This window comes from Onychostoma macrolepis, chromosome 09 (assembly GCF_012432095.1).
Source record: "Onychostoma macrolepis isolate SWU-2019 chromosome 09, ASM1243209v1, whole genome shotgun sequence".
NCBI lineage: Eukaryota > Metazoa > Chordata > Actinopteri > Cypriniformes > Cyprinidae > Onychostoma > Onychostoma macrolepis.
In genome coordinates, this window is record NC_081163.1 from 32,322,211 (window position 1) to 32,466,389 (window position 144,179).

A 144,179-nucleotide genomic window follows, 5' to 3' on the forward strand; every position below is an offset into this window, starting at 1 on the left:
GGGTGTAGCCTATGTCTCTGAGGTTGAATCTGTCTGTCTGTGTGTGTGTGTGTGTGTGTGTGTGTGTGTGCCGTCCACCATCACAACACAACAAACATCACAGAACCACCTGCAGTATGTTACTAGATTGGATAAGCAGTTATTACTATAATAATTTAAACGTCTCAATATTTGACACACGCAAAAAAATGAAATTTACTGTAAATAAATACTGCAAACGTTTAATTTGCTTAATACAGTAAGTAATATGATACTGGATGTTATATTTATCCAATATCAATATTTGTTATATACTACTTTGATAAGATGGCGCTTGGCATTACTTCACCTATCATTGACAATATGGTCTGAAAACATGGAATGGTTATTTTCTGTTTTACTCTAGAGCTGTGTGATAGTGACATCCACTGGTGAACTGCACTCATCACATGCATATTTTGTAAAAATATGACTTATTTTAAAATGTCAATCATGAGGTGTTGTGATGAACTGATACATTCATTCTCTTCAAAAGAAGAGAAAGCACAGGCAACGACATTGAAGGTCATTTTAAGTTATTCTGCAAAACTTTTATTGAACAAAAGTATTTCAATTCTCACCACACTGTCCTCAATACAGTACCATAATGCTGGATCTAAACGATTCATATATGCACCATATCTTTTTTTTTTTAATATATATATATGTACATACAGTGGAAAGAGGAATTAAATAACATTGCTCAATAACATTCAGACAAATAGATAAAAAAAAAAAAAAAAAATTCTGAAAACCCCTTGACCAACACGCTTATTGGTAAACAGACTTAGAGTAATTGACAAAAGTAAAGAAATAAAATCATATTTTGTTTTCTCACTCTTGAATTAGTGTTCACAATCGACTGTGTGTTACTGAGAGCAGAGAAGACGTGTTGGTGAGGTGCAATAAGACATCAATAGTAGCAGAACTGGAAGTGGATGGCACATTTGGTTGAAAGGACACACATTCAAACTTTCTCCTTGTCTACAGAAACTACTCTCTCTTAATAGCTACAATCTCTCTCTTTACCCCCCATTTCTTTTAACACCTGTCATAACTGCGGCATTTATCTCCCTTTATGAAGTACCCTGATTCTGAAGAAACCCTGAAGTGACTCAGATCCACGAGAAATACCTGGAAAGCTGTAAATGTTCGCATTGTAGGAGCAGAGAAGTCCAAACACTGCCTTCATGTATGCGGGATGCAAAAACAGTGTTTGTAAAGGATGGGACAGCACCGCTTTATTTCAGGGTGAAATCTGACTGTCATCTCAATTATCAGTTTGGATTCGGATTCAGATTCAGATTCAGACAGTGTAATGCGATAGGCAGCTGCAGTGTGAACATACATAGACAAGTTGCATGGCCTTCGGATGAGCTCTATGAATGGAGACACACCATCTGTAGGGAACCAAATCACACTCCTCATTCTTTATATGCTCAACTGCTTTGAAGTCGTGCACATGAATCTATTCTCCTCTGCTAATTCAGTACAAGAGCTACAAATTTACATACTGTAATGCTCTTTTGTGCAGAGACATGTAAACCAATATAATGTGGGTTGAGGTTGCGGATTAACCAGCAACAGGTTGTCCAAAGCTGTCCAAAGGCTGGGAGAGAGTTCTACAGATGTTGCTCAGTGAAATGCCATTCTGTTTTTCTTTACCAAAACCTCCAAAATGACTGTAAATCATTAAACAAACAGGGCACGTATATCAAGGACGGACATCTCTGTTTAAAAGAATGTTAAGTTGCTACTGCTCCCTACAGGAGTGGAGGCATTGTTGGGCTTTCAAATGTCAAATAGTCCTTGAAGTTGCTTCAGAAAGGAGCAAGAGAAAAAAAGAAGGGAAGAAGGGAACGGAGGTGCACAGGGGGAGAGGTAACATCTGCGACAAATTCAGGCAAGGGGCTTGACGAGATAGAGTTTGTCTCCTTGCTCACTGGTGAAGATGGGTGCTTTCTTGTAGTGCTCTACAAGTTCTTCCATACTGCTAAAACGCCGCTGACCGATGCAGTATACTCCATCCTGCAGCTGCACCTTGAAGTGCTTGTTCTTCCCCACAGCCTTCAGAGAAATTGAGAAATCGCTGGGCTGGGGGGAAAAAAAAACAGACATGGAGAGATAAATGAATGGGACGTTGTTGCTGCTGCTTTTCCATATCTAAACACCAGATGGCAGCATTGATTCAAATAAAATAAAGCCAAGACACACAGCGGCCAAGAGAAGACAGCCTTCTGGGGAAGTAAAACTTCATCCAAGATTTCTGTATTGAACTAAAGAAAAGAAAAATCAAGAATTGTTCTTTGTTATTTCCAGGTTTTATCCTTCCAAGATCTCTGATCGAATTCTTGTTAAGATCCTTCATGGGGGTCTGCAAGCTTTTTCATGTATCATATCTATCTTTCTTTTAACTGTAAAGCCATATTACAAATTAACAATAAAAAAATTCACATTTGGAAGTACATATGTGACAGACTACAAGACAAACAGAAACACAACCCCAGGTATATTGCGTGATGGTAGAAATGTCAACCGGTGGAGATTCTACTTTACCATATACCACAACATGATTTGAAAAATCCCACACTATTCAGAAAAAGGTCAAATATTGAAAACTGTGTCTCAGAAAAGCAAGGTTTACTGTCTCGTTAATTATAATTTAAATGCAAACCAACTTGGTACATATTCTGGTAAATATTCTTATCTTCCAATTAAAACTTCCACAAAAAGTTTCAAAGAAAATAAGATCATGAAATTAAGTACCTTTCATTCTTAAAGTATTTGACCACATTATTGAAATTAATTATGTAATATTAAGTATTTTTTTAATTAATTTCCAGGCAAATTTTGTAATACGTAGCATACATATATTGCATTACCATATATATGTAATATGTGATGCAACCTATGGACTATTTTGGTCATACCACCCCATTCTAAACAGCACTATGGGAAGTCATATTCTCATTGCAATTCAAATAAGTTTTGCAAGTGTCATGGTTTATTCAATACTGTCCAAATTGGTCTCTGTCACACAGTACACTCAGTGGGTTGTGCATGTAAACTGATCCACCATCCAGTGGGTTGCACAAATAATTGGTTCACACTGTGCAGTTCAGTTGGCTAGTGCAGTTTCTACCCACTTTGGGTTTCAATACAGTTCGTTACATAACTCAACAAGGGCTGCATAACTATGTGGGCAGGTTGCTGCAATAGGTAGTTTGGCATGCAGATGTGAGGAAAGTCAGTCCAACTTACCGATGACTCACTGTCCCGTATCAGAAAGTCCCCTTCCGCTCCTCTCTCATTAAGTGCACACTCAGCTTGGTGCCGTGTCACATTACCATAGTACCAATCCTTTCCAGCAAATTTGCCTGTACGTGAGGGAACTGTGTGACTGATGTGAGGGGAGCCGTGACTTGACCCTAAACCCTTCGCTATTGGCCCATCACTGAGCACTACCACATAGTTCTTGGGCACAAGACCGACCATGCCGCGACTGTTTTTACACCTCCACCACTCTGGGTCGTTCTCTGGCTTTTCCAAAACTTCCATCGTCTCCCCTTTCTCAAAGTTCAGTTCCTCCTCTGTGACTGAGCTGAAGGGGTACAGAGTCTGGACCACATGCAGAACGGAGCTCCCAGAGCCTCCTGGCCGGCCGTTGACCATCGCCGCCCCTTGCCCCACCTTCAAGGACCGGAAGCCCCCCAACGAGTCTCCAAAAACGCCATCATGGTCTGCGTATCCCACCTCCTCTTGGACATAGTTGGATGGGAACCAACCGACACGGCCGCCATGGCTACCCCTCCACCAGCCGTCGCTGCACTTTTCCATCACGACCACCCTCTCCCCTTTTATGAGGTTGAGTTCATCTTCACGCTCAGCTGCATAAGAAAACTTCACCTGTGCGGGAATGTTCAGGTCATAGATCCGCTCTGCCCCGCCCACTCCACCTCCTCCTGAGCTGCCATTGGATGGGTACTCTGCCTCTGTGCTAGGTGTGGGAGATGGATCACGAGTACTAGTCTTCCTTTTCGTTTTTCCAAGGCCTAAGTGGAATAGAGAGACGCATAACAGTAAGGAAGTAGAAATCTAAAAGAAAGCTGTCAAAACAGAAATAACGACTGATTGATTGAGTCTTGACAGATCATTCAAACAATGAATCACTAAATCAATTAGTCTAACTTTTCCAAGGAAGAGCTTTTACCAGTGCTTAAGAGTTGCATAAATAAAATAGGTGAGCCAATGCATAGGCATAACAATAATGTAAAATGTAAAATGATATACATTGCTCTCTGTATTGTTTTAAAATACATTCATGAAAAACAAGTAATATATATACTGTCAAATTAAAAGACATTTCTTTTAAATGTATAGCACAGTAATGAGGCAGACACATATGATAGATGAGACAAACAAGAAAGGCTATTAATAATCTTTCATTGTGCAAAAGTATTATGAGACGAAAGGCTCCAAATACAGAGCGGCACAAAGTGCTTATGTGCATCCCGTGATGTGCTTGAAGCAACACGGAGTCACAGCGCACTGCATAGAAAGGTTCAAAGCACAAAGTGAAGAGATATTAATGCGTAGTGTATTAAATCTGTGCGATAGTTTATTGAGCCTTTTCTTTTAACAGTTTGAAATTTCAGTTACTGTGCTCGTTAAGAACATAGAGCTCTCTAGTCCAGTGATTTTGAAAAGAGTACAAAGATAAAGTCCTGCAAGTTAAAAGTCCTTTTATGCAAAACCATTTATCTTTATTTATAGATCAAGTATAATATTAGGAACATTTAATAATCTTGTTTGAACACTGAATGGAGGATGACAGCCACGGCAGAGAGAAGAGTTTACATGAACTTGACTTAAATATTCATCTGTACCTCACATTAAACTATGTAACGGCTTCAGAACACTTGAAATATAGTGCACGAAAACTTTATGGTGTTTTATAATGTGTTTGTGGCTTTTGTGGGGCTTAACAATAACAATAGTATAGCCTACGCACAATATCCGATTTGCCAGCAGGAGGTGCTTTTAGAGCAGGACAGACAGAGGTTTCCCCGGTAACGGCTGTAAACAAAGCAGCGCTCCGCTCATAAACGCTGCTTTACCAGGCATTAAATGCAAGATGAAATGAAAATGACATTGAATTTTTTCTGAAGACAGTCAGTTTCCTTCAGAGATACAGTGATATAAAAACACCCCCGCTGCGTTTTGTTTTTGAAGCGTGCAGTGCTCATATTTATTCAAGCGAACTGAAAACCTTTTGGAAAATCTATTTGTGGTGGTCAGGTTTGATATTGTGGTGGGCCGCCACAAATAAATCAATGTATGGGAAACACTGCACTGACAAGAAATAGATGACATGCCTTTCTATTGCAATGTATTTGCTGATTGCACATGCAACAACAAACATACAGTGTGACCACAATAACACCTCAAGGTTTTTTTTTGTTTTTTGTTATTTTTTATAAACAAATTGGTCAAAAAGACAGAAACAACATTTGTTTCTTCAATGCCAAAAGGGACAAATCTGGTGATGTAAGTGGCACAGAAGTGACACACTTCTGCTTTAAATTCCTCATGATTCCCATTCCTACTCTTTAATGAAACAGACTGCAAAGTACCCTTAAATTCACTGATATCTTAAAGCATTACATTTTCTCATACTACAGAAGACTGCCACCACTTCTGGGCAAATAGAAGCTGATCTACTCAAGACTAGTGATGTGACAGAGCAGACTGTGTTAGAGGGCAAAAAAGTACACACTTGAGTCCTAGGGGTGCATAGGGAACCGTGGAAGAAAAGAGAGATTAAGGACCGAAGACTTTCAAATTCAGCTTTAAAGAGAGGTGGGATTACTCTGATCTGGTTATCTAACAAAGAAACAAGTAACCTAAGAAACAGACAATGGTTTAAGCACAGAAACTTCCAAATCATAAATACAGAAACAGTAGTAGTAAAAAAAATATTCTTTATGAGTGTCAAAAACAAAAACCTGGTTTTCTTACATAGGGAACAGGCCAAAAACTTCAGTACACATATGTCATTGTCCATAACTCCAATTTTGTCATGCATGTAAAGACCTTTGCCAGCATTCTGGTGGCTTATTCAATGTGTGCATGTCTTCTGCACATTTTGGCGACAAAACCTGAGAAAAACCTTATGGTTTCAAAATCTTCTTGTTGGGTTTTTATAATGAGCTGATTTTTGACAGCAACCAGCATTTCGTTGTACATGTAAACACAATCATCATCTAAATGCCAGTGAAACAGACAGGTACCACCGTCGTATCCTAAGTAGGACCCCAGTTTGCATTTCAGTGTCTTGACAGGCAGCCAAAAATAAGCCCTCTCACTTGTTCCCAGGTAACAACAAGGATCTGCCACTGCCAATGTTCCTGCCGCTTCTACTGATCTCATGTGGCCACATACAGCACACAATCAGATGCTTTGTGTGTGCATATGTACGCTTGGTGTGCTGTCACTGCGAACAGAGTACACAGAAAGCGTAGTGAGGTGTGGAAATTGAGCTGAGGCCTGGTAACTCCTTGCAGACTCCAAACCCTGTGAGCAATTCAAACACAATGGTCCTCCCAGGCAACAGGGGCAGTATGCTGGAGCTGCTTCATATTAATATGAATGGAAAAGGTGCAAGGGGAGGATGAGAAGGAAAAAAAAAGAAAACAATCTGACATGAGCTGACAGGAGAAAGAGAAGTCAATTTGGAAAGTAATGACGCACAGAATAACAGAGCCTTGCGAATGCAAGAGAACATTTGATGTCTGTCACAATTTTCTAGGAGCCTATCAAATGATCTGCAAAGCTTTCTCACATGCATCCATGCGTGCTTGCACACACAAGCATCTCTTGCACGCTCTAATAGATATGTGTGAAGACAAAAAAGAAGGCCATTTTCCATCAGCCTTCAACTCCTGGGTGCTTGACCACTGAAGTACACTTAACAGGTACTTCCCCTAGGGATTGTCAGTCTCACACCACACTGCACATTAACCTGGAAATACCTCTACCTAAGGCTTTCTGAGGTGCGAATGAATCTGAAACCATTCCTGACGTCAGACTAAGATATCGACCCTTTGCAGTCTGGAAGGTAGGGATGGGCTTGTGTACCTGAAGAAGTACTCAAAGTGGCTTCAATGATCAATCATGATATAAAGCAAACGAAGGAGATCATATATACTGTATGTTAGCATTAGTGCTCTACACATCAACTTCTTGTCTGGAGTTGTAACAGCACTCAAAACTCTGTGATGTGGGAGTGACCTGGATTGCAAACAAGAAGTGTTAACAGTCAATTTTCCAGTTCAAAGGGAGCAGAAACTTTTTCCCTGGAACTCTGAGACTGTGTTGGCTGAGAGTGGTATGTACTTCTGAGGCTCGGGCTGACAGGGAATGAACACTGCAACAAAAACAGAACAAAGACCTTCTGGGAAATCTAGAAATAGAAGCACGTCCCACCACCAGTGACAAATACGTGAGAGGAACGCCTGAGAAGGCTTAAAAAAAGGAGAATGAAGATAGAAAAATCTATGAAAACCACGTACAAGAAGTCTTTGAGATGACACAATGTGAAGCCTCTTTTCAGAAGTCCCAGAGAGGGATGAAGCTGTTGACTTGAGCAGAGGAGATTTGAAGAGCTGCCCTGGCCCATCTCAAGTGACCAAACCATGGTACCCCAAACTACTACAAGCAATACAGTAACGGAGACTCCCTCATGGCCGTTCCGGAACATTCATTCCAATGCAGCCAGACACTCATACACTCATACACAGTTCCACAAAGGCACTCACACAACTGCACACCCACAAGCTGGCAATATAACCGTTCATTAACTCACATTTCCGGAAAGCAATCACCCCTTTCTCCTTAACCTTTACACTTACAGTTTACCTACGTCTTTTTATGTCAAATATAAAACTGACTTGTTAACAGGCAAAATCATCCAACCATCAATGCTCCCCCACCATTATACCGTCCATTAAGCTCCATACCACAATAGTACCCAAATATCCCTTCATACAATTAACTCCCCATCTATATGATTAGCTTGGAACTTAACCCAGAGTAAAGCTGCAGGCTCCATTTGTCTTTCATTGAGCCCTGCCTCTATTAGGGAGACTGTTTCTATCCTACACCTGATGGTCCACATTGAGGTGCTTATTATATTTTAGAAGGTGACAGAACCCCAACAGCATCAGTCAAATGAACAAGCTAAAATAAATATAGGAAAATAAAAAAGGCAAGATTTGTGTCAAAAGTAGTACATTATAAAATCAATACTAGGATTTTTTTTTTTTGGGCTTTTGAACAATCACATCATCACCAAAAATATTGGCACTCTTGCAATTCTGTCAGAAAATGCAACCCTTCTCTCAGAACATTGTTGCAGTTGCAAATTTTTGGTAATCACATATTTATTTGATTTTTTTGTTTGCATTGGAACAACACAAAAAAAAAACAAAGAAAGGTCAAATCTGACAATTCCACACAGAACCCAAAAAATGCACTGGACAAAATTATTGGCACCCTTAACTTAATATTTGGTAGCACCCCCTTTGGAAAAAATAACTGAAATCAATCACTTCCTGTAACCATGAATGGGTTTCTTACACCTCTCTACTGGAATTTTGGACCACTCTTCTTTTGCAAACTGCTCCAGGTCATTCAGATTTGAAGGATGCCTTCTCCCAACTGCTGTTTTGAGATCTCTCCACAGGTGTTCTATGGGATTCAGATCTGGACTCATTGCTGGCCATTTCAGAACTCTCCAGAGCTTTGTTTGTAACCATTTCTGAGTGCTTTTTGAAGTGTGTTTCGGGTCATTGTCCTGCTGGAAGATCCATGATGGAGACATTTCTGGTGGAGACGCAGCTTTCTGACACTGGCCACTACGTTGCGCCCCAAAATTCTTTGGTAATCACCAGATTTCATAATACCGTTCACAGAGTCAAGGCATCCAGTGCCAGAGGCAGAAGAGAAGCAACCTCTTGATGATATTGCGCACAGTGGACACAGGAACATCAAGATCTCTGGAGATGGAATTGTAGCCTTGAGATTGTCCATGTTTTTCCACAATTTTTTTCTCTCAAATCCACAGACAAAGCTTTACACTTCTTTCTTTTCTCCATGCTCAGTGTGACACACAACACAAAGGTTGAGTCAACTTTTCTCCATTTTAACTGGTTGCGGTGTGATTACTATATTGCCCACACCTGTTACTTGTCACATGTGCGTCTAAATACAAATTAAAGGAGCATCACAAGCTTGAAAAGCAATTATTTCGTACAATTTTGACAAGGTGCCAATAATTTTGTCCAGTCCAGTTTTGAGTTCTGTGTGAAATTTGATCAAGTTTGACTTTTCTTCTGTTTTTTTTGTGTTGTTGCAGTGCAAACAAAAACAATAAGCACGTGAATACCAAAACATTTGCAATTGGAACAATTTTCCGAGAGAAGTGTTGCATTTTCTGACAGAATTGCAAGGGTGCCGATATTTTTGGCCATGATTGTATGTGTGCACATACTGTGAAGAGCGATCAAGCTGTGTCATAATGCGCATGTAAATGATCAAATGTATTTCTTTGTCAAAATGGCCTTTTTTAATGTGGTTTTAATGTAAACACAGTTGGTTGCTCAAATGGTGAACTTTACTATTTGAAATCCATGAGACCATAGGGTGTCCCATTTGTAATAAAGCCAGTCATGAAGTGCCTGTTTGAGGCCACTTTGCACCCTTGATACATCCTTTTGTGGACTAAGCAAGTCAATAATGAGAGACACTTTAACAAACACAAGTTATGTTTCAAAATATCTGCCACTGGTTTGACTAACAGTAAACCTGCAAGAAATTCATGCTATTGTTGAACCCAAAGGGTCAAAAAATTATGTTGTACTTACACCATCATAGGTACTTTGTTCAAAAGCATCTTTCTCCATTGACAGCCATTCAAAAGAGGAGTAATTGCTTTTGAAGGATAGACCTTCTCAGTGAGGCTGATTTTGTTGGGCTGGTCAAGCAGCTACTCGCACCACAGAACCACATTCTTTGCACTTCTTTTGTTTTCTTGTTGAAACGGCTTATAAGGAAATGCCGATTCACAGAACAACTCACGTGAGATGCAAGTGGAATGATAGTAAGTGTGTGTGAGTACTGGAGCTCAGAGGTGCCAAGAAGAAGTGTGCAAGTGTGTACGCTGACAGTTCTTTAGCGAGATCCTCTGATCTTCAAAGAGTGATAGCTTTTGAGCTCAACAGGATGGAAGGAGGGTTTGAGTGCAGGTGTCCGTGACAACCACCAATCAGAGGTCCCCTGTGGCCTCTCAGTGGGAATCAATTCCCAATGCAGAATTAGCTTAGAAGGTCACTGACGCATATTCATGACCTTCCTCTTGGTATACAAGAAAATGCCCCTCCGTTATCTTTGTTCCACATATTATTAGGGAATAACTAGAACTCCAAGTCATTTCACAAATTAAAAATCAACAAACAAAAGTCAACCACACTGCGCTGATCCATTCCTACTGTTCATTATCCCAAAATCTGAAGGCTTTGCTGTGGATGGACAGATTAAATTTGAATGAGGAGTCTCATTTCAACACTTGTCTGACCTGCTTTAACAATTCTCCACTTAACCTGTTTGGAATTCATACACATTCACTTACACACAATGGAACACAATGGAAAGGACGCAGGTAAAAATGTAATACCGTTTTCATGAATGCTGAATGAAAGCCTACTCTAATTTCATTGGCTGTCTCAGGGACCTGCTTGGGGAAAATGCTTTGCATTTAACAACTTCAGTAGCTATTAAACCTCTCCATGTCTCTACCCCCCACAGCAGAGGAGACATTATCGATTCACTGCTTCCTGTTGTTCAGAGCTCATTAACAAAATAACAAAATGTTATTTAGAGCTCATTAACTCATGGTAATCACATATGGGACAAACAAACACATAGACAGGGATAAGCATGCTCTTATCTAGGGATACTAATGATTTGAACAGATTAAAAAATACATAAAAATACACTGGTCACTGTGATGTGGTTAGTATCTTAGATAAAACAGAATCCAATGAAATTCTGGTCTGACAATGCAAGAGCTTTTTTAAGTTTTCCATATTCTCTTTCCAAACTTTCCAGGTTACATTCTCAACCAGTACCCATGGATTCTTTTTCTCCATCTGCAGCACATGGAAATGGAAACGCTCTGGCCTAGAACTCAGGCATTTCATGAGAAGCGCAGAAATTGAGGATGCACTGGAGCTAGAAGTCCATTAATCCTCACAACTGTAGTGTCTTACCCATATGTAGGTCCCGAGACTGCCCATGGGAGGACTGACTGATACCTTGCACTTGTGGAAAATATTTATTTGCCAGCAATGGCAAATGTGATTCTGCACTCTTTTAAGGACAAATAACTGTTTAGCAAGAGACCACAGAAAATATAAAAATCATCTCTGTATATTTCCAAAAAAGTACAACATACCAAGGTTTATTTTGAGGTCTAAACAGTATAGTGAGGATATTGGTGGATATGCTAATGGACAGCAGGGGGCGCTTGACTTCCAGTGTCAGCCCCTAGGGCCACACCAATCTTATAAACATGAGATACATATTTAAATACTGTCCATTTTCATTAAAAAAAAAAAAATCCCATGAATCCTGTTCTAACAAAACAATGCCCTCAAAAACGCAAGTGTTCAGATTCTTCACCTGCTTTTGGTGTTGTGATAGATACTGTAACATTAAGATGTTTTATTTTGAATGAATGAAGAAGGGCCCCTCAAGGTGACTTTACCTCAAATTATCTCAACAATAAATTCACTCATTTTTTTATAAAGCATAACACATGCAATCAAAGGAACTTCAGCTGCTTCCTAAATCCCAGTGTTTGTTTTGTGTTGTTGGCTTGTATACAACTCGCTGCAAAAAAAACGACAGTCCCAAGAGTCTTCCTTAGTGCCTTGAGATGACAGATTGAGCGTTAAAGGCATGAAGTTCCGGAGGCGTATGGGGGAAGTAGGGCATGGCAACTGCGAGGGCGTTTCATACACATCATCTACTGAAGGAGTATGAGGTCTAGACCTGCACAGACTCTTCAGTATGACATTTAGATTTAATGATCCAACTATTCTTAACCTTAAATCTGACTGGTCTACTTTCCAAAGGCTGAGGCCGTGAAAAAGACTGTTGTCAAATTGAAAACTGAATGAAAAAGTAGAGCAAGCATTCCCAGTCATTGTCAGATTTTGATGATTTGGCATGTTATGGGCACTTAGCAGTTCTGGAGATTTCGTTTTTCTCCCCAGTAGATATTCTATTTGCCTACATATAAACTAGCTTCCGGATGGTGTTGCCAAGATGCCTACTAAATAAACCGACTTGCCTTAAAAGGACTTTTCTAGTTTGGCAGGACTGTGAATTGATGGAATGCTCCACTGAGCTGTGAGACTTCTTACCGAGAGTGTCTTTCAGGTTCTTCACTAGTGAGGTTTTCTTCAGACTGTTTTTGCGCTCAACATAATTAGAGGGGACGTAGCCGGTGCGGTTGGATGCGTTTCGGACTCTCCACCAGGTCTTGGAGTCATCCAGCAACCACAGACGCTCGTTCTTCCGGATGTCCAGTTCCTGGTCTTGCTGAGCTGTGTAGTCCCACTTGGCTATAACAATCACCTCCTCTGTCATCTTTCATCGAGTCCCACTGCCAGAAGAGAGAAAGAAAAAATGATATGAAATAGAAGAGCAGAATCTCCATTGAAAAACTGTCGAGAACCTAAATAGTTTAATAAATGACAAACTGACCAACTATAACATTCATTAAGTTCCAAGGAAAGTGTAGAGATCAGATTGAAAATTGCCTTAAATTTGTCCTTAAAAAAGGTCTGGAACTTCTCCTTTAATAAGACATTAAGTCAAGCCTCTATGACAAATGCATGACTCAGACGAGAGACAGACATGATTACATATGCTCTATTTAACACATCTTGATCGGCAGGTGAGCTCACACTCCCTCCACCCAACCCATTTACCAGAGGAAGGAAGAGAATATAGCAGGAGAATGTGTGACAGACTGGAGGAGTCAAGAAACAAAAATAAGGTTGGAGGATACAGTAATATTTCATTCAAGAGCTTAAAGGTGATAAATAGTAATCCATTCACAGGTTCATTTCGCTGAAAAATGGAAACACATGGCTCTGTAGTGCTATCAAAACATTGCTGTTTGCCCGAAAAGGTGCGCTCCCTGTACAATAATGTAATTCAATAATGTTAAATGTATCATTGTTGAAATTAACTGTAACTGAAACCACAGTAACTTTGAACCAGCCATTTAAACCAGGTTCTCTTCTCAAATGTAATGACATTTGTGTATATATATATATATACACACACACATACACAAATGTATTATATACACACACACACATACACAAATGTATTATATATATACACACACACACAAATGTATTATATATATATATATATATATATATATATATATATATATATATATATATATATATATATATATATATATTCCAAATTTCGTTTTTGTCAATTGATAACGTCTTTTTTCCCTGGGTATTTGAAGTGTGTTTTTTTTTTTTAGTGAGAACACACTGCTCACACTATTTATACTATAAATTGCCATTGAATAGAACAGAACGCAGGAATGTGAATTGGCACACCTATAGACTGTACTGAATGTTATCTTGCTTATTTTGCTCAAGAGCATGATCTATTTATGCCTACATGTCATACTAACAAGAAACTAACCACAGGTTAACCACAGATTAAGAGCTGTAGTTCTGACCACACAACACTGAGATGCAGTTTGCGGATGTTCGTTGGAACTATGATTTCAGGAAATGACAAATAGTTGAACTATGTTGCTACTGATGGAGCCTGCAATCATACTTGACTAACAATGAAGCAAATTGCATGAAGATGTCGATAAACTGAGATGTTGCTTAAGACGATATTTGATAATATTTAGATCAGTGGACAATAATCTGCTTGGATATTTGGCTCCCCTTGACTAATTGTTTGTGTCACTTTTGAGTAAATTTTGATTTGGTTCCAACAATTGTGCATTATATCACATAATGACATTATATCGACCTGTTCTGTAGATATCAGTCCTGGCCATTAAAAACTCATATTGGCTGACCACTAAAACTGATATAAACATCCTCATTCCATTAAACAGTGAGACCGGATGTATCTAAATATAGCTGACAACAGCACTAACAAGCCTAAGAAACAAAGCAAACAATGAATCTGAGGATTTAGTAAGAGAGTATGAGCAATAAAAATCAAGTGAGGCAGAAAAGCATTTTCGCAATGGATAAGCCACTTAATCCATGCCATTGGTCTCATTAAATAAACAGCCAAACCTTCGGACAGAAAAGCCATTAAAAATGACTGAGACTGTCAAAGGCTGAGCGGAAGTTTTCAAAATACACGGAGCACTCTTGTTCCTCCGAGCAAAATGACAGAAATGATAGTAGGCAATTGCTAAACCCATAAATGAGTAAGTAGGCGGGTTTATTGGCATGGCCGATTTTAAACGCCTAGCCCGAGATGTGAGAGCGAGCTGCTGAAGGATTAAATATGCACTGAATAGTAATGGACTGATTAAGTATTGATGGTGTTTCAGGCAAGCGCACTTAAAGCTCTGTGCTCCTGCTGAGAGAGGCTTTAGGCATGGCTACTAAGTCAAATGCACAGCCATTAGAAGAGAAGGGCAGACCTAGTGAGTCTGAGAGGGTATGCGCATGTGGGTGCGTATGCGTGAGCAACAGCTTTCATGTCATATCCACAGCCATATCACCCTGTAGCCCAAGACCGGTTGCCCATGGAAGCTAAGCAGGGCTGAGCCTGGTCAGTACCTGGATGGGAGACCTCCTGGGAAAACTAGGTAGCTGTTGGTAGAGGTGTTAATGAGACCAGCAGGGGGTGCTCACCCTGTGGTCTGTGTGGGGCCTAACGCCCCAGTATAGTGACGGGGACACTATACTGTCAAAAGAGCACCGTCTTTCGGATGAGACATTAAACCGAGGTCCTGACTCTCTGTGGTCATTAAAAATCCCATGACTCTCATCGTAAAGAGTAGGGGTGTAACCCCGGTGTCCTGGCCAAAGTCCCTCCACTGGCCCTTATCAATCATGGCCTCCTAATAATCCCCATCCACTTGATTGGCTCTATCTCTCTCTCCTCTCCACCTGTAGCTGGTGTGTGGTGAGCGCACTGGTGCCGTTGTCCTGTGGCTGCCGTTGCATCATCCAGGTGGATGCTGCACACTGGTGGTGGTTGAGGAGAGACACCCCCCCCCCACATGATTGTAAAGCGCTTTGGGTGTATAGCAATACACAATAAAAGCGCTATATAAAATGCTTCATTCATTTCACGCTTTGCCTACAACGCACATGTGATGCAGATCCCATATGCATTGGTTTCTGAATATTGTAGTTTTTACTACACTTTTAGTAGTATTTTTTACCACTCCTTATGCTCATGTCTGTAGCTATGTTTCTAACACTCTGTTTTAATGCGCATTTTGAAGTATCGCGTGAGAAACAAGTGATGGAAACGCCAAATTTTTGGGGGAAAAATCCCTTAATTTGCAAAAACGTTTTGAGGTGGTTTTTGTCTTGTGCGAAAAAGGGTTAATGCAAATAATGGTAGATGGAAACGAATTTGCCGAATAAATTCCTCCATGCACATCAAAAAATTCTACTTGCACCTGAGAGTGAGAAGACAAAACTCGATAAATGGTCATTGCTTTCGGAGGTGGATGCCTGCTGTTTGGGAACACATTCGTGTAAGAGAGGCAATTATACAGAAATACCTTGATGACAGACTTTGCTCTGACACTTAAGAATGACCATAATATTTCAGATGCTGTGCAACGAGATAGGTCTGCTGGTTAGTCAAGTTATGCCGTCCCATCGTGCAAATCACATTACTTTTTTGATGCGCATGGGGAATTTATTTGGAAAATGTATTTCCATCTCTCATTATTCGCATTAACCCTTCTTCGAACACGACAAAAAACACCTTTTAAGCAAGCGTAAAAGATTTTTTTGTGAATTAAGGGATTTCTGGAATTTTGTCTGCTCACACTGAGGTGCAAGCAATTTATTATAGGCCTATATGAAAATTATTATGCTCAGTGGCTTCTCCCACTTTTCTTAGTGATATTTACTGGCAGTTTATCAGGAAGTGACAATTTTATTCTCTTCAACGCCTCTTTTTACTTTGAATGGAGTGACGTCAAGCGTTGCCAAACTGAATTGTTGCTTGTGACAGACGTTGAAAACTTTTCAACTTTTCAAGCGCCAACGTAGGCGTCAGCCAATCAGATCGCCTTATGAAAATACTCTAGTGCAGACGCTAGCCAATCCTGTTCATGCAACACCAGAAAAGTAATGTGATTGGCTGTCATCACTATGATGGTCGCATGAGCACCAAGCTTCAGACACGCCCTCCGTCAAGCGTTGATGCCGATGCCCCGTTTGAATGGAGCGTTAAATTCTTAACTTTGCATGGAAACCCAGCTAATGTTATTTTCTTGGTACACTTACTGGGTCTTCATGAAAACAATATTACTCTAGACTCGGCCTCAGGCAGTACACCAGCGGACCGCCCACTCTATGTCCACTGACCGTCTGATGCATATTACACATAAAACTGGCAAGCACTATCAAAACTCAAATAAAAACAAAACAAACTGTGGTTCAGATGGTCACTTTCTATCTAAATAAGAGCTTCTTGGCCAGAATGAGCTGCAGTTTGGACCAGACCTTGTGTCTAAATCAAACGTCTGGTTACAAAAGACTAATCTGACCTGTGAATTATGGGCTTTAAACTCAAATGCCGATAAACACACCATAAATTAATCTACAGAGGACAGAGCAGACACATTTCAGCTTCTTTTGCCTGTTGTATGTCTTTAATGAGGCGACGATTCTAATATTAACATCCATCACAACGGAGCACACAACTCAAGAGATGCCTCCCACACACAATTACACCACATAAAGGATTTCATTACCTCTGGTGAGATGAGTATCCACGCTGGGCTGTATTTCATAAATGCAAATATGGCAGCTCAAAGGCAGAGCTCGTTTTCTTTAAAAGTGGCCGTTAAAGGACAGTTCAATTAGGAAAGAGGCTGGCCAAGACAGCGCAGCAGCTGGATAGAAATGTCCCTGTGCTTTAAATCAGTCATTCCACTCTGCTGGCTGCGAGCTTCGGGTTCATTCATTACCTGAAGCGCGTGACCCCACTCGCTGTGTTTCAGTACAGGGTGGGAAAGAGAGCCATGGAGAACAAGCAGCTGCTAAATGAGATTCTCTAAGGGAGAGCAGGCCAAAGCTCGTCACTGAACACTTTGTTGAAGAAAGGGAAAGATGGAAGACGATAGGGATGATCAATACTCAAATGTGTTATCGGTTATTTGGCATAGATACTAAATCGATACCACATGCTATAAATAAACAGTGTTGAGTAGTTGATAAAAATAAACTAAGCTTATCAATGGATTCAATAATTAGCCATTAATATCATAATTAGTGGCCGACCAGTATTGTTTTGTGATGGCCGAGAACAAGGTGGACAATAACTGATATAAAGCTGATATCATGATATCATACCATTTAATTTAGTAAATAACATGCATAACAATTGCTGCAATGATATATATATGTAACTCATGTTACATAACATTTACTAAAGTATGGAAATTGATTAAAAAAATATCTATAAAATAAACAAATTTATATTTAGATAAACCTCTTGATTCTGTAATCATATTATGCCATTTTCAAAAAGAAAATTGAAAATAAATACATGAAAATAAAAAGGAAGTAAACAACCTACAGTGCACTCTGTAATCTAGTAAGTCTGTGTGCAGTGGCAATCATATATTCTTTAAAAAAAATATAAATGCTGATAATGCCAAATATCAGCTGATATATTGCCTTGGCCTCAGCAAACTTACAAGAGGGGTCATCAAAGTTACAATAAGGTTTCGTGATCTGAGGCAATGTAAGCAACAGCAATTGTTGGCAATGTGACACACTGGAATTTGAAGGGTTTTGTTTCATAATTTACTCATTCTTATGTCATTTTAAACAGAACCAGTATTTTTTGTATTATTTATATAATACAAACTTATATAATTAAGCATCTAAAATAAATGCTAAAAACAAAAAAAAATTTTTGTAATTTTTTATTGAAAAACACAATCTTAAATCCAATATAAATCACATAAATGTATTGTTTAAGTAATTTATCAACACTTCCAGTTTTTGTTAATTAAAAACAAGCAGTATTGTCATAAATACAGCAGAAATACCAGAAAAAAACAAAAAAAACTAACTAGATGTCTAGAAAAAACTAAATGTGCAAGACTAAATGACATTGTGAGCAATTTTCTACTTCAGTAAGAACAGATATCAGAACAACTGCCACATTCATCTTCAAAACGGCACTGAAATGGAAAAATCAAGCACAGAGAATGATAACTTGAGATGATGTTTGCAATACCATCTGCTGAGATGAGATCAACAACTTTAACAGAAGCTTGTTTGTAGAAAAAAAAATTGATGACAGAATGGATATCAGCATCTGATATAATCGTACGTCTACTAATTAAGCACTACATTGCCATCATCACTCATTGGTTCAGCGGATCAGGACAGAATCGCAGTCATTGTGTCAGAGGATGCTGTTAAAGGTCGCCGTCCATCTCCTTCCTCTTCAGAGAATCAAGGAGGTCTCTGTCCCGGCAGCGCGGTGATAGATGACACTCATTTCGCTAATCGGAGCCCCGCCCCTGTAATATCCACACAGCTTAGCCCACCTCCTTAATAATCAAGGCTGTTAAGAAGACCGATGGCTCTGCCACGGGAAAGCAGATCAATCCTCAAGGCTCAGCGTTCGCTCAGACGCCGGAAAGCTGCTTGGTAATGATCAATCTTACCCGGCTCACTGTCAGCTTACGCTCACTTACACGTGCGACGGGAGAAGCCTTTTAACCGAGAAGAGACAATTAGCCGGGTTATAAACATTTCTCACCACAGGCAGAAAAACAGTCGTACTCCACTTCGTATAAATGGTTCAGACTTGCAAACAGAGTCAGTCTTACATCCGGCGGCCATGATGCCTGGTGTAGCAATGTCTGTGAAGACAACAACAGAAGGAAGCCACTCTCTGACCTTGAATTGATCTATCCTCGGCCAAGATGTGTTCCCATAGTCCAGATGCACTTAGCACTCTGAGCCCTGCTCTCGAGGGACTAAAAGCATTTAATACGACTAATACATCCGCTAGGCAAATGTCCAGTTTACATTCGCTTAACCCAACTAAACATGTCTCGCACGCAAAGCAGTTGCCAAATATCTGCTTAAATGTGCAGATTACATAACAATTCACGTGTTATTTCAATGTAACTCCATTCAAATAAACTCTCAATGTGTTTCCAAATTAAATAAAATTAATCCCAGATTTACATTCTTTTATAGTGATGGTGAAGGGCTGGTTTAAAAGAAACGAGAATTGTATTTGATTTTAATTATGCTTTATATAATACCGGTCAAAAGTTTGGTAGATTTAGATTTTTTTATTGTTTTCAAATCAAATGCTCACCAGGGCTGCATTTATTTGATCCAAAAAATATATATTACCATTTAGAAGAACTGTTCTCTATTTGAATATATTTTTTATTAAAATGTGATTTATTTATTCTTGTGACGCAAAGCTTATCAATGTTGATAAATAACAGTAGTGCTGCTTCATATTTCTGTGGAAGCTGTACTACCATTATACTACCATTCCAAAAAAGCAAAAAAATAAAAAAAACTTATTCAGCAAGGTCACATTAAATGACACATTAACATTTATAATGTTATAATGTTGAACTTCCTATTAATTCAAATTCAAGAAAAATATTAAGCAGTAAAAACCATTATTAATAATTGAGCACCAAATCAGTATATCAGAATGATTTCTGCAGGATCATGTGACACTGAAGACTGAATTAATAGAAAATTAATTTACTAGTAATAATGTGAATTAGCATGTGCTATAATCTCTATGTACAATCCATCATTTAAATTTTTTTGGGGGGAGGGGGTGCTAAAAACTTTTTGTACTGTTGCTAAACAAATAAATAAAAGTCATAGTCAAGTCATTCTCTTTAAAAGTCATTTCTCTTCAATATATTTAATGTAATTTGCTACAGTATCCTGAGAAGAAAAGGAAGGAAGGCAGGAACAAGAACAAAGAGAAGACGGCGAGCACAAAATAAATCATCAAGAAAGACTGGGTTAAAGATGTACCCTTGCTTTCCCAAAATGCATAGTGGGAATTTTGAGTGGGACTTTAAGAAAGGCTTCTCTCCAGCTGCATCAGCACTCTATAGAGCCTCTCTGGAGCTCTTTACCCAGCACAAAAAAACCGGGACGAGGGGAAAAGAGGGAGCACAAAGAAAGAGAGAAAGGTCCCACCAGATTCTTCAGTACAGAGGTTAAGAACGAATCTACCAGTCATCTCTTTTATGCTTTCCTGGCCTCTTTTGGATTTTTGTCATGTCTGTAGCAACAGTGGACTGCCACATTCATCTCCATTCAGCAAACATCTCCTGGCACTAATACAGACGCATTCAGAACCATTCAAACGTGCTTGAGAATTAAGCTAATGTGGTGGAGTGTGGAGCAGGGGGACGGAGTAAATTTGGCCCAATGTGAAAGCGTTAGAGAAATCAGGTCAGGACCTTTAATAGGCAGAGACATGTACTTTCCCATTGCTGGTGTTAATGATTAGTCTGAACCAGAAGTCCACCCATCACACGCCTCCCACGAATGAACTCTCACACACACACACACACACACCGACCAGGCTGCTCTGATCTCAGAAACACAAGACATTACATCATACAACACTGAGAAATGGACAAGCAGCTGAAAATAGAAAGTGACGAGAAGGAATCAAGTTTGACAGTGACATGGCGAGACTGGTTTCAAGCCGGTTATTTGTGAAAATGAGAGACTAGGAAGATGATGAAACAACCGGTGGACTGTCAACACCAGTTACGCTAAAGGATGACTTTACTCAATTTACATAGGGACAAAGCAACTGCATGAATCTGTATTCAAAATGTCAAAGAATAAAGGTGAAAATGTATAATATTTGTGAGATTTACAGTAACTGCCACCAAGAACACAGCCACATGGGGCGCTATAGGAATTGTGCTTTTCATAAATAATATATTATAAAACACAGATATAATCATTGATGCTGATATATATATACACACACACATACATACATATGTGCTGTCAATCCATTAAAAAATTAAAAATCGCGTTAATCACAGTCATTTTTGACAATCACAGTCAAAATCACTAAAACATTGAAATGAAAATAAAATTTAAAAAAAATGAAAAAAAAGCATAAAAAAATATATAATTAAAATAATTGTACAATCAATTATAGCTATTAAAATGACTCTGGTCCCTGCACACCACATATAAAATAAACAATCTTTTAGCAAAATAATTATGGTTAATAAAATACCAATTTATGCTCTTTGTGTTGCTCACCAAAACCAGTCTGTGACAAACAACAATTATGAGAGTCATTCATCATGACATGAGCATGTAACAGCAATAACAGTTTGAGTATGACACCAACACAACCAGAGGTGGAAAGTACAAGGGTCAGAAAGTAAAAGTCCTGCCATATGTTTATTCCACTCATGAACTCAGCCAGCTGATTTCACTAATTAGTTCTACCTCCTGGCTGAAAAACTGTGCCAATTAGCAAATCCAGGTGACTGGAACAAAATCCTGAGGAGGACTTTTACTTTCTGAACCTGGACTTTCCACCTCTGAACACAACCTTAATTATAACCGATTTGTGAGATGACAATAAAACACAAAAGACGGCAAATAAATCATTGCAATGATTTGTCACTGTAAGATTTTTGGAGCTATTTATCCTGTTTTTGAGTGAAGCTGATCCCTCATGCTGTTGCTGAGTTCCCATTGGAGCATGATGATTATTGTGAGTAACAAAAGTACTGTTTTCTGCCAATATATTCCAGTTCTAATGTTTTTTCTGTAATTTTAGGGTGTGCTGCATTTTGCTGTAAAATGGCAATAAAGATATGCAAGGGGCTCAGAACTAAGGAGAAAAGAAAACTATTTTACAAGTTGATTTCATGTGAATTTATTTGCTTCAATTTATACAAAATATAATATATCTTTTAGAACAAAGTAAACATGAAGGTCTAGCCCTAACCCTATCTGAGTGGGGCTTCAGCAGACTGTACAAAAATGTATACACATGATCCAGTTTGCCAAAATGTAAAATAGTTACAAATTGCCAATATAAGGTCTCAGATTTCTTGGTGCCACACCAATATCTATGACTCACCAGTTCTGTTACAAATGTGTCACATTTATTGTATCAACTGATATCCAAAGCAAACAACAGTGTCCTAAAGTCCAAACTGCAGTACAGTGGGCTGGGCTTGCGATGACGCATCCTGTAATGTCTCTGATGAGGTTAGCGGTTGCTCCTCTTCAGTAAGCAATAAAAGAAAATTAATGACCGTTTCACTGCTTGGTGACGCCATCCAAGAAGCCTTCACGCGACTGACATTAAAGCCTATGGCTAATGGTGAACAGATTTCCACTGAGGTCCTGCTTTCCTTACAAACATTTGATCACAATGGGAAAAAAGAACAAACAAAAAAAGTCAGTGACTGATTGAACCACATTACAGAGCAAACCTTTAAAAAGCCACAGCGCATGACTTTCAGCAAATCCCGAGGTGATGAGATTGCATGCAACATTTTTCTTATAAACAACAACCTTGTTTGTGTCAACCAAATCATGACTGTTTCTGTCATCACTTTGCATAATGAGAACGATCTGAATTAAGACTTTGAGTGCAGTGAAAAAACACGGAAAGCTATTTCGTCTTTGATGTCAGTCCTCAACGTTATTCCAGCAGTGCTTTTCCACAAATCAATTCAGCATTGTTCAGCAAACAATATTTCCATTGTTCAACGTGCATCTCAGACCTCTGAGTAATAATCTAAAGAACCCCCTGATCCTGAAATGACCCCTGAACCCTGACATATAAAGAAAAAAACCCACACAAATATGCACCAGTCAAAAGAAAATCTTTATTTTCATCTGAATACTGCTGAAGTCATTCATCTCATTTACTCAACATCTATTAATAAATGCCAAGTTCTGTCCTGAAACTCTAGATGGTGCAGACTGATGGATCCTTAACGTAAACTGATGATATTCACAGCATTAAACGACTTGGCACAAGCTGATTGCTTCATGTTGCATATGCAGCCAATGAGCTTACTGCTTTACATTTAAATGGCTGGTTTGCATTCAGTAAAGCTGTTTGCAACACGCTTTCAGAGTTCCTCTAAAACCCTCCACCTTCCCCAGCTCCACCTGTATAGATCTGATACGGGTTATTATAAATGCTATTTGTGCAGCAGCAGTATGTCTGAAATACTCACAGCACCGTATCACATATGTATTATGTATCGCGCATTATCATATCCATTACCATGCTAAAATCTTCAGAGAGTTGTCATGATAGAAACATCATGCATTGGGTGTGCAAAATGACATATTTTCAATACCTTCCAGCTGGTAGGTTTTCCGAATGACCACTTGACTACTACGTCCTAAAGAAACTAAACAATTAGGCTAGTTTTGGGTTCCCCTGACCCAAATGCGAAGACGACCCAGAGTTTTCACAATGTAAGAGTCTAGATGAATTTTATTTAAAATCAAACAAACAATTTAAACTTGACAAGGCATTTAAAATATGTAAAAAGCTAATAAACAATGCTAATTAAGGCCCCATCTCCAAAAAAAAAAAAAAAAAATCTAAAACTAATCAACCTCACAAATCGACTAATTGACCTTCTTGACCCATTCCTTATGGCCAAAAAATGTTGGACTAATATAATGATACTAACTGCTTACTTGTATGACTATGTGGCAAATGTAGGATTATGATACAAAAAGATATAAAGGCTCAATGAAGTTGCTGAATTGGTGAAATTTCATGGGCACAGTTAATAAATAATATGTTTCAACCAGATCTCACACAGAAGTCACGTCCAATACTAGCAGCTTTCTGTTGGTCAGTGTGGCGAGTTCGTATGACTAACGTGAACCCTCTGCAAAATCCGCTCACAAATTCCCAGACTGTGTGAATTCCTATTGGAATTACTGGATTTTGAATAGAGAAATTGGAAAGATTAAGATGACATTTAAACATCCATCACTTGTTTCCCGGGAAACACGTGAACACTCTGCCTTTTATTACGTCACACAGGAATGTGGGTAACCTCCATCTATGTCATAGGTCTGACAGCTCTCACGCTCATCTCCCCAGAACAGATTACCACGCAACACGGATCTCCTTTCCCGCGCTGAGCATTCTCACTCAGCCCTTCCTTAAGAGTAAAGGCCATTGTTTTCTGGTTTCCATGGCTACAGTGGCTAAACTCTCTCTGAAGCGAGGGACAGACAGGCAGACGGGTGTTTGTAGCTGAACAGAGAGAGGAGTCTGAGCCTACATAAACTGAAACAAAAGGGTTTCCCATGCCCAAGCACACCAGAGATGCACTGAACAGGTGGTCCAGAATGGCAAATCGCATAGATTGGAGTCCTTTTCCAAAACGTTTGCTCAATCTGTAAAAATGAGGAATACTGTTACTTGTTTATTTTCTTATATGAGCCTTGAAAAATGAAGCAATATGATAGTATTGGCAGGCAATATCTCACAGTATAAGTGAATTAAATGGACTCTACGGTTCAAAATGTTGGCGTCAGTGAAATTTATACTCCCCGAGGCTGCATTTATTTGATCAAAAATATGGTAAAATGTAATTTATTACTGTGATGCAAAGCATCATCACTCCAGTTCTTCAGTGTCACATGATCCTTCATAAATCATTCTAATATGCTGATTTGCTGATCACAAAACATTTATAATTATTACCAATGTTTTGCTTTATATTTTTATGGAAACAGTGATACATTTTAATAGAAAGTACATTTAAAAGAACAACATTTATTTGAAATTGAAATCTTATAAATGTCTTTGTCACTTTCAATCAATTTAACGCATCCTTGCTAAATAAGTATTAGTTTCTAAAATAAATTTTAAAAAAGCTGTATATAGGCTACCATGCTTTAAAACAAGATAACAAGATTACACTAACTTTCCCTTATTCTGCTTCTTGTCTCAATACACCCTCTTGGTTTTGCTCTTCTGAGATTCCTGCACTTTCTTCAAACGACTCATAATTCTTTCTCATGCTGCTTGTTTGCTCCTGAGAGTGAGGTTATTTCTTTTCTTTTCCTGTTTGTGAGCTCAGCAATATTCCCAATACTCTAATAATTCAGAAAGCAGTGATATACTGAGAACAAAAGCTTTGAAGTATAACCCAATTCTGATGTCTGTGTTCTCCCTAAAGAAACAGAGTTGTGTATCTGTATGTATGGTTTATTCACAGAAAATGTCACAGAGAGGTCAAAGCCCACATTTGTGGGAACACTTGCTCTATGGCACGTTATCGCCGTCAGCTCCACTACTGGGGTCACATATCACACAACAGACCGGATATTGTCTAAGATCTACAAGCCCATCCTGTTCTACAACTCAGTGCTGACATGCATTTCAACTGAGTCTTTATCTATTATAAAATGTGAGTGAACTACAAAACAAATTAACATCATATAGTTTGGATATTTGCTTCTGTTAGTTTGAACTGATCTAGAAAACCAACTGTGCTCAAGCTACACTAAACATGCTTTCAGTACAGCATTTGGTGTGTATTACAAATTCAGCTCAGAGATTCTTCCCTCCCTGTGGTGTTTATTTCCTCAGTAGTTTAAAGTCGCTAATCAAATCTCATCCCGATGCATCGCCCAAGGGTGTTTTCCATGTGAATCTGAATGGAATCCATCAGTCTGAGAACAACTGATGCCTTAGACAAAGACAAAGTTGAACACAGACATTTCACAAGGGTGAAAAACAAGTGCTGCCAAAAAAAAAATGATAATAAAAATCATAGTTTAACGTACAAAGCTAAGAGTTTACACTGCATCAAAGCACACTAAGAATCCATTGATTTCAAAGGGGATGGTGCATTACAAGGACATAGAGGAAAAACAAACGTTTGTGAACACTCAGGCATGCGACTCAATGTTGAGGAAATTCTAACTTGCTGCAACATGCAGAGACAAAAGAATTCATTGACCAAGAAGTGGCAGGTCTAACTTTAAGAATGAACTATGGCTTATTGACAATCCATCCATGATAAAGACATCTTTAAAAAATCTAGTTTAAAACTTCTCAGAAAATTTACTCTTTGTCTTTACATTGGTTTTAGACTAAATTTAATGACACTTAAAATGTCATGTGGTATAACAAAGTAAAAACACATCTTAATCATTTTCCAAAAAAAACGTTTTTACTATTTTCAACAAATACCACAAATGCATTTGTGCAAGTATTACATCAAAAGTCACATGACATTTTACTATCTAATCTAGCCTTGCCTTGTCATAAAAAGATCAAATTATCTGATATTTTAGAAAGCTTAATGGCCTTGAGAGGTTCTGCATTTTCTATTAGGGATGCAAGATATTGGATTTTTGCCGATATCCGATATGCCTATATTTTTCAACTCATTTTGGCTGATACCAATATATATCCTTTTTGTTTTTTAATTTTGGTTAATTTTTAACAAGAACTTATTTGTTATTGTTATAAACAATAATGATACAAGTATCATGTTTGTGATTTTTTTTTTCATGTAAGCTATAGCTTCTGACCTTTAAATCAAAACATACTCATTATTTTACGACATCAATTACTGCTTTATTTAATCAGAAACACAGTCTAAATGTTATTTGTGTTGTAGGCTATTTTACTTTTAATCTAATCAGAAGTAGGCCAACAGCACACCCTACAGATTACAACTCCGTACCGAATGGGCGTTAGGACCCGGGAGAGGCTGTCACTGCTGCCGCAGCACGTTCTACTACTATTTACTCGATCTATCCTACACAGAACACGTCATTCTGTATTTGCTTTCACAGATTAAATGCAGCGATCCAAAACAGTCAATCTAATCGTCATTCAGACAAAACTTTGCTTCAAGAATGAGCCACACTGCTGACGTGATCTAATCGCTAGCACACCCTGAGCACATGTGAGTTAATGTATTCCTCTTATCGGCAAGACATATCGGCATCATTTTTTTAATATCGGGCTGATGCTGATATTTACATTTAAAGACATTATTGGCCAATTCCGATATCAGTCTGATAATATCATGCATCTCTACTTTCTATGACATCATTTCCTGTTTTACACTATTAAAAACAAAGATTTCAAAGATTTCCCCAAAAAACCTTTCAGTGAACAGTTCTTAAAATATTTTTTTTTTTCTTAGTTTGAAGAACATTTAATAATCAATTAATCTTTTTTCCACAATGAAAAACCTTTTGCGCAATGGTAAGATTCCATGGACTTTATGGAGGAGAATAAAAAAAAATTTAAAAAATTTTGAAACATGCTCTTATCAGAAAATGTGAATTCTAGTCGTTACTTATAAGACTGCATTTTTAGTATATTTTTGAATAAACTCAGTGTAACCCAGACATCACCTTTTATTTGTCAGTAAAAGCCCACAAAATGTGTTGCAAATGTGTCATTGCGCATCACCCAGTGATTTAAATTATATATATATTATATATAATATATATAATATTTTTTTTTTGACTCCAGGGCAAAACTACAGATCAAATTTTCACTTTTTTTCTTTTTTTTATCCGCCAATGTGCTTGTGTCACTACTTTTGTTAAAACTATAGATCAAATTTTCACTTCTTTTTTTATCCGCCAATGGACAGTCAGATCGACAGAGGGATGCCGCCAAAATCAAAAGTGCATTATGGGTGTTGAAGTTTTTAGCAAAACACCACCTCACAGGCCTTTTTCTCTGTTTTCTTTTGTCATGTAGCACACATTTATTTATTTATTGTTTTGTTGTTGTTGTTGTATTTCTAGTGCACAGACACAGATCTTGTAAGCAATGAACTCCCGCTTTAAGCATACACTGACAAACTGTATACAGGTTCAGTAGTGCTTTAAAAAAATCCTCCCTTTCTTTCCACAACAAATCAAATCTTATACATTCTTTATCAGTCAAATGCGCCACGGGAGTTTTGTCTAGTGTGTAACTGCCACACACAATACTTGGATTGATGGATTCTCTAAGAGAACAATCAAAATCCTTCAGCAGTTACAGTTGGGAAGGTCTTGTGTTTATCATAGGCCTGCAGCAAATCATACCATACCAAACTGAGGTGCTGCAAATATTCAAGGAACAATCTCCAAGTAAACCTGCTGTGATCAAAAGGATATGTGGGGCACCAAGCACGCCAGCAATGCCCTACAGCAGGGCATGCATAATAAACAGACATGTTGAACAGCGCATGAACTAATCATACCATTTACTCACACACATTGTCATCACAAAACAGGTACGGACAAAAATACAAAAGGCCCTTCAGCAAAGTGAGCCATTTACGGAAAGGGCAGGTTGTCACAGGTTTCTGGTGTCTCATTACGGGCTCATCTCCCTTGTGCAGGGGTTTGACCTTGCCTACAGGGCAGGCCTCTGACAAGCTCTCTTCGTGACTTCCACAGCTCCAGAGGCAAACAGAGGCTAACCAGCGTTCGCTAACTCGCATGGCTCTCAGCTACAGTTACACTGCACAAATGCAGTGCTATACAGAAGGGCTTCAGCACCTGTCAAAACAAACATGCCCGGCACACATGTCCGCTGAGTCAAACCAAAAGAGAACTACAGTCAAGCAGCACAATGAATTCTTTTACGAGACATTCAAGCCTGCCCACCAAATTAGGCCACTTTACTGCTCACAAATGCTCAGCTGTGTGCACTGGTGTATATCAAGTCACTTTGAGCGGAATGAGAACTATTAGAAATGTGCACAAGTGCTAGGGAATTGATTCATAGATTAATAGTATGTCTTTTTCAAATGATTCTGCAATCTGTTCAACAATTTTAAAGTTGAAGAGTTTATTTGCAAAAACCGATAAACGCCACTTCCAAAAAAAAATGCATTATTCTCCACATATAGCGCGATCTGAACCTTAAACACGTTTTGTCAAAAAAGCCGGTATTGTCCACTTTTAAGTAAGTTAACGTTTTACTGCAGAAGCCGACAAGCGCCCTTCTTGTTTTTGAACAGAAGCCGATAAGTCCATTTTAGCGAATCAGCATGCTGTATTCAGGTCAGGTGACAAGGTTACTTTCACTTTGAAAAGAAGTGCTAGCTGAGAGGAGTTTGGTCAAAGCTGACTAAAAGCGATCAAGGATGGATAATTTCGACGAACTTGATGAACCTGTGATATCTTCTTAAAAGCTGAAACTTTTCAAGGAACCTTGCAAAAGCAGCACGTTACAATGGTAAGGAAAAGGCTCCGTGTAATCGCAACCATACAGTCTATGATCACAACAACAACGTTTGTCTGAGGAGATTAAAAAGATTAAACGAGTGTTTTTTTAAACTCTAAAACATGAAATGTGGAGTTATCTGCTTTTGCTATAAAACAAACTTTTAATATGTTAAAACATACCTTCAATAAACTTTAATTTTGTAAATTACCTGTATTTGTTTAAGTTATTATTACTTAAATCAGTTATCGGTTTTTGCTAATTAACTCTTCAATATGTAAAATGAGAGTCAATGGTTGCTGGCAAGCTCCAAACTGACAAAAAGAAATAAATAAAAGTATCACCATAAAAGTATTATAAAAATGTCCATATGACAAGTCATATTCAAAGTATTCTGAAGCTGTGCAACAGCTTGTGTGAGGAACAGACTCAAGTTTCAGATCTACAGTGGAGTACAGGATTTTTGTTTTAGTTTGGAAAAACAAGAGCCAGAATAAATCATGACATAATTTCAATTTTAAAATTTATTAATTAAAAAATATTATACAACATATTTGCCATTCTAAAGCAGAATATTACATAATCTACAATCATCAATCATTGCAAATCATTCTGAAATCATAGCGATTAATCACTAGTGAAATCTGGTAATATTTTGCCATTTTAGATTATCAGCATTGGCCAATAAATAAGTGTCACATTAACAGAAGTGGTCATTTCACTTTTTTTTTTTTGTATCATTCATATACAACTATTGATATATTTTAAATTAGATTTTATATATATTTTTATTTTTAGTTAAAGTTTTAGTGATTTTGTTTTGTCATTGTAATTATTAAATTATTCAATACCATTCAATATTATTATTAAATATTATCTATCTATCTATCTTTTTTGCAACATCTAATGTGATGGAAATGAGCATCTGAAATGGATCGAAGCAATGTTTTTCTCTAAAGCTTTAGAAACCACCAATCCCAGAATTCCCTATGACCTTTGGCCCCAGACTGCAATGATCTTGGGATTACAAGTACAAGTTTCAAACTAAGACTTAGACAGACACAAATGAGATGCTAATGAATCTAACTGTATGGCAGGCAGCCCTAACTAGACTGGCCCGAAAATATACTTCAGGCTCTCAGTGTGTGTGTGTGTGTGTGTGTGTGTGTGTGTGTGTGTGTGTGTGTGTGTGTCATCCAGCTGCTTCCACTGGGACAACTAATGACTCACTCTGTGCCCCGGCAGCGATGTATCCACCGCATGCTTACATCCAGCTCTCACGGATACGCAGATAATATATGCTCCCACACACACGCTAAAACAAACATATATCTCTCACAGCTCTAAATCAGAACAGACATGAGTCTACCCACACACACTAAAAAGCCTGTGGTCTATTATACGTACCAGAGTACACAGAAAATAGGTTACCTGCGGTCCAAAGCCAGAGCAGGAACAAACATCTAAAGCGACACATGCCTACAGATCCAGTCTCATTTCTCTGTGTGCGTACGATGCGAGCGGGGAGATGGCAGCTAAACAGACAGTCCTGATCAAACATGGGGCTTCAAATCGAGCACAAGATTATGAGCACACGCTCTGGGGATGGAGACGAACAAGAGCCCGCAGCTGCGAGAGCCGGAGAAGAACTCATTCACGAAGATTGAAGCATATCTCTCTCCGGCTGAGGTAATGAAAAAGGGCTTGTGAACATGAGTCTTCTGGCTGGGAGAAAGGGGATTGTAAGGAATAAGAGAGGAGAGGATGTTTTCCAGAGCCAGACGCGATCATGGCTGTGCAGTAATAGGCCTACAGCCATAAATCTCAATCTATATCTAACAGCAGCGCTACACGCACACATACACGCACACAGATGCATCTACATTACGCTACACTGCAAGTCTTGGGGAAGCAAGACATGGGCATACTGCAAATCTGCAACCCAATTATAAAAAGGAGAAAATTGGCCACTTGTATTAAAATAAATGGGAGAAAGCACAACACTTAACATGGCGGCTGTAGGAAATGGAAGTACTGTACCATTATTAGAGCCAATCACCTGTTTTACTCACTCATGAATAGATTAGCTGAACATAGCTGATCGATCAAAAGATTTTTTTGAAAAGAAATGAATACTTTTGTTCAGCAAGGAAACATTAAATTAATCAAAAGTGACATTGAAGACATTTATAATGTTACAAAAGATTTATATTTCAAATAAATGCTGTTCTTTCTGTTCATCAAAGAATCCTACAAAAAATAAAATAATATATATATATATATATATATATATATATATATATATATATATATATATATATATATATATTTATTAGGCGGCACAACAATTTTCAACATTGATAAACGTATCTTGAGCAGCAAATCAGCACATTAGATTGATTTCTGAAGAATGACACTGAAGAATGACAAATTTAGATTTAACATAACAGGAATAAATTACATTTTAAAATATATTTAAATAGAAAATAGTTATAAATTGCAATAACATTTCACAATATTGCCGTTTTACCGTTTCTGATCAAATAAATTATTTCTTGGTGGGTATAAGTGACTTTAAATAAAAACAAAATAATAATAAAAAAAAATAAATAAATAAATAAAAATAAAATCGAACCCCAAAATTTGGAACAGCAGTGCATGTTTTAATTTTGTATTTAATTAATTGGATTTTTGAAAAATATGCATAAACACATTAGGAAATATATTTTCTAAATTAGGAAACATTTAGAAGGGATGGTTCACCCAATAAAATAAAAATTCTGTTATTAATTACTCACCCTCATGTTGTTCCAAACCCATAAGACCTTAATTAATTTTTGGAACACAAATTAATATATTTTTGATGAAATCCAAGAGCCAAGACCCTCCATAGCAGACCCTCCACCAACGCAACTGACACGTTCAAGTAGGCCTGGGCAATAAATCGATAACGATAATTAATCGCACTATATAAATTTCCTCGATAAACGATAACAATAGTTCGATAAATGTTTGATATAATGTTTATGAGACAAAGGCGGAACGAAAGAGCGCTAGTCATTTGAAGTGCGTCACTCGGACCGTTTATCCGCTCAGCTCAAAGTTCAAGCAGTGGCGCGATATCGATATCGACTGATATAAAAAAAATTATTGTGATAATTTTTGGGCCATATCACCCAGCCCTACGTTCAAGGCCCAGAAAGGTAGCAAGGACGTTGTTAAAATAGTCCATGTGACATCAGTGGTTCAACCTTAATTTCTTGAAGCTACAAGAATACTTTTTGTGCGCAAAGAAAAAAAAATGTACTTGATTTAATTATTTATTTAAATAATTCATTAAACTAGATCGCAGGGACTATTTTAACAATGTCCTTGCTACCTTTCTGGGCCTTGAATGCGTTAGTTGCGTTGCTGTCTATGCAGGGACTGAAAGCTCTCGGATTTCATCAAAAATATCTGAATGGATGTCTTACGGGTTTGGAACAACACGAGGGAGAGTAATTATTGACAAAATTTTCATTTTGGGGTTTACTAACCCTTTAATTGAAATTTCAGCAAAAATAACTATTGTTATATACAATGCTGTGACATATGCTGTAAAATTTTCATACCGCTCACCCCTCTGAAGGCCTATTAAGCGCAGAGTAAATAAAGCTTAACCAGAATCAGTGTGAAATTCAAAGGCGTTGAGGAATCCCTTCAGATCTACCATTTCCACGATAAAGCACTCAGGCGTGAGCTTTCTGATTACTTGTATGTGGTGTACCGCAGCTGTTCTGCTTGGCCTCTGCCCAATTAAACCCCAGTATGATATGATCAGAGGTACAATAAACCCCCCTTGAACCGCTGGGTTTGGCTCTCCCTTCATCTTCGCTTCATATGCAGGTCTCTTATGGCACACAGTATGGACAGCAGTATATATCTGCTCAATTTCATTCCATTACAGTCCCTCTGAGACTTCCATATGGAGGGTCTCTCTCTCCGTCTTCCTCTCTTCCTCATTACTCCATGTACCGAACACCCCAGTTGGAGCGTGTCAGGCATAATCCCAGGCTGTAAGCAGACATGTGGGTAATTTCTTTAATAGGTTAGCCTGGGTTTTACACCTCCCTCCCGCTCATAGGGTAATCCAGAGAGAGCCACCACAATAACCCTCAAACATCATCAGTATGCATCGAGACTGAACCAGAGGATGGCAAGGACGATGGAATATTCATATTTTCCTAATAACCGGATGTGAAGAATTAATCAAATCACTCTATAATTTATTAATGCGATCACTTTAAGGCGGGTTATTGACTAGAAAAAAATGCATGCAATGTAAATGTATGCGATGTACAGTGTGTTCAACCACAGGGGGTTTCAGTACTCTGGTGCTCATAAAATTATATTTCTGCTCATAAAACCTTATATTTTCTGCAAATAAAATTGGCTCTTTGTTACCAAGTCAATGCTTATATGTATGGGACAAAGACAAGACGTCCCACTTCGGTGATCATATAAACATAGAAAGCCTATGCAAGTTCAAGTGCATAGTAAATGTACGTAAAAAATGTCTGCTTCAATGTTTCAAATACATTTTGTAAAAATTAAAATTTAGTAAAAACATTTCACTACAACATAGTTAGAAAACAAACAAAGTACCTGTATATAAACACACACAAACACACATTTTATTCATTCATTTAACATATAACATGTATTTTATTATGCTATATAGAAGTAATAATTTATTTTAACTTGTTTTACTTTAAAACAGTCACACTAACAAGCAACTTTCTTACTTTGTTACCATTCACTAGATTGCTATTGGTATTGGAACTGGGAAATTTTACTGGTATCAATTACTAAAGTTTCATATTGCTAGAGACGAGACACACATTACTGTTAAAGGGATAGTTGACCCAAAAATGAAAATTCTGTCATTATTTACTAACCCTCATGCCGTTTCAAACCCGTAAGACCTTCGTTCATTTTCAGTACACAAATTATTTATTTCATTATTTTTGAAGAAATCCAAAAGCTTTCTGACCCTGCATAGACAGCAACACAACTACCACATTCAAGTAAGCTAGTAAAGGCACTATTAAAATAGTCCATGAGACATCAGTGGTTCAACCGTAAGTTTAGGAAGCTACAAGAATACTTTGTGTCCAAAGAAAACAAAAAGGCTTTATTCAACAATTTCTTCTCTTCTGTGTCAGTCGTGGTACTCCCGTGAACACGTATCGAAGACTGACATGGAAGAGAAGAAATTGTTGAATAAAGTCGTTATTTTTGTATTCTTTGTGCACAAAAGTATTCTTGTAGCTTCCTAAACTTACGGAAGAACCCCTGATGTCACAAGGACTATTTTAACGATGTCCTTGTTACCTTTCGGGGCCTTGAACATGGTAGTTGTGTTGCTGTCTATGCAGAGTCAGAACAGGACAGTTCTTGTAGATATGGTAGAATGTCAATAGTGTAAGGATCTCATATACAAACACAACTCTCTACAGATGTGCAGATGGAGCAGACCTTAATGAGCCGTACGATGAGAACTGCTGTTTACTCTCACTGAGTGTGTCCTTCACCTTCCCTTTGTACTATAGAGCTCCCTCTCTGTTCACTGCTGAATTATTCTCTTTGATGCATCTAAACACACACACACACACACACACACACACACACACACACACATATACATATACATAGAGTTTGCAGACCTGCCACGGGCCTTTCTTCCCTTTTCACAGTTAGACCTCAGGGTCCTCATCTCTGAATCATGTAATTAGTAATGGTAAAAGGTAGGAGTGTGAATATTTAAGCCGCTTGCAAGCCAATAAGATTCTAAAATGTTTCTTGATCTACACTTTTTTTTTTTTAATTTGTGCATTTTTATTAAATTACTTCTATTAAGTACTTTTAAAAATAAATAAAAATTTATAATAAATCAAAAACTCTAGCACATACAAATGACATTGTGTTTATGCCAATAAAAACTAAGCATTGAATCGATTCTGAATTGATGAAGAGAGAATTGTGATGCATTGCAGGAAGGACTGGAACAGAATATTCGATTATTAGAATATTCGTTCGGTGAGTTGGCATTCATTTTCAATTTTGAGATTCGAATATTCTTTTTTTTTTTCTCCGAACACCTGGCATCCCCCGCTCTTGAATATGAATCACCCATGAGTGAACGTCATGATTCAGTTCATCTGGAAGAGAAGACAAAAATGCAGAAGAACAAATATGCGATTTGAAACTGGCCTACCACAACAGCACATAAAGTTTGGGGAAAAAAAAAAAAATTGACCTGAGTTTTATTTGAATGTTTGACTTTGTAAAGAAATAGTTTGTTTTTTGAAATGTGAGCTGTCTAGCCAGCCTAACGTTACCTTGTTCTATTTAGCCTATTACAGTTTGTTTTATTGTATATAAGGGAATTCATTTAATTTTATTTAAACTGTTGGTTAATTAAAATGTGTGATGCTGTTATTGAAAATATGCTACCGTGTTCTTTATTTATTACAGTTCGTTGAACTTTGTTCATTTATTTTTCGTTCTTCTTATATTTAAATAGCCTACCCTTAACGGTGTCAGTAATTACTGTGCTGCTAATTTCTGATTTGGGAGAGATTTGTTTGTTAAAAAAATGTTAGGCTACCTCATTAAAAGTATTGCTCTTAACAGACCTGTGTGTTCTCATCACTAGTGCAGTGTCCGTTCTCGGAGCATATAAGCCCTGCCCACGTGAGGCGCACTGCTTCCGGCTCGCACTGTTCTGTAGTTTATTAAAAGTTTATTAATTCTGAATGAGTCCATATTGCACCAAAATGCAACACTGCACTCCCTTGGGTCCACAGCAACACACCCGTCACACGTGAAGTCGATTGGATGAACGGTTCTCTACAAAAAAATGCAAACAGACAGACAGACACACACAGATTCCCTGCCTTTATTAGAGAGAAGAATATGTTCAGCCCCCTCCCTCCGAAGCATCGCATATTCAGTGTTGATTACTACCGAAGCTTCAAAGCTCAAAAAATGGTATTCGGACCAGCTCTAATTGCAGGATCCTTTTTTTATTCCCAACCCATTAAAGAGACAGTTCACCCAAAAATTTAAATCATTTTGGTGACTACTGACTTTTTTTAAGGACAAAAAACAAAGACATTTCTCAAAATTCCTTCTTTTGTGTTCTGCAGATGAAATACAAGTTTGTAATGACATGACGGTGAGTAAAATGTCTCATTTTTGTGTGAACCTGTCCCTTTACAATATTTTCTCCCAGTTTCATGTGCAGAGTCAACTAAAAATAAGTCATTCATAAGATTTGAAAAAAAGTAAATGTTTTTATAATTTCATTTTATTTTTTATATGTTTTTGACCAATGGCAGATGAGATGAGATGAGATGAATGTTCAGGAAAAGCCATATGTTTTTTTTTTTTTTTTTAAATATATACTACAAAAATATCTTATTAAATAATAATAATGATATATTATATAATAATTTGAATTATTATATAGGACTGGCAGGTTTCATGGCAAGCTCATTTTCTGATTTTTTTTTTCTTATGTTTTTCAAAAAGTTAGAATCTGACAGTTTCAGTCACCTTCACATTCATTGCATGTTTTATCAGTATAATGAAAGTGAAAGATGACTAATGCTGTCATTGTGCTGAACATCTTCTTTAGTGCAACATGGAAGATACAGTGGGTACGGAAAGTATTCAGACCCCCTTACATTTTTCACTGTTATATTGCAGCCATTTGCTAAAATCATTTAAGTTTTTTTAAATTTGAAAAATGTAAAAAAAAAAAAAAAAAATTCCTCAATGTACACACAGCACCCCATATTGACAGAAAAACACAGAATTGTTGACATTTTTGCAGATTTATTAAAAAAGAAAAACTGATATATCACATGGTCCTAAGTATTCAGACCCTTTGCTCAGTATTTAGTAGAAGCACCCTTTTGATCTAATACAGCCATGAGTCTTTTTGGGAAAGATGCAACAAGTTTTTCACACATGGATTTGGGAATCCTCTGCCATTCCTCCTTGCAGATCCTCTCCAGTTCTGTCAGGTTGGATGGTAAACGTTGGTGGTCAGCCATTTTTAGGTCTCTCCAGAGATGCTCAATTGGGTTTAAGTCAGGGCTCTGGCTGGGCCATTCAAGAACAGTCACGGAGTTATTGTGAAGCCACTCTTTCGTTATTTTAGCTGTGTGCTTGGGGTCATTGTCTTGTTGGAAGGTAAACCTTCGGCCCAGTCTGAGGTCCTGAGCACTCTGGAGAAGGTTTTTGTCCAGGATATCCCTGTACTTGGCCACATTCATCTTTCCCTCGATTGCAACAAGTCGTCCTGTCCCTGCAGCTGAAAAACACCCCCACAGCATGATGCTGCCACCACCATGCTTCACTGTTGGGACTGTATTGGACAGGTGATGAGCAGTGCCTGCTTTTCTCCACACATACCGCTTAGAATTAAGGCCAAAAAGTTCTATCTTGGTCTCATCAGACCAGATAATCTTATTTTTCACCATCTTGGAGTCCTCCATGCAGGCTTTCATGTGTCTTGCACTGAGGAGAGGCTTCCGTCGGGCCACTCTGCCATAAAGCCCCGACTGGTGGAGGTTTGCAGTGATGGTTGACTTTCTACAACTTTCTCCCATCTCCCGACTGCATCTCTGGAGCTCAGCCACAGTGATCTTTGGGTTCTTCTTTACCTCTCTCACCAAGGCTCTTCTCCCCCGATAGCTCAGTTTGGCCGGACGGCCAGCTCTAGGAAGGGTTCTGGTCGTCCCAAACGTCTTCCATTTAAGGATTATGGAGGCCACTGTGCTCTTGCAGAAATTTTTTTGTAACCTTGGTCAGATCTGTGCCTTTTCACAATTCTGTCTCTGAGCTCTTCAGGCAGTTCCTTTGACCTCATGATTCTCATTTGCTCTGACATGCACTGTGAGCTGTAAGGTCGTATATAGACAGGTGTGTGGCTTTCCTAATCAAGTCCAATCAGTATAATCAAACACAGCTGGACTCAAATGAAGGTGTAGAACCATCTCAAGGATGATCAGAAGAAATGGACAGCACCTGAGTGAAGTGAAGAATATACGAGTGTCACAGCAAAGGGTCTGAATACTTAGGACCATGTGATATTTCAGTTTTTCTTTAATAAATCTGCAAAAATGTCAACAATTCTGTGTTTTTCTGTCAATATGGGGTGCTGTGTGTACATTGAGGGGAAAAAATTGTAGTTGCAAATAGTGATTCTTTAGTCTCCTCAAAAGCAGCATAGATTCATCACACAGAAGGCACATATTCCTCCATTTACAGCTATCAGCTACATGACAGCTCCGCTCTGAACGGAATAGAGTTTTTCCCCTTCATTTTTCCGTGATTGAGCAAATCACAGGGGAAGTAGGCAGAGACTCAGAAAACTCACTCACCCAGTGAAACGGCAACTCGTGAAAAAACGACTGGCATTCACAAACCTTTTAAAAGCGAACCCCTCCTCACCTGCCCAGTGTATCTCCTCTCCGCTACCTCCACTACAACACGGCCAAAAATAGAACAGCTCGTTTTTACAAGAACTAGGATGACAGCACGCTGCAATGGGAATCAGGCAATTAGATCTAAAACAAGAGAAGGTGCGCTTAAAAACACATTTAAATACGACCCAAAGAGACACCAGTGAAAGAATGCAGAGGTATATTTAGAAACCGAAGTACTGTGAAGTTATCACAGAGATAAAGTCTTAAATGAAATCTGTTTTCTAAACTCCACTGTGACAATGAAGAAGGGACTTCAAAAAGCACAGCTGAGATATGTGCACTTGTCAGAGCTGAGATTCCGTTAAGTGAATACCGCAGCACTTACCCTGTAGCCATCAGTGAGGAGTATTCACGGAGACAGATGCAGCGCGTGTCTGTCCAAAAGTGTATATATAGACATCACTTGGTAAAGAGCCACAGTTCAGATGATAATGCGTATCTATACAAAGGACAAAGGCTGTAACTAACAATCACACTGTTCTTCTGATAAGAATGTCTTCGATATTAATTAATCAACTATTTAACACAAGGAATAATCAGCAGCTCTTAAAGCATCTTTTTCATCTACTGCAGCATCACCACACGTGCTCAGCAGATCACTGAGGAACCATCTCACCCAGCACAGAACTGGTTTCAGCCGCTCTCCTCAGGCAGACACCTGGGAGCAATAACAGCTAAAACTTCCTGATTAAAGAACAGTTTCCTCCCAACAGCTGTCCAGCTGCTCAATAAACATCCGTAGAGTAAGCATATTACTCCCCTGGTGCACTTTAAGGCCTATGTTTACATGTATTTTGCACACTGCATCATTTAAGAGTATAAATTGTACTTATTTATGTATTGCACACAAATCAGTTATTGAGTTATTCTTTTTGTTGGCACCTGTACCTAACCATTTTTTTATTTTTTATTTTTTTACAGTGTATGATATTTATTGTATTTTATATCCAAATATTCAGCTTTTGCCTTGAGTTTAAGTTGTATTAGGCATGTGCTAGCTATAAATAAAAGACTAATTGAAACCATATATATATATATATATATATAGAAAATACCATTAACATAATTACAACCAAAAATAAAAATATACTGACAGCCACCTTTACAGGTTGTAAGGAAAAAGCTGAATCAAATTTAAAAAATAAAAAATTGCTTTTCCACAGGCAGAGATGTAAAACCCTAATTTACATATCTTGACAAAAAAATTATTGTTTTTTTTCCACTTTATTGTCCCCCTTGGAAACTAGTTTTGCAGCAGTAAGACAACACATACAAACAATACACAGTCCACAGATAACACCTTCACATATGAGCACAACACCCCAATCGGATTAAGAATTCATCAAACTAATAGCCACTGAAAAAAAAAAAAAAAAACCTTAAAACGTTTTGTTCTTCCACTAGGTACTCTAAACCGATGCCCTGAGGGGCAGCAATTGAAATTCCTTCTGCAATGAAAGGTCCAAATTTATTCAAATTTCATTTTAATGTCTGTGATTAATCTCAATAGGTTGACTTTGACTCATTCTGATCATTTTTTCCTGCCACTTTGACAAGATTATTTAACCTATTCCTATTTAACCAGGCTACAATTCAGAAAGAAAACACAGATTCAATAAACGACTTATAAAATAAAATCAACATTTTGGTACATACATTGAATTTTCCTTGCATCTTCCTTAATAAAAAAATAAATAAATTATTTGATGAATTTTCTTACAAACAACTGATCCATTTAGTTCAAAGCTTAGTTTATCATCGATTATAAGCCCAAGATATTTATGATTGTCAGTCAACTCAATATCCACTCCGTCTATATTCGTCAACCCTGGACTCAATGTCGATCTACCAAAATCAATTAACATATCCTTGGTTTTTTCCACATTTAATTGAAGGTGGAAATTGCTACACCACGTCACAAAGTCTTCTACTACAGGACCGTGCCCTCGATCCTGGTCCCGCAGAAGACTCACTATCACGGAGTCATCTGCATATTATATATATATATATATAACAAGGGTGACAAACAACAACCTTGAGGAGAGCCTGTGGAGCAAAACAACATTAAATGTGAAGCGTCACAGGATTCTTCTGGGATTTTTATATACATTTTTTTTCTACTGATAATTATATGACGACATCTTTTTCACTTCCAAAAACTCAAATTACATGAAATGGATCTTTTAGTTTCAGTTTTTTTTTTTTCAAACGGAACTTAGTGTTAACCATTTAAAGTTTTTGCCCAAATAATAATTTTTACGGTATAAAATTATATAATACAATAAAAAATATATATATTTAAATAGTAAGCTATAGCATGACTTCAGAAGAGTCATGCTACTTTTTGTCATTTTTGAAACCCCATCCAATAACTCTTTGACTAAAATTATTATTTATACATCTTTTATTATTGTTGACACAGGCAACTCTTCATTCTGGCCCTACAGAGCACTACAGTTTCAAATCACAAGAGCTTGATGTTTCCAAAGTAAATTAGTCTAACTTTCCCTCTGCCACCTGAATATGAGCAGTCAGGAAAGTGAGGGGGCCGAGGGCAAAAGTTAATGGTGTCGCCTAGCTGATGCTTGAAGGTCAACACATTGGCAACTCATTTAGCACAGCGGCAGAGAAAAGGCTAAGTCACAGAAGCTGGCGGGGGACTACCGCATCCCACAATGCAACAGTGCATTTGTGTGTCGCTCTGGCCTTCCACACTGACCGACGTGGGACAAGATTAAAGGGGTGGTGGTTCATTACGTAAGCCCTATGTGTTATCGTGACAGAGCAGGCGGTTCTGGAGAGCGAGGTTAGGGTCCAGAGGAAAGACAGGAAGCTTCTCGCTAAGAGCAGATCGTGTTCTGGGCTCCTGAAGGGCAGAGCCTGGCAGCGTGTCCATGCACAGCATATGTCACGGCGAGTCAAAACACAACTTACGGCTGAGACAGCAGAAAACACATCCTGCACCTCCCTCTACCTCCACCTATCCATCTACCTTTCCATTCATCACTCAATAACTCAACCAGAAAAGAGCTGCAAACTAAAATATATGACTAGGAAGCCACCAACTTCTACACAGTACAACATTTAGGAATCGAAAAATTTGTTTGGAAGTGCTTTTATTTAATCCTTTCGATATTAGCAGACAATAACCAATTCCAGGCCATAGATTTTATAAACTACACAAAATATTTTTGTAGTTATTTGGTTTTTGAAACAAATGTAATAAACATAATAAATGACACTGATTACGAAATAATACATACACCTGCCTGCATTGTGCTTCACCGTTTATGCTCATCCATGATTTTGGTGGCTCTAGCTTCCGGGCATGCTAAAAAAATGAGATTTTTTTCCCAAAATGTTGTGTTTAATACAGATGTGTACTCATACAGTACACAACAAAACTGACACCTGTAAATTTTCAGGACTCACAGCCTCGTTCTCATTGAATAAAACATTAAAATGGCAAAAGCTATGGCTATTTATTGGTTAGTTAACCAAATGATTAATCAACTAACCAACTGATAGATTAATCAACTGAAAAATAATCATTAGTTTCAGCACTAAATATTAGTTATATGTCTTATCATTATTTTCTGAAGCAGATAATATATTATAGTATATATTAATTTATAATATATTAATGGTCCAGACAGGTGAGAACTCAGAAACAGCTCTGAATGTTTTATAAGAGACATTTGTTTGCAAATTACATGACTCACTCAGTGTTCACTGTACATTAAAGTGCAGGAAACACAGGTAGGCACTCTAAAGATCATCTATAGCTCAACTAAACCTACAGCACAACCTCTGAAAAAGTCAGAAATGTGGGGATGCACCAATATTAAAATTCTGGTCTAAACCAATAAGCTGATAATTATTTCCATGTTCTGGCTGATAACTGATTGCTTTAATCTAAATAAATTCAAAACAAATCAATAAAAAACAACATTGCTTTAAATCCTTTAGGTGAATTTAGGCCTCACATGAGAGCGTTAGACAACAGCAGATAACCTAAATGTAAAACGAGAGGAAATTAGCAAAATTCTATATCGTCTGACAAATTATCAGTCTATATCTTACGATACTGATATATCAATAATCATTGGCAAGGCAACTAGATTTTAAACTGTTGTGTAGAGCCTCGCTAAAATATTCATCCAACTTCATCTATCGCTCATCCCTTGCTCTCTCTGTCTATCAATATATACTACTGTGAGTCTGTCCTTGGCTTAAGCTGGCTCTCCTTCTGGGTCTCAATTTCCATCTTTATCTCCCCGCAGATGATGTCATTATAAAGCCATGTGCCAGCTAAACAAGGGCTGGCAAGGGACAGGATTGTGGGATTTTGGAGCATGGAGCACTAACAAGTATTCACACATCCCCTCTGTTCACTGCATGTCCTCTTCTGTTGACATCCACTCAGCACAGCCATGGCTTAGGCAATGAAACAGAACTTCAATTACACACTCATCTGGTTTGGCCCGAGAGGTTCTGGGGCAGCGAGGACACTCGCTCTATGCCCCCCCTTCAACATTTCCCGCTCAGCTTGGGGGCGCATTGCAGCTGTCACAGGCCTCTATTCCCATTGCCTAATAAGCCAGTAATGCAAAAATCTCTATATAAAAAAACCCTCTGCCAACCAAATGTCTGTGATGGGTGAGGGAGTCTTTTTATTAAAAGCAGCACCCCATAATTACCATTCCACTTCACTGAATACCGGCCCAAGCAATTAATGTGTCATCCAATTAGCCCACCAGGAGATCTGTAAAGAGCCCACCATTGTTAGCATGCAGATGACTCAAACCCAGGTGACGCTCAACATTTGCAAGCTTAGGTTAGCCTAAAACTTAATGTATGCGTCACAGTTTATTAACTTAACACAAAACACTCATTTCAGGGTGCTTTCAATAAAAGTTAAAGAACCACCTCTTCAGTTTTAAAACACTATCATCAGCATCCAAATGTGTTTTGCCTTGGAACAAGGTCAATGAGTTAGGGAAATTTAACAGCCATGAAATGATATTTTGCATTTTTATTAAAATTACACACTACCGTTCAAAAGTTTTGGGTCAGTAAGATTTTTTTTTTCTAAAGAAATTAAGACCCTTATTCAGGAAGCCCCATTAAATTGATCAAAAGTAACCATAAAACATTTATAACGTTTCCTAAAATTGTGTATGTACCACAGTTTTCAAAAAAAAAAAAAGTTTCTTAAGCAAAGAATCAGCATTTCAGAATAGCCTAATTTCTGAATCTGAAGAATCATGTGACACTGAAGACTGGAGTAATGACTGCTTTGCATCACAGGAATAAATTACTTTTTAAAATATATTTAAATAGAAAACAAATATTTCACATTTTAATTATATTTCTAGATACTACTGTTTTTACTGTTTTTCTTTTCTTTTCTTTTTCCAAAAAACATTTAAAAAATTCTTATCAACCCCAAACTTTTGAATAGAAGTATATTTTAGTTCTTTTTTGACAATGGAATTATTTTGCCTTTTTTTTTCAATCTGTGTTGAAAAGTGTATTTCACTGTGTCATTGCACAGAATAAATTTTTTTTAAAAAACAATAAGATATATAGAGTTCTGATGATAAACATTATTAAAGAATATGTGGTTCACAACAGATTTTTGTGGTATGGTCGATTTGTTTGTTTTTCTTTTAATTGCTTGTGTCGCTTACATTAGTGAGGATCAGACTTTCATCCTCACAGTTTCATGTAAAGTGTGAATTATGTCACACTTCCTAATAAAATTACCTTCTACTTTTTGTACCTGCCAAAGCATTAATGTGAATGTAATATTTAATTTTGGAGTCTGACAACAACATAATATAAAAGGGCAAGAAAAAAGATGAAAGACCTGGGGAAATAATTACAGCACACACTCACACTGCCAAATCCTGCACAGGAATGTCACACTCAAGCAAATGGACAAACACACTCTTGTACAGGAAATGGTGAGGTCAGAGTGCACATCATTTCCTCTGTAAACAGATGGATGCATTTCAGCAATGGCTTACAGAATGTGACGAAGAGAGCAATTGGTAAAAGTAGGTTTGTGAATTGCAAAGGGGATTCTTTCTGGCAAACAAATCTAATGATGCAGATTGAAAATCAGCCCAGTGTCTTTAGTCTACCATGTCTCAGAAGAAAATATTTCACCTTGGGGAACCAAACTGGCTCTCAATCTGCTTTATGAAGTCTTTACTCAAAATAAACAAAAGGTCAAAAGTCTCCAAATTATAAGATGAAATACTGGAATGTTCTTATACAAACCTTTCTTAATTGGCAGTTTATGTAAGACCTTGAACTTATGCAATTTGGTATTAATGGGAGCATTGTGTGGGATAATATTACTGCAGACTTGAAAAAAAACTGCATCATGGAATTATTAATTATGATTTTGCATGCTGATTTGTACTGGAGACCACATTTTTTTCTTCAGATCTTTCTCTTCAAATGGCAAGTTTTGTTTTCAACGGTCCCTTGGTACATATTACATACTGTGGACCTACTCTGATGGCAAGAGCTTCTGGGAGGCCAAAACCAATGTCCACAGCTATGGAAAGACTGGCATAACCTAAACGATGCATATTGTTCAACTTTATGGTGCAAAATGAGTGTGAGCCCTGAAGATGATGTAACCTGCAGTCAGAATATGCAATGGTGTGAATGTATGTTGTAACAATAGTTTCTAAAAATAATGCATTATCAGGGTTAAAAAATAAATAATAATAGTTCAGAAACAATGTAACGTAATTTACATCATATAAGCACAAAAAATCTAATACAAAAGCTAAGGCATGTTAATGCTTAATAATGACAGCATGCCTATGTTTGCCATCCAAGCTTCACTGATTAGCCTGTGCTTGTCCACACCCTTAACACACAAAGGAAGTCATTTGACTGAGTTTGCTTTGTTTAGCTTTTATGAAGTTTGTGACTGTGTATGTGTGAGCGTGTGCACAAATAAATAATACGCTAACATACCACACTGCTCAGGCTCCAGTCAAACAAAACAACAGGAGAGTTGGCAACAGTCCAAGACTCTCGTCTCTGCAGTGCAGGTTCAGGTCAGGTCATTTCTGTCCCATTCACACTCATTTTTTCCATTCTCATGTATACGTACAGCACCAATGTTCACAGAGATTAACCCCTCGGCTTCCAATCTGTTACATCCATCAAAGCTGTGGCCCATACTCACATTCACAGCTGAACAGTTCCAGGTTTGATGCTGTGCTGTTTAATCTCCAAGGCTAGAACTGCAGTGCGAAGTACACGTCGAACAACACAATAGGAAAACTTCTCATCATAAATCTATAAACAGCACTGATGCATGTCTTATTCCCCTTGTTGAATATCAAGGAAAATTCCCACCAACAACGACACAAGCTGGATTCTCCATTTGAGGCAGAATCTTCACGGTTCAATGAAATACAGTACAAGTGTGTCCATGATAAAAAAAAGGAAACACTTTTTAAAAATCTCACTTAAAACACATGTCCTAAGTTTCTAGATATGTAATCTTTGTTGGTTTCAAATGGTTTTTAAAAACTTTAATTAATTATTGTGAAAATGTCATGTGGTGTAACATTATGTAAAACGTCGTAATCACATATTACCCTTATATCTCGATTAAATGTTAGTGTATAGATTTAAAAATAAACTACAATATTAAAGTTTGGGGTTGGTAAGATTTTTAAATATTTTTGAAAAATGTCTTCTATGCTCACCAAGACTGCGTTTATTTGAATAAAAATACAGTAAGACAGTAATACTGTCAAATATTACTTCAATATAAAGTAATTGTTTTTAAAAAGTCATTTTAATACATTTTTAAATGTAATTTATTCCTGTGATGGCAAAGCTGAATTTTCAGTAGCCATTACTCCAGTCATCCAATTCAAGAAACAAGTTGAAACAAGTTGTGTTGCTTAATATTTTTGGGGTACATTTCTTTGATGAATAGAGAGTTAAAAAATATAGCATTTATTTGAAACAGAAATAGTTTGTAACATAATAAATGTCTTTACTGTCATTTTCATTTAATGGATCTTGCTGTATTAATTTCTTAACTTAACATTTCTTGGCCCTGAACTTTTGAACTGTAGTGTATACTTTTCAAGGTTAGGCACAATTTTCAATTTATACATTTGGAAATATTATTGCATCATTAGAGAGTCGCACCACATGACTTTGAACAACCTAAACTGATCTTGCTTTGTCATAAAAACACAGTCATGAGGGTCTACAGGTTTCCTGTCCATATAATTTATTTGAATCCATTACAAAAGTGGCCCTTTGATGGCTTTCAGAAAGGGTTTTATACCATGCTAGCTGCCTAAAATCTGAGGTCTCTCTTGAGTGTCTTTTCTCTTTAGGCCGGGGACACACCAACGTCGGGCCGACGGCGAGCGACGGTCAGGCTAGTTTGTTTGGTGTGTTCCACTCGTCGGCGGCAGTTTGCAGACCGTTAGCATCTCGCTCAAAAATGACCAGAGAGTTTAGATATTTTTCCTATTTAAAACTTGACTCTTCTGTAGTTACATCGTGACTGACGGAAAATGAAAAGTTGCGATTTTCTAGGCCGATATGGCTAGGAACTATACTCTAATTCCGGCGTAATAATCAAGGAAAAATATTTGAGGAAACTCTTTGGTCATTTTTGAGCGAGATGCTAACGGTCTAATCAGATTCAATGATCTATGCTAAGCTACGCTAAAAGTGCTACCACCAGACCCAGAGATCGGCTGAATGGATTCGAAAACGGTAAAACTCGATTGTTTAACTCTTGGTGAGTTGGAAAATTTGCCTATTTTCAAAAAAAGGGGAGTGTTCCTTTAGTTCCTCTCATGCATACACAGAATGGACGTGTTAATTTGCTGTCTGCTGTAGTCTGTGTGGTGTGTTCGAGCGCAGCTTTTCGGTCCAACGCGAGGCGACAACACCGTCGGCTTTCATCGCTGCTAGTTCTTTGAAGTTGCCTTGGTGTGTCCCGGCCTTGAGTCGACTGGTTGATGGACAACTAGTCGACTAGCCTGACCTATGCCTAGAGGCAATGGCCAAAGCACATTCGTGGCATCGGTCCAACAAACACAAGCCACAGCTTCATCAGCAAATACCTTCATGTGCTTTCATGAGAGAGTGCCGTGAAAGGGAAAGCATGTGTGTGTTCTCTTTCTCTGTAGGACTCCATATACTTCATGAATAAAGAAGAAGTGTTTTGCACACTCAGCCGACATGCAATTCACACTGCAGCACAAGCAGGGCAAGGCCAGTGAACACACTAGAGAGAGAGTGCAGGGTACATACACAAAGCGGTGGGCAGATGGGATCTACCACTGGGAAATGGACAAAGGGGAGTCTTAACAGTTTAACTCAGATCAGACACACACAATCTCCAGACATTCTAAGACAGCACACTTATGGACCACACGCAGTCCGGTAACTGATGCATACTGCACACAAAATGGCAAGAGCTGCCTGAATTACTACAAATACTCTGGAAACTAAATTTCGTTTAGCAGGGCTTGAGGAAAAAAAAAAAATCCTAAATTTGCCAGGCTAAATCTTTAAAGGCCTGATAAACTTCTAGGGAAAATCAAAGAATGAATTGTCATTTTTTTAAAAATTAAGCCAAAACAAAGTTTATTTGGAGTTTGAAATGGCTTTCCGGAAAAGTTCACTCTGGCTGGTAAACACCTTTGAACTGTCATTGGTCCCTGGTGATTACGTAACAGGTGGGTGTGGCTCTGGGGCTCCGCCTTCTTTAAAGGTGGAAAGCTTCTCCAGTTAATTTATTCTGTTCAGTCTGTCAAGGTCATACACAAATACAAACACGAACACACTGAAGAGCTGCTTTATAGTAGAAATTAATGTTATAATTCGCATTGAAAAGGGCGCTGAGACTTTTTTCATGTTTTATACTGTAAAGCAATCTATCGCACGCATAACATTTCCACATCATTATGATCACATGCTTTCTTAACTGCTGTTTTCTCACCGCTGTCATTTTTGTTGTTTAATTCTTTTATTGAGAGCACTTCCATACGCGAAAAACAAAAGAACTTTGCCATTAGTATATCGGGGCCTTAATCTGAGTTTGTAATAGGCATGGGACGATAACTGGTTTCAAGGTATTCCGCAGTTTGGAAAATTCACGGTTTCAAAACCACTACAATTTTCCGTTATACTGTTCCTGTGGTATGCACAGTTTTTTACGTGTCGTCAAAGACGGAAAGTGCAGAACTCCCTCAGTTGTGAGCAGTGAAGAGCGTAAAAAGTCACATGACCCCTCCTCCTCCGGTTGGTGCGAGCAGTCAGTGAGAGTAACCTGTGTGTAGGATTATGGCCGAAGGAGGTGAATCCCTGGAACTTTTTCCCCCGTCGAAAAAGACGAAGTCTGCCATATGGGAATTTTTCGGGTAACGTAGACTAATGTTCCATACACAACGATGTTCCGTACAGATGACGTTTTGGCGCCAATCACTAAATAAATACTTCCAGGTCGTACACAAATGATATATCGGTGTCGTCTTCATTTCTCCCTCTTTCACCCTCGATCAAGACAGAGACCCATTCGCCGGTTGTTTCAGTGTTGAAATAAATACTATTTGGCTTGCTACCGAGGCAGATAACATGGCTAATTAGCTAGCTAACGTCAACTAGTTTCCTCTCTCACGTTACTTCACAGAGCGGGGAATAGCAGACTAAAGTACTACTTTTCTGCGATTTAGTACAATAATTAAATTTAGCTGGTATCACGTCTATAATTTTAAGCCCCCTGCCATTGTTTACAACTGTTCAAAATCACGTAATTTAAAAAACAAACAAACTGCTGGCTCTCAGGTGTCTTTGCCACTGTTTGAGTGTTATACAGAGAGAGACCCGTGTGTGTGTGTGTGTGTGTGTGTGTGTGTGTGTGTACTTGTTTATGCTACATTGTGGGGACCAAATGAGTGTGTGTGTGTGTGTGTGAGAGAGAGAGAGTGAGAGGCAACTCGCGCGCTCTCCTTATGTGTATGTGCACACATCTTTGTACCTCACCGCTCATAACTTGGACTGAAAGATGAATGTGTAGAAAGTGAGCATGTCTCCAAAAACCTTGTTGAGCTGCAGGTTTAATGACTGTATTGTTTTTTTTTACAGAAATGATGTTTTGATTTATGTTTTTGATTATTGAGCTGTAGGTTGAGGTTAAGTGACTTCATTTTTTCCCTTTTCATTTAGAAGGATTTGTATTTTTTTTTTTACAGAAAATAATTTATTTATGTTCTGATTATTGTTGAGCTGCAGGTTTAGGCTCACTTAAGTGACTGCACTTAATTTAATTAACAAGAATTCAATTATTTATTTTAATTATTTAGCCTGACATGTTTACTGTTCCAAAATGTTCTATATGTTTCTTAAAAATAAAATATATTGTGTTCAGTGGAAAAAACGTTGTTGTTTTTTACCCAGACTTCTAAAAATAACATATTTTAGAGCTGTAATGGCAATACCGTGAAACCATATTTTTATCTAAGGTTGTCATACCGTCAGAATCTCATACCGGCCCATGCCTAGTTTGTAATAAGTTTTTTTCCACTGTCTCTTATTGTGGTATCATTGATGAGCTATGAAATTGGTTAAAGTGTAAATGGGTGGTTTACAGAATAAGTTGCAAAGTGGACCAACCCTTATGCCAATAGTCAAAGTCTACAAAGACTACAAAGGTCATGCATGAGGGATTTTTGGATACATGCTGATAAGCAGTCAACTAAACTTCACATAATAAACAGAGGTTATGAAGCTAAAATCTGGAGCATTCTACTGCTGGGCCACAATGTTAAGCTTTAAAAAGCACAGTTTCCAAGCAAGAGTGACCCTGCAGATTATGACATGAATGTGGTTTGGTCAGAACAGAGATTTATGACAGGCTCCCAGAAGGTAAAGAGATACAAAGGGAAAAAGGGGGAAAGGAGTCAAGAAAAAAAGCAGTGGGGGAGAAGAAAGAAAGAAAGATAAAAGAAGAGATAATGGGATTGTCTATCAGGCCCAGTCACAGTTTCTAAGGAACGGTAAGAGTTCAAGCTGTTTTGTCTTCCTAAAGAAAGGAGAAATTTACTGGAGGAGAAATTTCACTGAAACTGGTGGCTGAAGTGATTACAACCTCACCCACGTTCAAAGTTCATCTCCGAGAGGGAACAGGTCCGGAGATGAAGAACAGGTAGGATCACGTAACTCTCGATGTAAACACAGCTTAATGATAACTTACGCTGGGTCCTACTCTACATCCGCTCCCTGAACTGAGAGAAAAATGGAGATAAGGAAAGATTCCAGGGTATCAAATTCATTTACTCTGGCTTCCCAGAAGGGTTTCAGGTATCCTCAGAAAGTTTGCTATGGTTTTCTCAACACGCAGGAGTGTGTTTAATTATATAGGGACCAGGGCTGAGCAAGATATAAGATAATAATTATATATTCAACATGAACTGATACTGTCAACATACTGTCCATGAATCGATTCTGCATCGATTTATCCTCCCAGCCCTAAAAATAATAATGCACTTTTTATTTGCCTATTAGGGTGGATATGCTAGTTTCATATGAAAGTGTTAAAACAGAAATAATAAGCCTGGGGAGAAAAAAAATGCCACAATTTCCACAAATCAGTTTGTTTCAACTGTCCATTTCAGAGTATTAATAATACATAATTAACAATTAATTTTATGTTTTGTTTTAGAAAAATAGTTTTATAGCAACATTATTTTTGCTATATATATATATATATATATATATATATATATATATATATATATATATATATATATATATATATATATGTTTTAGCAAAAATACTCAAAAGCTGTTCAAAAGTCTAAGGTTTTTTTTTTTTTTAAGAAATCAAGTTTATTCAGTAAATACATACATTTATCAAAAGTAACATTAAAGATGTTTATAAACCAAAATATTCCTCACTGTAGTGTACAAAGATTGATGTTTATTTCTATGTACTGTACAGTGCTGTTAATACTGAAGCATATACAAATGAGTAAATATCATGTAAAATACTTTTTTTCAGTTTTTGAATCTCTTGGGCAACAATGGCTGTTTGATCAAAATTTCTGCCATTTCAAACACCCAACAGAAATATAGAGAGCTTGTTGACTATTGTTAAAAAGGACCTCAGAAACATCACCCCGAAAAACACTGTTTATTTAGAGATGCCAAACACTTTTACACAATTGGATTCAAGCAAGCAGAAAACCAAGATAATTAAATTAACTGGAGCAACAGCCACCAGCACCTCTCCAAACAAACCCTCTGACAAAACAAAGCAGCAAACACTTACTGCACCAACAGAATCAAACTTGACAGTGACAGCACATAAAGCTCAACTTCCTGCCTCTCGCTCTCCCTCCCTCTAGCTCAATCTCCTGTCTCTTCTTTTATGTGGTTGACAGCACAAATTTGTGGTCATGACCTTTATATCTGAGGCTGACTGTGAGTGGTCAGGCCTTGGGCCATGGAGCTCTGAAGCAGTCAGATATTCACACACAGCCCCTGGTTACCTATTCACAGACAATTAGCCTCACTGTCTCCAACATGTGGCTATGATCAACACATCCATTTCAACACATTGTCTACGTCAGCTCCTAAAACACTTGATATAGAAAGATGTCTGTTAGAATAGTATACACGAGTTGATCAGTGTATTTATTTTTTTTAATAAACATTTCTATTCATCATTCGAAGTAATCATATCACTTCAGAAGACGTGGATTAAACCACTGAATTTGTATGGATTACTTTACTGACGCTTGAAACTTTTGGAACCCATTGGCTTTCACTGTATGAACAAGATATTTGCTTTAAAAGATGTCACTTTGTGTTCCACTGAGAGTGAGTGAATGATGACAGAATTTACATTTTATTCTTGGAAGTATGCAGATCTTATATCAGTTATGCAACAGACATCTTCCCATGACTTCTAGCTACACCTGAGGCTGTGTTCTGTTCTTCAGCATGGGCCTGTGTGAGCAAGGGGGAGGGCAGGAGAAGGCTCTGAATCAGCAGGGCCCAAATCTGCTGCTCACTCCGAGCTGCAATGAAGCACTTAGAGGCGGTGTTGAATTTCACACTCCTGTCCTGCACCACCCTGTCCAGTCCAGAATGGCCATTTCGCTGAGGAAATTCAAAACCAGCAATACAGTTAAGAGCAGGTGACCCTTAATTACGGCTCAAGAAGCCCTTCCCAGGGTGTTAATGACTGGAAAAAGAATTAATGATCAGTTCGGTGTAAATGGCAATAGGGTGCTAAAGAGAAAGGCTAAACATGTTGTGTCTGATTACGCTCTTCCCAAGCAGAAGGGATGCATCTGTGTACCTTTAAGAATGTGTATATGTGTGTGCAGAAGAAAGAGCACATATATTTCACAGAGAGATGACAGAACCTTTCATAAGGAAGATAAGGTCTGATATCTACTAGTATGAGAAAACACAATCACCTTGCTAGACCAGCTGATGGAGTGACATGATAGAGGTTATAGACAGAACAGAGAAGAGTTAAGTCTTAGTTGGCATGGCCACGGATTCGGTTCACTGGCCGCCTGATGCATATTGCTCAGAAAACTGGAAAGCACTTGCAAAGATCGCAGGTTCCAATCAGATTGGACTGCGCTAGAATTTCCGCAAGCCATGGTGCAGAATGATTTATCGGTCTGCCAGGAAACAAAAGAATGTCAATTAGGTCTGGGTTTTGACACAAATTTCACGATTTGATTCAATTCGATTCTCATTCACAAGCTTGCGATTTGGTTCGATTATCAATTTGATTCGATTCTATATCAATTATCTTGGATATATATCAGGTACAGTACATGACAAAAAAACTCTCAACTAATGCTGAAAAATACACATCAGTAGTCAGTTGGTACTACATTACTATAATAGGTTAACATTGACTGATCTGTAGGCTATTCAACTGCTTAAACTTGATGTTTTTATTATAATAAAGTTACAATTACATAATATTTCTAATTCAATTAGTTTTTTATTTTTTTTTTTAAATAGGCTATAAACATTTAAATGGTGGCTGTCATAAAAACTTGATGGATTTATTCAAACATAAATTAAACATTGAAGAAGAGTAAAACTTATAATGAATATGTTATGGTGCATACATTTAGGAAATGCCCTCTCCACAGTTTATTTTTCTATCTGACTACTGAGTTTATGGTCACCGAATATGTTTTTTCTGAGGTAAATGTGACGTTATATAGACTTCTTTGCATGGCTAAAACACTGATTGAGCGATTACATGAGACAAGATACGGATTGTAAAGTTATTTTAACTTACCTTCAGATGTTTAGTCATGTTTATTTTGTGCTGAAACTGATATTAAAGCGGAGGAGACGATCAGTTAATGTGCACCTTGCGCAGCCGCTTTTATTGAACTGAGGCGCTACAGCGATCTGTCACTCCACACTAAAAAGCATCAAAACGGCATTTATTGTTTGAATACAAATGGACAGAATTTGAAATCTGAGACTTTGTTTCATATTAAATGTACCAAAGCACAAAGCTTATTGCGATTTATTGGATGGGATGTGCCCTTCAGTGTTCCGTCCATTAACTGAAAGCAGGCTAGACTAATCAATTCTTGGGATTTAAGAATCAATATTATTGTGTAAAAATGAGAATCGATTAAAATTGAGATATCGATATTTTTTACCCAGCCCTAATATCAATACTGTAATGCTGATTTTTAGTATTATTATTATTATTACTACTATATGAATATAAAGAATTTTTATGTAATAAAAATTGATTCTTTATTCTATTTTTAAATGTGATTTAAATTTCATTTTGATTATTTTTTTGGGTCATAAAGTCAAATGCTCTAACATCATAATAAAGAAAAAAAATAATTGAGAAAAAAGTGGTATGGCATAATATTTCATCACAATTTCTCAAGACAAAACAATTAAATAGTTTTGTTAAATATTTATATTTAAAAACTTATCTACCAAAGAGTAATTTGGTGCAACCAACAAACAAATGTAATTATATTTTAAAAATAATAATAATAATAATAATAATTTATATAGGCCTAATAATGAAAATAAAATGGAGAGGACCACTGTAGATCCTCATGACTTTGTCTCAAGGTCTTTAAGATTTATTGGCAAGGTTAGTTCAGGTTGTAGTGTCATGAAAAAAAAAGTAGTAAAATTAATTAATAAACACAAAACAGTGATTTGCCATCTTATAACCTAAGTCAGTCAAATAGTGTCTTCCTGTCTAAGTAGGGGGTTTTACAAAAACATGCAATACAAACCAAACTTTATACTGGTAGGTCATAGTTCTGGCTAGAGGAGGTCAGACAGTAAATAGAGTGATCAGAGGATGGATGGAAGAGGCAGCCAGGACTGCAATCCAGCAAAGACAGAAAGAGAAAGATGCTCTATGCAGCTATACAAGTCTGTTATAGTCCCTGGAAAGCTTGTGAAAGAAAGAGGTTCAGCCAAAGGACAAAGTCTAGTTCAATATCCCAGTGAGTTTTCACACGATGTAGAGCTCCTCGGTAAAATTCTCCTTAACTGCTAATAGTTACTCATGAGAACATTCCCCATGGTCAACAAACCTTGTTCCCTTAATGAAAACACAATTAACAAAACAATGCCCTCATTAAATAAATTGCCCTTTCTAAACGGATCCCACCGCAACGGCACTGAACACCCAGATCGCAACTCACACAAACAAAGTCATGGAAAACAAAGCTAAAGGAGGCTTTTGTGCAAACATGAAAAAAAAGCCTGACGATGAGCCATCAACTTTGTCTTTTGTTGAGAATTTTGTCATATTTAACATCTTGTCATAATCATATTGCCATGTCTACAAGCCAGCAAAACACAATCTAAGGGTGTGTACACATTTGTCATGTTTGGTTTGATTAAAACGAACTCTAGTGTGATTGCCCTGTTAGTGCAGTTCATTTGAACACTACCATCCGAACTAGGGCCGCACGATAAATCGCATGCGATTGTCATGCGCATCTCGTCAGTAAGTAATCTCCATCACGTGCTTTCAGATGTAGCGGCATTTAATACACAGAGCCGTAGTTCGCTGACAACCTACGCAATATCGCGTTCATAGTTAAATGCGATTCATCTGCGATTATGAACGCGATATTGTGTAGCTTGTCAGCAAACTATGGCTCTGTGTATTAAATGCCGCTCCATCTGAATGCACGTGATGGAGATTTACTACTAATCACAGAACCGGCTTTAGTGACTAGATGCGCATGACAATCAAATGTGATTTATTGTGCAGCCCTAGCATGATTTGACGACGTGGAATGAGCAGGTTATCCAAAACAAAATGAGCAAACGTGGAGCAACAAGGAGGTAACGTGACTTTTATAAGCTCTTCTTGAGTTCGCAGATGGTAAAAATAAAATCTATGTACATGCAACAGTGAGCGCTCTTAGTCCAGCAGACGGCGTTAGCTGTATTTGACTTTAATGTCATACACCGGTTGGTCTGCGCAGTGCCGCTTTAAGTTGAACACACCTATTTTTTGAAGTGTTCGGTAAGTTCCGTCATGAAATACATGTCATTCAATCCAAACATTCAGGTTTTGAACGTATGACTATGTCAAAAATGCCAGTGTGAACGCTAAGCGGACCAGGACCGAATGTATCATTTTCTTTTTTGGGCCGGAACAAACAAACCAAGAGAATTGAATTACAAGTGTGAACGCACCCTTAATGTTCTAAAAATCTAACACAACCTCATGGCAATTCATTATTATTTTATGTTTTGAAGATTTAGAGGCTAATTCGTATTTCGCTAATTTGTTTTCGTACGATCTGCTTACACCCTAATGACCATTATGTTTAGGGGTGTTTCTAAAATTAGTTCATTTTCATACCATTTACATTGTACAAATTCATACGAAATCTCCATCTCATAAAACAGTTATCTTTTTCCGTAAGACTGAGTTGAAATCATGCCTATATGAGATCGTCATACACTGTCATCTTTCATAGTGTCTTTGCAGGCACTGAATATTCCATGAGGAAAAAAAAGGTTAGTTTTTTGCTGATTTAGAGGAACAGTCTCTGGAATAATGGTCCATGATCGCTTTCCCAGTCAAATCTCTTTAGTCTCCACATATGACCTATAAAAAACAGTGCTAAAGGGAAAAAAAAACATACATGGCATTTCAATCCCATCCAACTAGAGGAATAACACATTTCAGGAGCGCTGCGTGCTGCACAGGATAAATCCTCTTTCTCACCAGAGGCACGTCAACCAATTCAGTTCCATCACTGCTAAATCAGCTGCACGCATAATGGCCGCTCCAGATTACAAATGATTATGGTAAAAATAACAAAACTCCGGCCTGACCTTTAACCGTCATCTGTGTGCTCTATTAGACGGGGACGTCTGTCTCAGGGGCCAGCAATCTGGGCCTTCTCGCTCTTATTTTGGGAAAGATTAAAATTTTTTGTAGGACGGCACGTCACAAAAGAAGCAATTTCCAGCTCCAAAGCCACAAACTCCACTGTGACGTGATGCTGCAGATGTGAGCCTTTCTCTCCCCACACAATCTAAATTTATGGGATGATGATACGTGGGATTTTTGTTCATATCATCCAGATCCATTTTGCAGGTTTACATCAAGTGTTTAAAATAGAGTAATTTCACAAAAATGTGAGCACCATGAACATCAACTATACAAACTGACAACACTTTTAGTGGACATCCACCCAGCGAGGGAAAAGGGGTAGCTTTAACCACCAGTATGTGATAAATCAATACATTTACAAAATACTAAACCACAAACTATCTGCGGTTACGCCGAATACTTGCATGACCCTGCCAAATCCATAAACACTATAATTACAGCCTTTTATAAAAAAGTTAAAGTACATTTAGGTCAAAGTTCTGAGGGAGCCAGTTGCAGAGATGTTGGCGTAAACCAGCTGAGAGATGCAGAAAACACTTGCCTTGCAAGATTTCTAAGCCGGACACAATTACCAACAAACGTGAACTATAATTTCAAACAAATCATGTCTGGAACTGCAAAACCAAACATGTCTCTAATTGACTGACTCATCTGTAAATCACCAAGTACAGCATTTCTGAAAGAGGGCTGACAGCACTAATAGATTTAAATCTTTACAGACTGTAACTTAACAGCATACAAAAAAAACTGCATGAATGATGGCAGATTCCATCATTCGGAGACTGTGGACATACCAGTGAGCTTTCACTGAAAGTTTTGGCCATGTGCTAGAGATGGCAAAGCTCAAATGGAGAGAAACGATTTGACTGAACAGTCTTTTGTTTGGGGACTGGTGGCTGGTACTGAGAGAGTACCGTGTGCACAGCACATTCCAGAGCCCTGGTCCAGAAAACAGAACATTTGTAAATGAGATCAGTAACAAGAGCACTCGGGACATTTTTGGACTAATTCAGGACTTAAGGAGTATTCAGATTCCTTTCTTATGCCACAGGGATAAAAAGGAGGAGCACACTGTGATGGCGGTGTTGTATTCAAATTTAACGTAATAAGTACATTTCAAAACCTTTTACAATCGCTCGCAAATATGAAATGGAAAAAGATGCTTAAAGGGACAGTTCACCCAAAACTGAAAATTCTGTCAGCATTTACTGCTTCTCAAATTGTTCCAAACCTGTATGAATTTCTCTCTTCCGTTGAACACAAAAGAAGATATTTTGAAGAATGTTGCTAACCAAACAGTTGCTGGTAGCCATTGACTTCCATAGTAGTCATTTTCCCTATTATGGAATAAATGCCTACTAGCAACTGTTAGATTACCAACATTCTTCAAAATATCTTCTTTTGTGTTCAACAGAAGGGAAAAAACTCATACTAGTTTGGAACAACGTGAGGGTGAGTAAATGACAATTATGGGTAAACTATCACTTTATAAAATTTGCACTGATAAAAAGCTTTTTCTGTCTTTAGAAGCATCTAGAAAATTTCCATAACACTTTCAAAATTCCCTAACGCGTCCAGGTTTTCCTTGCCATTGGAATCCTGTTAATGGCAGAATGTGCCTGGTGCATTACGTAAGCTCAGTTATGTTGTCTTTTGTTGCGCAATGACAGACACTACGTTACACTTAAATACGAGTTTCATAACAGAAAGCGCAACTGAGTTGTTCAGTTGTTATGCCTAAGATTCCACATACCTGTCAAAGCAAGGCAGAAATGCTACAGATCACGGCTCGTGAAAGAAACGTCAGTAATGGGTGTGATCACAGTGAAACTTTAAATCAGTCGAAACTGAAATTCGACATATCATGCATTCTAATCGATACGTAGCTCAAACAAGAAATCCAAAATATGTTGAAACACATTTGGGTTTGGGAGTTGTAAAAGTGCCAGTGTTGTGTAGTAAGTATAAGCAGGTTAGCTCTTCCAATCCTCTAAGGATGTTTCATGAGAAACTATAAAAATAGGATTATTGTCTTCAAAGTAGCCCAGTATTTGAGCCACTTACAGCGCGTAAGCCGAGCAGGCAAAATCCCGACTGGTGTAAAATTCAATTATCATAATGCAGGGAAGTATGCAAGTACCAAGAGTCTGTGAAAGGGAGATGGAAAGGAATAGTATCAATCTGACCATAAATGTAGGAAAACCACAAGAACTGTAAATCACAAGACGTGCCATGTTTACTTTAGGCATGAAAGAAACCATTTTAAAATAATAGCAGCAATCAGACAGTGTATTAAATGCAATAAATCTTTCTCTAGGACCCAACTTTTCAAATTATTATCTTTAACTGTATTTAGCACATTCATTTGCCATCATTTAAAGCAATGTCTTCATGTTCTGATGAGAGCATAAGGATCCTCAAATCAAAACCCAATATACAGATAGTATTGAACTTTAACCACACATTCTTCAAAGTGTGACTTAGTATAGTAAAAATAATAATAATAAAAAAATTTGATTCCAGTACAAACATATTGTATAAAAATGCAATATAACCAACAAGACTGCATTGTTACACTGTATACCAATTCACCTGAAAAAGGGATTTCTGGGACCCAAAACAGAAACAATGTCATTTTTATTTTTTTTCCATTGAGGATGTGTAAAGCGTGTTATTAAGTTTACCTACATTTTGTTTTCAGTTCTCATAAGATATTAAAAGTCATTAAGTAAATGGGAAGTATGTCTGAGCATTTAAAATACAACATGAGGGTTGAATACCGTTTAAACCAGTCTCACTTTACATCGAAATCCAAGTTTCATTCACTTCCAGCGAAGTAATGTTCACTTCTTGCCATGCTAATTCATTCATAACACTCTCCCCTCAGTGAATAACATTTTTATATAAACAGTGAACTCCGCTACATACAATTATCCCTTACGGCACTGGATATATGTCAGGGTTGTTGTAGAATGTGGAATGACTCCATGGCGCGGAATGACAATGGACATTCTCAGCAGCCATCATTTCATTCTTTCTCTAATAGGATGCATTAAAACAAAGACAAACCAAAAGCGGAATTTAAACTATATCGATCAACAGATGATCCTCACTGTTACACGAATATGTGTCAAATCCAGCAACTTAAGGAGGCGGTTGTGATCTCTATTGTGGCAACAGAGCTGTTAAAGACAAAAGACGAACGCGAGAGAGACAATCACTCAAAGTGCTCCTGTTTCTTTCTCATTTTGCATTGCACCATGTACACAGATCCTCTCGATATAGAAGCAAAATTAATAGAGGCGCGATAGTGATCACAGTTTTTGCTCGGAAAGCACACCAAGGCAACTTTAAGCGAGCCTTTATTACTCTATTTTAGTGTGTTCTTCTTCTTACCTTGCTGTAACTCCTGACAGATCGGGCTTTAGGAAAGCAGAAAAACACACTCTTTTTGCACACTTGGATTGGTGGGACGATACGTAGCGAATGTAAATCCTTTTCGGCGAGTTTTTGTCCGTGGGCCCAGGCAGCTGCTGCTCTCTCTAACCCTCGATCTGTTCAAGCTCTCGCTCTCAGCCAGCGCGAGTCAATGCACGGGTGACGTCACCGCTGCCATGGCACAGCGCGAGCGAGCGAGCGAGGAGGGAGGCGCGCGCGAGGGCGCTGATGGTGATGTTGATGGAGGGGCTTCTCAGATATTAAATCAATTTATACTTTTTATAGTGTTTAATATACTAATGAAGTATGGTAAAGTTTAGAAACACGTGTAAGTTACTTCGTGCACGAGAGCAGTGCACTCATCTAATAAATTGCAGTTTTTAACTGAAAGATGCATGCTTACTACAGTTAAATAAAAATAATTAACAATACAGTTGAATGGCATGGCTTACATTATCTTCTCTACAAAAATAAATTATTTCCTAAATATATAGGCTAATACAAAAATATAGTACAGCCGTAGGCTCTGATAGCCTGCAGACATGGGCGACCCGAGTTCGAATCCAACTCGAGGAAATTTCCCGATCCCGCCACTATCTCTCTCCCACTTCACTTCCTGTCGGTTCTGATCAGTCCTCAGTAAGGCGAAAATGCCAAAAATAAATCTTAAAGTAGCCTATGCATGTGTGATGCATTTTTTAATAGTTTAATATATTTTATATAGTATAGCTAGTTTACTACAGTAGTACTGTATATACTGTATATACAGCAGTAGGCCTACTATCAATTTTGAAAAATTATATTTTTTGCAATCTAAGCAAAATAGAAATCTCAGATTTATTGTAGTATAGGCCTACCAGTCATAAGGGTCAATTTAAAAAAATTGATGTATAGCATAGGACAATATTTGGCGAGATACAACTATTTAAAAATCTGGAATCTGAGTGTGCAAAAAAAAAAAATAATCTAAATATTGAGAAAATCGCCTTTAAAGTTGTCCAAATGAAGTTCTTAGCAATGCATATTACTCGTCAAAAATTCGGTTTTTATATATTTACGGTAGGAAATTTACAAAATATCTTCATGGAACATGATCTTTACTTAATATCCTGATGAATTTTTGGCATTAAAAAAGCAATAATTTTGACCCATACAATGTATTGTGGGCTATTGCTACAAATATACCCGTGCGACTTATGACTGGTTTTGTGGTCCAGGGTCACATATTATAACAATTTGTACCGCAATATAACTTTTGCAGCTTACTCTACCAAAACAAAGAATTAAGGATAGTACATGGATGCTTCACAGGCTTATAAAATCCTTCATGACACAAAATAGGGTCATGTGGTCTTCTGTTTTCCTTTGAGCTTTTAGTGAAAGCTGTAAATGTTTTCAGCAATGTATCACTGCACTGAACATTTTCATTCACTGGAACTATCGTGTCTGCTGCCAAAACCTGTCTGGAACTGCAGACTACACTGTTGTAGAATGTCATCCCGTCGTTGTCACATGAAAGAATGAGTAAGTCTGATTTTCCACTGAGATTTTTATAGTTTCAGGAGATGGAGGGGAAAAAAAACCCACACGTATTTATTGGATTTTGATGAAGGTTTCTCTCAGGCTGAAGAACGATGTTTTATTGGCTCAATAAGTGCCTGCAATGCAATGACCAAGAGTGCTTTCATCTGAATAGTTATCTACAGAGTACTTCGGCAATTTAATCATGCTTCTTCCCTTTAGTGGGATTAAATCATGTATAAAACAAGCGATTGCTGTGAGAATGGGCTAAGAAGGCAAAAGTTCATCGCATTTTAATCTGCACTCTTAAAATAAAGGTTCCAAAAAGGGGGTTTTCACTGCAAAAAACTGCCAGGGAACAGTTCTTAAAAGAACCATGAAGAACATTGTAATAATCTAAAGAACCTTTTTCTGCTATAAAGAAACCTGAACAATGGAAAGACTGCATGGATGATAAAGCTTCTTCATGGAACCACAGATGCCAACGCAGTTTAGACAAGTTTAGAGAACTGACTAAAATGATAGCAAAGTCCAGGAACTAATACTACAGTTATACAGTATCACCTGTAAGGTGGTTCTGGTGGATTGTGATCCAAAAATTTGTCAAAATGGTATGCAAAATGATCTGCCGCTTAGCAGAATCAAATTAGACAGATGCCAATATGGACTACACAACACAATATGGACTATCTAAACCAATGTATTTACATACAGTATCCGCATCTCAGTATCCCCATGAACTGAGCCAGCCTTCTGTGTTCTGCAATCTCACAACCGGGCATCAGGCCTAATCCTGTGTTTGAGGAACAGCATTGTGATCCTCTGCATGTTACAGACTGAAAACATGGATAGTGGTCTGTTCAAATCATGGATTTGTGTCTGGCACATTATAATTTCACATGGTAAAGCTAAACACAGTGTATCACGATATTTCAGATTATCGATTTAGACTCAACAAGACCTATTATTTTCTAATCGGATCATTATAAATTACAGAAATTATTACAAATCATTTGAGGCCATGTGACAATGCCTGTTTGAAACAACTGCTGTTTTGTAATACCTACTCTTTCACTTAGTATTTAAAAAAGAGAGAAAGACAGAAGTAGTATGCAGTACACAGTGCAGTATTCAGTAAGCATAAGCTAATATTCCATTCTGAACACAAACTCAATGGATATTACCCTGCTCCATCAGCAGTGCACAGCTGCATCAGAACTACAACAGGCTTGCACGTCATACTTATTAAACTAGCCTGCATAAACTGGTTACTATATATGCTGTTTCAGCAAATATGGGTGAGTCTAAGAAAACTCATGGCAAGATGAATATAATAACTCCTCAAGACTTTCAGAGAATCTGCTAAGAAACAAGAAAATGAAGGCCCACAGTGATGACTTGCATGATTAATTCTTCCTGCATGACCTCAGATCTAAATACAGTAACAATTACTGCCATGAAATATCCTGTTTTTTTAGTATGTGTGATAGTGACCCGAGCGGTCACAAGGAGGATCTCATTGTGATGTAAACACAAGAGCAATGGTGGCATCTAAAAAGGTGTTTATTTAGAGCAGATGTGCAAAAAATATGAGCATAAAAACAACAGTTATTAATAAAAGAGTCTAAAACTAGAACTGCAAGGTACTAAGAATAGTACTAAAACAATAAGACTGGCGTTTACCGCACTTAAGCAGCATTACAATAACCTTGTTCCCCCTTGCTACTAGTGATAACCATGATACATATAACCTTCCTTAAGTACCTTAAATATAAAAACTCTTGCCTCACCTTGATTAAGTACAGGAGAATTAAGAACAAGAGTTAGAGTTAAATAGGTAAATAAAAAAAATAAAAATAAAAAATAAAAATAATAGAACAGTAAGAACACAATAAAAACATAATAGAAGACAACTTGTAGGTCTCTCCATCACTATCTATCTATCTATCTATCTATCTATGTGTCTATACTGTGGCAGTTTCACTGCAGTTTACCAACAAAGAATGACAATGACTCGACCTCAAATTGAAAATCAATTTCAATAATAGAAGTGGTTTGGATGTTGTCGTTCCTCTAATGGGAAGACAACAAAGTAATTGAGGTCAATTATCCAGTGTTTTCTCTGTGTGATGAATTATTGGGCTGTGCACAGAAGCAAAGTAAATCAACTGACAAAGTTAACTGATTAATGGGATCGTTTGAGGATCTGGAAAGAGAGCATTTCTCACAATTAAGACCCATTAAACGCAGTCATCATGGTTAATAGTTTCAAATGAATTTCAAATGAACGATTGGGCCTATGGTTACCTTTGTTAACATATCTACAGGTGGTATTATAATGACTGTTTAAGCAGTTTATAAACTGAGGTGGAGGTCTTTTACAAAACGTACAGCATCCCTATTCATGAAAAGGAAAGGTGATACCATTAGGTACACTTGCTCTGCAACCACACACACACACACACACACACACGGATTTTCACAATGTTCATAACGACTGTTCCTATTAGTCACGGACTCGGAGTGCATTGATAATAGCTGCTCTCCGGCAGCAGGGGATTATGGAAACTGAGAGGAATATTAAAGGCAGACAGGAGGCAAGTCAACATTAACGGGCAAAAGTCAACAAGACAAACACAGCCTAAAGATATGATCTGGTCGTTGATAGCTATATATTTAATTTATATGAGCAAGGACATTAATAAGATACAACTCACTGAAACAGTATCGATGAAATTAATATGTCTACTGACAACCCATGGGCAATGTATTATGATGCTTTAGCGCCCCCAAGTGATTGATGGTGGGATTACAGCGTGCAATTGCACCAACAGAGGGCGCATTTAGTTCTGACCACAAACTCTGATTTGAAACGTTTCCTCATGTTTCCTCATTTGTGACCCTGGACCACAAAATCCAGTCATACAGTTTTTTTTTTTTTTTAAATAGCTTGGACACTAAAAGTGATACTTGAGGCCCACTTAGTGAAAAAGTTCACAATTAATATTGTATTTTTGGATATATCATATACACACAGTTATTGAAAACATAAAGCTCTTCTTTCATGAGCTCCTATGTACATTTCTGTACAAGATTGAAATTAATTGGCAGAGAGATTAAAAATTCCATGAAAAATTCATGGTAAACATGAAAGCAAGATTGAAAACAATTTTTAATTTTTTTTTAACTGTAAGCATTCGTGGTTCTGAATACAGTATTACACAGTAAGAAAGAAAGGAAATACATTGTTTGCATCCATTGTTCAAAACCTACAGTTTTTCTTCGTCACTTTGGTGCATTTCTCGAATTATCCTTACTGTAATACTGGCAAAGAAATATGTGCATTTCTTAAAACAATTTGTGCAAACAGCACCACACACAATGGATTACCTGCACAAGCCTGTCACTTACTCAAAATCGTTAGTTCATCTCTCAAAAGTAAGTATTTATGTCAAAGAACATATTAGTGCCATCAGAACAAAAAATCCTTGTTTCATTGTTCACAAACAAGATAGTCAAACTGCTTAGTCATGTTGTCAAAAATACACTCCGTTAGTATTAACCTGCTGTAAACTATGACAACAGTTTGGATGACAGTTACTGTATTGAAATGCACTTCTTATGTATGCCATATATCCATTTCAAAAGTACAAATTTACACTACTGTATGTGTGATATTGATTGAAAGAGACTGGATCGAATTCACAGTTACACTTTTACTAGTGGTCTGACTTGCACAGAGAACTATATAATACATTTTGAGCAACATGACATTAGCAACTGATAATGTAGGAAACCGCAGACAATCAGTTGCATGAATGTACCAAAGCAATCGCAACTTCTTCAAAAGAATGAGAAACTGCTTTTATGATGTGCACAAGTGACTAGATGATGTGGAGGTTGAATAAAGTAGTTTTGAGAATTTCATTTTTGATCTGAGAAATGCATCAAAGCGATGAAGCAAGAAAAACTGTATAACTTGACCTGTGGCCTATTGTTAAATAAAGCAATGAGTGTTTGTGCATGTGAGGAGTTAGTGTGAAGCACTGATGAATTAGTGTGGCATTTTAAATGGTTGTGTTTGAAAACGGAAATCAAGATACTTCCTGTTAGATTTTTGTGTGTTACATAGAGAATTGTGTGTTGTGTTTTGCAAAAAGTGTTTTCTGAAATTGAAAACTGAGTCAAATGGCGAGAATTAGTGTAAGGTTTTGCAGATTTGGTGTGTGCTTCTGCTGTTTGAGTGTCAGGTTTCAGAAATTGTGTGACAAGTAAAGATTTTGTGTGTAAGCAGTTGAAAAAAACTGTAAACTCTGTTTGATATTTGTAAAACAAACTTTTTGCAAAACTCTAAACACAGTTCTCTACATTACACACATCATTCGAAACAAACACATCTATCTATCTATCTATCTATCTATCTATCTATCTATCTATCTATCTATCTATCTATCTATCTATCTATCTATCTATCTATCTATCTTTCTGTCCGTCCGTCTGTCCTGAACATGCATACAAGCCAAGTCAGAAAGTCAACTTTTTTTCTAAACTGCAATATATATTGTTTCACAGCAGCTTCACAATAGTATAAAATTCACATTCTGCTTTAAAGCAGCTCTAACAAGTCAATAGTGTCATTCTACAGCTCAAGTCAAGTCAGTTGAGCATTGATTCAGTTCAGTTGCATAACTGTGTAAAATTCATCAGTCATACATACTGTAGATACAGTGCTATGAAAATCTCCTGTGCACTCTGAACAAGCAAAAGACACACGAGAGTAGTGTTTGACATTTTTCACATCTGTGTGTAGTTTGGCGTGTATGTGTCTTATTATTTTATGTTTGTGTGTAGAGTTACTATGCAAAAATACCATTTTAAAAGAGTTAAAACAGTTTTCAAAGAAACGTTTGCTTTTGCAAGATGTGTGTGACGTTTTGTATGTTGTGTGTGTGTTTTGTGGTTTTGTGTGTACAATTTTGAGAAATGGAGCCATAGTTTCAAAACCTGTGTGTAAGCATTTTGAAGTTGCATTTTGAAGTTGCACAGGTATATTTGAAGCAATAGCCAAAAAAAAAAAAAAAAAACATTGTATGGGTCAAAATGATCGATTTTTCTTTTATGCCAAAAATCATTAGGATATTAAGTAAAAATCATGTTCCATGAAGATATTTTGTAAGTTTCCTACCGCAAATATATCAAAACGTAATTTTTTTTTTCTCAATCGATTTTACAAATTTCTCCAAACTCAGGTCACTGTTCTCAAAACAGCTAACACAGTGAGCTGAACACTTTGTAATTGTTCAAAACAGATTGTATGTTTTCATTAATTTCATACAAGTTACAAATTATGCAAATCATTTTCTCAAAACAATGTGCACAAAACTCTCAAATGTTTTCATAATACATAGTTAATACAACCAACCAATACTGTAAATATCTGAAAAAAACACTTTTTTTTTTTTACACAAATCAAAAACATTTATGTACCATTTGTCCAAACACAACAAACAAAACTCTGTAATTTGTCATTCTATGAAATGAACATGGTATATTTTCAGAAAATGCACTTTAGGAAATGCAGTTTTCCTAATTGTATACACATTTTTCCACAATTGCTTTAGAGTAATAATAAAAGGGAAAGTATACAAAGAGCAGGAACGAATATGCAATAATAATAAAATATAAAGAAAAGAAAAGAAATAAAAGTAAGAACGGGGGGTGGGGGGTGTAAGTCTACAAGGTGGTGGAATGGGTAGAGAAAGGGGTGTAATGAGACAGAAGAAGAAGAGTGGATGGGCATTGGTGTAGTGGAAAGAGCATGAGGAGAAACTGTAAGAAGACGTGGGCAGAGAGGAAGTGGACAACAGGGTGAAAGGAGTGGTAGAAGGTGCAGATGAATTTCAAATGAAATCAGAAATACTGTAATTGACCATGTAAAAAATCATGGCCTCTCCTTTAGAGAAGCTTGGGGTATATGTCAAAACACTTATAAAGTGTTACTTCTGTTATTTACTGTAAATGTCCAAACATTTTTCAGAATTTAAGTTTGAGATAATGCAGGTGGACAATCAAGATTATTTTGAATGGAACAGAATCATTCTTGACATGGTGGTCCAGAACAACATCACCAGCCACAAAGGAAGAAGCCCGTGGAGATGTTGAGACAGGATATATATATACTGTATATATCCACCACTGTGCTATAAAATAGTTATCAGAAAAGTTTGTTTGCAGTTCTTGCTGCTAAAGGTGGCACAAAAGTTTAAAGGGGCAATTAGTTTTATCTCACGGGTGATCTCAGCAGATGTTGGATAACAATTTTTATTTTGTTTAGATATACACAACTTCCTGTTGAAGAATTGCAATAAACATGTATCTTCATTAGCATATTTGTTCATCTTCAGCTGAATGAGTTTTATAATCAGTAAAGAACACACCTATAGATTTGATGTTAATGTTTACTTTTAATAAATGCATTACTAGAAAAAATGCCAGTGCTTCATTTTGCAGAAAAGTTGAACTGTTTGTTGAAGATAATTTTGTGTTTGGATGACTGTGCTAATTGTTTTGAGAACAAGTGCATTGCATTTCAGAAAAGTGTCAAATCGATTGAGAAAAACTGTTGTAATATGCATTGCTAAGAACTTCATTTGGACACGTTTAAAGGAAATTTTCTCAATATTTAGATTTTTTTGCACCCTGAGATTCCAGATTCTCAGCCACATATTGTCATATCCTAACAAACCAATGGAAAGCTTAGGCCTATTCATTCAGCTTCCAGATGATGTATAAATCTCAATTAAAAAAAAAAAAAACTGACCCTAATGACTGGTTTTGTGGTCCAGGATAACATTTATGCCTTAGAGGGGCACATATATGCTTCATTTTATTTGTTTTGCATAACTGTTAGATCAGTTGTCTTTCTTTTTTGTTTTGTTGTGTGGGTTTTGTATAAGCTGTGCTCTATAGTCTAATAAAAAGACTGGAATGACTGAAACAAAACTCCATGGACTGTAAGCATTGATAAAGACAGTGTTCCTTTTCAGTTTCGACAAAGCCATATGATCAAATTAGGTATTTTAGAACATAATGCTAAAGAATTAAAGACCAGAAATTAAATTCCAAATTGGCAAAGTTTCTAATTCGTAAACTCACATGGTTCTTGTTGGGAAGAGCACAGTCTAATAAATGATTGAATAAGAAACCATTTAGGTACTTTCCATCCCATTGGCTATATAAAAAAAGAAGAAGCACTTTTTAACAGTGATGCCACTGACTGTGGCACATTCTGATAATTTTAAGTAAATGATGTTGAGACACAATCTTCATGTCTGGTATTCTGGTCTTCTGAATTCCACAACAGGTATTCTTCAATTATACTGTCCAAATCCTGTTTTTGCTGTTCTTTTGAGTTGATTATCTGGCCAAGGCTTTATCCAAAAAATCTGATTCATCCCAAAGTTTATTTTCCCTTAAGGACCTGGGCCTATTCTTGTGAACCTTAATCTAATTTCAAAATAAGCTACTGAATAAATATACCTCCTTAATTACCTTAATTATACACTAAAAAGGCTAAAAGAGAATCACAAGGTTTCATAAAGAGCAGCATATTGTTATGGTTTAATCACCAGCACACCATTCAAGATTCATGTACCTGATTTCTCTCCACATTGTCTAAAAGGACAGGCAAGACGGTGTTATATTTCTTAAGAGACCATGTGCATAACCTACCAGTCAAGTAGCTGCTTTTCTCTCCTGCTGGGATTCACCTGTTGAATGCACCCTGAATGGGGTTGTTCAACAAAGCCCAGACATAGAGAAGTAAGTGAATGTCTGTCTCCATGGCAGTCACTTTGTTAAGACTGTACATAAAATTAAAAGAGTAAATGATTGTTTCAAGCTAGCTGATGCATAATTGCTACAGAAAAAGTCTATGTGAAATATATATACAATACAACCCATTTAAAAACAGTATTTTTGTAATCTAAAGGCATGTGATATGAGACTATGGGATTAAAATGAATTAATGCTGAATTAAATCGAGTGGATGCAACTAGGAAATACTTCCTAAATAGAATGCAACATTCAGTATTATGATAGCTTTATGTTTTGTTTTTCTTTATTAAGGAAAATGATCTGAATGGCCTATATAATCTTTTCTGCACTGCAAAAATGATTTTTTCAAAATAAAATTATGTGATTATTTGAGCATGCATTACTATACAAAATACTACTTCAAAATGGCATGTTCAGTTAAATGTTTTACTTCTTATTTCTTTGTAATTGTTTGTAAAATTGTTTGTAAGAAATTACTGAGTGAAAACTGTTTCTTCATCACTTTTGTGTGTGTGTGTGCCTAGCGCTGTAAAATTGAAAAAGGTGTTTATATTCAGTATCCATTGAATAAATAATTACAGTTATTATTTTTATAATTGCTTGGACACTAAAAGTGATACTTGAGGCCCACTTAGTGAAACCATTTTTAGACCAAGTCTGCAAAACTACAAGCACATTACACACTTCAAACTCCTACTGAACATCTGAATCCTGAACATGCATACAAGCCATGTCAGAAAGTCAACTGTTTTTCTAAACTGCTTTATACAATATATATTGTTTCACAGCAGCTTCACAATAGTATCAAATTCACATTCTGCTGTAAAGCAGCTCTAACAAGTCAGCAGTGTCATTCTACAGCTCAAGTCAGTTGGGTATTGATTCAGTTCAGTTGCATAACTGTGTACAATTCATCAGTCATTCATACTGTAGATACAGTATATATGGGCATATGCATGTACAGTATGTGCGAGTGCTATGACAAATTGACCCTCCTGTGCTCCACTGCACTCTGAACAAGCAAAAGACCACATGCATCTTTGTGTAGTTTGGTGTGTATGTGGCCAATTATTTTATGTTTGTGTGTAGAGTTACTATGCAAAAATACAATTTTTAGAAGAGTTAAAACAGTTTTCAAAGAAATGTTTGCTTTTGCAAGATATGTGTGACGTTTTGTATGTTGTGTGTTTGTTTTGTGGTTTTGAGTGTAGAGTTTTGAGAAATGGAGCCATAGTTTCAAAACCTGTGTGTAAGCATTTTGAAAAAAACTGTAAAATAGTGAGAGCAGATGTTGAAAAATATGGTAATCCCCATCTGTAATCATACGACTTCTGTGAGACTGAAATATGAGCTCAGTTACTCAATCTATACATTAGAGCATATCATCTGAGGGTCCAAACATGCACATTTACTATGAAGCCTCTTATTCAAATAAGCCCACATAATGCATTATTTGTATATTTGTTATTATTAAAAGTCATTTGTCATATAATGAATAATGAAAATAAAAAAGATTACCATTATTCCCTTGAGGTTTGTCTAAGTATGCATGGACTCTGTAGTTAGATACTCCCTCAGGGTCATGTGTAAAGGCAGTGGTTTCATATTAACAGTAATTATGATGACGTTTGTGCTGCTGATGATAATATGATGGATGCATTTCCAAAACCTACAAGCTAAGATGATTGCAAAGGATAATTATGTCTGCAAAAATACATCTCCAGAATTTGAGCTTATTCCAAAATCATTGCAAACATGTAAACTGGTATGCTGAGTCTCTAATGGCGAAGTAAATGGAATGACACTATTATTTAAATGAATGAATAAATAAATAAAGTGCTCATACTAAAATCAATGTTTTATCAGCATTGTAAATTGGAGTTTGGAGTTTGAATACTCTTGGTTCATTTGAACATTCAGTCAATGTAAGTCTGTGGGATTTTTTCCAATTTTCCTAATTTTAATAGGAGTTGTGTCTCATAATTTAGTTTAAAAGGAAGAATAATAAGCTTAAATAGCATTTCAGTAAGTTGGCCTTTTCAATAATAATAATAATAATAATAATAATCAAGTGTCAATACTAAAATCATTGTTTTTAGCAGCATTGTAAACAAAGTGTCTAACAGTTTTTAAATTTTTAAAAATAATTATTATTTATTTATATTCAGTTGTCTCTAACAGTTTTTTAAAATAAATTGACAAATTTGTTTTAAAATAGCATAATAATAATAATAATAATAAAAGAAGAAGAAGAACAATAACAATAATAATTAATAAATATTTAAGTGCACAGTGAAGTCCTAAAAAATAAAAGTTTTATCACCATTAAACTCAAATGACAGCTTCTTACATTTATATTCAGTCGTCTCTAACAGTTTTTTTTAATACATTGATGAATTGCTTTTTATAATTGTCACGAATCTGGTCTGCACTCCCGGTCATTCACCACTACAGGTCACCACATGGACTTTCACACCACACATCACATGGACTGCATTTCCCATCAGCCATCTCACCAATCACATGCACACAGCTGTCACCAATCACTCATTGCACTAATCACACGCACACCTGATCACACAGCATCACTATCACACACACTATTTCAACCCTGGACATTCTCTCCCTCGGGGCCGAGTATTGTACGCATTATCGCTGCCCTACAGAGCCCTGTTAGTTTTCCTAGCCTTGCCTTGCCTTTGTTTAATCGTGTTTTCCCCTGCCTAGACTATCCCTAACGTTTTGGATTACCTCTCCTGTCTCGCCCCTTTTGGATTCTGTACGCTGATCGTCGACCCACGCTTGTCTCTGGTTACTCTTTGTCTCGTCCATATTATACCTGTTTGCCATTGTTTGACCCTGCCTGTACGACCACGTCTCTGCCTAATAAAGTCTGCATATGGATCCGTACGTCTCACGTCTCGTCAGCCCCGTAACAATAATACAGTAATATTAATATCATAATTATAAATATTTAAGTGTCAAAAGTCCTAAAAAATTCTACATTTTATCAGCATTATAAGCAAAGTATTTTGCACATTTATATTCATAATTCTTGTCCCTGATGAGTAAATTTGCAATATTGCATCAGCAAGAGAAATTATATACATTCTTGTTCTACAAAGTCAGCATTTTCGCTGTCTAGCAGCCGCTAGTTTTACACTTTTTTTTTTTTTTTTTTTTTTCCTCAATTGCTAACAAGAGTTTACCAATATTTAAAGTACGTTTTCTAAACTCTTAACACAGCAACACACCTACATCACACAATTAGCCAATTAGTTAATTTTCTGGCCAAAACCACATTTTGTTAAATAAAAACTATATTTCAAAATGCTGAATACCTTTTTCTACATATACTAACTCTATCAAAACACAGCAAACATGATTGAATCGAGTCATTCGGTCATTCGGTCAAAACATCAGCACTGGTTTTTTATCCAGTAGGAACATACAGTCAATCATAGTGCATAGACTGTCAAAATGATAACAATTAATGGCATTATAAAAACTGTATTGTCATGTCTCAGTTCTACCTACATATAATAGACTATATAAAAATCCAAAGTTTTTTATTTTTTTTTTGTAATTTAGCCTTCAGTTTACCTTCATCTGAAAACCATTTTACATTTTTAACATTATTCATTCTTGGCAACATACTATCTAAAACTGAATGAGTCATTATTTTATAGAATGTACAATAGAAAAAATAGGGTCCCCTATGCAGAAATTCAATTAGAACCTTTAACCTTCCAGTGGGTGAGTGTTGGAGTGTTGTGATGGTGCCCTCATGGTAGCTGATGCCAGGGATCAACAAAAATTCCAACATACATGGCCTTTGGTTACTATGCAAGCTTGTTTCCGTCACAGAATAAAAAAATAAAAATAAAAACAGTAATCGTGACCTTTTTATCTCATAATTCAAACCTACACTGTAAAAAAAATTCTGTAAAATTTACGGTAAAAACCCAGCAGCTGTGGTTGCTGGAATTCTACTGTAAAAAAATACGGTAACAACATTTTAGGTTTTACGGTTTTAACAAAACCATACACGCAAGCACCATTTGAATTACTCTTTCATATCACCAGCAACACACTGATGGGCTTTATATAAAACACTGCAGTCTTTGTGTTTCTATTTTTATTGTCATTTTCTCAGACTCATTCTTCTGTAAAACTCAAAAGTAGAATTTCTGCAGTAATCAAACAAGAGTTTTTACAAAAAACAAACATTATTACAGAAATAAAGAAAAATAGAATTACAAATCATCAAATTTAGCAGCAAAAGTAAAAAAAACAAAACAATTACTGGATAAATTGGTATTGGGGGGGTGGGCATATACTTATTTTGTGTGCGTGTGTGTGCATGTGTGTGTGTGGTGAGGGGCTGGGGGGCTTATGGATCCCGCCTTCTGTTCGGATCTGGCCACAAGACCTCATCAACATCACAGGCGATGTCCTCGCTAGGCATCGGGGAAAATATCGCCTTGCCGAATCCACCCTTGGACTGATCCCACCTCAGTGTCTCCACATGCCTCTTACATTGCTTGTAGAAGAGTCATGCGGGCGTGTGGTTGCCGATCATATACTTTCCACCGCCACACAGAAAATAATTCCTCGATTGCATTTAGAAAGGGGCTGTAAGGGGGCAGGTATAAAAGTGTGAAATAGTTATGGTTGTTGAACCAATCTCGGACCAGAGCAGCCTGGTGGAAACTAACATTATCCCAGATGACAACAAACCTGGGCTGCTGTGGTCTGTCCTGCACAACTGCATGTAGTGCATCTAGAAATGCAATGATCTGTCCTGTATTGTAGGGGCCTAGAGTGGCATGGTGATGCAGGACTCTTTGGACACTAATTGCAGCACACAAGGTGATATTTCCCCCACGCTGCCCAGGGACATTTACAACAGCCCTTTGTCCAACTACGCTATGTCCCCGACGCCTGGTTTTGGCCAGATTGAAGCCTGCCTCATCCACATAGATGAACTCATGTGGCAGTTCACCGCCATCAAAATCCAGAACTGTCTGTAACAGAAAATATTGAATAGAGTTACTGAAAACACATACAGTAACTACAATGTCTATATTTTCACACAAGTAGGGGCTGGGTTGGGTCAGTATAGACAAAAACTACAAGCTACAGGCAAGGCAGGTGGCAGCATAAACCCTCATTCCCACATCACAATATATAGTATGTAAAGTAAAGTGACACATACCTGCACATAATCATGGCGCAGATCCTTGACCCTGACACTGTTCCTCTCAAATGGATAAATTACAGCTGCTTCATTCTGAAGTTATGTTTCTGCAGGATGCGACTTAGTGTAGAAATGCTGACCCTGTTGATATTGTTGAATGCATTGCAATTATGCGTTGTTGCAACTCACAAAGTCGGATTGCATTATTTTCTCGCACCATTTCAATGATGGCAAGCTCTTGTTGTTGAGTGAAGAGCCGTTCCCTTCCACCTTGAGGAGGTCGTTCAACCATTCTGTAGAAAATGCCACCACAAGATGTCATTGGTTAGGTTCTTTTTCACATACTGTACACAGTACTGTAACATCACAATGGTATTCCTTTACATATACTTCACAGCACTACCCATTTTTGTATAGTACTGTTAGTACAGTAATACTGTAATATGATACAGAATCATGTGACACATACTGTAGGTACAGTCTGGAGTAGAAACCTGAAGATATACCTGTTCTCCTGTTGGAATGTCCTTATTATCGATGTTACTGTGTAGCGACTGAGGTTAGGGTGGACTCTTTGCCCAGCCTTCCTCATGGACAGGCCATGATTTATCACATGGTCCACCAGAGTAGCCCTGATGTCATCTGATACACGTCTCCGCACTGGTCCTCGTCTTTATCATCGTCCTCTTCCACGTCCGACTCCTCTCTCTCTTTGTCCTCCTCTTACTCCGACTCTCATTGCCTCCATGCTTGCAAAGTTCTCAAAATGGCTTACCCGAGGCCTGTTTGTAGTGCTAAGGCTCAGACCAATTGGTGTTCTGTTTTCTGTGCAAGTGTTTTTAGGTGTGTATGTAAGTGCCTACAATTGCCCGATGAGTTTTGCATTTTGAACAGAATGTTTTCCCAATGATAACAGGTGATTTCGTTTTTGAACAAAGTGTCTAATGTAAGAAAACGTGTGTAGTGTTTTGCAATAAGTGTGTTATAGAATTGCAAACAAAGTGCAAAGTTGACAATGGGGTTTAGCTTTGGTTACACTGTGTTTAAGGTATGCTACAAGAAGTTTAGGTATTGAGGCTTTGGTCTAAGCGTTCAGTTTTAGTGTGGAAGCAATAGGCAAAAACTTCAATATACCAACCTATTAAAGTACTGAAATCTGTTTTGTACCTTTGAAATACACTGATAACCATGAAATGCAGGTGGTGATGAGAAAGTCACATGATGAAAAAAATAAGAAGAAACAGTTATTTCAAAGAAAAAACATCAAATTCAAACAAAATTTGAAATGCAACGCAGGGAATTCTGGGAATGTCAGTTTACGGATTTTTCCCTGTACATTTTACAGGAACTTACTGTTAACCATTTAACAGGTTTTTACTGTAGCATTTTCACAGTTTTTTTACCGTTAAAATCACAGTAATTTTTTTACAGTGATATTGGAATTGTGAGTTTACATCTTGCAATTCAGACTTTATCATAATTGTGAGATACTGTAAATTCACAATTGCAAGAAAAAAGTCAGAATTCTGCGATAAAGTCACAATTACCCTTTACCCTTTATATTCCCTGGCAGAAATAAGCTTTCATAGGTTCCGCATATGTAAGGGGGAAAAACAAACAAACAAAAATGCACAGTCTAACACACATTCTCACTCCTCTCCCTCTTCTCCCTTTTTCTGATCCAACTACTCCTCTCCCTCTCCCAGGCATTAGTTTTTATCTTGCTGATTCTTTGTGTTGTTCTGCATCCACAAAACCAATTCAAAGAGGTCTTTTTAGTCTGTGCTGTTGATGTAATGGAAAGAGCTTCAACACTTGACTATTCCTCCAACTGAGACTGGAATCAGCTATTTCTAAATATTTCAGTGATCTGTTACTTAAAAGTGATTATCAGTTGTTACAATATTTTATATACAGAGATTTTTTCAATACTTTTGAGCTGCTGTTGTAGCAGAAGTAGAAACGTTATACTATATTTAAGGTTTGGAACATTAGGTCTTCAATTCTGACATGCTGTGTTTAAGGATTTGTAAATATGACTAAAAAGATCCATGATATTGGTTTTGGGTAAGCTTGTATGAAAATAAAATGTAAGCATTTTAGAAACATGGTAATTGACTGCATATTGTGTGAAAACAACACAAATTATGCTAATGGTATAGTCACAACAGACGGATGTTGTGCTAATTGTGTTTAGAGTTTTGCAAATGTGACTACAGATTAGACAAAAGGATGTTAGCAATTGAAAAAAAAAAAACTGTAATGACAGAGCTGGTGGGTGAGTTTGACAGGAACGGCAGAGCAATGAATGCATTTGATATCTGTGGCAGTTGGCTTTTCCTCCTGCCATTCTCATTCACTAATCATAGTGCAGGATTTTGAGGGGATCTATGTCCATGGCCCTTGCCATGCACTCTGTCCACGGAGTGCCTTTGTGTTTAAATACTCAGTCCCAGCTGTCTCCACCTCAGCAGTGCTAGATTTGCTAGATAAACACTAGAGAGACAAACTAACCCCCTGCACTATTAATAAAGAAGATCAAATCGCTCCGGTGAGACTGGTGGAAAGAGGACAGCTCTGTTCCAAAACTTGCTAGCTTTGCTGTCTACTGCATGAATATGCAGGCTTCTAAGACAGCATCCTAACGGACCATTTGTTACTAATTTATGGCTAACTTTTATGGCTAATTCTTCAATTAATAACCTCAAGGTCACTGGTCATTTGACAGAAAAACATCCTGGACATTTCAATGAGTGATGTGAACTACGGAGAGCCTGGAGAGAAAGCAGTTTCTCCTATAGCCCACTCCCTAAAAATAACCACGTCTGCTAGGATACCAGGCAGCACAACCATGCAACAAATATCCACAGGGCTTTAGAGGCCTGAGCACAATGCATGGCCAAGAGACTCTAGATTTTACTGTTCTGGCTCCATGTCCAACTGAAGAAACATGAGCTTCTGCATGGTTACGCAAAGTGAACTGCATTTGACAAACTTAGGAATCAATCGCCCCTTTGAAACCCATAAGATCAGAGACATTGTCTGCAGAATAAATATGTAAATGTAATAAATTTAATTACCAAAATAAAATTAGTCATGATTTTATAATATTAGGCTGATAAAGAACAGCACCTCTGTGGAAAACATACCTCCCAAATTTAATTTTGAACAACACATGGACTGAAAAACTAAATCATGAGTAGGTCAGCACAGCAGACTGCATTGTTTTGTACTTACAAAAAGTGCGTTTAGGTTGGTGTTGTATAAAGTATCCAGTTATTATACTCGCGTAAAGGTAAAGTAGCTCATTCGAAAAACACTTAAAAGTAGCTGATATTAAAACTACTTAAGAATCATGTGTATAAGTAGATTTTTATAAATAATGGGACAACCGATTGTAGTGGTGGATTGCTGAGATTGCTAAGAGTTAAAGAGATTGTGACAAAAAACTCATCCTCATTCTCATCTTCATCTCTAAAATTCCTATTTCAACAGGAAGTCCACATGAGAAAGAAAGTCAGCAAACCATTTGATTGGGTCTTTAAGATCATTGTGACACACAGACTCTGAAGCAACTAATTCGTTTTGTAAAATGGATTTTTTTTGTCCCAAACACACACACACCAATGTTAAATGAATAATTAAAGGAATATTTAAAAATAAATTTACATCTGGCAATGATGCCTCAGGTATATGCTGCTCATATATAGTCATGTACCCATAATTTAGCATCACTGACATTATTAATAACATTTAATTCATTATTTACATTAGGAAGTAGAAGTATAAAATTATTAGAAAAATGGATAGTAATAACCAGCAAAACTAAATGTAACAAACAAAAATGGGAAAACATGGAAATAAATGGAAATTATAATGCATTATATTAAACAAGACATTTCCATATATGGGAAAGTAGTGCTTATATTTGTGCATGGAACATGTATGGCTATATACTGATACAGTACAAAGAAAAAAAATTGTAATGAAGGCAAAAACTGCACTGCACTTTTTACATGTAATAGCTTTATTGAAACACACAGTTAATTAATTTCTCTTTCATGAGTTCATGCATGGGTTTACATAAAGTTGAACACATATTCATAAACAGTATTTCCCTTCATTTTTTGCATAGTTACTCATATAGGCTTTAGAACATTTTGAAAAAAAACTATAAATACAAATAGGTGTACACATATTTTACATACACACACACACACACACACACATATAAATTATATGCATATATATATATTGTCAGGGATACATCCACATCACCATCCACTCTGCCACGTTTTCCAATCACCAGCCTTCTAATCGTCTGCACCTGTTGCTGCCAATCAGTGCTGCTATAAAGCCACTCTCACTCAGTATCAGTGTCTGGTCTCAAGGTTGCTATAAGTGACTCTTACCTGACTTTATGTACCTACCTGTGTTCCCATCTGTATTATCCTGCGCTCCAGCGATCCCTGTTGCAACTCAGCCCTCTGGAAATCAAGAAAGGACTCTTGTTATTTTCCCAGCTAAGTTCCATTGCTTCTGAACTGTTGTTACTTACCTGCTCTTGCCATCTTGATCTCGGGTGAGACAGTGGAATGTAGTGGATTTTTGCTCCAATGTTCACTATATATCGAGATGCAACCCGATCTGTTCATCACAGATCGATCCAGGGTGGCCTTTATTATCTTGCTCCTGTCTGGTAGTGTGCTGCTCTGGGCATGTGCCATTGACCTGCTGCCTGGAGCCACATTCCCTAAGGGTACCACCATGTGGAGCAGGTCCTCTTGAGGCTGAGAGAACATCTATTTCTCAAGCTTGAAAAGTGCGAATTCCACAAAACCACCATCCAGTTCTTCGGGTATATCATCAGCCCAGATGGTATTCAGATGGACCAGGGGAAGGTCCAAGCGATCAGGAACTGGCCAAGACTCCAAACCATCAAAGAACTCCAGCGCTTCCCAGGTTTTGCCAATTTCTACCACCGGTTCATCCAACACTTCAGTCACCTCACAGCCTCTCTCACCTCTCTACTCCGGAAGAAGTACAAGTCTCTATCCTGGAACCCTGAAGCCCTCACGTCCTTCGAGAACCTCAAGCAGGTCTTTTGCACCGCTCCGATCCTCACTCACCCAGATCCTCAGCTCCCCTTCGTTGTGGAAGTGGACGCTTCTACCATCGGGGTCGGCGGCAACAGAGAGTTACTATCCATCAAGCTAGCCCTGGAGGAATGGCGGCATTGGCTGGAGGGAGTCCAACATCCATTCACTGTCATAACCGATCATCGAAATCTTGAATATCTCCAGAATGCCAAAAGACTCAACCCACGTCAAGCCCGGTGAGCCTTGTTTTTCGCCAGGTTCCACTTCACCATAACCTACTGGCCTGGATCAAAGAACATCAAGGCGGATACACTTTCCTGAGTTCACCAACCTGACAGTCCATCGATTCCTGAGCCCATATTCTCTCCAGCCGTAATCGTTAGTCCTATCCTGTGGGACATTGATGATCAAATCCGCAGTGCCACCCAGAAAGAACCTGCTCCACTGGGAGGTCCAGAAGGTAAAACCTTTGTGCAAACATCATTACATCTCAACCTTCTGGACTTGCTTCATGCGTCTCCTGGTTCTGGACATCCAGGCAGCCAGCGAACCCTCTCGGTCCTCCAGAATCGCTACTGGTGGCCCAACATGGCCAATGATGTCACCCGATTTGTCCAACGCAGCTCAGTCCGCGCCATCTCCAAAACCCCTCGATGACTCTCAGCTGGAAAACTGGTCCCTCTCTCTGTACCACGCTGGCCCTGGTCCCACATCGGAGTCGATTTTGTCTCTGATCTTCCCAACTCCGATTCTCACACCTGTGTCCTGGCAGTAGTCGACCGCTTCTCCAAAGCATGCAAGTTATTACAATTCAAGGGGCTTCCCACCTCCTTTGAAACAGCTGAGCCCCTATTTCAACATGTTTCGTCACTTTGGACTCCCGGAGGACATCGTCTCTGATCTTGGGATGCAATTCATCTCTTGGGTATGGAAAGCATTCTTCAAGCTCCTCAGAGTCTCAGTCAGCTTGTCATCCGGTTATCACCCCCAAACAAACGGCCAGACTGAGCGCATGATTCAAGAACTCTGGTGGTATCTCAGGTCGTACTGCCATAACGATCACCACAGCTGGAGCCGATTCCTACTCTGGGCCAAGTATGCACAGAATTCTCTGAGGCAGCAAACCATCGGATTAATACCGTTACAATGCATACACGATCGGGGTCACATCAGTTACAACTTCCCGCACAATACTCCATCCACCCCACGTTCCATGCCTCTCTCCTTAAGCCATTTACTGATCCTCTCACTCCCTCTGCCACAGGTCCTGGCGAGCCGACGTGCCCCCTCCTCCAGAGGTCATGGAGGACCAAGCCATTTACCGAGTCCACAACATCCTGGACTCTAGGTGACAGGGCGGCCAGCTGGAATACCTAGTAGACTGGGAGGGCTAAGGTCATGGGTTGCCCAGGACTATGTTCTGGACCCTTCGTTACTGAAAGACTTTCATCATCCAGATCGCCCTGCTCCCAGAGGTCGAGGCCGTCCCCGTCACCGTTCACGGGCATCAGGAGCCACCCGTGGAGGAGGAGGTACTGTTCATCCACATCCACATCACCATCCACACTTCCACATTCCCAATCACCAGCCTTCTAATTGTCTGCACCTGTTTTGCCAATCAGCGCTGCTATAAAGCCACTCTCGCTCCCCAGTATTGGTGTCTGGTCTCAAGGTTGCTATTAGTGACTCTTACCTGACTCTGTGTACCTACCAGTGTTTCCATCTGTATTCTCCTGCACTTCTTATTGCTCCTCAGCCCTCTGGAAATCAAGAAAGGACTCTTGTTATTCTCCCAGCTAAGTTCCATTGCCTGGTCTTCTGAACTGTTGTTACTTACCTGCTCTTGCCGTTTTGATCTGCTGCCACTCTGCAAAATAAAGTCTGTTACTGCCACTTACCTGAGTGTTCCCCTTGTGTATTGCTGACATATATATTGTGGCGGGAGGAGCCAACGACAGACACAGTGGGTGTGGCGTCAGGCCTCGGAGAGGCTTTTATTAAACAAGACCAATAAAATAATGTCCAAAAGGGAATAAAGTGTCCAAAATAAACAGGGGATGTGCTGCGGGGTTTGTGAAGGAGGGCAGTGTTCTGGAAGGGAGGGTCCAGGTAAGGGGCGGAGCCAGTGGCCGCACGCGCTCCCACTCGGGTCTGGGTGCCAGGGGCGGTGGCTTCATCATAGCGGCGGCTCTTCCTCTTGGCCCACGGCGTTCGGCGGGACTGGGTCGGCCCGGCATCCTGGCCCGACGGCCGTAACACGGGTGTGGTCTCGTCCGGACCGTGGGTCCGGCTGCTCATGTCTGGAAGTCCCTCCACGCTCCCTTCCTGGACCCACGAGGACACCAGCGTGCATGCACGGGGGGGGGAAGAGACTGGTCTCTCGAGGAGAGGCGCGCTCGGTATTTGAACAGCGGCGGTGATAAGGCTCCATTCGGTTCAGGTGTGCCTCATCACACGCCGCCAGCCCTCGCTGTTTCAGCGCCCCTCCTCTCTCACACACCCACTCCTGTCGGGAACCAGGTGAAGGGCGGCGAATAAGGGACGGGGTGGTGATGACAATAAGGGGGGAGGCAAGCGACTCGTCACCACAGACAGACACACAGACAGCGAGAGAGTTAGGTCGATATATATTTGGACACAGGCACATTTTTTTTAATTATTATTTTAGCTGTTACCAAAACATATTCAAGTTACAGTAATATAGTGAATATGTGCTTAAAGTGCACATTCTGAGCTTTAATGTGAGGATATTCTAATCACATTTGTAGGAAAGGTTAAGGTTATGTGTTTGGTGCTCTTTTCATGCCCAAAAACTTTGACATTATCAAATCAGTTTTTTTTTTTTCATGTGATGCATTAAATACACTATATTGCCAAAAGTATTGAGACACCCCCTTCTAATGAACAGGTTTGACTACTTTAGTAATTTCCATGTGTATAAATCTTAATGTTGAAACATGATATTCTAGGGAATTATGTGCTTCTCATTTTATAGCAACAGTTTGGACAGGACCCTTTTCTATTCTAACATGACAATGCCATGTATAAGGTAAGGTTCAAAAAGAAATGATTGATTCAGTCAGTGTGGAAGAACTTGACTGGTCTGCAGAAATCTCTGGTGTGACTTTAAATGCAGACCTTGAGCCAAAAACCCATCACCAAACACCAATATAGGAATAGGAAAGAAACAAGTAACTGGGTGCTTCTGAAATGGAAAGACGCATACTATAGAGAGGATTCATCCTTCCAAGTCTAGTTCTTCTGAGGGTTCAAGGCTAGAGTCCTGCTCAGTATTAAACCAATCCGATCTCATGAAAGTGCGTATAAATAGTACGCCAGATAAAAACGAAAACTCTTGGTAAAAACTGGTATTGATACGCAAAAATGGACTTTGGCGTGTATATGCTACGATGGGTAGAATTAGGGTTGTGGTGTAGATGCTTATCACGTGTATGCGAAAACTGCGTATTATATGCACGCCAAAAACGCGCGTAGCATATAAACGCCAAAGTCCATTTTTGCGTATCAATACCACGAGTTTTCGTTTTTTTTTGGGCGTAATGTTTATACGTATTTTCATGAGACCGGGCTCGTTAAACACTATAATGTGATGGTCTAGAAAGTGCACAAGGCAACGTCATAAATGTTTTCTCCCGTGGTCACGAAATGAAAATACTATTAAATACTACCAAAATTACAATTTGTATAATACTTTATATTAAAGGACTTTCTGTTAACACAATACAAGCAATGGCAACAGTTTGTGGTCGCACAGTGGTTTACATTATACACAGTTTAGCATTACGTGATTCATTTACAACAACAGCAAAAAAATAAATAAAAATGCCTTTGTCTCCAAAATACTTTTTTGTCTTACATTAAATAATTGCCAATTCATTTTCGGGTAATTATTTTTTCATGAATTTGTGCAAAGGATTGTTGGCCATTGAAGGACACCAAGGGTACACCTGATGCAACCTTGAAAACAGGTGAAATAAAGGACATGAAACTACTGCCTTCTAAAGATCTTCAAATCGAGACATCCGTCGATATGCAGCCTTACTAGGATGCATCCTTCTGATTGAGAAGCACCCACTGCCTTTTATGGGTGAGTCATTGACTCATCATTCACTCAACTGGTTAATTCCACACCATCATTGTACCATCGTTGCACTTCAAGTTATTAAAGTAGCACTGTCAGCAACCTTGCTTAATTTATATATACATATTGTATTTGCATGTTGATTGACAAAGGATATGCTTCAATACAAGCCTGTTGGGTTTGAGGTTCCAATGAACAACAGCTTCAAGATAAACTCTGAGTATGTGTAGCTGTCTAACTTGCTTGATTTTACTCGCTTAAGTCTGTTTGTGCTGGCACTAAGGAGAGGAGCAGTCTTTTGGAATGTTACCTCCAGGCTGGTAAGCCTCTCTTAACCCTCTCATGGAATGAGATACTATTAATAGACTCATCAGTGCTGGAGGCAAGATTGGGAGATGAGTGAGGCCGGTCTGGAGGAGACTCATTGGAAAGGGTTGTTGATCTCTTGTTATGTGGTTTATATGAAAATATGTTTGTTAGGACTGAAATGTAGAAGGGGTTTGCCTAATGGAAAGAGACGTCATTACAGCATGGCCAGTTGATCCAGTGGCTCGGGTACGCTAGATTTATGTTTGAGGTCGAAAAGTCTTTGGCTGAGTTGATTAGGAATAGAAACAACAACCCAGTATGATTTTCCTTTAAGCCTACAGTACTATCTGCTCTTAGTAACGTGCTAACATGCAATTTTTGATTTAAAGATTTAACCAATAAAAATATGTTTAGTTGGTATAAATTAATGTATTTAGGTTAATTTAGTGACTTTGAATAATATTTAGATCCTACCATTTTTTGGGTTACCTAAACAGTAGCGTATACCATTCGCTTTTGCATTCTGTTCTTAGAAATTTCTTTAACTACTATACAAAATTACAGGATCTTTTTAGCCATTTTATATGAATACTGAACAGGTGATATCCAGGACAAAAGTACTTCTGAATTGCACCCTGCAAAGTCTCAGCTTTGTACAACTACAAGAACAAGGTGGTAGTGTTTTCGTACCATTGTTTCTTCAGGATAAAACTTAATTTGTGGGTAATCTACTCCTTTTTCTTTGAAGGAGGTTTTAGCTTAGGAAGAATAAGTAAGGGTAAGGGGAAAATAAATTAGATCAGACTCTCCCACTGAGTCAACTGATGGGCTGTATTAAGGACAAACATCTGACTTAAATTTCCTGCTCTTCCTAACGGTTCAGTGTGATCTGGTTCCCTTACACAGTCTCTCCTCAGATGACATCCACCCTTAAAAATATTTATCTAATTTTGACTGATTTGCGAAGCTCCATTCCAGACTGCCCCATAAGATTCACTTAATGTGAATACTGAAATTTTCTCTAAAATCTGCTCATAAAGTGATATAAATACCCTAGTAAAAAGGTAATATATTTAAAATACATTTATTTCATACTAAGTATAGTTCAAATCTATTAAGACATTTACTGACAGATAACTCGAGACCTACTGATATAAAACTTTATATGGAGTATTGCTTAGTAATAAGCCTAAAATGTGTTTTAATGTCACTTTTGATGAGGCACTACTTTCAGCAGTACTTCCGCACAATTAAAGTGCATTAAGTACAACATTAGTTGTTCCAATTTAGCAGACTTGAAGTATACCAGTTTAGTATACTAAAAGTACAATTGCAGGGCATTTTATTAAGTACATAAATATGAAAATGTATTTGTAGTATACTTAACATGAAATACATATATTTCAAATACTTTTAAGTATATTTATTTTTCACTAGGGTAAACAAACAAACAAATAAATAAACTTTAAATTGAACTTTGAATCAAAATTATAATCACGTCAACACATCGACATTCTTTAAAGCACAACAAAAGATTAAAACATGATCTAAAATGTACTTTAAAATAAAACATTTAATTTGACATTATTACAAAGCACACTTTTTAAAGATGTACTTAAGTGTTTTAAGAAACCTAGTAATGAAAGTGTACTCTCTTTAAGTACACCTAAATGGCCATCTGCAAGCACAGTTTTGTAAGAATACGCTTTTGTAAGAATTAAGATTTGAAGTATACTGCAAGTGCACATTCAGTACAATTATGTATTATACAGTACACTGTAAAAAAAAACTCCGTAAAATTTACGGTAAAAAAACGGCAGCTGTGGTTGCCGGAATTCTACCATAAAAAATACGGTAACAACATTTTAGGTTTTAACTTAAATTTACAGTTAAATACCGTAATTTCATTAACTGATATAATGTTAATATACCAACCTATTGAAGTACTGAAATCTGTTGTGTACCTTTGAAATACACTGATAACCACCAAATGCAGGTGATGATGAGAGAGTCACATGATGAACCAAAGCCCATCACAAGCAGCTTTTAAATAATAACATATATAGAAAGTGCACAGTGTCATTCACACAAGCACTAAACACTATCATGGTGAGACTCAATAAACTGAAATATGCAATAAACATTAATTTAACAAAATTAGATGTAACATACAACCCTAATAAACATATCTGATTTTTAAAAAAAAACTAAGAAGAAAGTTATTTCAAAGAAAAATATCAAATTCAAACTAAATTTGAAATGCAACGCAGGGAATTCTGGGAAGGTAGGTTTTACGGTTTTTCCCTGTAAATTTTACAGGAACTTACCGTTAACCATTTAACATGTTTTTACTGTAGCATTTTCACAGTTTTTTACCGTTAAAATCACGGTCATTTTTTACAGTGTATACTGTATATATATATTATTAATACACACTTTTCTTTTTTTTTTTACGAGGGATATGGATTTGTAATGACATTAGGGGTAATAATAACATTTCCAAACTATTTCTTTAACAGCTACAGACCCTGCTAATATGCATTCTCCTGTTTAATTCATCATCTGATGTAGTTTTGAGTCTCAATGATGCCAGTATGGTAGCAACACACATCTAGTTATCTGAAAAGGCAAATGTTATAGATTGCTGGCAGTGAATAATATCCACACTGCATATGAAACACAAGCTGGATGGCTGGTAATAGCTTAAGCTTTGAGATGAAAGATGTGTTGGGTGTTTTCCGTCATTAGTCCATCTGTTGCTGTGATGATGAGATGACTTCCCAAACTCCACACTTGCATCCTATTGAATATCATCTATAATCACTTTCTTTCTACAACAGAGGGAATCCCCAGCTGTTTTATCAGTGTTAAGTATCACAGCTACAAATACATCTACACAACAGGACTTGTTTGATGAAACAGACGTATAGATTTCTAAAATTGCAGATCTGATAGTGTCCAAATTTCCATGGATCAGGATCACTACATAACTGAGAGAGAAAGATAAAGGGGGTGGGGGAAGGAGGTGGGGGAGGCTGTGATTAGAAAGGAGCGAGGTGAAGAGTGAGAGATGGAAAGGTGCAGAAAATAGCTCCACAATATTCTCAGAAACCAAACAGAGAGTCTGTTATCAGGACGCATGGAAAACATCCTCGACACAATCCCCTAGAGCGACAGAGAGGTGGAGAGGGACTGAGATGGGACTCTTGAAAGCCTCTTGAAAGTATCTTGAAGAATACTTCTCATTTGGACACTGACTATATACAGTGCGCCCCAAAAACACTTTGCTTTTACACAAATGTCTTTAGCGGAATCAATCAATCAGTGCAAACAAATTAAGATTTTTTTTTTTTTTTTTGTTTTGCTATTGCATCTAAACATTTGTGAATGTGATATTCTAACGTCTAAAAGCCAGAAAGTGCCCAAATACTTTTTTTCAAAATAATGTTTATTGTTTTATAGGATCTTTTTGTGAAATGTTTGATTGGAATGTGTGCTTATGCTGATCATACATTTTAAAAGGAATAATTCACACCAAAAAAAAAAAAAAAAATTGTTATCATTTACTCGCCCTTATACCATTTCAAACCCGCATGAATTACTTTCTTCTGTGGAACATAAAAATCATATCAAATATGTTTGAAAAATTTCTCATTGTTTTTTGTCCATACAGTTGAAGTCGATGGCAACCAAAACTGTTTGGTTACTAATGCTATTCAAAATATCTTGAAGTATCTTAAGGTTTGGAAAGACATGAGGGTGAGTAAATGATGACACAATTTTCATTTCTGGGTGAACTATGCCTTTAGGATGGACTTTTGTGTGCATATACTTTTTGGGGCCTCTGTAAACTGTATATGTGCAGTTGTTTCCTGAAGTCTGAGACCACTTGTAAAGTGCATCTTGCATTCTTTTCTAATTTAATGAAGTTTTTCATTGTAAATTTTACTATCAATCATACAATTTAAGTGAAAAAATGAATTACAAATTGACATGGATATTAGCATTTCTTAGCATACTGTCACGTGCACTCAAGCCACATGATCTATTATGTCCTAATATGATTTAAGAATGTCCCAAAGAGCATCTTGTGCTTCATTGTAAGCAAAAACATCAATGTACAAATTAGTTTAAATGGTCAGTGTCATAAATTGCTTGCATAAGAGACCATTTGTAGGGAAAGAGTATTTAAAATAACTTATGTGAGGACTTACTTTTAGATGGACTTTGAACATGTGCATAAACTTTTTTCTTCTGACTTCTTTAAATCTGCATTAAAGATTCATAACTAAAGGCAAGATAAAAATGTGTTTTGTCACATTAAAATGGTTTCAATAACAATAGCGAAAAATGCTCACTGCAAGAGAGGAGGTCTGTAAACATTTCCCAAGTTGTTTGTTTGCTTTGCTTTGCTTCTCGCTCACAAACGCTTGAGGGGCAGAAATGAAGCGAGGGAATATGACGCAGATGATAAAGACAAGAGTTATTACTATGAAACAGAAAATCTTAGATAATACACTTTGGGGTCCAAGCACTTTTCTCTCCATGCTTGTATTTTACTTTCATAAATAGCAATGTGACAATGGCACAGCCCTTTAAAATGAAGATTTTGAAAATGAACAATTGCCAGATTTACACCTGTTGATGAAGAGCAGCCACTTTGTACATCCTAATTCATAAACCACATCCACAAGAAAAATATTTTTTCTTGTTTGCTTGGGACTAATGGACTAAGAATAATACATTTAATTCAAGATATATTCTCTGAAAATAAGTCTTAATATCATAACACAATTTTGCTTTTCAAGCATGTTTCAGGAGTAGATACTTTTCGATATTTTCTACTAGAAAACAAGACAAAAATATAATAAAATCTTTTTTAATTGTTGTAATAGAGTAATATCATTTTATATTTATTTCAGAATGAATGTAATTATCACAAAACTAAATGAGGCCTTAAAAGGACACAGGACACTGAAGAGGTAAGAGGGAATGTATGTGTGTGTGTGTGTGTGTGAGAGAGAGAGACTACATACACAGATGGTGTTTTATCTAGTGTGCTGCTTCTTTTGGTGTATTTATAGCTCATCTTGATAGAAAAAGCCTGCCCAAACACTACCACTCCAATTAGTCACCCCATAGGTGGAGTAATTTAATCAGGAGAACATACAACCCGAGCCCAGAGCCTCCACGCTCAGTCTGGCCAGACTCTTCACACAGACAGACAGCTCTTCTCCTGAGGTAAGAACACAGAAGCTTGTGTCTATACAAGTAGATTACTAACACCAGATCACACTCGTGAGCAATGATACAATTACCATCCATCACTAAACCTGTTCTCTGTCAGAATCACTCAAATTTGTGCGAGTATCTGTCATGTCAATGCCATGTCATCACATCTGCTGCTTATTCTTTATGGTTTTTCCTCTGTCATTCTGCATTGCTTGTAGCTATTAAGTGAACACGTCACTCCTCTAGACAGAAGAAAGCATTAAAAATGCAGTAAAAATAGTCATATTGTGAAATGTTACTACAACTTAAACTAGTAATTTCTTTGAAAAAAAAATGCAAAAAACATTAATTTGAATCTACTAACATAGAATTTGTCTCACAGTAGCTTGGTATTGTGTTAACAGGTTACCATAGCCATTGCATCTGACACAGTAAGGTCTATGACAGCTATAAGTCTCTCTTAAAACATTTATGGTGAAGATAAAAGGCACGGTGGGCATTTATAGAGTTGTGATGGGTGGCCAGACTCTTGTCTCACTCTCTCCATGGATATGGATTGTGCTGGAGCAGGAATGGAGGTGTGAAGTTTGTGGTCTTAATCTCAGGAGGGTTAGCCTTCCATCCACCTGTCTGGCTTCTGTTTTTAGTGTCGTCTAAAAGCTTTCCGTTTATCTTTCAGACCTCTGCTATACTTTTAATTAGCATTGTGTGATATGTTTGTGTGATGACACTCGCAGATGTCTCCAAACACAGCTGAGGATTATAAAAAGAGAGGTTAGAGAAATACCAAGTCATGCCCAACAGAGACTTTGTTAGAGGACATCAGTTTAGATCAAGTGTGCTGATGGCAAAATTTCATAAACAAAAGCAAATTAGCTTAAAAGAGGGTTTTACGAACTGTCAAGAATGATTCAGCTGACAAACAGGATCATTTAGATTTTTAATTTTGCTTCCTAAATTTAGATCCAGGCAAAGTTGTAAGTACTGTGCTTTTCCAAAAACAGCCCTGGATTTGGAAACTTACAGAATTGGTTCTCAACCAGAGGGCCTCAAGATGACTTAAAATGATAAAATAAGATGAAACAAACATTAAAATAAGGCAAGACATCTATAAACCGAAGAACCAGTTTCAGGGTTCTCGCAGTTTTGGAAAACCACTTTACAGCAATCGCAGATAAGAGTAATTGATTGATAAATCATTTCAGTAAACTTAATTTCAACAATTTAGTTAAAGTTAATTTAGTCATTTTACTTGAAAAAAAAAAAAAAGTTTATCTGTACTGTGTCAAACAAAGGCAAGATTTTGTAAAGTTCAGTACGATGGAAGGAAAGCTGCTGGAAAAAATGGTCAACCTTTATTTTAAGGTCCAATTCTCGCTATTAACAAACCATTAACAACTAAATTGCCTCTTATTAATAGTTAGTAAGGTAGCTGTTAAGTTTAGGTATTGGGTAAGATTAGAGATGTAGAATATGTTTATGCAGAATATGTGCTTTATATGTACTAACAGCCAATATGTTAGTAATAGGCATGCTAATAAGCAAGTTAATAGTGAGAACTGGTCCCTGCACTAAAGTGTTACCAAAAATACATTAGTAATTAGTGACACAGTATGGTCATGGTCATACTGTGTGCACAGTACATAGTAAGTCGTGGTCAGACTTGTGCTTAGAGCCATGGAAAACCTATTTCCACGAGAAAATGTGGTCAGAATAACCTGCAGTATGCTATTTTGATAGTGTGAAAAGACGTAGAAGGAAACTATTGGAAAGAATTGAGATGGCTTGCCAGTTGGATGGAGAAAGGGAGAAAGCCTGAAGAAGTGAGACTGCAGAAAAGGGCAAGACAAACAGGAAGCAGAGGAGGGGGGGAGTGAAGGACTGACTGTGCAAGTCAAAGAATTTTCTTAGAAGGATTTTAAGCAAGAGAGCTGCTTCTCCTGGTTTCCATCTGCTGCCTTTTATGGTAAAACAGTAGAGGGGGATTTGGTGTAGTAGTGAAGCCCGGGCCGGACGAGGGCTCAGTTAGACACGCTCACAACGGGATAACAGAGGGCTGAGGAGCAGGGAGAGAGCGTGTGCGGGACACTGGGGACCCCTGAGGCGGTGGCACGGAGTGAGGCGGCACACAGAATCACAGGGCTCATGGGAACAATACGCAGAGAGGCTTAACAGGTCCAGGACTCAGACAGCCGCGTGAGTAGATGTCATTCTGTTATTAAGAATAATTTAGAAGAAATCACAATCTCTCTCTCGATAAATTTCACATACGATACACATTGAACTCCAACGTTTCTTTGAATGATTTGCTTTCAGATCAGGTTTAAAATCAAACCAGAGTTGTAACAGTAGAGTTATGTGACCTGTTACAGGAAAGATGGAATTTTCTTCATTCATAGTGATGTTCATAGGTAATCGCATCCTTGCCAGCAGAGGCACATTTACGTATGCACACTAACACATGCTGATACACAACATAATGGCTGACAGCTGGAGGTGAGATAACAGGCTGGTTACGATGCTATGATGTACTACACTGTGGAATTCCAGTGTGCTCCATCCAGCACTGAGAATGACTGATCACTGTTACCCATGCAGAGAGTGAATTTAACTGATGCTTGAGCTTCTAATGTTAAACTGTTGTATAGCCCTATTGTTTTTGTTTTTTTCCTATATTTGCATTGCTGTATGTGTATCTCATGTCTAACTAGTATGTAGCACCGTGGTCCTGCGAGACACGACATTTCGTTCCACTATATGTCCACACATGTAGCAGAATGACAATAAAGCTCAACTTGACTTGACTTGACTTATGGTTAGCAACATCTGATATCTCCTTAAACACTAAGACATATTTATAACCCCCCATCTCTTAACATCTTTCTTTCTTTCTTAATTTCTCGATTGTTTTGTAAAACCATTATCAAATAAATGTAATCAGTAAAAGCTGATGAGGAGTTTAATGTTAAAATGATGCAAAATGTATGAAATAGGCTCCAAAAGTCTGAGACCACTAGTGAAATTGCCTATAATTTTGTCAATTGTATTATTATCATAACAAATTTGAGTTAGATGTTGAATGGGAAATGTATTTATTATATTATTATATATTATTAAAATAAACATTAACTGAAAATAAATTAATATTTAAAAACATATTTTTAATTTTTGTTTAAGTGCTAAAATAACTAAAAAACTAAACAAACTAAAATTAAAATTTTATTTCAATATATTGTCTATATATATAGATAAAAATGCTAAAACTTAAAAAAAAAAAATAATAATCTAATTCAAAATATTAATAAAAACTTTATCAATAATAATAAAAGAACACTGCTTTAATGATGTATGAATTTCACAAGCAAAATCTGATGATCATGTTCTCCAGCATGATTTGAGATGATCCAAAAAGCATCTTGAGCTTCAGTGGAAGTGAGAACATCTGGAAAAAAAAATTCACAATCACTGTATAAGTGACCTAAAAATAGTGCAGAATATGCATTTCTATATAGAAATATCCAGTTTATTTACAGGTTACAAGACAGTGGTGTTTATAAATAAAATACAAATCTGACGATCTCACAACTCAATAGTTAATGATAGTTTGAGCAAAATACATATAAATAAAGATTGCAATCATCTTCACAGAGGTTCTAGCATTTTCACACATCTCCTCATACTCATACTCTCCATCACAGGACTGAAAGGCAGACGTAAAGATGACAGAGCGTTATGACTGCCACTACTGTAAGGAGTCTCTGTTTGGGAAGAAGTATGTTCTTCGTGAGGAAAACCCTTACTGTGTGAAGTGCTATGAGAGCCTGTACTCCAACACCTGCGAGGAGTGCAAGAAACCCATCGGCTGCAACTGCAGGGTAACATCACTTAAAATACCATGCTGTGTGAAGTTGCATAAAACCGGCCAATCAGATTAGAGCTTGCAGATCTGGAAAGTGCAACATATGGTCATCAAATGAACTTTAGGTGGTCCATAGGCACTTTTCAATCTCTTAATGGTCATCAAAGTATGTATTTTACTGCTTTAGGATCTGTCCTACAAGGACCGTCACTGGCATGAGGACTGTTTCCACTGCTTCCAGTGCAAGCGCTCACTGGTGGACAAGCCTTTCTCCACCAAAGACGAGCAGCTGCTGTGCACCGAGTGCTATTCTAATGAGTACTCCTCCAAATGCCATGAGTGCAAGAAGACCATCATGCCTGGTAAGAGATTCTTCACTGTGGGAGGAACTATTACCTCATATCAGTAGATGTGTTTTTTTATACTCATGCACTGCCATAAAAACATAATTATTCATTCAGCAACACATTCTTTCCATTAAAGCACAAGAAAACTGCTTCCTTTCACACAGAGTCGATCTTTGCCCAGATCTTGTGAAGAAAGAATAACTGCCATTAGACAGATATATTACAGGCCCGTCATGAAGTCAAAGCAACAGATTAAGTGATCTGCTTAACTGGTAATACATTTTCATTCATAAATCTTCAAAGACAGGCCCTCAAGACCATGTAAAAATGTCACACTCTTATTAACCCATTATGTTTTATGATCAACCACCCTTTTTATAATATTGATCAATCAAAATGATTCGATGGAACCAAGTTTAGATTTATTATACAGTATGTGTAGTAGCTGTTTTGTCTGTTTAATTAATGTGATTCAGTTTGTGCTCACAGTCCTGTGGAATGTTCCAGCTCTCACTGAGTTGAATGTAATATTTCAAGTCTGGAGCACATGGACTTAAAAGATACGAGCCAGACTTTTTAAAACAATGAAGCTCTGTGCTGTCTCTGTTTACACTACTGCTGGCAGTTGCACCATGGCTGGTGTTTATTGGACTTTCGTCTGGATGTGTTAAAAAAAGAATGATGCTTTGTCTTCTTAACAGCTAAACTTCCCTGCTGCATTGCAAATAATATGAGGAGTACTGTAAACCTGTCGTCAATTATCCATCATCTGTGACTAATAAGACTATATACAACCGATATTTTGTCTTGTAATGATTATTTATATAGAAATTGCTCATACATAATTTGATATAAACTTTGTAAATATTTGTAATTTGACTATATTAAAAAAAATACAGCAATAATAATAAATAGGCCACTTAGCCATTTAAATATGACCAAATGCCTATTTGAGTAAACAAGCAAAACAAATAAAGACAAATGAAATACATAATCAAATAAATAAAATGATATTAAGTCCACGTTTGCATGAACAACACCTGACGAAGACCCTGTTTGGGTCAAAACATTGTTTTTATGGGAACATTATTTAACATGAATTCATAAATTGATTTACATTCAACTATAAAAATATCTCAAAATTGTATTTGTCTACACACACACTACAATTCAAAAATTTGGAATAACTTTTTTTTTTTTTTGTGCTTTTTTTTAAAGATATCTTTTAATAATGGGGAAAAAATCTAATCTATTATTTTGGACTTTCTATCCATCAAAGATTAAAAAGAAATATTAAGCAGCACAACTGTTTTCAACATTGTTAATAATAAGAAATACTTCTTGAGCACCAAATCAGCTTATTAGTATGATTTCTGAAGAATGTGACACTGAAGACTGAAGTAATGATGCTGAACATTCTGTTACACTGAATTTACATTTCTAGTGTTTTACTATATTTTTGATAACTTAAATGCATCCTAGGTGAGCATAAGTGACTTTTTTTTTTTTTTTTTTTTAAACAAAAACATTTTAACATGCTTCACTTCATAAGCAGAATGTTGTTGTATTTGGGCTAAGATGGCTCTCTTCTCTCCCTCAGGCTCCAGGAAGATGGAGCATAAAGGAAACAGCTGGCACGAGACCTGCTTTACTTGCCAGCGCTGCCAGCAACCAATTGGCACCAAGAGCTTCATCCCCAAAGACAACCATAACTACTGCGTGCCCTGCTATGAAAAGCAGTTTGCCATGCAGTGTGTTCATTGCAAGAAGGTAGAGTCTACAGTTGAAGTAACCTACAAACTACAGGAGTTAAATAATATACAGGCTACAAGTACATTAAACATTAAGACACCAGTCAACTATGAGTGAAATACAGTCGATGCAGTCACAAAATCAAACTATTCTATGCATACAGATAGTAGGGAAGTATGTTATTTTGAACATAGTCAATGTCTTCATCTCCTTTCTCGTCTGTGTAGCCCATCACCACTGGCGGTGTGACGTACCATGACCAGCCATGGCACAAGGACTGTTTCCTGTGCACTGGCTGTAAGCAGCAGCTGTCTGGCCAGCGCTTCACCTCTCGTGATGACTTTGCCTACTGCCTCAACTGCTTCTGCAACTTGTATGCCAAGAAATGTGCCTCCTGCACCACCCCAATCAGTGGTATGCACAATCCAACAAATGGAACTACAAATAGAAATAGCTTCTATACAGAAATACCTCAATTATGATGAGGTATAGTATGTTTGTTTGAAATCAGGGTTGTGTGCCATTCAGAATTAAACTGAGAATGTATTTAAATTCCAAGTCCATTCTTGAATGTAATTCAGTGTAGCACAGTGTTGTTTTTGTTAGCTAAAAGTTAAAATACTAAAAATATTTTTGTTAATTGAAATTAAGCTGAAATAAAAATAAAATGCAAATATCTGATTAAAAATGCACACTTAACTTAAAATTAGAAATGCTACCTTGGCAACTAATTGAAATAAGTTGAAGTATTTAAACTAAAACTGAAATAAAATTAAATGAAAGCTAAACAGAACTATTTAAAAACATAACAAACAACTGAACATAAAAATAAAAGCCAATTCAAAATATGAATAAATGCTATCATAGTATATAAGAAATACTAAAATAACACTGGTGTAACAAACAGGATGAAGAATTGTTTTTTTAATTTGTTTTTTTATTAGAGTTTAACGAAAGTAGAATTAAAATGAAATAAAAAAAATGTCCCAGTCTAAATTATTTATATACAAATATGTATACTATATATATATTTATCTAAATATGATGAGAAAATATTTATATGTTTTCTGATATTTAATAAATTAACTTACATTTAATGGACCAAAATGTTGCCCAGTTGCAAAGTTCACCAAAAATTCCAGTTTCAACATCCTGCGGCACATGGCCAATTCAAATTACAAAAACTGAAAAGGAAGGCAATATTTAAATTGTGAAAAGCTCAAATCTACCAGCATCCATGAACTGTTATGCAATACAGCTCCATCTCTTTGTTGCCAGTGCTCATAACATGTTTGCAATCCTATATAGGACTTGGAGGAAGCAAGTACATCTCCTTTGAGGAGCGCCAGTGGCACAATGACTGTTTCAACTGCAAGAAGTGCTCAGTCTCTCTGGTGGGCAGAGGTTTCCTCACAGAGAGAGATGACATCCTGTGTCCCGAGTGTGGCAAAGACATGTGAAAGCGTGCAAGAAACAATTCAAGCATGCATGACACTTAAAATGTTAAAACCAAAGCATCGGCAAAGCATGAAACAGTGTGAGCAACGAATACATTTAGGTACTCCATGAAAACATAGTAAACATTGTTGCAGCAAATATTATAATAGTGTATGTATAGCAAGAGGCAGATTTTCTTTATTTCAGGAGAGTTATTTCAGCTTGCTTTAATATGAAGACTGAGGAAAGAGTTGGTTCTAAAGATTAAACTTTAAATGTGAGGATAATAACCATTATTATCTGTTTCAAATATCTAACCGGCTCTCTGATGTGTTGCATAACCCATGTCTTAACTTGCAAAAAAAGTATTTTGGTCTTTTTGTGTATCTAACAGTTAAGGATGAATTCTAAATAAAGTACATTTAATGCAATATCAATAAAGCTTATTAAAACAAATAGACTATATGTTTTTTGTTTCTCTAATTGAATGACATGAACTGAACTATTGCACTAGCAAGCACTCAGTACAGCTCAAATAATAAAACAGGACAATAGAGCCACCTAGTGTTGACAATGTTTGTGCAAAACAATGTGCATCCTCTTATCAGGGCATATGCAAAATATATTTGGTCAAAAAACTTTAATTATTATGCTTTAATGCTTGAAATGAGTTCTGTAGGCAAATGTAAACTGTGCCTAGGAATGAATTTCATGAAGCTGGAGCACATAGTGAAGGGAAAGCAGTCAAGATGTGTCCAGTACATGGGAACTCCGCAATGTGTAAAAGCATCCCAGGATGCACCCCATTAAGTGGGCTGAGTGCATATCCACAGAAAGTACAGCTGGAATTTAGACAACAGGTCCAGAAACTACTTGGTTACATAATTCACATCAATTTGTATCATTTTATAATTTTGATGATTTAGTTCTTAGTATCTTTTTTCTTTAACATTTCAGAATAAGCCAGTTTTGGTTCATATTGTAATATGATTTGGTTATAGGAATTCAGGAAAACATGCAAACTTCACTTTTCCCCTTGGCAAGGATAAAGGTTTCATTCTGTGATTTCAATATATCATCTTGGACAAAAAACTGAGAAACAACTGCATAGAAAACAAGCATCTCTAATAAGAGGTAGTGGAGTGTTTGAAAGCAGAATAGAGAGAGAGAGAAGAGTGAGAGATGAGTGACAGAATGAGAGAGCAGATAGAGAGAACAAGTAAGCTGATAGAGAGAGTGTGAGCTGACAAGAGTGAAAGAGAACAAAGTGGAAGTTCGGTGAGCTCTGACTGGAGATACAAGACCTACAGAAGAATATGAAGCAATGCTGAAAAGATGAAATGGACAAATCTAGCAGCACAACAGGAGCCATTATTGTGGAAAAACAGGTAATTGGCCAACATTCAAAAAGACTTCCTGCACTTTGCTCATTATGACCATTTCTGCATTGATTGGCAGGAAATCCCTGCCTAAACCTGGATCAAGAACAACCAGGCTCCTGCACCATTCAGAACTGAACGTCATTTAAATTCATTACAAAACTCCAAAAACGTTGTTTTTTGTGCATTAACTATTTAAAAGTGAAAAGCATATTAGAGTGATTTATGAAAGATCACAACAATCGCTACCAATCGCAGCTCGCATCAAGTTCAAGACACTGATGCTTGCTCATAGAACAACCACAGGCTCAGCACCCGCCTACATGCACTCACTATTAAGAATCTACATCCCCTCCAGAAGTCTGAGATCTGCTAGTGAGCGACGCCTCGTGGTACCATCACAAAGAGGCTCAAAATCACTCTCCAGAACATTCTCGTTCACCATTCCTGGCTGGTGGAATGATCTTCCCACCCATATTCGGAGTACTGGATCCCTGTCAATCTTCAAGCAACAGCTGAAAACTCATCTCTTTCGACACTACTTGACTTCAACCTACACATAAATAAAAAAAAAAAAAAAATCTTACTTATTCCTTCCCTTGCTAGCTTGTACTTATTTAAACAATGCCTGAGACTTGGTGTTACAAGCACTTCCTTTGTCGGATTGCCTCTTCAAGATGAATCGCTTCATGTGTTCCCCAAATTGTAAGTCGCTTTGGATAAAAGCGTCTGCAAAATGACTAAATGTAAATGTAAACACTGAAGATTGGAGTAATGATGCTGAAAACAGCTTTGCATCACAGGAATAAAGTACGTTTTTAAATATGCTAAAATAGAAAACAGATATTTGAAATTATTTTTTATAATGCAGCCTTGTTTAACATGAAAGACCTATTTCAAAAACATTTATACATTATATATCAAATTTACAAACCCCAAACTGTTCAACAGTAGTGAACAAAGCAAGACAGCGATGGAATTCATATATCATTCGTATTTAATAAACTAACTTTTATTTTATGAATATTGACCGTACACTTCACCTTTCCAGTATTAACTTAAGCGTATTCTACTTTTTATAATTTTACAACATAATATAGGGGTAATTTCTGAGTTAATTTTTTTTTAAAAAAAGAAAAGAAAAGAAAAGAATTGCAAACACCGTGATCAATGCTCTCAGCCATTTATTTTATCAGGCTTGTTGTCACTGAGGAACATTCCATGCAGTTCAATAAAAACTCAATTCATAATGTCTAGAAAAGACCACCACTAAAACACTGACATGTGAAACACCCTTCATATCGCTTTCTCACTTAAACAAATCAACGCATGACGCAACACACATCACAATTGCATTTTTGCCCTTTGGGGGCTAGAAATACAAAAACTGTCAAGGGATTTACCTGACAATGACCAAAGCACTTGGACAGGCCTATCCCGATATAAAACAATGAACAATGCAAACATTTTACTGGAGAAACAAGAGATTTCTTCAAAATGCCACTCAGTACAAACACATACATTTACTGGGAATACTCCTATACCAGTAAAACACTGCAGACCAACGGAAAGCATGTCCATTTTCCATCCATTTCCTCTTAGTGGGTTCGATTCGCCAACATGATTCACTCACAAGGGAAAGTTTGTTCATTGCAAGAAATATTTTTCTATAAACAATGCTAAAAAAGTGAAAAACTGATCAGTCTAACATAAAACTGCTAGGAGTGTCTCAGTTCCTTCACCACACATCAAGTCAAAACAGAAGTGTTTCCTAGTGTGAAATAAACCAGAGGGTCACATTTCACAAGTCACCTTTCCTGAGGCTAGTAAGTAAAGATGAAAGTGACAACTTGAGATGTGTGACAAGAACCCATCTTTCAAATTCTTGTGTCTCATCGTGAGTCTGTCTTTGCCTCAGAGACCCAGCAGACGACATCAGTGGCGTTAACTGTCCATCCCAGATGACTTCACAGATCATGGCCATGTGATATGTTGAATCTTTTTCTTTGCATCAGGTGACTTAATGTCCTTCTGCCACAAAAAAAAAAAAAAAAAGAATTACCATCAGAAAACCTAAAAGATTCGCTCTTCTCTACACCACACAACACCTGTCAAGCTAACTAAGCACTTTTTCCATGGTGTTAGTTTGATACTCACACTAGTGTTGGGCTCTCCATCGCTGGGGGACGTGCGCTTTAGTTTAGACATGGTATTGTTTGAATGTACTGAGGAGTTGGCAGTTTTGGAGTGATTACAGGGGCTCTTGGGACCGGCCCCTGGCGATGACACTGGGATCCTGTTAGAGGAATTTGAGGAAGAGTTTGTAGAGGTTCCAGAGAGCTTACGTATGGGGTTTGTGAGACTGATGCTGGAAACTGGGGGCTTTAGTCGGTCTGTGGTGACAGGTGCTGGTGAAGGATCAGATTTCTTCAGTTTAACACTGCCAGTGTTAGTAGAGCTGCCGTCAAACACTATCAATGGCCTCTTCCTGCCACTATCACTGCTTGAACTGAAACCAAGTTAGAATATAAGAGAAAATACTTGACATTTTCATTCAGGTACATAATGCAGCCGTAAAAAAGCCATGAAAATATTATATCATTTCTCACAATTGCCTCCCAAATCATTTGTTTTTCATTCTGCATACTTGCGATGCAAGTTCAGTTAAGAAACATGCAAAGTTTTGTCATCAAACAATCAACGGCAATGAGATTGCAAAGCTTCAGCAAAAAGAAAGGGTATCAGTGATTATTACAAAGCAGTCTGGAATTCTTCAGTTAAATATTTTGGAATAATGACCGTTGAATATTTGTGTGCATGCATGTATAATATTATGCATAAACTATTATTCAATAGTTTAGATAGAGGAGTTTTGTTTTTTTACACATTTTACTTTCTGCTCTCGTTAATTGTGTTTTTGGACAAAAAAAGCTGGGTTCATAGACATGAAATTGTTATTAGTAATCAATGACCGTCTACATGTGTAAGCAATTCTGTACATGACAAATAATCCACACTTGAGGGAGCACTCACAATTGACTTTTGCTGTTTGCATGTTGCTAAGCTAATGATGTGATACTCTTAAAAAGCATAAAACTAAAATATGGACACAGTATGTATAACAGTCCATTTACACACCCGTTGATAAGATATTCTGTGCACTGGAAGCTTCTGTCACAAAGTCAAATTTCTTACTGGGTGCAAGCATACTTCTCATGCTCTTTCTGATTCTGAGATTTTAATGTTTTTTTTTTTTAAGAAGTATGATATGTTTACCAAGGCTGCATTTATTTGAGCAAATATGCAGTTAAACAGTGGTGAAACATTCTTAATGTAAAATAACTGCTTTCTGTTTGATATTTTTTAAAATATAATTCATTCTTCTAATGGCAAAGCTGAATTTTTATCAGCCATTACCCCATTCACTCTAATATGCTGCTTTGGCAGTCAAAAAACATTTATTAGTATAAAAGTTAAAAACACTTGCGTTGTTTAATTGTTTTGTGGAAACATGATACAATTTTTCAGGTTCATTCACAGATGTACTACTAAATGAGAGAATTTTCTTTTGTGGTTGAACTCTTCCTTCATTACTGTGAGTGTGTGAGTGTGCAGTAAGTCACCTGTGCGCGCTGGCGGAGCTCTCACGCGCTCGGCTTCGCTCCATCCTCCTCCCCCAGCGGCTGCTGGGCAGATCCCTCTGCGGGAGAGGAATGACATGCCGCAGGTACAGATCTGTGAGCCGCTCGCGGTCCTCTTCATCACCCACTGCTATCTTCCTCTACAACACAGGCACCACTCGTTTGGTACTGCTTTGTGACTCATTCCTCAGACTTCAGGCATTTTTACTACATCTTATTAAGTTATACTTTACATAAAAGCCTGAGCTCACCGAAAACAACTAAAATAAGATTATTATTATGTTCATATAAGAAACAAGCACGTTATGCGATGAAGTCTACAAAAACTTGACAGGTTTCAAGTGGCTCTCAATCTCACCTCGCGTAACATAAGCTGAATGAACTCCTGAGAAAGCAGCTCTGGATGAAGCAGAAGGTCGATTTTGGAAACATCTCCAGCATTTGATTTGGGGTTTTTCGTTCTGTCTGTCCTGTGTGACGCCATGTTTCTCATCGATTTCCGGAGAGCGCAGGAAGAAGCGCTTTTGTTCTGCGCTTATGTGACAGGCGTTTAACAGCACATGACCATTACTGCCACCTACAGTAACTTATGACAAATTTGTTTCATATTTACACCCGCTTTCTTTCTTCTTTTTTTTTTTTACATGTACAGACCCAAAAAGAACTTCAATCCATGTTACTGATGGATTGAATTAATGGGCAAATATTTGGCCATTTACAGCTTTCACCACTGGCTGATATCCATATCAACTAAACATTGTATTTATTTGTTGTGCATATTGTGCATTTCACTTCATCAATTTTGTATTTCACTTCATCAGTTTTGTACTAGGCCTACATCTGCCATCCCCCAAGCTGCTCTCTTGACACTGGTATCAGCCTTCGGAAAACACATATTTGTCCCTTTTTTGTTCTTTAGTATTGAAAGATTTCTATATTGACACTGTCAATTTGACAGTATTTATACAGATTTAAAAAAAAATGACTTTACAGAAAATGCTACATTTATAAAATTGATGCATTCCAAATATTTCAGGAATGGTTAAAGTGTCTATGATGCATAAGCAAAATTCTTCAGTCAAATTGGTATAATGACTGAAAACAGCAAGCAGAAATCATAATTATATTGTAAAACTTAAGAAACAAGAACAATAATTTAGGTTTGACGTTTATTTATTTTTTTTTAAAAAGGGAAAAAAATGGACAAACATCATTCAGTTAAAACCTACAGTCGTGCAGTATCACTTTGGGATTGGTGTTCAAGGCAAACTCAAGATGGTTAACATTACTAACAAGCACAGCTTGAATGTATACCATGTATTTGAAATTGATATGAAAAAGGTCAAGGGTTTGTCACTCAGTGGTTTGCACAGACAGATAAAATGTTCAGCTTGAATGCACTGTAAGTTGCTTTGGTTAAAAATGTCAGTCAAATGCATAAAATATGAATGCAATTTAATCAAAAATGTCCAATAAATCACCAGTTTAATGACTTTATTTGGCAATTTTTCATGTTTTACAAAACTGCAGAACTTGTAAAATCCTTCCGACAGAAAAATAAAGAAATTACCACATTCAGGAACATATATGAATATTGCTTTGATGAATTTCAGACAGCAGATGCTGTTTCCTTCATCACTGCAGATTATTATCGGAGGAGTTATTTGTCAAGTTTTCAATTCATAGGTGTTCTCTGAAACCATGACTTCAAATGTTTCATACTTTGGTGCAAATCCTAGACAGAAGACTGGGTCTCACTGCTGCACACATAGATGTTGCTGGGTCTTATACGCCTGCGACTTCGCCTGGGAATCTTGGGACAGAGATGACAGGTCTTGGGCATGAACTCCAGGCAGGCTTCACGAAACTTGCGGATTCTCCAGCAGTATATCACCGGGTTGAAGACTGCCTTGAGGTAACTCAACCACAGTGCCCCGATGCTGATGGGGTAAAAGGCCGGGCTGAGGTAGAAGCGTCTACTGAACACCGCCAGCAGACTCACCACCGTATGTGGCAGCCAACACACGGAGAAGCCAATGAACAAGATGAGGATAGTGGTGAAGGCCCTGGTTTTAAAACTCATGTCCACGTTGACTTGGGGTCGCTGCAGACCGGTCAAACCCAACTTGCTGACATGGTTAATAGCAACACTGCCTTCGCTGGTGTGATTGTGGATGCGCAGTGCGTTGCGTCGAACCGTGTTGAGAATGCACAGATAGGAATACAACATCACACCGAATGGCACAAAAAACACAGTGACAGCAAGCAGAACTGTGTAACCCCGGTCCGCCAGCGATTCGCTGTATCCCAGAATGCATTGGGGTACTTGCGCCCCAATCCCTGCCGTCCTCCAGCCGACCACAGACGGTAGGGACACGCAAAGCGACAGAGCCCATGACGCGGCAATAAGAATTTTCGCCCGATGGGGTGTCAGCTTGTCCTGCCGCTGAACTATAATGAGGAACCGATCGACGCTGATGATCAGAAGTATAGACACACCTTCTAGAACAAACAGCCAGTAGAGCATGATGGAAATGCGGCAGAATCCCACTCCGAAGCTCCAGTCCGTAGTTGCGAGAGTGACGGCAGTGAATGGCATGCATAGCAGCGACAGCATGATGTCTGAAAAAGCCAGTGTGGCCAAGAGCAGATTAATCGCTGAACGCATGGCTGGTTTCTGATACACTATCAGACACACAATGGCATTGCCGAGAAAACCAATGGTGATCATGAAGATCATGATGGCAGCCAGTGCCACCCTGAGAGTGGTGGGCATAAGGGCAGTATCAGACTCTTGCATCTCAGTTTCTATTGGTTCAAGAAGGTCACACCCCTCCAATGAGCTGCCATTACATGTAAACATGGTAGCTGTTACCAGGTATTATCCATCCAAGGCTGGAAAGTCATAGCTAAATCTTTGCCATGGTCCTGTGAGCTCCCTAATAAATGAAAAACTCTCCTGTAAAACATTACCTGCAACAGAAGACCATAAGTGTGAGGTATATTAAGAACAATGCATATATTCATTTACACTACTGTCAAAAGTTTTTTTTTTTTTTTTTTTAAATACTGTTATTCAGCAAGGATGGATTAAATTGATCAAGTGACAGTAAATACATTTAAATTGTTACAAAAATGTGTCAATTAAATGCTGTTCTTTTGAACCTTCTATTCATCAAAAAAAATGTATCGTGGTTTCCACAAAAATATAAAACAGAAAAAAACTGTTTTCAACATTGATTGTAATAAGAAATGTTTCTTGAACAGCAAATCGACATATTAAAATGATTTCTGAAGGATCATGTGACAATGAAGACTGGAGTAATGACAAAATTCAGCTTTGCCAACACAGGAATAAATAAAATAAGTTACACTTTAGATAAATTACATTTTAAAATAGAATTAAATAGGAAACAGTTATTTTAAATTGTAATAATATTACTGTTTTACTGTATTTCTGATCAAATAAATGCAGCCTTGGTGAGCATAACACTTTTTTTTTTTTTTGAGGAAAAAAAAAGATGCAAAATGCAAATATATTATCATTACAAATCGTTGGATATATAATATATCTAGTATACTCCCGTACGGCAATATGTACTATATGACAAATCTCAGTGGCTTGACTGCTTGTGTCATCACAAAATGTCCACTATATTATCACCCATCTGCTTAATGCAACTATAAGGCATGATGATATGAAGATATTATAAACATCAATATCAACAATTGAGAAAAGTGCATCACAGATAAATTTGACTTGACTTGATTTGAAAGGTTTTTCTAAACATCTTTTGTGTTCTGCTGAAGAAGGTGAGTAAATAATGACAGAATTTTCATTTTTGGGTGAACTATCCCTTTAAGAGCACAGAGGTGCAGTCTGTGATAGGATTTCAGTGAGTGACATTTTTATGACAGCACATGAGAATTGCATAATCAGTAAAGACAAATGGTGAAAACATTCTTGTAATAATTAAATTTTTTGCTTAAACATCTGTAGAGCAATCTGTGCAGAGCACAGTATGAGCAATATGGTGAGCATATACAAACCACAATCATCATGTTTACAGATGAAAGAGGGAATGATGCTCACTCAGAGGATGCTGCTGTTGCCATGGTTACACCGGGCTGTTCTTTGCTAAGGATAGTGCAGATATAAACGGGAATGCAAATTCCAAGAATTCATCACACATCTCTGCATGCCTTCCGCTGACACCTCCATTGTCCAAAAAAAGACCAGAATACCTGCAAAACACACAGCAGGACAGTTACACATGCTAATTTGAGGGCATATTTCTACCCATATTTCAAGTAGCGATCATGGGTTGGGCAATCAGATTTTCATGGTTAATGAAATATCCTTCCTTCTCTATGTTTCGTTTATCAAATTGAGAGGGACGGTGGACATTATGGTGCATATATTGGATTTTTTCTCATTCAGCTTTATAAATGTTGGTGTCAATTTATTTAAAAACTCCCGTTCCCAGTATATGGAGTCTACAACACAATACAGTCCATTTGGGATTCATACTGTTGGTAATTATCAGCATATGTTTTTTTTTTTGTTTTGTTTTAGATTTTTGGGCATACAGTGTGGATCAAACACTGGGGTACAAGGAGATATGACAGATAGAAACAAAGAAATCAAGTAATAGAAAATACCATTTGAAGTATGCAGAATGCTGTTATGCAAAATAAAAAAGATATATATAAAATGTACGAAACATAATAATGGCATAACAACAATGAAATATGTTATGTACAATTAAATATTTATTTTGTAATGTAGAACACAATGTAGTATATACATTCATGTAAATTCTGTACAGTGAGCATGGCAATAAGTGTACGATAAGTTTAGCAACTAAAACAACATGCACAAGTCAATCTCACTTGTCAGACTTGGTCATGGCTGTCTCTAAGACGTTGATGTATTAATCAACCCAAACAGCATCCATCTAGCACCCATGCCACTTTTTAGACAACCATTCGCTTAAGTGTAATTAAAAACTAGAGATTGACCAATTACAACAAAACTAAACCGATAACAATTATTTGTATGTTTAAGTGTCCAATGGCCGATATGTAGAACAAATTTTTTTTTAAACACAAGGATAAATAAAATAACAAAATAATAATAATATCAGCAATCAAATTATGTATATGACTACTGAATATTATTATTAGCCGATCATTATTATTATTTTTGTTTAACCTGTTTAGTCATATGGCTGATGGCCCTGCAATTGTTGTTTACCTTCATTGCACACTATTGCCATTAAAATTCTTATTCAATCTTGTTATAATATATGATGTTACATGCTATATGTCTAGCATTATTATAACATTTAATTTAGGCGCCAATGCTTATATGTGAATCAAAAATAAACCAAGGTGTTTCCTACTGAATGCACAGTGGGTTAATGTTTATATCGGGTGCTATTTTTAGACACCCACCAAAAATGTATATTTGCAGCTTATAGGCTACTACAGAACCCATAACCTAAGTATAAGCATCAATCTAAACTAATCTTAAATAGAAAGACTAAAAATGAAGACATTCAGTCTTTAGCAGCAGGTTTTTCAGGTTTATTTAAATACAAAAGCAGGGCACAGTCTTTGCAGTGAATCTATGCTTAGCCAAAAAAAAAAAAATCTGCTTGTTCAGACGTTATGGTGATATTGCCAACGTCTTAATAATTGTTTACAAATGCACGAATATGCAGATTCAGAATTAAATGTTTATAACTGGAATTTATATATCATACGACAGGAAACAAATATATTCGAATTTAATGTTTTGAAAATGTCTAAGAGTGATATGCATGATAATTGGTATCAGTAGCCTATCGCAGGATTCGCACCCTTGTAATGTATGCATTGATCACACGACACATCAACGGATGCAAGATTGCAGTTCTCACGTGCAGTCGCGCGCTTGCCAGATGTGATGTGATAAACACAGCCAGATTGTGCGGTGATTTTACCTCTTATCCTCTGAAGTCCGTGTATTTGTTGTGAAAATCCAAAACAGGTGAAGGACAAGATGTTATAGCGGCTGCCGTTGTAGTTTTATTTCAGAGAATTGCCATTGTTTCCACTGATGCGATTTCTTGCTGCATGAAACACAACCGTCGGGGTGTGGAGCTCTGGAGGTGTGACAACGGCAATCAATCACAGCTGTAGTATGAGCTTCATCCTTCAGGATTTCAGAGGTATACGGATGACAAGCTGCATCAGGTCGTCACTGACGTACATTGGCTACTTAAATATAAAGCTCAGTGGTTCAGCAAAAGACGCTCTTGCTAAGAATGTTTTGGCTGCGTAGGGTTTTGGTTGAGTTTGGTTGTTCTGTATGACGAATTGGAGATTTATAAAGTTCATTACAGGTTCAGTGTATTGCTTTCTGTGTTCTTTAACCCTCTGGTGCTCCTTATTTGGGAGTCACACTTGTTATCTTCGCGGTGACCGGACACCTAAAATTTAACTTTCCCCTCCCCCAGTAAAATCAATGTAACATATTTTTGTTTAATAATATTTTTCCTTTTGTATTTTGAGATAATTTCATGGTACTAATTAATATTTATGCTATAATTATGATCAAATTTTTCCATTGAAAATAATACAAAACATTTTTTTTAAATATTTTCTATTACTTTTCAATTATGGCAGTATTTCATGTTAAAATAGAGCCAATGCCTTTAAAATCCAATTTTTGAAGCCAGATTAGTGCCATCTGGTGGGAGTAAAATAAGAAAAACATCTGCAATTCCATGGCATAGATTCCTACATAGCTCTATATAAAAGGCCTATAAATTCTCTAATTGTTTTTAGACATAAATACTTATTTTTATTAAGTTGTGGGTTTGGATATATATTTAGACATTTTCAGGACCAATCTGAGTTTAGATTTTTTGGGGGTTTAAAATGTTGATTTAAAGCATCAGTTTTTGAATTATTATTACTACAGTCAAACCTGAACACAGAGAAAGCATTTTGTTACAAAACATTTTAAATTCTATAAAAAGTAACAAACAAGGACTTTTAAGAGTCTTAATAGTTTCTTTAGCAGTGGAGAAAATGGACGAAACATGAAGAGGAAGAAGAAATGTGTTGCACACAATTCATGGCAGTGAGTTAATAAGACGCTACACTTTAGATCGTGCAGGAATCATGTTTGTGACTGATCTTATTAGAGACACGCTAACATCTCCGACACCGCGCAGAAATGCCATAGCGCCAGAAATGGAAGTAATCACTACATTAACATATTTGGCAAATGGAAAAATGCAACTATGCAGCAGCGATGATTTGGGTCTGTTACAGCACTTTCAGAACCTTATTGTGTTGCTGTTCATTTCCTATAAAATACGTTAAGTATGACAGCATGGTAAATAAAAAATAAAGAATATATATACATATATAATGTGTGTGTGAGAGAGAGAGAGTACGATAAAACAGGAAAAATTATAACTGTAATTTCAAAGTGAAGGCTTAAAATAAACCCTACTCTTAAAAGCGCTCTTTTATTTCCTTCTTGGACAACCAACCAATCACAGTCTTCAGAAGACCGTGTCATCGCTAGCAACAGGGTCAGCCCTGCCTCCTCAATAAGATAAAAGTTTTTGCTTTTTCCTCGCTCAGAGTTGCTCTCAGATTGGTCCTGAATCACTTTTAAGCTAAGACTCCTAGTTAGAAATTTTTAAGCTAAATTAGGAGCTCTCTGAGCGGATCCTTAGAATCTTTAAGAATACGGGCCCTGGTCTTTTTTTTCTTTATTGTCATGTTTAGAGCACTAGTGCCATGTTAATTGTTGAAACTGCATTGTTTTAGACTATTTTAAATTTAACTGAATTCGTAAAAGCACTACTCAGTATCTGTTGGATGCAGAAGCTGTCTCTTTTAAGGAATTAGTTTTGATATTAATTTAGCAACATTGCTTTATATAGAAATATTGACATCTTTAACTGTTAATCAAAATATTTTTTATGCATTAATGTTTTATATTGTATGCGTTTAATGTTGTAATGTTTAGAGCACAAGTCCAGAGTGCTATGTTGAATGTTTAAACTGCACTGTTTGAGAGGATTGCTACTTTTATTGAAATAGTAAAAATAGTGTATCCATGCATTGTATCCATGATGTTTAAACCTCATCCCATGCTTTTGTATTCCTCTTGGGGTTAAAACACTTTCAGGTCTTGATCAATTTAGTTGTTTTCAGGACTCCAATCCCTAGGGAAACAGTTGTCATTTAAAAAACGTAGGTTTTGCTTTATGTAACTTTAAAAACAATACATTTGTGTGACTGAGTCATTGTTCAATGTTGGAACTAAATAAATGTTGATTGTATCTAAGCTGTGTGGTTTATTAAAATGCAGACAAAATTATATTTTTAGTAATATTTAATTACATATATTTAATAAATTAATTGAAATATTAAATAAAACCTACCTTATAACAGTAAATAAAATGTACTTAATATTTTAAGGACAGCTGTGTGTTAGTATTTAAAAAAAATATATAGACTTTATCTAAATGCTTAGAATAAATATAAATCCTACCTTAAATAGAAATTAGTAATATTTACTTAATATTTTAACAAATGTTAAGTCAATTAATACATAGATTTTACTTGATTCTGGAAAGTGTGTTTTACTTAAAATTAAAGCAGTAAATTTTACTTAAAAAGTGTTAGTGCAAATTGTTACGAGGATTTTATTAAGTAAATTTTACATGTTAGTTTTTTCAGTGTGTGTGTGTGTGTGAGTGGATGTGCCTATTTTGCACTCTTGATGTTTCAGAGTGTAACCCCTTCCTTGCTGTCCACTTTTTTACTGCATTGTAGTTGAATTATTGCTTTTATTTTATATATTTGCTGTGTACTTTTTTTCTGCATTGTGGCAGATTTGTGGATTGTACACAAAAAAATGTAAAAATGTGCTAAATTTTTGTGTTTTTGTCAATTTCCCATTCATTTCCTATGGTCGGTCATTTTTGACCGAAGAGCACAAGTGTTACTATTTAGTGACCACTTAGCCTGCTTGAATCAAGCCCTCAATTTGTTTGTGTGTTCACATTCCAAATGCCATGATTTTTAAAAATTCAAAACAGAAGAGCACCAGAGGGTTAAAGAAGTACTAGAAATGAGCTGCAGAAATGTTCACCTGTGGCATAAAACCCTTTGTTTGGTTCTAACTGTAACCTTTATGTTGTCTAAAGTATGGAGGTAGAAGCATGAGATCAAAGCTGGGCTGCAAGCTTTTGTTGTAGTCATCTTTTTGTTGTAGAGGTAAGGCATCATGTTCTTGATATTCATTTGATATTGATATTCATTCATCATGCCTATTTTGTTCAGCGCTCTCTCACACACGTAATTAGCTGTCTAAATGGTACATAGACTTATTTTTATATGTAGCTACTTATAATTATATAAAATAATATAAAAATATATATTTATATTTAATTTAAAAACACACTTCACACACTCAAAAGTATAGGGTAAGTAAGATTTTTTTAAAGAAATGAATAGGCCTACTTTTATTCAGCAAGGACGTATTGAATTTATTTACAAAAAAATATATAGGCCTACATATACAGTATATATATATATATACAGAGCTGGGTGGATTACTTACAAATTGTAATCCATTACTGATTCCAGATTACATGACAAACATTGTAATGAGTAATGTAATCCGTTACATTACATATTTTAGGTAATATAATCAGATTACTTTTAGATTACTTTTGATTTAACTCATTTATCACATTGATTTCAATAGCAATTTAATCTTATACCATAATGATGTAAAAAAAAAATGCAAAGAGTAAGTAAACTTGTTCCATTCATTGTAATTTACAACATGAAGTGCATTAAACATTATATTACATCAGAATTTCCCAAACTAGGGTTCGTAAAGGAACTGCAGGGGGGTTGTGAGTTGAATGAAAAGCTGACAATTAATTAAATCATAAAAAATTCAAATGAAAATAAATCATTTTAAAACAAACTCCCTTTCGAGGAAAGTCCCTTCACTTCCAGTTTCTCCCATTCATAAGTACAGGAGTGAACCGTCTTTGTATTTCTATAGTCTTTGTTTTAAATAAAACACTTACTAAAAAAGATGATATTTGTATTTACCTGCATGCCATGTGATCATTAATCAACATCAAAGAAACCGTGAACATGCAAATGTGATACTTAATTACTGAAATATTTATTTTAAAATCTCAGGGGTACTTAAAGCAAATATTTGGTGAATAAGGTTTGGATGACAAAAAGTTTTGGAATGCCTGCATTACATGTAACTAAGAAATAACGTGAATATGTGCATTTTAATTAGTTATAATTAATAATACATGGTTAAAAAAACCTACAGAGTAATAATTCAAATGAAAATGAATGTGTTCATCAATAGTGGATGCAATGCTGAAACCCGTCTTAAACCTGTAATGATTTTTGTAAATCCAGCGGTCAAATGCTGTCGACACCTGACTAATGATTGATCTTTGTGTGAACATCCACAAAACTAGACTATATATATACACTGTACATATATAATATGTATATAATTGGTAGGCTATTTTAGAAAGGAAAATGTAAAAGATGAAAAAGAGAAATTAGGGAGAATCAATGAATTATGAATAATTTATTGCTATTGTGTGAATAATATGCAATCATGTAATCCATAAAAAAGTAACTGTAGTCTGATTACGAGTATTTTGAAATGTAATTTACTCTAATTACAAGTACTTAATTTTTGGAATCTGATTACATGATCCAGATTACATGTAATCAGTTACTACCCAGCTCTGTATATATTTTAAAAATATATATTTAAAATGCTGTTTTTAGCTAAAATCTTGGGAAAATACTTATGGTTAGCACAAAATATTGTTGAATGTTGATAATAATAAGAAATCAGCATGTTATATAATTCAATAATGAAGGATCATGTGACACTGAAAATTCAGCTTTGCCAATGCAGGAATACATTTATTTTATTATTATTATTATTATTTTTAAGGGGAGACACTACAGGCAAAAACACTGTTTTTTCATGCACCTGTCAATTTTGAGATTTTGGGCTTTTTGGTTTTTCATAAAGTGTTTTTTCAGACAAGGAGAACGAAAACATCCAAAAGACTCTGTTAAGTGCTTCTTTTATAGCACTTTATCTATTTGTGTCAATAGATTTCAATTACAATACATATTTTTAAAGGCCGTTTTCTCAAAATGAGTTTTTTCTCCTACACTGAGCCATAAATCTCCACTTCAGTAGCACTTACACACACCAAACTTTACATTTTTATTCCTGTCTATATCCTGAAGGTTTTTACAGAGGGATTTGTTCATATATAATTTGCTTGATTATATACAACATTTTAATCTCCCCAAAATTGTCAAAATATAGTGTTTTCTGTCTGTTCTAAATATTTTCTGAATCATGGAGTGACAAAATGAGATACCCAAAATTCCCTCTGTAAAAACTTTTGACTGTAATATGTCAAAAAAATTAAACAAGAATTTTGAAACTGACTTCATCCAATGTTTAGATTTTTGTACTAGAAATGTATGCAAATTAGTGCATATTTCATTAAATAATGCCTCATTTGCATATTTAAACCTACCATTTTAGAAAACTTGTAATACAAAAAATGTTTGCAATTATCTATGTAATCAATCAATTAGGTAAGGCGATAACTATTAGTAAAACATTTTACCCTATTCACCTGCAGTGTCTCACCTTAAAGATATTAAAAATATAAACAGTTACTTAAAATTATATATATAAAAAAATATGTCACAGTATTTCTGTTTTACTGTATTTTTTAATCATAAAAGACTTAAAAATAATTAAATAAAATAATCTTACATATCCCAAACTTTTAAATGAGAAAGAGAGAGAGCGAGAGTGTGTGTATGTATATATATATATATATATATATATATATATATATATATAGTTTTCAAATGAGACTCTGTTTGCCCCAAGATCTATGTTTTTTCTATATTAGTGACACAATGATTTCACAATGATACAATATTTAAGATAAGGATATTTTATGCGATTCACACACAAACCTGTTAATGTTAGATTTGCAACAACAACAAAAAACCTTGCTGATTTATGAGAATTTCAAATGAGCACAAATGCTCTCCTAAATGTTGCCTTTAATTTTTCAAAATTTCACTATCACGATATTCACAAGGACTATTTAAAATATTTGTTCTTCACAAGTGCAGTCAAACCTGTACACATGCAAACAAGCAGAGTGGTGAAAGGTAGATGCCATTGACACAAAAACACAAATCCATATGTCTCATCCTGCTGTATTAGATGATGCAGGAGTGAGAGTGACACTGCTATTGGCCTCTGAGATCTCAGGATGATTGTGTTGTGACTGTCACCAGGGCAACCTCTCCATTTCTGGTCTGTCAATAATGGAACACTGTGTGCTCTATAGACCCTCGCTCTTACTCTTTGATGCTCACTGAGAAGTCACATCACAAAATCACAACAAGCCCACACAAGGATGACTCAGATGTTCTCTTTTTCTCTCTCTCTCTCAAAAAAAAAAAATATTTCAAATACCTGCAGCTAAATGAAATTGCTCATATGAACTAATTTTCATTCATTTGAAGTATTCAGGTATGAACTGAGAAATTACATGAACATGACCTTCATGCATTATTGCGTAAGTGCTGTTGCCTGTGTTCACATTAAATCGGTTAATGTGTTAACAGTTTAGTCACGCTTGTTGCTTTGTGAATCCGAAAATACCAATGTCTGTACAACTTGAGTAAAATGCTCAACAACAATGCCTGTGAAATGAAATAGCAGAGTATTAGTGAATAATGCAACAACCACTTCCACTAATTGATTCTAATAAAAGATGACAATGTGTTATGTACTATCAATATTGATTACTGGCTTGTTGTTTTATTTTTTATTTTTTTGACATCATTAATTTAAAGTAATGGAAACATATGACATGGAATATGCTGTCGGAATCATAATGTATGCGGTTCTTTGTCAGAACAGAAGATGGCAACATTGTCCAGCTGATAAGTCTACAGTTCAACAGCAGATTCTCTTCCATCTGCATGATGAACAATGCAGTATATAACACACATATTATAAGCAAAACATTGAATAATAATCATTACTGAATTATGAGTATGTATCTTTAAATATAATTAAACACAAGCACATGTGTACATACTCTTTTTTAATTAAAGTTAGACTAGCAAGAGTGTCTTGTCGAAAATTAATAATAATTCTGAAACTTGAAAATGTAATAAAGCTTTAATAAAGATTTATGACAGAATTTTAAACATTACAGTCTCCTTGTCCAGATTGCCCAAGATGATTTCTGTGTCAATACTATGGGACTCAAGGGATTAGTTCATCCAAAAATGAAATTTCTTTCATCATTTACTCGCTTTCTTCAGTGGAACACACAAGGATTTATTTATACCAGAATTTCTGAGCTGTTTTCAGTGAATAACAACTAAAAGTTTTATTTGTTCCTCACACAAAGCTATTGTTTGGTTTCAGAAGACTTGGACTATACTGCATGCATCATACTGACTACTTTTATGATGCTTTAATGGTGTTTTTGTCTACAGAGCTTAGCAGTCTGTGGTCCCCATCCACTTTCATTGTGGAAAAGAGCAGCTCAGACATTCTGATAAACATCTTATTTTGTGTTCCACAGAAGATGATTCAATGAAATGAGAAAATGGTCTCACTTTATATTAGGTGGCCTTAACTACTGTGTACTTATATTTAAATTAATCATTTGGTACAATGCACTTATTGTGTACATACATGTTTTTACATTGCACTTATATTTTTTAAAAATACCTATATGTAGTTACATCTGTAATTAATTTCTGTAATTACATTTATAATTACACTGTTGACCCATCCCTTACACCTACCCATATCACCAAACCTGTTCCTAACCTTACCCGTATCACACCTCAATAGCAGCAAATGTGTTTTGCAATACAATATGGCCACAATAAGTACATTGTACTTATTTTTTGATGCAAGTACATAGTAGTTAAGGCCACCTAATATAAAGTGTGACCGAGAAAATTATTAATTTTAATTTTAGGTGAGATATCTTTTCAACATAAATATAACAGTTGAAATTAATTATATGTCATAATCAAGTCATTACTTGAATGGTAAATTCAAAAGGCATTTTTTTTTCATACAGTGTGTAGAGTGTAAATAGCACTTCTAATATACACCTCTGCCTGTGTGTGAGGTGACTACAAAAGCACACTTGTCAAAATTGGCATCAAACCAGCAGTCTGATATGCCCATCAAGCGTTACAGAGCGCACACCCTATATCCGGCGCTGGTGTACAGGTATGCTGATCACGCAGACTGACACTGGCGCTACGAGAGCTCATCTCCCTGTCAATTACCTCTCAGATGTTTGCTCTAATGCCATCTCAACAGAGCTGCTCTAATCCGCCAACCCACACTCAAAAAAGCACATTTGAGGAACACAAGAATTTTCCTCTGTATAAATGGATGCAGGTGAAGAGATGCAGACACTGAAGGATAGCTTTATGAATAACCGAATGCCATGTCGTTTTTTTAATGGCAGTCAATGAATAAGGATACAATTAATTATGATGGGCTCTCTATATAATATTTTCTGGCCTTTCAGAAGATTTTGTTCTTATAAAGCAGTTTTTCATCTGTAGTACACACAAAATAGCCTTAGAACAAGGAAAATGGAATAGTTTTGCACTTTGAGTAAATGAAGACGCCAAATCACATGTGAGGACTGTGCATTATTTACAGTATATATTGATTGACTGTTGATTGTCTTAAAGAAATACAATGAGGTACAAAGGTCTGAAAATTCATTGTAAATCTGGGAATTGAAGTCTAGGTTTATATTGTGTATATTCATTTAGCAGACGCTTTCATCCAAAGCCATTTACAATTGAGGAATACAATAATTCAATTCAACAATTCATCATAAAGATGCAAATAAAGTGCTTGAGAAGTGTGCTTAGACATTTCTTTCTTTCTTTTTCTTTTCTTTTCTTTTCTTTCTTTCTGTCTTTCTTTATTGCTTGCCATAAAGAAATACAGTGAGGTAAGTCTGAAACTTCATTGTAAAAAGATTTAAAGTTTACTTAGACATGGAAATAAAGTTTTAGGCTTTTCAGATTTTTTCATCCTAGAAGGAAAAATGAGTGGTTCTCATTTAAATTAAATGAAGAAAGAGGCTAAATCATAGAATGAGAATTGTTATTTTTTACAGTCTGAAGGAAATAAGCTACACATGGGGCCAGAAGATCTTAAGACATCTCTAAACATCTATCTATCTATCTATCTATCTATCTATCTATCTATCTGTCTGTCACGAATCTGGTCTGCACTCCCGTTCATTCACCACCAGAGGTCACTCGCTCACCACACATCACAATGGACTCCATTTCCCATCATTCATTGCACTGATTGCACACACAGCTGTAGGCACTGATCACACAGCATCACTAATCACACACACTATTTAAACCCTGGACTTTGTTTCCCTCATGGCCGAGTATTGTTTGCGTTTACCGCTCCCCTAGCCGTAGCAACTCTACAGAGCCCCTGTTAGTTTTCCTAGTTTTCCCCTGCCTGTCTTGGATTGTGTTTTCCCGTGTTTGTTCTAGCCCGTGTTCCCTGGATTAACCCTTGCCTTGCCGTTTGGACACTGTTTGCACCCCTATTGGATTCTAGCCCGTGTTCCCTGGATTATCTCTCTGCCTTGCCCACTGGATACTGTTCGCCGATCGTCAACCTTTGCTTGTTCTAGGATTACTCTTTGTCTTGTCCCTGCCATACCTGTTTGCCATTGCTCGACCCTGCCTGTATTTATGACCATGCCTATAAATAAAAGCTTGCACTTGGATCCGCATGTCTCACGTCTCGTCAGCCCCGTTACACTATCTATCTATCTATCTATCTATCTATCTATCTATCTATCTATCTATCTATCTATCTATCTATCTATCTATCTATCTATCTATCTATCTATCTATCTATCTATCTATCTATCTATCTATCTATCTATCTATCTATCTATCTATCTATCTATCTATCTATCTATCAGAAGGAAATATTGTGGGGTCTAAAAGTATTTAATTAGAAAATGGTAAAGTAGTCTAAGACTTTTCGACTCTACTGCACCTGCCCACGCATTTGTATTTATATGATGATATGAAGATATATGGGTAGCACTACACTGTAGAGAAATAGGTTGACAAATTGAGATGAGGCTAGATATCTAAGATTAACGGTAAGAGGATCCAAACTCCTACACTTACATCTGTCCCTCATCTGGTGCTCATTTATCAGCTCTCTTCACAGCCCTCGTCAGAAGACAAACATCTCTCTCAGGTGTGGGTGAAAATGAGGAGAGGTGCAGGTATTAGTCAGTGTTTTGCACCATCTAATCTGCGATCGTCATCAACACAGCCACAGTTCCCAAAGCCAGTCGCTGGCTGACAGCTGCGTCTCTATGACAACTGTCCCTCTAGAGTTTGACCGCAACCCAGCCACTTAACACTTCCACCCTCAGGGGGGCCTAATGGACAGGTGCCCACTCCCTCTCCGTCTCTCCAGCTCTGAGGTGCCATTACACCTCCTGCTGTTTTAACACTGTCCCTTTTCCCTGCCATCATACATCTGGCAGAGCTGTGCTTAGAGTCACTTTCACTTAGACACGCCCCCTCCTAACGAGTCCATTCATTAGCAGCCAGCGGGTATATGGAGAAAACGATTTGAGGCGATGAGAAATCGAAACAAATCGGCGGGCTGTATCAATTAGGGGCAATATTTCTGCTCTGTAATTGCAGATGTGATTAGAGGCAGAGTGCTGGCCGAAGAAGTGTAATTCACCATTTAACAAACCACTGAAGGGACACCTGCCTGTTGTGGCTGCATAGGTTAATCATTCCTGCACTCTTGTAGCTTGTTTGCGCGGTTAAAGGACATATGCAGACATCTTTGCCCCTCAGCTGGAAACTCATTAATGACTTAACCTGTAGCATAATCTCAAACAGAGGAAACATGACTGCATACATCCATGTGAAAACTTGACTTTCACAGTTCAAAGCTTAAACACATTTAAAGGGCTAGTTCACCCAGAGATGAAAATTCTGACATCATTCACTCACCCTCATGGCGTCCAAAACCTGTATGTCTTTCTTTCTATTTTGGCAATATAATGTCATTGGAAAAAGTGCCTCTGTATCTATATTAGGCCTAATTCCAAAAACATATCTATTCACTGCACAGAATGAGGGCTAGTGTCAGTAGAATACCAACAACTTATATTGTTATGAATTAAGGCAGAATTATTTATTAATAAAGACTTATTTTCATGTGATTCCTTAACCAGTATGTTATGACTTAAAGAGGTTTTTACTGTAGTGCATAATCAGCTCTATATGTAGGCCTATGGCTTTTCTGACATGTAAACTTGCTCAGTAGCTCACCTGGTATGGCACTGCACTTGTGTCGCGGAGTGCTTTGAAACACTAGGCAAGATAAATTCACTTAAAGACTCGTAGAAGCAAGCTAAAATAGAATGTTTTCTTCAGCAAGTGGGGTTTTATTCGTTGCCTTTCTTTGTTAATTCTATCAGTTAGGTTTGGTGGTAGGTTATTTTCAAACAGCAGTAGAGCAATAATCTTTAACGCTATTCATCGGACATTTAAAATCTGTTTGGACACTGGACATTTCACTTTGACAGTGCCGTGAAACGTGCAAGAAGCAATATAATCCAAGCCTGGGTGGTAATTAGCTTCAAAACTTAACACCATAAACATCGTCCATATAATTTGTGTACTGTATTTATTTTTTTTCAAAGCCATATGATAGCTTGAAGGTGAGTAACTGATGCCAGAATTTTAATTTCTACGGTGAATCTCTTTGAAAATGAACAAATGTACGAATATGCTTTCTTTGTAATGAAATTAAGTGACACTAATCCAAGTTGTTGTTGTCTTAATGTAGCCCAAATCTATTACTAAATCCTATATTCTAAATATCTACAGTGGACTACAACACTTCTATGCTTGAAAAAATAGCTGTGTGAGGCACATTTGGGTTCACAATCTTTTAGTATCAGTCCTCCTCTGTGGCCTGGTGGCTTAATATGAGTATTTATTCTCTTCACTGGGCATTGCCCTCATATTCTCTAACAGCTTCGGTGGCTTGAGTTGTGGATTACAGATCGCTCTGAATATCATGCCTGAATGTGATTTATTCAACATAGCCTCTCATACAAATCCCTGTACAGATATTCTTACAGTTTGTGGCCTATAAGACCATGATTAAACCGTTATGCTTTGTCGGGTTGCTACAAATCCAGTTTTAGACTCATACAGATGTTGAGATGGCTTTGATCAGATATAGGCCTATTTGATCTTCAAAAGATTGTTGAAAGAATAATTGAATTATAAGTAGGCCTGCTCCATGCAACATCCATTCCATGTATTGGTGAAAAGTTCGTGTTAGATGTTCTCACTGAGGGAGAACATTAAATTGCTTTCGCTGTAATTGAACTAGAGAGGTGCACCATAAGGAAGTGTTAATCTTGATGAATCATCTCAATGATTTAGTAATATTGGACTCAATTTCAAAACCAGTAGGGGGCAGTGAAGATCAGTGTGTGGAATTATCACTGTATATCATGGTGACATAAAAACAATACAAACCAGGGATCTATTTTGCACATCAACTGTCAATATGATGAAATTGTTAATTCAAGCATTTCCGCTTCATTCGAAACGTCCAGCCCTATCAATAACACCACCTCTGCTCCATCTGGTCGTGTTCAGTCAAAAGCTATTTTGTTAAACGGAAGGAATTCATTGCTCAGAAAAACACACAAAGATAAATACTCTCATATACACACATGTGGCAGACTTCAGATGCAGCAGGTGAAACATGAGCCCGTGAGACTCAGGAATGAGACAGGAAAGAGCCACATAGACTTCCTCTCCCCCTTCCCATGCAACCAAAGTGCTGAGTCTGAATATAAAACAGTAGCAGTGCCTGTCTGCTCCACAGCAATCTGCATTAAGATGAACCGGAATTAGAAAACAGGTTAAACCAATAACAACGGAAAGAGTGTTACGCTCTTTATAGTTTTTTTCTTATCAAATTGTCACATTTGCATTTTTAGCTTAATCGACCGTATCAAAGATAATAATTTCCACTAAATGACTTAATAAATAAATGAATAATAATAATGATACAAAAATGAGAAGAAAAAAAAAAGTCAGAGTGAGGCATTTATGAAAGTAAACGGGGCCGAAATTTAGAGAAGGTAAAAGCATAAATGTGAAGCTTATATATAAACAATTACACTTCCTGTTTAAAAAATTTGGGGTTGGTTGGTTTTATTTATTCATTTATTTATTTTATTATTTAAAAAATACAATATATTGACAGCATCTGAATTTTCAAAGCCATTACTCCAGTCTTCTAATATGAAATCATTCTAATATGCTGATTTAAAAAATATATATATATTCTTATTATCCATGTTGAAAATGGTTTTGTGGAAACCGTGATATTTTTGCAGGATACTTTGATGAATAGAAAGTTTAAAGAAACAGCATTTATTTGTATAGTAAAGCTGTAAATTGGTCAGTTTAGGTGTTGGTTTGGTTGCCATGGCAAGAAAGTTGTCAAATTGGATGAGAGTTACACTGAAAAATCCAGTAATAGATTTTTTTCCACACTAAAATCTTGTTGACGTATTGTTTATATCATGTGGCTGAACTGTTGAAAAGTATTTTAGCATTTACGAATTGGCCCCATTCACTTCCAATGTAAGCGCTTCACTGTAACTAAAGAAAAGGGACGTTTCAAATTAAAATGAGTTATTTTTTTCAACATTATGACACAAATGCTGTTGATTGAGTTTAACTTGAACCCAGAATATTCCATTAATGTCATTCTAATTGTAATTTCAAAAGCACGAACAATTGCGATCACTTCGGATCTTGGATTACTTCAGATTATACGAACCCTAGACATCCTTTGAAGTATCTGCCACTGAACGGCCTCACAAGGCTCAGAGGGCAAGAGGGCAAGACTGCTGGGGTGAGAGGGTGGGAACAGTTCAGCAATCAACACACTTCAACCGGACTGCAATTCTCAGCAGGCCCAATCACGTTAATCAGTGTTTGTTTCCTGTAGAGCTCCGAGTCTGGTGTTGCAATGTGGCAATAATTAACAGCAAACACAGGATAACAGAAACCCCACTGTTATAAATATGACATCGGAGAGAAAATTCGTGGCGGAGCAGAAAGAAGTGGACCATAAAAAGGTGGCACAAGTTTGTGTTTAGGTGAATGTGTGGCTGGGGTTAGTAAAGGAGGAATACGGCACTATAACGCATTATGTCACGATTATGCGAGTACATTGTGTGTGTGTGCGCGTGATATTTTTCCCTCTCTGCCGCCCTTATCGTGGTGCTTTGATACAGAAGCCCTAATGACTAAGCCAGAATAGCAGGATTAACACATGATGCATAATAACAGTCTTGTGTTCATCACTTCTGAACAAGGTTTGGAGAACAATTACCAGCAATTAAACCACCGCCAGTTATTCAAAGAGATAATTATGTCCTTGGTGTATTGCATCAATTAGCTACTTTTATTTCAGCCCGCAAACTCTCTGCAACGTCGTATGTGACATGTTTGGAGAGGTTTGAACAACAGGAATTCCTGCACTTATCCCTCATAAGTAGAGTGAAATATGAGCACAGAGAAAGTGAAAAGTATCCTCTCATCTATGAAAGGATTTTGTTGTTCTGCCGTTTTGTTGCCCGTACTAATAATAATGACGTGGTCCAAGGAGAAATCTCTCTGAAGTGACAATTTGGATTTGACATCCCAACCGAATCCTTCGGAATATGCTCGAAAACAGAAGATTAAAACCAAACAATCCCGAATATGTATTGAGGATGATTTTCTTGAGCTGCCAAATGGCTCGTCGTATAGGCCACTTGTGTATATTGAATTCAGTCTCCACGACGGGCCGAGGTGCATACTGTAATAGCATTTCAGGAGAGGCCTGTTGGGGCCGTTCTCTAACGCCGAGACCTTATTCGATGGGTTTAGGTCTACATTTTTTCCATTCTTTCCGAGGGAGATTGAGGCTCTGAGAGCTTAGCTGAAATTCAGATGTGCCCTTGAAGAGATATGGCTTTGTGCTTTTTGATGACCCCAATACAATTCTGACTCAATCCATTCAGACAAAGATTTGACCTTAACAAATTGTGCCGTGACTACAATGAGTTGAATTTAAAAGAGCTTATGCTTGAAAGGGCTCTTGATAATGTGTAAGTGTTCTTCAGAAACAGCAAAAACAGGCTAATGCAAATATTCGCAGCCGTGTCGTGCGTGTTTGGAAAACACGAAACGACTATGCTAAACGAACATGTTTGTTTTACAAAAACACAAAGGAGTTGGGACTAGAAGCGGTGGCAGATTTGGTTGAATTGTGATGTTTCTTTTACCTTTTTGGGGGCCTCAAGGGTATAATGGCTAACTCCAAATACCTGTGTCCAATTGTAAGTAATCTATTAAACCACAGAGCCCACAGCTTATTTCCCCTCTGCTTCACATCCTCCAGTTAATGTGATAGCTACAACAAAAGCAGGAACACCTTTCACCTCCTGTACTCTACTTGCGTCTTTCATTCTCTCTCTCTCACACACACACACACACACACACTCATATCCATATTTAAGATTGTTGCCTATCGAATTAACTGCTCTCATTCAAAGCGCTTCTAAACCAGCGACGTCTGAGCTGGAAAGTGTGTTAGACTCACTAAGTATTTGTGGAGATTTAATGATTTAGGCTCTGGCGCTCTGGCGCTCTGGCCTTTGCCACGTGTGGAATCAGTTTGTTGCTAAGCATTTGAATGTGTGCCTTCGGTCCCCCACTTCCTCAAGTTCCAGGGGCCGGTCAGAGGCAGCGATGCGTTGGCCGTCAGCCCCCCATACTCCTCAATGGGCAGGCTCTGACATGCTGTCACCTTGGCAACTGCTGCCAGGGTAATGTGGCTGGCAGGCTAACTGACCTCAGCTGGCAGTGTGCCATGGGCTTGCAGCAGGTGTGTGACAGTGAAGGTCCCTTGGCCGCTAATCCAGCCGTCTTGTATAGCCTCGGACGCTGCTCGACCACATCTATTGGCCGAAGGTCTGATGGGAATTGTGAGAAAAGAAAACGTTACGCTGTGTAATGAGACACGGTTAGATCACTGGCTGGTCTGGGGAGAACAAAAAAGCAGCTTTAAGAAATTAGAAATAAATACATCACTAGGAACACTTTCATTATATCTTTGTATCTCTACAATTGTGTACACTAGGTAAACAGTTGAATAGCTTTATAAGAGGCGTTTAAAGGTTAGTCTTAGGTGTGATTACTTCTTTGCATTTCTTATTATATCTTATTTATTTTTATTTTATTATTATAATTGTGTCATTGTAAATCAATCAAATAGGCCTATCCAAAGGCACGTGTTATTTTGAACGTTTTCGGAAATAGGCTTACTTCAGCACATATTTTTTTCTTATTATAATTAATGTTGTTTTAAAATTTCCTTCAGTATTGTTTTATCGATAACATGGTTTGATATTGATACTCTATTCATGCAGGAGGGAATTCCAAAAGATGGCGCTAAAGAAATATGAGAGGGTAAGATTCCTTTTCTATGGTGCTATGTATTTGGGTAAATTTAACGTTTATAAATATGATCTAAAAAAGGGAATGTAGAAAAAAAAAAACATAAAAATATGTAAATTCGACTTCATTTTAATTGTTACACTTTTAGTTACACAAATTTGACTCATGAAGAAAACTCTGAGTTACGATATATTTTTCTTAGGGTATTACGACTGAATAGTAGGCTATAGTTTATATGTAAAATAGCCTACCCACACAGAACAAAGCAAATATAAAATAAAAAAGTCCTACATGTGGAAATAAAAATACAATTAGTTTGCGTACTAGTGTGCATGTAGCTACTGTTTTACCTGTTTATTATTGATTGATTTATTTGTTTATTTATTTTCAATACTTTTAGCATGCTTGATTTCGTAGGCTACAATAGATCTAAGAGACGATAAATAGACGTACACATGTAGTTTCAAATTTAAAGATATGAATTCTCACAGTTTTTATATTGTGCAATTCAGGGTCTAACACACAAGAAAGAAGAAGAAGAAAAAGAAGAAGAAGAACTAATTTTCATCACGTCACTCAGAATCAGTTTTCTTTGTGAATTTAACTGAAGATGTACAGCCGATGTCTTTTCATATTCTTTTGAAGGTTGGTTTGTTTACTTTGGGGGAAAAAAATATTTTCGAATATATTGTAAAGCTCAAAATTAAAACGAGTTAACAGTAATATAATAAATCTCTTTATTTTCATTCATTTTATTACTGCTTATCATAGACTTTGTGATAAAAGTGCATTTTAGACAATTTTAGACAGAAACAGAAGGCTTTACAACTCCGTAATTCTGGGTGTGTGAGCGATGCTATTAACATTGAGTAGGCCTATATTGCATGAAGGGTGGGGCGCGTGCTTATAACCACAGGTTGAATTTCGTTGCCACGCAACGGATGTACGGTAAATCATCCGCGAAATTTAAATCTTCAAGAGAAGAACCGTGTGTTTGGCTGAATAGTCACTACCACACAAAAGTTCTCCAGAAAAAAAAAAAAAAAAAAATCAGCTGCACTCCCAAGTCTCAACAGAAGCGTCGTTCAGCTGGAAGGTTAGTGTTGCGCCTTAGCTGAAAAGAGTGCAAAGGCAGCTATTTCAAACATAGCAGAAATGAATACAAATGGGGGAAATCGCCAAACTTGTCTTGATGAAAATTAAGGGCCAACAGTTGTGCTATTCCCCAGCAGAAACGCTCGGTTTACAGAAAAAAGCAATTCAGTCACACAATCGTTTTTGCACGCTTTTACATTGCAATCTGATGGAAGGATCTAGGCCCTTTTGCACTCAGAGAGCTACGTGGCAAGCATACGAATTTCCATGCATACAAATTCACTCCCGCTTTAGAGCGTGCACGGAATGGATTCCAAATTACGTCACTCGCTGAGCGGGACGCTCGTGCTTTTTTCAAATTTAAATTTGAAAACAAATAAAAGCATTTTACGAAATGAACGTTCCCAAAGTGAATCCAAATAAATCAATTGTTTGCTGAAGGCACGCCAATTTAATATGATGCATTTGAATAACAATAAATGCAATTTTGCAGTTTGTTCTCTGCTAGGATATTGCAGTTGTTTTATTCAGTTCATCCAGTTCAGTTTACTGAAATGACCCGGACTAAACAATAAAATAATATCCTGAAATTCTACAAAGAAAGCGGTAAATGGGTTGTCTAGTAAAGGCAATACTCACGTCGCTGGTAACCATGATTTATGTGTCAAATACTTATTAAAACAAGGGGTAACTCTAAGAAACTTTCAAGGCATTCTAGTGGTATTACAAAATATGGAAATTATTACCCTGGTTTAATGGGGACAAGAGTTTTGAAAAGGAAGAGTAGTAATCTGAACAGTGCAACACATTTCCATGTCTCTTTGATGCTATCATGATTTATAATAGGCTATGATTTATACATAGAGACATTTCTTTCTTTCTTTTTTTTTTTTGAGAAGCAAGAAGGCCTTAGAATGTTTTGATAATTTATATTCAGTCGAGAGGAAAATAATCTAAATCAAAATAGTTTGTCAACTGGTATAATGCATAATATATAATTGGTACAATACGAAAACAGCATAACTCTGATCAGGTTTGGGATACCCCACAATCCCGGACTATTTGTAATCTCAGAAAATCTGTAAATCGTTGACGGAAAAGTTTTATAATAAAATGAAAAATGTATTACATTATTTGTTTTTGCAACGACGACGTGAAGCTACTTGATATACGCCGTTAATATAGCAGATAGATAGTATATAGACAATTACATGGCTGTTTCTTTTGTTTTTCAAAGAAAAAAAAAAACACGAAAGCACATACAGAAACAAATAATAATAATAAGACAATAAGGAAATATGACAATGCAAGGTGAAAACATTTGGGAAGTTCTCACACTTCCATATTTAGGCCAAGGGTCAGAAGTTCGAGGAAAAAAAGATACTCTTCTAATTTCCCTTTGTATACATTTCAGAAACGGTCTCAGTATTTGCCTAGAAACGTCAAACAAATATTAGTAATGTGTTTTAATTTAGAATGTAGTTTTCATATTTAAACAGAATTGCGAAAGAAAGAAAGAAAGAAAAAGAAAGTTGCACCGATACATCTGAAAGCTATCAGATTTATTGTTCTCATTCACTTCTCGCTGAGTCAGTACTGAACTTAAATAACAACCACGGGGGAAACGGTTTGACAACGGTTTGTTTCAGCTTCGTCAATGTGTTTGTGTACAATATCTGTATATAATAACAAGTGTAATACTAACAGTATAAAATATAATCAATATTTAAAATGGCAGAGGGGAAGGCCTACAAGAGATGCTACTAGGTTGAAAGTCATCACAGCGCGCAACAAATCTGTCATTGCTCCTGAAAATATTTTGAAATTGATTTTAGTGAAAAATATAAAGCAAATCATTTAAATCAACACAGAGAATTCATATTGCCAAATTTACACAGACTTGTTATCAAAACCCACCAAAAAATCTGCCTAGAAAAAGCAGTGAAGAGAGGGCAATATCCACGATTATTCAGCCAAACAACAACAAAAAGTGTTTACAAGGGGTCGGCTGAAATTGGAAAATAAGTGCAGCTTGAGAGTAATCAATCTTTTTTTTTTTTTTTTCCTTATTTTTTTTTTTTTTCTTAAGAGTTTTCTCTGTGTAAAAGCTATTCACAGAAGTGTGGTCCACAAAAATACTATGAAATAGAAAAGGTGTAGTTTGTTGCACATAATGCTCCAAGAGTAGACAAGACAATTCCGTTTCGTTAAAATGAGTAATATAATTCCTGTGCGTAAAATTGATACGTGTCCTGGGGTAAATTCTTCCACTGTTTAATATTTAATGTTTGTCTGCATTTATCCATGTCCTTGGGAGTTCTTTTGTAATTTCAATCCATAAAGTCTATGTTGGCTTTGGGCTGGTTATGATTTCGGTGTCAGTGCACCAGAATCTCCTGGCCATAGGAGCTCGCAGCTGTCACGTTGTGGTTGCTGTCCGGTTCATCTTTCAAACTTGCACCTTTTAAGTAATCTACCACAAAACTCCCCTGAAACACAGAGCAAACAGAGTCATTTATCGTTAGGGACATTGGAGGATAAAACGAAGAGCTTTTAAAGATTTTAGCTTCGGTTTCTTTCGTAATTTACATAGAATATTTGTGATATCTTGCTGACTTGAAGTGTGTATAAAATGATTTGTTCTACGTCTCAGTGAACATACGTTTGCAGTCCATGGACGGAGGCGGTGTGTCTGCACTCACGTTGCCGGCATGGCTGTACACGTCCTCGGGCGTCTGAGGAACCCCAGGCGGCGTCATCCTCTTCTCCTTCTGCCTTCGGTTGCAGAACCAGACCCGAACCACCTCCTTTTCGAGCTGGAGGTTGTCCGCCAGAGAGGTTATCTCCTGCGCTGACGGTTTGGGGCATTTCAAAAAATGGCTCTCCAAGGCTCCCTTCACGCTCACCTCGATGGAGGTGCGCTTCTTTCGTTTTCTGCCTTGAGCTGCTATTTTGTCGATGCTGGTGGGACTTCCCGTGGTCGAGTCGGCCTCCTCCAGCCACTTGTTCAGCAGCGGCTTGAGTTTGCACATGTTTTTGAAGCTCAGCTGGAGAGCCTCGAACCTGCAAATGGTGGTCTGCGAGAAAACATTCCCGTAAAGAGTTCCCAGCGCTAGCCCGACGTCGGCTTGAGTAAAACCCAGTTTGATCCGACGCTGCTTAAACTGTTTGGCAAACTGCTCCAGGTCGTCGGAGGTCGGCGTGTCCTCGTCTGAGTGCGAGTCGTGGCTGTTGACTCCCGCGTGGTGCTGCTGGTGGTGGTGGTGGTGAGGGTGCTGCTGCTGCTGATGGTGGTGGTGGTGATGATGGTGATCCATTTCTGGCGAGTCTCCTCGCATCAGACCCGGGTGGACTAAACTCCCGGGAGGGTTCAGCATCCCGTTGACTGTGAAGCCACCCGGCTGGGAATAAATGAGAGACTGCTGGGACTGCTGCTGTCCTCCGGTGATGGTGGGGATGTGGGAGGCTGTGGTGCCACCCCATGCGCTTTGGTGCGACTGGTGAGCCCCTAAATGCGAGGCTCTGTGGTGCAGCGCGGTGCTAGAGTGTAGGTCTTCTCTGTTTGAACTGTTCTTCACGTCTTGTTGCTGTGGGCTCCCGGCCATGCCAACTGGGCTGGAGGACCAAGGGGAGCCGGCTTCTGCCGCTGCAGCGGCGGCGGCGGCGGCGGCGGCCGCGGCAGCCGCATGTGGCAGTGAGGTAACCCACTGATGGGCATGGCTCAGCATGTGCCCCCCGTTACTGGCTGTCATGGCTCCTTGCATGAAGTCGCTCTGCACCATCTTGACCGCGGGGTCTCCTCTGTAACCTCCCGACACCGATGTTACGGCACCGCTTCCCGGCTGCATGCCACCACCTCCGGACTCCGAGTGCACGATCGAGGCTGATGAGAGAATGCTATTGCTGGCCAGGTAAGGATTGGAAGCCGCTGTGGCCATCCCCCCTCACCACTTTGAACAATTCTACTTATTATTCCCCCCTCCCCGTATTGTCGTAACTTTTTTCCAAGCCTCGAAGGCGCGCACTATTTCATGAATTATTCAAGCTGGAAAAGTATGCGTGGTATTTTGATTTGGTCCACCGACAGCACAGCAAAAGATGGCCAAAATATATCCGTCAAAGCCTCCTTTTATCAGAAGCAAAAGGAGAAAGAAATACCTTCAGCGTAGAAATCCACATTATGCATGGAGGCTGTTTTTACGATTGCATTCCGTTCTTAATGTCATTGTCTTAAAGACCAATTACGAAACCAAAAAGTCTTGTTTGTTCTTCTTCACATCAACTACTCGTGACGATTACACAAATCCCACACCGAACTTCATCGCGCGCTCTCTTGACTTGATGTGGAGGCTTATCAGAAGAAGACGCTCCTTTGTAAACTTCTCTCTTGTCCCGCAACCCACGAGGCGCTTTCTTACCAAGGCTTGCTTCCCTTGTTTCTTCTTTTCACAGAGTCCATCCGACGTTAATCTTGAACACGTTCAACTGCACACAACTCTATTAAATGTCCGCGCAACGGAGAGCTTTCGCTGTCCTCGCTCGCTCCGTTCCTCTCTCTGAGCGCGAGAGCACGCGAATGTTTACGTTCAGCCCCCGCGTGCGCACACCATGCACATCCTTCACCCAATTACCGCGAGGAAGTTTCTGCGAGATTGATGCTCATTGGATATCCTTCGGGAGAGTGACAGATCTTAGGGCACAGCTAAGAAATCACGTCAAGGCGTTGCAATTTGCTATGTCTAATTTGGATTTGTCAACATACGAATAAAAGTGACTAGACCCTCTATCCGAACAGGAAGCTTCAGTTGATATAATTTGAGTGCGCTGTACTGCATTATTGGCTTAACGACGCCGTAGGTGTTTTGTTTTTGTTACAGAGGAAACTGTTTGGCTTGTTTTCGTCTCAGCGTTTGTTTTATTTTACTTTACGTTGGCCTTTTGTCTGCAACAGGCATTTAAAATGTTAAAATGAATTTGTGCTGATGATAAATTATAACTGTGTATGATATTTTACCTATGGGCATGTAACAAACAAACAGGGAAATCAGAATAGATGGGATACAGATAAAACAATGCAAACAGCAGGCAGATAAAAACATTAAGCATTTCAGCTTTGGCTTAGGGGTACAAATGAAGTAAGTATATAGATTAGATTTTTATCCAGAAAATGTATGTAATCTACTGTTACCACCATGTAAGGACTGGCAACTTAACGGAAAGCACGTTTTATAGTTTATTCAGATTTATTCCAATAATAAAGCAGAGCCATTTCAAAGCACGAGCCGTGTAAACTTTTAAAATGATTTATTTATTTCATTTTTGAATTGTGGCACAACGAGGTTTTAAAAAAATACATAGCCAAATAAACACAATCGTTGTACGCCCACTATTTCATATTGTTTAATTAGTTTCAGTGGTACCTCTGGAACATGGAAGTTGAACATATCAGGCCTTTCAGAGGAAAAAAGAACCATCAGATGTAGGCTACGTAATAATCCCTGAGTGGTGATTTATTATTATTGTTGTTTGTTTATTTGTAGACTGATCCACCTCTGGAATATAGCCTACATATAACCTATTGTATAGTGTCGAGGACAGGGACACTCGTGCACTGCGAGCGAGGAACAGTTAGTGCTGATTTTCATTTGCATAAATTTTCATATGTTTAAGTGAAAATAATAGCGGAGCGGAGGAGAGCGGGATTCACTCGAGACGGAGCAAGAGAGAGAGGGAGCTGCGCTGGATTCATTCCTGCGGTAAGAGATATACCTCTCTTTCTCACTCTCTCCGTCTGAATGTTTTGTTTAAATAGCGAAAAACTGTCTATATTGAATTTAAGAGCCGCGGTGAATCGCACGCTCGTAAAATCTGCTGTAAAATGTATTTCTGTGCGGAGCAGCGAGGGCCTTACGCTTACTGTGATAGCCTACAATTCCTGAAAATCACACTATTTATATAAAATAAATGCGGTTTTGCTTGAGGGCCAATAACGGTGGCAAATGCATCATAGCACAAGGATGCAGAGGGTTAAATGACATCAACTCTCCTTGACAATTTCATTAAGCTTCTTAGCTTCTTAAGCAAAGACTTCCAGGATTTTATATCATGGACTTATAAGGTAGGCTTCTTATTTATTTATTTGACGTTCCAAAGATATAACGAATTAGTTATTAAAGGTGTAGGCTAGTTCATTGAGTTTTACTCTATCTGCAATTTGAAAAGAAATAAGTTAGTGTAGTTTTCAAGACCAGCTGGACACGAGCAGCCCAGTCAAATTTAAAACTCTTTAAAACTACGCGTGTTAATAACTTACAAGTCGATTCGCTGGCTGCCTGCGATTTTTATTGCTTGTTTGAAAATATAAAATAACATTGGTCAATCAAAAAGCCATGTGAAGTGTCAGTCAGATATTTGCCGTAACAGCATTCTGAATTAATTTGCACAAACTAACATGACCCTCCCTGTAACAGGCCTGCAATAAGTTTATTACGGGAAATATGTAGTCTATCAGCAGGCATGGGTACATAGATGATCCATCAATCACTGTCCGACAAAGTCATGTTTAACAACGGCTCAGTTTGTCATTTGTAAATTAAGATACTTATTTCTTATTACGCCTTCATTTTGTGCGCTAATTGACGCATTATATAGAAAGGTTGTTTTACTTGAGGTTAAGTCGAGTTTTGCATGAGAGTATAGCCATGAAGCAGCGAGGACCCTTTACACCGCCATGACTGTGTTTCAAGATAATTCTTTAAAAAAAAAAGCCTATATATATATGTATATATGTGTGTGTGTGTGTGTGTGTGTATTTTGCACTATACTTTATATATGAAATTTGCACTTGCTTTTTAATTAGATTCTTCAAAAGATCTGTCCCTTTATCCGTTACTTTGTCATTGACAACTTACAAACTTTTCCCACAAAAGATTTAATAAATTGTAATTTTTTTTTTAAATTTTAATAAGCAGGACTATATAACGCTGTCTTTAAATTCTCAATAAATATGTAGCTAATATAATCACTGCCATTCCCAAGTTAGACAAGCGTAAGGGACCTAATAGAAAATCATATAAGAAATTAAAAAACAAAATCTTACAGGCATCATATCTAAAATGATAAGGTAACCTTGTAGATATATTCCCAAAGTTTCCCAAAGAAATAAATAAATAATGTACCTAAACCATTAATAACCACATCAACTATATTCTGACTTAGTCTAAATAAAAGTTGTTGCTTAAATGATGAGAATAAGTTTCCGCCAAATGATTCTATTGCTTGCCCTACACACACACACACACACACACACACACACACACACCTATTTCCCCCAGTCCCTGTATTACATTAATCAAAGCACATATTTCCCAAAGGAATCCACACATGGATCACAGTAAATCCTAGTGAAATTGAATCACACAGAGGCCTAACTCAGCAGCCCAGCCTTTATTTTCCATACATATTTTTGAGTGATATCTTCTAAGAGAAAACATGGGAAAAATTTACACCTATTGACATTCACTACTAAATAAGCTGCTATAAATGTGTTTCCTAGCTAGACAAGGCATTGGCAGCCCTATAACCAACCTCATGTTTCCCCTTGAAAGCAGCAACACAATTTCTACCTTATGTTGTTCTCTTGACTAAAGTGAATTTGGCACTTGTATTTTGTTGAGGTGCATGATTATAAATGTTAAACTATTTCAGATGCCTCGCTGTCTCGTTGAAATGACATTACAGAGATGTCGTGAACATTTCCAGCTCTACAGAGCTGAAACTGTTCAGTCTGAGGAAAGTTTCAAACGTGCTATGCTTTCTCCTGCAAGTGACTGCAATTCAAATCTCTTTTCCCCCTGCAGGTAAGAGCAAGTCCCTCTGATAAACACAAGACACACAAGGCCTTCTTTCAGTGAAAGCTCCTTTATAGGGGCAGGATGGCTAGGATTATCTTTCCTTCTGTCCTCGTCTCTCTCTCTCGTGTGCCATCTCAGCTGGCTGAGTATTCCAGCAATGTATAGAAAGTTGTGTTGGACAGATGTTTACATTATATTCTGGATATGACCACATATTGTGCACTGTTCTAAGTCATCAAAAGTGACCGGCTGACTCATTTTTAGAGATTTTAATAATTTCCTTCTAGAAAGAACACCACAGCACCTCTGAAAGGCTCCAGCAAAGGTGTTATTCAGCTATGTTCGAGGTTTTCTGTGGGTAAAGCTCAAACCAGCTGGAGCAAAAATCACAGAATTGTCCTCTCCTCCTTTATTTCTCATGTGCGGCATTTGCATTTTACTCAGCTTAGCAAAAGAAATAGCCTGCAGCGAGAAAACTCTATCCACTATGCATATGAGAAAGAAAGAGAGGGAGAACGAGAGAATAAAAGAAGTGAAAAAGAACACAGACAGGCTGACTGAAAGGAAATGAGAGATAATCTCAACGCTACTGTCCATTTTTCCAATGTAGTCGCAAGCCATCATCCGTAATGGGAAAAATGCATCAGCATGCGCCGCTAGACGAAGTGCAATCCACACGTTCTTTTGTCACCTAACCATGGATATCTTCACTCTATGGTCTTAAATAGTCTTTTGATTGGTATCTCGAGACCAATTTACAGATCTTCACCATTATTACCATAGAGCAGATGCATTATGTCGGCCCGTCTTTTGGGAAGGGGCCATTCTCAGGGAAGTATCTTCGCATGTTACCTGAGGACGTCACAGGCATGTTATCATCCTCAGACCCTGCCAACTGTATGTGTCCCCATCTCTTCTGACAACTAAAGGGACCCATCACTGTTTCAGCCCACAGAGAATGACTCAAAGGGCCTTTAAAGTGAGTAAAACCCATTCTCTTTAATTCTGATTACACTCTGAAAGTGTCTTTAGCATGTGGCGGCTAAATTGGGCTATCAGCGCTAAGTAGCGGCGGGGAAGAAAAGAGCCAATTATGCCAGTCAAAGCCAGATGATGATTCTCATCTTCACTCTCTCTAACACACACACACACACACACACTCACACACTTGCACACAAACAAAAGAGAGGAGAGGAATATGTGTCTTTTGTTCTAAAATATAGAACACATATCACCTGACACACCTTTCGCAGTATTGAGAGACACCTACGGATCCACAATTTCACTCTTACTGACTTCATAATGACATCTGTTTAATATAAATAGCCAGAGGCTGTAAGATATAAATTCATATCCATAACAATCATAAATACTCACAGTTTAAAAATAAAGCAATTCTTTCTAAATCAACTGTGTTATTTTATTTATTTATTTCACGCATGGTGGATGACTCAAACCCTATCAGATGTTTATTTGTGTGGGATAAAAGCAGAACCTGTAAAACCTTCAACAATGCAGTAAGATTTAACTTAATTCAAGTGACTATATCCTGAGGGTAATTTGTGCCAAATCTGAGCTTCGCGGTGCCTGCATGATTAATGTGCATAGAGGAGTTTATCCCTTCAAACACATTCACTGTTTTGACAATCTAGCATTTCTTAGAATAGTAAGGTGCTGTTTGACTAAAGCACAGTCCATTAACTCCTGATACACTCCTGATCTCCCACTGTTACTGCTGGATGTCGTGGATGTGAGTTCATGTGCTTCCACAGTGAACTTTTATGGGCTAGAAAGGGATCGGATGCTTTGTGATCACAACATTAGGACACTTGGAAAAAATGGCTGAGAGGACAGAAGTTTTTTCTTCATTCATCGATAAGAGAGAGGGATGTGTTGTATCTTGCATGAAGATCCATCAATCGGTTTACCTCAGCAGACTCGAAGGGAGAAGGATGCTGCTGGCATGCGGGATTAAAAAAAAAAAAAAAAAAAAGATATCAAATTAGAAATGTAATGTATATGGAAGCTTAACACAGATAATTAAAGCACATTACCTCACTGAAAAAAAGTGTTGCAATTGATGTAACCTATGATTTTTGTTAGTGTGACCTAATTGTCAGGTTGATCAAGTCAGAATGAAGCGTTTCATGTGCGTGTAAAAAGTTTTTCAACTGCATTTTTAATAAAACAAGTAACTCTTCAATAAAGTTGGCAGTTACAGTATCTTCAAAAGTTTAAACACTTCTATGTTTGACTGAACGTATGTTTCCCTTGAACCCAAAGACCAATTAGTCTATATGTATGTACACTAAGAAAAAAAAAAAGTTCTGCATAAATATTTACAAAACATCTACAAAAGGAAAAACAAAAATTGCAATAGATGGAGACATAGAAAAAGCTGCCAGCAAGGGTGGCAAACGTGTAAAGTAAGAGGTTGGAAAAGCATCTTAACAAGCTGGTTGAGAGAATGCCAAGATTGAAGAGTCTAAATTATTATTTATTTAGTCATGACATCCCTCCATTTGTGTTGTTTCATATTTGTGATATAAATAATACTAAACAATGAGGGTTTTAGTACATTTGCACATATTAAAACCCTCGATTATCACATAATATTGATAATATGAATTAATTCATAGTGTCGCTCAATTATTATATGAAATATTACATATTTTTCTTTGAAAATGACCAGTACCAGATGCAACAGAAGAGAAATATTCCAGAGGTACTTGGCACGTCACTATTTATTTATTTTTTTTTTTTCAGCCATGTTGAATCTATGCTGTCATAAATAAAAAGCACATTGACATATACTGGTTCAAAATAAATGTAAAAGAAATTGTCCATTGTGAACAGAAGCATAACATAACACAACAGCAAAAAGCTGGTTCCGAGTTAAATCATCATTATATTTCAGTTTCATTTTTGATATTTTTTTCTTATTGTCAGATACATGAACTAATAAAATGTATGCCTTGAGTAAGTTGCTTTGGACAAAAGGATCTGCCAAAAGCATAAATGTTAACTCCTTCCACCCCATAATTCCACAGAATATCAATTCTGCTAATACGTGAAGGCAGATTCCCAATCAACCCGTCTCAGAGCCACAAAACTTCTCTGAAGATCAACTGCAGTTGTAAAGCTGAACTAAAAGAAGTTGAAATAAAGCTTTCCTTCTCTTTCTCTTGCAAACTCCTTCTGTTCTGTGGTTTATTCCCCTCCCCGCACTTTTCTGGTCTTTCTTCACATCCCTTATCTCTTTCTCACAAGAGCTTCCACAGTCTGTGGTGCTCAACAGGCTGTCACTGCTCAAACACTGCATCATAAAAGCACCAACATCACACAGAAACAAACACACACACACACACACACACACACACACTGTACACCTCAGTAGGGAAACATACAGCTATCCACAGACACTTGCAAAAAGCCTAAAGTCAATCCCCAATACATTAATGTCACTTTTTACTGTATTTTATGGGTACATGTCAATCCTTGAGCTTGAAAGATTGGATACAACACCACTGTAAGTTACATATAATACTGTAGTTCTAACTCTTTGTTCAAAAGGTCATAAAACCAGTATAATCACATCATAATTTTATGTATAAAACTGTCAGTATACAGATATACTGTAGTCACATTTAATTAATATATGTTATATTTCACACATAGTTGGTTCACAAGTCTGTATCATGATTTCAATTTATAAAAATGACAACAAATGAAAAAAACAAACAAACAAACACTTTTTTGTTTACACCTTATTGCAAAGTGCAAATATTTGTTATTGTGTAAAAAGAAGTGTTTTTGCTTCTTTTTTCCTATAAACAGTATAATACTTTGGTGGCCTACTTCATAAAATAGTGTCAAGATGTTCAATTAAATGCGATTTACATGAAACAGCACAGGCTAAAAATGAAAAGTTAGTGTCTTACAAAACTAATGGAAAGATTATGGAGCTGAAGGTTTCCTGACAATGTGAAAGTGGTTCAGAGTGTCAGCAGATGGTCTTTGTAGTGGCTGATGATTCTTGTTGTTCTAACACTGATTGTCCTCAAACTGAATGTTCCCGACATTCTAATGCTAAAGGTTCCAGATGATTAATTTCACTGAAGTAGAGTAATGCAGTTTCACAATTGATGGAGTGTAGGGACATCATTGGTAACTTCAATGATCTTTAGTGGAATGTCTTACTGAACACAGGCCACAGAAATAACAACAAAACACAAATGTATACTTGCCTGCAGGGAGGCAACATGGGAACAACAGGATTAGATTAAAGATTACAGGCAAAGAGATTAGACAGAGTTTATTAATATGACTTATTAACTACAGATACAACTAATGACTGTAAATCTCTATAGCCAGCATTGGGGCCTGCTGTTGATTACCACAGAAAATAATGTAATTTTGTAACAAAAAAAAAAAAAAAAAAGTGATTGAATGAAATGACCAACATTTTTTGCAAAGTTTCAAATAGTAAATTGGCTATTTTGGCTTCATTGAAGGAACTAGGAACAGACATGGAAGATTGGACTAAATTTCAGGTAAGTGAGAAAATTGTGTGCAGCTGATGTTCACTAGTTGTTTACAATACATTCTGGAAATTTATTTGGAGAAAACGGTTCACTGCACTGGAACAATTCCAGCAATGGAACTCTGTGTACTTATAACTGGACTAGGAAGTGGACTGAGATCCACCCTTTAAACAAGACAAATATCAAATAAAATACAATTTTATACAAACTGTTTCCACAGGATTCCATTGTGTTTTCTGTAAACATGTTTTCTTTTCCTTTTTAAAAATTGAGGAACAGACTGGAAGTAGTTTATGGCAGCTTGTATTTAACTCAGTCTCAGAATATGCCTTTAAGCCACTAGCTTCTAAACTGTAATTTATGGTCATGATATAGTCATTGTTATAAAGAAATGCTTATGCAGATTCGTAAATAGACAGACAGACAGACAGACAGACAGACATATAGATAGATAGATAGATAGATAGATAGATAGATAGATAGATAGATAGATAGATAGATAGATAGACAGACAGACAGACAGACAGACAGATAGATAGATAGATAGACAGACAGATATATAGATAGATAGATAGATAGATAGATAGATAGATAGATAGATAGATAGATAGATAGATAGATAGATAGACAGACAGATAGATAGATAGATAGATAGATAGATAGATAGATAGATAGATAGATAGATAGATAGATAGATAGATGGAGAGAGAGAGTTTGTATGTGCACTTGCTCATTAGTGTGTATGTGTGCATTTGTGTTCACACTCCTGCTGCTCTCCCTTCTTTGCTCCCAGTGTGTATTAAAGTTTGATAACCTGTGGACACAGGATCTTCTTTCATCTCCCTCCCTCTCTTCCTGTAGTGCAGACTGTCTGACTAGCAATCTTACCTGCAGTCACTGCATTAAAATGCTTATCCTTAAGTAGCATTTCATCTAAAGCCCATGCAAACTACCCAGCAGGCATCATCAGCAGCAGCAGCAGCAAACGCAATCAACACAGTTTAAGACACTAGGATTTTTCAGCACACCAGTTTTCACTGAATGAATCTGCTGATTTGCTGATATTTGGCACACGTCGCTTGCCATTTGGTCAGAAAAGATGTACGGTTTTTAAAAGTTCTCGAAAGCAGGACATCTGGTGTGCTAAACATCACCACTGCCTCGTCTTCACACGCTGCAATGGCACAGCATCTCTGCTGAAACAGATTTATGGCTTGCCAAGTGTTTTCCAGTAATCCCTGCTGTGTTCCACTGGATGCTGCAGAACAGGAAGTGCCAACCTCACAGAATATCTGGCATCACGATGCCTGCGAGAAATCCTACGTAGGAATGTTAATCTTTTCTAGTATATGCACAACACGCACATATTCGCAAGCAAACATTAAAATATTTGCACAAGCGAAATTATATAAAGTAACCGAAAATAAGTAAGAGCAACAGAAGATGTCCAAGCGAGCTTAAACACACAAAGCAGGTCTTTGAGCGTCAGTGTTTTCGTGGCGTATTTACAGCATGCATTTAGAGGGCGCAGCTCACTCCGTGTGTGTGTTTCACAGAAATTACCAGTAAAAACCCCTTGCCATGGCACTCAGCAGCCAGCTGGCCCTAGTAGCCCGTGTTGCCCAGGGACTGTGGAAAGCCGGGCTGGCAGAGGGAGGGCAGCTCTAGGGTAGAGAGGACTGGCAGATCCAGGCCTCCAGGGGGTACAGAGATGCTCGGAGTCCAGAGAGCAGTCACCCCGCGCTGGAGGAGGAGGACTCGGCCGGGCAGTCTGGCTCTACGGGGACTTCGCTGCTCTTGCCCCACCGCTGTCGTCTTGACCCGCTGACTCCCCATAGATGCTGGCACGTTGCCAAGCCGTAATGGCAGACTGCACAAAGGCACTCTGCCAATGTCCTGCTGTGAGTTTGTGACTGGCAATGAATATAAATCAGCTATGCGTGCGTGCGTACGTGTGTGTCTTTTTAAGCTGTTTGGGTCTTAGTCCTCTAATCCATTGAAACCCAATGTGTGTATCTTTATGAATGTCAGTGCGTATCACTATGTTCAGCAGTTTTAGGGGTTCACGGGTGAGAAGGTCTGAACACGTTCGCACACCGTCACACCCTCAAATAATTTGAGATTCAAGACGCACCTGTGCCCATGAAGATGAAATGTGATCAGAACCATCTCTCCAACTGAGAACGGTGTGTGTCTTCATGATCTCATATCCCTCAATCCATGCTTCTCAACTTCATCTTCCCTGATGTTCAGGGACTGGCGCTGAGAAAGTCAGCAGATTACCTGTTATTTCACCACTCATAATGATCAATTGTCATGATATGGTCTGTGATGAGAAACATCAATAAAAACACCAACAGTAATCTCCAAAATCTAGTGAGCTGCCTTGTTGTCTACTGCCTACGTAAGCAGCTGCCCTTTAAAGGCATCGCAATCGAGTTAAATTTCATGACCGAAAGCAACAACATACAAATAGTTTGCCCTTATGAAAATTAACCATGGTTTTACTACAAAGACAACCAAAAAAACATGGTTTACCTGTATTATCCACAAAATAACCATGGTTTAGTGTAACAAATTTGGTTATACAAATGGTAATCAATACATCAAAAAACAAAACATGGTTATTACACATTTACTATAATAACATAAAATAATGGTTAATTTTCGCAATGGATCTCAGCATGGGAGACTCAATGTGTGGAAAGTTTGACGTTAGCATGTTGCTAATCTAATGATACCTGAAAACATAAATAAATCACCTCACAAAGAGGCTCAAAATCACTCTCCAGAACATTCTCGGTCACCATTCCTGGCTGGTGGAATGATCTTCCCACCCATATTCGGATTGCTGGATCCCTGTCAATCTTCAAGCAACATCTGAAAACTCATCTCTTTCGACACTACTTGACTTCACCCTACACATAAAAAAAAAAAAAAAAAAAATTATTATTTATTCCTTCCCTTGCTAGCTTGTACTTATTTAAACAATGCCTGAGACTTGGTGTTACAAGCACTTCGTTTGTCGGATTGCCTCTTCAAGATGAATCGCTTTATGTATTCCCCAAATTGTAAGTCGCTTTGGATAAAAGCGTCTGCAAAATGACTAAATGTAAATGTAAATGTAAATCAATAGTGCAAACAAATATTGGATAAAACAGTGCATTTTAAATTTGATTTTATTGACATTTTTCTGTTTTCTTTTTATGCAACATTATAACATTTCTCTCAGATTTATTTTCACTGAGCTCAGAGTAATGCATTCTGGTGTTAATTTACAAAGGTGAGATGCCGTATTGGAATTAGAGGCATTATATTATAATATACCGCTGGTATTGATGATGACCACGACACTTAAAACTGAAATACTGATATTAGTATTATTTACAGTATTATTATATTTAAGTTTATCTATAAATATAATAATACTGTAAATAATCCAGTGCCAGCAGCTACTGTTTAGTTACCACTCCAACAGAGTAGGTGGCAGGATTGCACCTTACTGCTGGTTGCCACCCATCATAAAACGGAAAAAGAAGACAATGACGCAGTGGGTAGTTACAACTGCCGCACAAAATCATGTCAGTGAAGATGAAAAATGGAAATTTTTTGGATTCTGTAAAAAAGGGGGAGTGTTAGACACCCCACTCTGCAGGAAATGCCGATCAACAGCACGCTTTTATAGAGCTATGGTTTTAAATTTTCTTTCCGCCTCCCTTCAATCGAAATTTGAGTTTGATTCAAATAAAGAAAACACAAAATAAATTGAAAGATGAATTTGACCTATGGCTTTGTTATTTTATTTTATTTATTAAATATTGTATAGGCCTAGATATTGCCATCATATCATTATTGTGAATTCTTTTGGCCATATTAATCGTGTAGTGGAAATATGATACCATGGCAGTTCTAATTAGAATTTGTTTGTTTTTTGCCAGTTTCCCTTTGGTATCATGCCTGTTATGCCTTAAAAAGCTGCCTATGTAGAGAACTTTGAAACTGGGCACAAGTATGGGAGGATATCATACAGTAAATATAATGAAAGAGCTACTACTACAATCTTTTTACTTTGAAATATCATACGAATACTACGATACCACCTTTTTGTACAAGAAGCCAAGTTTTTGCCATTTGTGCATGCTTATTATGCCTTAAAGTGCTGCTCACTTGCAACACAGCGCAAGTACCAGAAGACATGTTGCACTTTAGTTTACAGTTTACTTACCTGAAAATGTACTGGTAATATAAGGTAACTAAATGGGTTAAGGTTAGGTGTAGGAGTAGGTTCAGGGTTATTACCTATTTATTAGGATTACTATAATAACTAGACAGTATAAACATGCAAAACAGTGCTGTAAAATAAAGCGCTACCAGAAGATGAGGGGGAAAATGTACCAAAAGTACCATTGTACCATGACAATACTTGCTCTCTTTTGAACTTTTACCATTTAGTCATGGTAGTGTTCGAATTAATTTGGAGTACCATGAATTATAGTACTACCATATGATACCATCATTTTTGTTAATGGTAGCTGACTTTAAGCCCCTCTTGAAGCTAAAAAAGCTGATTCCAGTTCAGGTAACAGTTCAGTAACTCAGGTGCATGAGTGCGTGCTCTTGGTGCGGTTTCGGGGAATCGTCTCGATTGAAAACGGAGTATGCGAATTTCAGCGTTCATAGCGTTTGGGTTTGAGTATGCGAGAGACCGTGTGTTTGTGTGTGTTTGCCTGTGTACTCCTGGAGTGCTGGCCTGAGGCCAAATGCTGTGTCTCACTGATAAAGCCTCCAAACTTCTGAAAGCCACGCTGTGAGTGGGCCTTCTCTATCACCGTGGCAACCCCAGAACATTCCCGAGGTTTTTCTTTGCCACCTCTTTTGGGCTTTCATCATGGCATTGAAGAGATTGCCTACCCCATCCCCCAACTCACACACACACACACACACACACACACAGACTGTCATTTCCTCTCTATTTTCCATCAAAACTCCTCAGTATGAAAATCAAGAAACTGTTTGCCCAATCCTAAGAAGGGAGAAAGAGAGAGAGCTTTTTAAAGTACAGCTTAACAACTCAGCATGACACAGAGCGCATGAGAGCACTCTCTCAGTTCAAATCAAGTGCTTTTAGATTATTTCTACTCCATTTCAACTCCACAGAGACTTCAAGACACTTTCGGCGAATTTCACTTCGAGCA

At 37.3% G+C, this 144,179-nt stretch overlaps 5 protein-coding genes across 8 annotated transcripts; 1 reads left to right on the forward strand and 4 right to left on the reverse strand.

The window, feature by feature from the left end:
* Positions 1-565: 565 nt before the first annotated feature.
* On the reverse strand, positions 566-61,279 carry nck2a (NCK adaptor protein 2a). The gene is made up of 4 exons (XM_058786924.1): positions 60,997-61,279; positions 12,504-12,745; positions 3,280-4,070; positions 566-2,112 (listed from the first exon to the last, which is right to left on the reverse strand). The coding sequence occupies exons 2-4, from the start codon at positions 12,727-12,729 to the stop codon at positions 1,918-1,920; spliced, it is 1,212 nt and encodes a 403-aa protein (XP_058642907.1). The 5' UTR covers positions 12,730-12,745; positions 60,997-61,279; the 3' UTR covers positions 566-1,917.
* Positions 61,280-90,222: 28,943 nt separating this feature from the next.
* On the forward strand, positions 90,223-98,192 carry fhl2a (four and a half LIM domains 2a). 2 transcript variants are annotated; one of them, XM_058787933.1, is made up of 6 exons: positions 90,223-90,346; positions 94,036-94,212; positions 94,384-94,558; positions 96,144-96,313; positions 96,523-96,709; positions 97,604-98,192. In XM_058787933.1, the coding sequence occupies exons 2-6, from the start codon at positions 94,057-94,059 to the stop codon at positions 97,753-97,755; spliced, it is 840 nt and encodes a 279-aa protein (XP_058643916.1). In that variant the 5' UTR covers positions 90,223-90,346; positions 94,036-94,056; the 3' UTR covers positions 97,756-98,192. The 2 variants fall into 2 exon arrangements, with proteins under 2 accessions (XP_058643916.1, XP_058643915.1); XM_058787932.1 differs by lacking the exon at positions 90,223-90,346 and adding an exon at positions 90,751-92,533.
* Positions 98,193-100,249: 2,057 nt separating this feature from the next.
* Positions 100,250-103,299, reverse strand: c09h2orf49 (chromosome 09 C2orf49 homolog). Of its 2 annotated transcripts, none has more exons than XM_058787231.1 (4): positions 103,111-103,299; positions 102,735-102,892; positions 101,269-101,620; positions 100,250-101,139 (listed from the first exon to the last, which is right to left on the reverse strand). In XM_058787231.1, the coding sequence occupies exons 1-4, from the start codon at positions 103,243-103,245 to the stop codon at positions 101,086-101,088; spliced, it is 699 nt and encodes a 232-aa protein (XP_058643214.1). In that variant the 5' UTR covers positions 103,246-103,299; the 3' UTR covers positions 100,250-101,085. The 2 variants fall into 2 exon arrangements, with proteins under 2 accessions (XP_058643214.1, XP_058643213.1); XM_058787230.1 differs by having other exon boundaries at positions 100,251-101,142; positions 103,111-103,296.
* Positions 103,300-103,924: 625 nt separating this feature from the next.
* Positions 103,925-109,149, reverse strand: gpr45 (G protein-coupled receptor 45). Its single transcript, XM_058787527.1, has 3 exons — positions 108,740-109,149; positions 106,846-106,997; positions 103,925-105,725 (listed from the first exon to the last, which is right to left on the reverse strand). The coding sequence occupies exon 3, from the start codon at positions 105,613-105,615 to the stop codon at positions 104,488-104,490; it is 1,128 nt and encodes a 375-aa protein (XP_058643510.1). The 5' UTR covers positions 105,616-105,725; positions 106,846-106,997; positions 108,740-109,149; the 3' UTR covers positions 103,925-104,487.
* An 18,985-nt stretch (positions 109,150-128,134) lies between these two features.
* Positions 128,135-131,150, reverse strand: pou3f3a (POU class 3 homeobox 3a). Of its 2 annotated transcripts, none has more exons than XM_058786026.1 (2): positions 129,290-131,150; positions 128,135-129,076 (listed from the first exon to the last, which is right to left on the reverse strand). In XM_058786026.1, exons 1-2 carry the CDS (start codon positions 130,523-130,525, stop codon positions 128,966-128,968), a joined length of 1,347 nt encoding a protein of 448 aa, XP_058642009.1. In that variant the 5' UTR covers positions 130,526-131,150; the 3' UTR covers positions 128,135-128,965. The 2 variants fall into 2 exon arrangements, with proteins under 2 accessions (XP_058642009.1, XP_058642010.1); XM_058786027.1 differs by having other exon boundaries at positions 129,250-131,150.
* Positions 131,151-144,179: the final 13,029 nt, after the last annotated feature.

What these genes read in the sequence shown, in the direction of transcription:
- nck2a (XM_058786924.1), bottom strand. Translation starts at nt 12,729, where the DNA reads ATGACAGAGGAGGTGATTGTTATAGCCAAGTGGGACTACACAGCTCAG. An exon ending in GAACCTGAAAGACACTCTCG is followed by an intron (nt 4,071 to 12,503) that starts GTAAGAAGTCTC and finishes TATTCCACTTAG; the next exon opens with GCCTTGGAAAAACGAAAAGG. An exon ending in TACGGGACAGTGAGTCATCG is followed by an intron (nt 2,113 to 3,279) that starts GTAAGTTGGACT and finishes TTTTCCCCCCAG; the next exon opens with CCCAGCGATTTCTCAATTTC.
- fhl2a (XM_058787933.1), top strand. Translation starts at nt 94,057, where the DNA reads ATGACAGAGCGTTATGACTGCCACTACTGTAAGGAGTCTCTGTTTGGG. An exon ending in CCATCGGCTGCAACTGCAGG is followed by an intron (nt 94,213 to 94,383) that starts GTAACATCACTT and finishes TTACTGCTTTAG; the next exon opens with GATCTGTCCTACAAGGACCG. An exon ending in AGTGTGTTCATTGCAAGAAG is followed by an intron (nt 96,314 to 96,522) that starts GTAGAGTCTACA and finishes TCGTCTGTGTAG; the next exon opens with CCCATCACCACTGGCGGTGT.
- c09h2orf49 (XM_058787230.1), bottom strand. Translation starts at nt 103,245, where the DNA reads ATGAGAAACATGGCGTCACACAGGACAGACAGAACGAAAAACCCCAAA. An exon ending in TTCAGCTTATGTTACGCGAG is followed by an intron (nt 102,893 to 103,110) that starts GTGAGATTGAGA and finishes CCTGTGTTGTAG; the next exon opens with AGGAAGATAGCAGTGGGTGA. An exon ending in ATGGAGAGCCCAACACTAGT is followed by an intron (nt 101,143 to 101,268) that starts GTGAGTATCAAA and finishes TTTTTGTGGCAG; the next exon opens with AAGGACATTAAGTCACCTGA.
- gpr45 (XM_058787527.1), bottom strand. Translation starts at nt 105,615, where the DNA reads ATGTTTACATGTAATGGCAGCTCATTGGAGGGGTGTGACCTTCTTGAA.
- pou3f3a (XM_058786026.1), bottom strand. Translation starts at nt 130,525, where the DNA reads ATGGCCACAGCGGCTTCCAATCCTTACCTGGCCAGCAATAGCATTCTC. An exon ending in TGTACAGCCATGCCGGCAAC is followed by an intron (nt 129,077 to 129,289) that starts GTGAGTGCAGAC and finishes TCTGTGTTTCAG; the next exon opens with GGGAGTTTTGTGGTAGATTA.